The sequence below is a fragment of the Tenrec ecaudatus genome, chromosome X, assembly GCF_050624435.1.
Source record: "Tenrec ecaudatus isolate mTenEca1 chromosome X, mTenEca1.hap1, whole genome shotgun sequence".
In the NCBI taxonomy this organism is placed as follows: Eukaryota; Metazoa; Chordata; class Mammalia; order Afrosoricida; family Tenrecidae; genus Tenrec; species Tenrec ecaudatus.
Window position 1 is genome coordinate 57519926 of NC_134548.1, and position 121896 is coordinate 57641821.

General features: G+C 41.5%; 3 protein-coding genes and 3 pseudogenes across 9 annotated transcripts; 4 read left to right on the forward strand and 2 right to left on the reverse strand.

Annotated features, from left to right (window-relative positions):
- LOC142434837 (tRNA (cytidine(32)/guanosine(34)-2'-O)-methyltransferase pseudogene) overlaps nucleotides 1–241 on the forward strand; it is a 948-nt pseudogene extending 707 nt beyond the window's left edge.
- A 19895-nt stretch (nucleotides 242–20136) lies between these two features.
- GPR173 (G protein-coupled receptor 173) lies at nucleotides 20137–66911 on the forward strand. Of its 6 annotated transcripts, none has more exons than XM_075538856.1 (4): nucleotides 20137–20547; nucleotides 58630–58724; nucleotides 60786–60870; nucleotides 63935–66911. In XM_075538856.1, the coding sequence occupies exon 4, from the start codon at nucleotides 64199–64201 to the stop codon at nucleotides 65318–65320; it is 1122 nt and encodes a 373-aa protein (XP_075394971.1). In that variant the 5' UTR covers nucleotides 20137–20547; nucleotides 58630–58724; nucleotides 60786–60870; nucleotides 63935–64198; the 3' UTR covers nucleotides 65321–66911. The 6 variants fall into 6 exon arrangements, with proteins under 6 accessions (XP_075394971.1, XP_075394973.1, XP_075394974.1 ...); XM_075538858.1 differs by having other exon boundaries at nucleotides 64102–66911; XM_075538859.1 differs by having other exon boundaries at nucleotides 60786–60812; nucleotides 64102–66911.
- Nucleotides 66912–69138: 2227 nt separating this feature from the next.
- TSPYL2 (TSPY like 2) lies at nucleotides 69139–75574 on the forward strand. Of its 2 annotated transcripts, XM_075538277.1 has the most exons (8): nucleotides 69139–70095; nucleotides 71495–71572; nucleotides 71696–71807; nucleotides 71878–72017; nucleotides 72142–72236; nucleotides 72566–73311; nucleotides 74574–74656; nucleotides 75433–75557. In XM_075538277.1, the coding sequence occupies exons 1-7, from the start codon at nucleotides 69313–69315 to the stop codon at nucleotides 74621–74623; spliced, it is 2004 nt and encodes a 667-aa protein (XP_075394392.1). In that variant the 5' UTR covers nucleotides 69139–69312; the 3' UTR covers nucleotides 74624–74656; nucleotides 75433–75557. The 2 variants fall into 2 exon arrangements, with proteins under 2 accessions (XP_075394392.1, XP_075394390.1); XM_075538275.1 differs by lacking the exon at nucleotides 74574–74656 and having other exon boundaries at nucleotides 69140–70095; nucleotides 75433–75574.
- A 5416-nt stretch (nucleotides 75575–80990) lies between these two features.
- LOC142433140 (CDGSH iron-sulfur domain-containing protein 1 pseudogene) lies at nucleotides 80991–81550 on the reverse strand (annotated as a pseudogene).
- A 4506-nt stretch (nucleotides 81551–86056) lies between these two features.
- Nucleotides 86057–121548, forward strand: KANTR (KANTR integral membrane protein). The gene is made up of 3 exons (XM_075538692.1): nucleotides 86057–86221; nucleotides 86334–86400; nucleotides 116686–121548. Exon 3 carries the CDS (start codon nucleotides 117464–117466, stop codon nucleotides 117692–117694), a length of 231 nt encoding a protein of 76 aa, XP_075394807.1. The 5' UTR covers nucleotides 86057–86221; nucleotides 86334–86400; nucleotides 116686–117463; the 3' UTR covers nucleotides 117695–121548.
- Nucleotides 107035–107459, reverse strand: LOC142433930 (large ribosomal subunit protein eL31-like; annotated as a pseudogene).
- Nucleotides 121549–121896: the final 348 nt, after the last annotated feature.

Sequence of the window (121896 nt, forward strand, 5' to 3'; positions counted from 1 at the left end):
ACCCACTGGATCTCAAGGACGGCTCAGCGTAGAGGATCCTCCACCCACACAGCCTCCCATCTCTCCACCATACCAAGAGGCCTACACACTGAAGAAGAATGGGCAGCTAATCAAGGAGTGTCACTTCCAGGAGACCCCAATCAGCATAGTGGACATGTTGACCCAAACCCTGGTTGTCCCACCACGCTAAGCCCTGCTGGCCTCTGAGATGAAAGACAGTGATATGATTTGTCCGCCGTAACACAATGAGCTGATTAAAGTCAGAATCTGTTCACTATCAGGAGAGCCATAATTGGTTTTGATGAATTTGTTTCACAATACCATAATCTCATCAACAAGAATTGAATGTGCCCTGAAACCCTGAGTGGGAATCTACAACAGCCGTGTAAACAACAAAGAAACATTGCAGAAGTGTCTGTCGGCATGAAAATGGGAATTCTAGGGTGAGGTCTTGCCTCTTCTCTAGATAAACCTTTCCAGGTCTGTCCTAATCATATCCAGAATTTACCCCTAAAGTAGGGGTTCTGAATCAGCATAGAAATCAGGTATTCATTAACTCAATGAAGAAAAATATTATATCTTGATTTTCATTAATAACTGAATCCCGGCATTCCGTGAGGTTCACCTTCACATTTGCTGAAGACAAAGCAGGTACATAAGCAAATGTGATGAAGAAAGTTGATGGTTCCCAGCTATCAAAAGATATAATGTCTGGGGCAGCAGTTCTCAACCTGTGGGTCACGACCCCTTTGGGGGTCGAACAACCCTTTCACAGGGGTCGCCTAAGACCAGCAGAAACCACATATTTCCGATGGTCTTCGGAACCGAGACACCGCTCCTCTGTTCATCTCCAGGTGGGTCCACCACATGCAGATAGGCCCACATACGGGTACCCAGTGAAGTAGTTTATTGTGCCAACCTAGCCAATAAACACATGTGGGGTTAATTGAAGGGCAGAGGTATAAATGGCTCAGTAAGCCTAGCCTTTCAATTTCTCAGGTCTCTTGCTTTGTGAAGGTCGGACCAGGGTGCAGCTGCCTTCGCCAGTTCCCTGCTTCAGCTGGCAAGACTCACTTCCTGCAAGACATCCCTGAGGAGAAGCCTCATAGACCTATCCTGATGCAGCCCTGGGTGCTGGAGCAGCTGTGTGGAGATCCCTGCCAGCACTGAGATGCTTACACAGTCACTGACTTGGCTTTCCTCCTGCAGTCGGCATCATTGCGTCTGTTTTGTGAGATGGAGGAGGACTTTGTGGATCGGTCTCGGATATATGGGTTAATGGACTTGTGGGTTTGGGCAGCACTGGATTGGGATGTTTTCTTGATGTGCACTTATATAAAACTCTCTTATACACGAGTTTCTGTGGATTTGTTTCTCTAAAGTACCCAGACTAATACACCCGGCGTGATGACATCATCATGCCAAGCCCATCACATACAGCCCGTACAAATACAGGCATATGTGATAGGGCTGGCACATAATGTACTTATGTGGACCAGTCACACATGTGTAAAAGCAGCAGTATTGGAGGTAAAAAGACACTTCACGAATTATAATTACTGGTTAAATGTAAAATGGTACTGTAAAATCATCAACTACTGCAAAAGAAATATCAGTACCATGGGAACTTAATCTGGATGCTGACTAGTATTTTTATATTCAGCTGTGGTTGATGGGAATACTGCCCCCATGTGATAGTAACAGGTATGTTAAAAAAAAAAACAAAAACCAACACAGAGAATGGTAAATCATAGGAAACTTTAATGAACTGTTTTGACAGAACTATGCCATGTATCATCTTTTGTATCATTACACCTATTGTTATATATCATTTTCGTTAGCAAACCATCCCATAACAATGGATTGTGTAGAGAAGAACATTAGGAAAAGAAAATATTAGGAAGATTTTAAAAAATCATTCTTTAAGCGCTCATACAACCCTTATCACAATCCATACAAAAATCAATTGTGTAAAGCACATTTGTACATTCATTGCCCTCATCATTCTCAAAACATTTTCTCTCCACCTAAACCCCTGGAATCAACTCGTCATCTTGTTCTCTCCCTCCCCACTCCCTCCTACATCATGAACCCTTGATAATTTACAAATTATTATTTTGTCACATCTTGCATTGTCCGACATTTCCCTTCACCCAATTCTCTGTTGTCCATCCCCCAGGGAAGAGGCAATATGGAGATCCCTGTAATAAGTTCCTTGTTTCAAACCCACCCTCCCTCCACCTACCCGGTATTGCCACTCGCACCACTGGTCCTGAAGGGATCATCCATCCTGGAGTCCCTGTTTCCAGTTCCTATCTGTACCAGTGTACATCCTCTGGTTTAGCCAGATTTGTAAGGTATAACTGGGATCATGATAGTGGGAGGGGGGGGAGGCAGTATTTAGGAACTAGAGGAAAGTTGTATGTTTCATCTTTTCTACATTGCATCCTGACTGGCTTGTCTCCTCCCCATGACTCTTCTGTAAGGGGGTGTCCAATTGCCTACAGATGGGCTTTGGGTCTCCACTCCACACTCCTTCATTCACAATGATATGATTTTTTGTTCTGATGATGCCTGATACCTAATTCCTTCAACACCTTGTGATCACACAGGCTGGTGTGCTTCTTCCATGTGGGCTTTGTTGCTTCTGAGCTAGACGGCTGCTTGTTTAACTTCAAGCCTTTAAGACACCAGATGCTATATCTTTTGATAGTGGGGCACCATCAACTTTCTTCACCACATTTGCTTATTCACTTTGTCCTCAGCAATTGTGTCGGGAAGGAAAGCATCATAGAATGTCACTTTAATAGAACAAAGTATTCTCGCATTGAGGGAGTACTTGACTGGAGACCCAATGTCCATCTGCTACCTTAATACTAAACCTATAAATATATGCACATAGATCTATTTCCCCCTCCTCATATATAAATATATTTACATATGTACATGCCTTTATTTAGACCTCTATAAATGCCCTTTGCCTCCTAGCTCTCTCCTCTCTTTCCTTTGAGTTTCCTCTTGTCCCACTAGCATACTCATCCTTCATTTGGGTATCAGTAATTCCTCTCGGTTACATTACCCTTGATCATGCCCTACCAGGCCTCCTACACCCTCCTCACCACTGATTTTGATTACTTGTGTTCCCCTGTCCCTGGGTTCATTAACCCACTACTTTTCCCCCCACCTCCCCCTCTCCCATGTCCCCCGGGATGTCGGTCCTGTTGTTTTCTCCTCCAGATTGTTCACCCAGCCTATCTTATTTAGACAGACCTGTGGAGATAATAACATGCACACAAACAAAACAGAGCAAAACCAAGCAACAAAACAACACCAACAACAAGCCAATGATAATAAATGAAACACAACAATACAACAAGAAAGAAAAGCTTGTAGTTAGTTCAAGAACTGTTTGTTGGCCTTTAGGAGTGTTTTCCAGTCAAATCTGTTGAGGCACCAAGCCCTGTCCCCAAAGCCTGTTTTTGGTATTCTCTGGGGACTTCATTGCTCTGTTCCCCTTGCTGTTCTGCTGCATGCCCTTAGTGTTTTGCCTCAATGTGGTGGCATCAGATTGGGCAGAATTCCCACATTGTGTCTCCAGTGTTGTCCCTTGTAAGGCTATGGGTCAGTGAGGGATGTTGTGTCTCATAGTGGGGCCAGTCATATTGTCTTTGCTGTGGATTGACTACTCTGAGTGGTAATATCATCCTAAAGGCTTGGTGGGCCAGGATGTGCTCCACTCTCTTTACCTCCCACTTCATTTGCTCCTGTGTGTGCTGATCAGACATGTCCCTGTCCCTGAGCCACAGCTTCAGTTCTGTCCTCTGAAATAAATTCTTCTGGGGGGAGGGGCAGGTGTCCACGTAGTTGGGATTGGAGCCAGCCCCTCAGACCTCTCCACTGGTTCCTTACTCCACGGCGGCATGTTGCACTCACATCTTGGAGCATTGGGCTGAAGTCTGGTCCCTGTTTGTGTGTGGAGATATAAACAATACCCTCCCCTTGAGTGGGTTAGTGCCCTCTGGCCCCGCTACCCATTTCTTTTCCTTTCCCCACTTTCTTTATAGTTGGCTACCATATGTATCCCTGGATTTTGTCTGGCCCCTGCCATACTACCTGGTCCTCACCCCACGAAAGTTTGTATACAGTAGCTTCTCCCCTAAGCCCCTTTTGCATTTTTTTTTAAAGTTTACCTCAGCGGACTCATGTTGTTCTTGTCCTTTTGTGCTTGGCTTACTTCGCTTACCATGATTTCCTCCAGTTCTTCTCATGCAGCGATGTGCTTCATGTGTTCATCACTGCTTTTTAGTGATGCATAGTACTCCATTGTATGTATGTACCACAGTTTTTCAATCCACTCGTCAGTTGATGGAAATTTGGGTTGTTCCAACTCCTTGCAATTATGAACTGTGCCGCGATGAACATTGGGGCACAGATGTCTGGCTTTAGTTTGTTTCTTGCCTCCATTGTGTATATGCCCAGTAGTGGGATTGCTGGATCATATGGTAACTCAGCTTAGCCCACGCTCCGCTCCCTGCCTGGGACACTGTGCTGCAGCACACTCTCAGCTGCTGGTGCTGGGGCCCATCTTGCTTCTACCCAAGGCCCTACATTGCCACCAGAACCACTCTAGACTGGCCCGCGCCACTGCAGGATCCTGCACCATTCACAGTGCCAGTGGCCGGTAGAGCTAAGCCTGCCTGCTCCAACGCGTTCCTACCAGTGCGGAGGGCTGGCACCATTGCCCTCTGTTTCCTGCCAGAAATGCCACGGTCCATTCCTGGTTCAGCCTGCGGCACTGCAGAGCCCTGCACCGTTCACAGGGCTGGCAGACCAAACAAAAAGCATTCCTGCCTACTAAGGAGTCTAAGGAAATAGCTTTGCGATTCCCACTGGACCCATCTCTGTCTGCTCCCACTGGCTCACGCCACTGTGATGCCTTGTGGGGTACCCAGAACCAGCTTCTAAGCCTGCCTACCCCAGCCCTTTCCTTCCGGCAAAGGAGGTGGGCCCTGCGGCCAGAGTCTCCCACAGCACCCCTTGCTGCCCAGCCTTTTCCAGTTGGTGCAGGAGGCTCGCTGCTGAGGTGCGTCTCCCGCCAGTGTAGCCTCTGCCTACTGGCTTAACAGTACAGGCCTGCAGGGACCTGAGGAGTGCATGCTCAATCTGAAGAGCATTTTCTCACACACATAGCCTGCCTCCAGATCTCTAGATCAACAGCACTTCCCGTGGGACCGAGGTCTCAGCCACCTCCGCCTTCTATTAGGCATCTCTAGAAATTTGAGGGAAAAGGAGGAGGAAAAAAATTTAGTTGTTTTTTTTCACTCTCTTTTTATTCAGTTTCCTTTTCATAATTATTATTATTTCTTTCTCCTCTTTTATGCGTTTCCTTTTATCTCTCCCTTTTTGTTCTTCTTCCTCCAAAATTAAAAAAAATTATTAAACAAGAAAAATGGCTGCTAAGTGGGCCCTGACAGACTAGGTCAAAGCAGCCTAGGTGCATTCACTAAGGCTCCAACCCCAACTCCAGTCACTGAAACGTCTCACCACTGTTGGCCACTAAGCCATCGAAGAACTCTACCTAAACGGCAGTCTGACCCATCTCTTTAGTAGGTCATAGGCATCCCTCTGAAAGCATCCTTAATAGTAACACAGAGAAGAGCCCCCTGGTTTCCCAGAAACATTGGGCCAACAAAAGGATTGAGGAAATATCAACAGACCATCTCACTCCCAACAAAAAAACCCAGAGAGACAAAACACAGTAGCAGAGCTAACAACTATCATAGAAGAATTAGACATGGATCTGTCACAGATGGAAATTTCCAGATGTTTTCTGGCAGTAATACAGAAGCTGAGAGAAGCAATGTAGAATAAGGATGCAATGATAGAGGAGATGAAGTCCACATAGAGGGTATGAAGTCCACACACCAAATGGAAATACAGGAGCTAACAGAGGAGGTAGCAGAAGCCACACACAAGGTTACATAATTTAAGATTAAGCTTGAGGAGGCAGAGAACTGTATCAGTAACCTCAAAGGCACTCAAACAGACATAAGCAAGTGGGAAAGACAGTCAGTTAGGAAAATTAAAGAAGCAGAAGATAACCTGAGATCAATGAAAGATGCTATGAAGAGGAACAATATTCGAATAATTGGTCTACCGAAGCAAATCACACCACACAAGTTGATACCCAAGATAGCGAAGGAATTTCTGGAAGAAAACTTTCCCATCATAATGAGTGTGAACCAGGTGCTCATACAGGAAGCAGAAAGGAAACCAGCTATACTATACCCCAAGAAGAACACACCAAGACATATAATACTTAAAATAGCCAACTTTAAGGAGAAAGAGAAAGTTTTAAGAGCAGCAAGAGATAGCAAGACAGTCACATACAAAGGAGCTCAGGTAAGAATATACTCAGCCCTATCAGCAGATACTATGAAGAGAAGGAGAGAGTGGAGTAACAACTTCCAAAAGCTGAAAAAAAGAGAAAAAAACCGCCTCCAACAGAATCCATTACCCTGCCAAGTTATCCATTAAGATAGATGGGGAGATAAGGGTCTTCCAGGACAAGGAAAGACTCAGAGAATATTCTGCAAGACATTCAACCCTGTGGAAGATACTGGCTAACTTATTATGGCCAGAGGATTAACTTCCACCAAAAAAAACCAAACAAACAAACAAACAAAAAAAACGAACAGGAGATCACCATATAGCCAATCTCCATTTAGAAGCCAATGTCCAGAAATAATTATGAGGACAACGGGGTCTCAGAGGGAAAAGAAGACAAGATAGAAACTTTCCACTCAAATACAGCACCTAAAAGACCCAAAACAAAAGACAGGGTATAACAACAATGAATCACAGATTGTGATAATAACTCTGAATTCCAATGGAATCAATTTGTACATTAAAAGAAAAAGTCTAGAGGACTGGCTCAGAAAACACAATCCATCAATCTCATGTCTGCAAGAGAGACCTCTTAAGAGCACAGACAAAAATAAGCTAAGAATAAAAAGATGGCGGAACGTATACCAAGCAACTTAAAAAAAAGCAGGTGTGGCAATCTTAATCTCCGACAAAATGGACCTCAAGGTTCAAACCATAAAAAGAGACAAAGAATGACACTACATAATGCTCAAAGGCTCAGTAAGCCAATAACCAGCTAGCATACTGAATATTTACACACCCAACAATGGTGGGGTGAATTTCGTCAAACAAACCATTAAAAAGACGAAAAAAGAAATCACGGATTCAACCATCATAGTAGGTGACTTTAGCACTCTGCTATCAAAGAAAGACAGATCATTGGGAAAGAAGCTCAATACAGAGGTTATAGAGCTAAACAATGAAATTAGGCAACTGGGCCTGCTAGACCTTTATAAAGCTTTCCATCCAAACGTAATTTCACATTCTTCTCAAGCCCACATGGATCATTTTTAAGAGTAGACCACAGGCTGGAACACAAGGCAAGCCTAAATAAATTCAAACACATAGGTATTATTCAGACATCTTTCTCAGATCACCATGCCATAAAGATGGAGATTAATAAGAGAACGTCCAGAAAAACAAGGGCTACCCAGGTGAAAAAGTAAATGTGGTGAAGAAAGCTGATGGTACCCGGCTATCAAAAGATATCATGTCTGGGGTCTTAAAGGCTTGAAGGTGAACAAGCGGCCATCTAGCTCAGAAGCAACAAAGCCCACATGGAAGAAGCACACCAGCCTGTGCGATCACGAGGTGCCAAAGGGACCAGATATAAGGCGTGTGTGTGTGTGTGTGTGTGTGTGTGTACCATAGTGAATGAAGGGGGAAGTGCAGAGTGGAGACCCAAGGCCCATTTGTCGGCCACTGGAGATCCCCTCATAGAGGGGTTTAGGAGAGGAGATGGGTCAGTCAGGGTGCGATGTAGTACTGATGAAGAACACAAATTTCCCCCCAGATCCTGGATGCTTCCTCCCCCCAATTACCATGATCCGAATTCTACCTTGCAGGACCGGATAGGGCAGAGGTTGTACACTGGTGCATATGGGAGCTGGAGGCACAGGGAATCCAGGGTGGATGATACCTTCAGGACCAGGGGTGTGAGGGGCGAGGCTGGGAGAGTGGAGGGTGAGTGGCTTGGAAAGGGGGAACAGATTATAAGGATCCACATGTGACCTACTCCCTGGAAGATGGACGGCAGAGAAGGGGGCAAAGGGAGACTCCGGATAGGGCAATATATGACAAAATAACAACCTATAAATTATCAAGGGCTCATGAGGAGCAGCGTGGGAGGGGAAAAAAGAGGACCTGATGCAAAGGGCTTAAGTGGAGAGCAAATGCTTTGAAAATTATTAGGGAAAAAATGTACGGATGTGCTTTATACAATTGATGTATGTATAGTGATAAGAGTTGTATGAGTCCCTAATAATATGTTTTTTTAAAAAAGAAAATGATTAGGGAAAAGAATGTACAGATGTGCTTTATACAATTGATGTATGTATATGTGTGGATTGTGATAAGAGTTGTATGAACCCCCTAATAAAATGTTTTTTAAAAAGAATTGTATGAGCCCCCAATAAAATGATTTTTAAAAATAAAATAAATAAATAAACAAGGGCAACCAATTGAAGTATGAACAACGATCTCCTGTCACATGAATGGGTACAGGCCCAGATTAGAGAGGATATTAGGAGTTTTCTAGAAACTAATGAGAAAGAGAATACAATGTGAAAAAACTTATGGGATACTGTGAAGGCAGTTATCAGAGGTAGCTTGATATCAATAAATGCATATATGAAAAAAGAAGAGAGGCTTATGACAGTTACATTATCACAAAACCTCCAACAACTAGAACAGAGTCAGCACAACAACCCCTCCAATAGCAAGAGGAAAGAAATCATAAAAATCAAAGCAGAGTTAAATCAGTGGGAAGACAAGAGAATGATTCAAAAGATAAAAGCAGCTAAAAATGGGTTCTATGAAAGGGTCAACAAAAGAGATAGACTGTTGACAAATCTGACCAAGGATAAGAAGGGGCAAACGTCAATAGCCAGGATGAGGGATGAAACAGGGTCAATCACAACAGACCCAATGAGATTGAAAGGATAATCAAAGTACTATGAAGGTCTGTATTCTAATGAATTCAGAAATGTGGAAGACATGGATAAATACTTGGAAAAACAGACCCTCCCTAGACTACGTCAGACAGAGGTCAAGAACCTCAACAAACCCATAGTAAAAGAAGAAATAGAGAAGGCCATCAAGAAGCTACCAACAACAACCAAAAACAAAAAGCCACCAGACCAGATGGCTTCACAGCAGAATTCTACCAAGCATTCAGGGAAGAGTTGACCCTGAACTTCCACAAAGTATTCCATAGCATAGAAAAGGATGGCAAACTCCCAAACTCAATCTACAAAGTCAGCATTACTTTGATACCCAAACAGGGCAAAGACACCAGAGGCATAGAGAATTACAGACCGATATCTCTAATGAACATAGATGCAAAAATCCTTAACAAAATACTGGCCAGTAGACTACAAAAGTATATAAAATAAATCATCCACCAAGACCCTAGGATTCATCCCAGGGATGCAGGGATGGTTCACCATCTGAAAATCTTCAATATTATACACCGCATTGAGAAGAAAAAGGATTAAAAACTATATGATAATATCCATAGATGCAGAAAAAGCATTTGACAACATCCAGCACCCATTCCTAATTAAGACACTCACGAAGATAGGAATGGAAGGTAAATTCCTCAAGGTAATACAAGTTATCTATGAAAAACCAATAGCCAACATCATTGTCAATGGAGAAAAGATGAAAACAATCCCACTGTAAAAGGGTACAAGACGAAGATGTCCCCTGTCCCCACTTCTATTCAATATTGTTCTGGAGGTTCTCACTAACAACATAAGACAGCAGAAGGACATCAAAGGGATCCAAATGGGAGAGGAGAAGGTGAAACTATCGCTATTTGCAGATGATATGATCCTGTACATTGAACCCCAAAAGCTCCATAACAGGCGTACTTACAGTGATAGAGGCATATAGAAGAGTAGCAGTAGTAGAGGAATATAGAAGAGTAGCAGGATATAGTAGAGGAATATAGAAGAGTAGCAGTGATAGAGGAATATAGAAGAGTAGCAACAAACAGAAGTCGGTAAGTTTTCTATACACATCGGACGGGACCATGGAAGAGGGGATCAAAAAGAAGTACCCTTCACAGTAGTTTAGAACAAACTGAAATACCTAGGAATATATTTAACAACAAAAAAAAACCTTAAAGAAAAAAAAAACCTTAAAGACCTATACAAGGAAAACTACAAGACCCTACTACAGGAAACCAAAAGGAGCCTCCACAAATGAAAGAACATCCCCTGCTCCTGAATTGGAAGGCTTACCATAGTAAAGATGACAATCTTAACCAAAGCACTTTACAAGTTTAATGCTATTCTGATTCAAGTACCAACAACCTTCTTAAAAGAATTGGAACAACTGATCACCAATTTCATATGGAGAGGGAAGAAGCCCATACTTAGCAGAGAACTCCTCAAGAAGAAAGACAAAGTTAGAGGATTCACCTTACCCGATTTTAATGCCTATTACACAGCTACAGTGGTGAAAACAGTGTGATACTGGCACAATGACAGATACTCAGACCAGTGGGAAAAAATAGACATCCTAGGAATAAAACCATCAGCATATAGACAACTGATCTTCGACAAGGGTTCCTAAACCATCAAATGGGAAGCAGATGCCCACCCCCACCCCCCGCCTATTTTTGCAGATGCCCTTTTTAACAAGTAGTGCTGGAAACAATGAATATCCACATGTAGAAAAATGAAACAAGGCATTTACATCACCCCATGCACAAGAATAAACTCAAGGTGGATCACAGACCTAGAAGTTAAACCCTAAACTATCAAACCATCAAGGAGGAAATCAAGACAAATCTAAGGGCATTGGCCCAGGGAATTCATAGGCTTACTGAAATAGGGAAGAGTACACATACAGATGAACTGGAAATCGACAAATGGGATTTAATAAGAATACAACAGCTGTGCACATTGAAAGACTTCATGAAGAGGGTGACAAGACAACCACAGACTGGGAGAGGATTTTTAGTAATGACACATTGGACAAAGGGCTCATTGTTAAATCTGTAACATCCTCATGGCCTGCAAAAAGAGGAAAACAATTAACCCCCTAAGGATGTGGACAAAAGAACTGAAAAGGAGACCCAAATGGCCAATGAGCATATGAGAAAGTGTTCCCGGTTAATAGCCATATGAGAAATGCAGATTAAAACAACCATATTAGGTGATAATCTAACACCCCCAAGGCTAGCTCAAATCAGTAAATCAGAGAGCAACAAATGTTGAAGGGGTTGTGGTTAGATAGGAACCCTCCTCCACTGCTAGTGGTCGTGTAGATTTGTTCAGCCACTGTGGAAAGCAATCTGGAGGTACTTAAATAAAATGGAAATTAATCTACCTTATGACCCAGTCATCCCTCTACTGGGCATATACTCAGAGGAGGTAACAAATAAAACACAACCAGTCATCTGCGCTCCAATGTTTATTGTGGTGCAATTCACAATAGCAAAGACTTGGAAACAGTCTAAGTTCCCATCCATAGACAATTGGATTAGTAAACTCTGGCACATACACACAATGGAGTGCTGTGCAGCACTGAAAAGCACAGATGATCACATGAAAAAGTCATTTCATGTGAAGAACTGGAAGGAATCATGTTAAGCGAAGTAAGCCAATCTCAAAAGGACAGGTATAACATGAGTCCCCTGAGGTAAGTACATCCAGCACCACAGGAATAGAACAGACACTTATCTCGCAATAAACAGGTGGAATCATAGGTAGTCAGGGCGAGGGGGGCAGACCACATCCAGGTAGGTACATGTGAGTCCAACATAAAGAAGGGGAAATAGAGAAGGAGGAGGTATAATCAGGGTAGGGAGAAACTGAGATGATGACATTGGAGGAAGAGGCCACCAATCCACCCAGGGGGAGAGTTTTGGTTGTGTGCCCACAGATTTGGAATGTGCATATAAACCCCACCATGACGTGCCAAACCCGGAGGGCAACGTAACATGCAGAGGAATCCATAAAAAGACTGGACTATATACCCGGCCCCAACCAGAATCAGCCTGACCCCCACCATGGAGGGGTGTGCCACAGAAAATGACAATAGACTCTATGGTGAGGGAAAGGAACCAACCTACCATACCCAGATGGAAGTGGAAGCAAATGAAGGGGGAGGAAGGGAGTGGAGCACACCAAGGCCCACCAAACCCTGAGGACAACAACCCTGCTCAGAGCAGCCAATGCACAGAGAGGACCATATGGCCAGTCCTACTACGAGATATGACATCCTGTACTGACCCATTGCCCCACATGCAACAACACTGGAGACACAGTGTGGCCTGTGTGTCTGAGCTGACCTCACCACACTGAGGCAAAACACTAAAGGCATGCAATAGAATAGCAAGAGGAGCAGAACTAGGAAGTTCCGAGGGAATATCAAAAATAAACTTTGGGGCCAGGACATGGCACCTCATCAGACTCTACTGGAAAACACTCCTAAAGGTCAACAAACAGACCTTGAACTATTTATAGGCTTTACTTTCTTCTTTTCCTTTTTTTTCTTTTTTAGATTTTGTATGTCATTGGCTTTATGTGTGTGTGAGTGTGTGTGTGTGTGTGTGTGTCGCTTTGTTTTTATGTATCACTTTGGCGCTGTTGAGATTTTATGTGCATATTATTATCTCTGCAGGTCTATCTAGATAAGATAGACTGGATAAACAATCTGGAGGAGAAAACAAGGGGACCGATGGTTGCAGCGGGACATGGGAGAGTGGGAGGTAGGAGAAGTGAAGAAGTGTTAAACAACCCAGGGACAAGGGAAAGAGTGATTCAAAACCAGTGGCAAGGAGGGGATGGGAGGACTGGTAGGGAGTGAGTAGGGGCAATGTAACTGAGAGGAATTATTTAAACCCAAACGAAGGCTCAGCATGATAGTGGGACAAGAGGAAAGCAAAAGGAAATAGAGGAAAGAAGTAGGAGGCAAAGGGCATACATACAGGCCTAAATACAGGCATGTACATATGTAGATACGTTTATATATGATGATAGGGAAATAGATCTATGTGCATATATTTATAGATTTTGTAGTAAGGTAGCAGATGTTCATTGGGCGTCCATTCACGTACTCCCTCAATACAAGAACACTTTGCTCAACTAAATGGACATTCCATTATACCCACCTTCCCGACACGAAATGTGTGCATACGCAAATGTGGTGAAGAAAGCTGATGGTGCCTGGCTATCAAAAGATATAGCATCTGGGGTCATAAGGGCTTGAAGTTTAAAAAGCAGCCATCTAGTTGAGAAGCAACAAAGCCCACATGGAAGAAGCCCACCAGCCTGTGTGATCAAGAGGGGTTGAAGGGACCAGGTATTAAGCACCAAAGAGCCAAAAATCACATCATTGTGACTTTTGGCCTCTTTTATTAACATTTCAATTTGCTAAAAAATAGTTTCAGAGGTATTGTGTGAGGTAGAGATCAAGATATATATTGTGCAAATATTAAATTAACCCAAAATTGTACACTGAAACGACTGCCCTCTGCTGCTCTGCAGTGCCAACTTTGTTATAAATCACTTAAACCTCTTTATGGATGACTTATTGAATTCTATTTACATCGGTCTATTTATGTACCCTTGCACCAACACTGCCCCATATAATATAGTGTAGTTTTATCAATCTTAATGTCTGACAAGGAGCCCGGGTAGTTTAGTGGTTATGAGTTGGACTGTGAGCTGCATGGTTGGCAGTTTGAGACCACAAGCATCTCCATGGGACAAAGACTACTCCTGTAAATAGTTATAGTCTCCGAAACCTTCATGGGGGGGGGGCGCTATGAGTCAGTGAATTCTTTTTGTTTGATTTTAATATCTGGCACAGAAAATTCTCTCATCTAATTCCTTTTTTAAAGAATGCCTTGGAGTACTACGCATCCTTAAAAAGTAGTGATGAATGCACAAAGCACATCGCCGGATAGGAAGAATTGGAGGAAATTATGCTATGTGAATAAACCAAGCACAAAAGGACAAGTACAACATGAGTCCGCTCAGGTAAGCTTGAAAACAAAAAGGAGGCATAGGGGAAAAGCTACTATATACATAGCTTCCTGGGGTGAGGTCCTGGTACTATGGCAGGGATCAGACCCAATCCAGAGATACATGTGGCAGCCAACTAAAAAGGAGGGGGAAAGAAATGGGGTGGGGGGAAAGACATGGGAAGTGGGAGGGAGGATTAGGGCACTAACCCCCACCAAGGGGAGTGTACTTGTTATATCTCCACAGGAGAGGGAGAAAGGGACCAGACTTCCAACAGGTGCACCAAGACGTGAATGCAACATACCAGCAGGATGCAGTGAACCAATACAGAGGTCTGCAGGGCCAGCCCCAATCCCAACTACTTGGACACAAATCCACCCCCACCACCACACAACGACCACAGAAGAATGCACTGCAGAGGATGGCACTGAAGTTACAGCTCAGGGAGAGGGACATGTCTGATCAGAGCACACAGGAGCAAATGAAGAGGGAAGGAGAGAGAGTGGAACACATCCTTGCCCACCAAGCCCCAAGGACGATATTCCTGCTCAGAGCAGCCAATGCACAGAGAGGACCAAAGGGCTGGCCCCACCACAAGACACTGTGTCCCTCATTGACCCATAGCACTATGGGGGACAAACTGAAGACACAATCTAGGAATTGTGCCCAATCTGAACCCACCACACTGGGACGAAACCATAAGGGGTGCAACAGAGCAACAAGGGGAGCAAAGCAATGAAGTCCCCAGGGAATTCCAAAAATAGACTTTGGGGTCAGGACATGGACCCCATCAGACTTGACCTGAAAACACTCCTAAAGGTCCACAGACCTGGAACTATTTATAGGCTTTTTTGTGTGTGTGTCATTGGTTTTTGTTGCTGTTGCTGTTTTTATTTTTGTTTTCTGTTGTTGTTTTGCTTTGTCTCGTTTTTGTGCTTGTTATTGTCTCTGCATGTCTATCTAGATAAGATAAGTGGGATAAACCATCCGGAGTAGAAAACAACAGGATCGACGGTTCTGGGGGGATATGGGAGAGGGGGAGGTGAGGGAAAGGAAGGAGGGTGCCAACAAACCCAGGGACAAGGGAACAACAAGAGATCCAAAATTGATGGGGAGGAGGGCATAGAATGCCTGGTGGGGCTTGATCAAGGGCAACGTAGCCAAGAGGAATTACTGAAACCCGAATGAAGGTCGAACATGATAGTGGGACAAGAGGAAAGTAAAAGGAAATAGCAGAAAGATATAGAAGGCAAAGGACATTTACAGATGTCTAAATACAGGCAAGTACATATGTAAATATATTTATATATAATGATAGAGAAATAGATCTATGTACATATATTTATATGTTAAGTGTGAAGGTAGCAGACGGTCATTGGGCCTCTACTCAGGTACTCGCTCAATGCAAGAACACTTTGCTCTAATTACCTGGCATTCTGTGATGCTCACCTTCATGACACAATTGTTGAAGAAAAAATGGGTGCATAAGCAAATGTGGTGAAGAGAGTGGATGGTCCCCGGCTATCAAAAGATATAGTGTCTGGGTCTTAAAAGGCTTGAAGATAAACAAGCAGCCATCTAGTTGAGAAGCAACCAAGCCCACGTGGAAGAAGCACACCAGCCTGTGTGATAATGAAGTGTAGATGAGATCGGGTATCAGGCATCAAAGACCCAGAACAAAAAATCATATCAATGTGAATGAGGGGGAAGACAGAGTGGAGATCCAAAGTCTATCTGCAGACAATTGGACATCCCCTTACAGAAGGGTCACAAGGAAAAGGAGCCAGTCAGGGTGCAGTACCGCATCGATGAAACCTACAAGTTTCCTCTAGTTCTTTAAAGCTTCCTCTCTCCCCCCTCCCACTATCATGACCTCAATTCTACCTTACAAATCCAGCTAGATCATAGCATGTACAGTGGTACATATAAGAGCAAGAAACACAGAGAATCAGGACAGATAAACCCCTCAGGACCAATAATGAGAGTAGCAATACCAGGAGGATAAGGGGAAGGTTGGGAGAGAAAGGGGGAATCGATCACAATGATCTACTTTATTACCCCTCCCAGTGGGACAGGCAATAGATAAGTGGGTGAAGGAAGACAACAGTTGGTGTAAAACATGAAAAAAAATATACATTATTAAGGGTTCATGTGGGAAGGACGAAATGAGCTGATACCAACGGCTCAAGTTGAGAGAAAATATTTTGCCAATGATAATGGCAGCATATGTACAAATGTGCTTGACATAATGAATGTTTTTATGGATTGTGATAAGAGCTGTAAGAGCCCCCAATGAATTTTTTTTAAACTGCCTTTGCTAATCTAAGGTGCAAATATTGATGATCTCTCCTCACCCAGAAGAAAGAAGAGTGATGAAAAAAGAAAGACACATGGAAATGATTAGTCTAATAAACTAATGTACCATGCAAACATGAGTCTCTACAATCTTGAGACTAGAAGAACTAGAAGGTGCCTGGCTACCACTACCAACTGCAAAGTGTCGCATTAGAAGATCCTGGATAAAGTGGGAGAAAAATGTGTATCAGAGCTCAAACTCACGAAAGAAACCAGGCCTACTGATAGGATATAGGCTGATGGGTCCTCAAGACTATATAGTCCTTAGTTATCCTTCAGGTCTGAAACTGAACACACCCAGTGTGTGAATAATCAACCAATTAAGATTAAAAAGGGCAGCATTTACCCAAGAACAAAGAATTAGTAATGAAGGAGGAATGGAACCAGGAAACATAGGAAGTGGGGTAATAGAAGGCATTAAAATGGATGCTTTGAAACAAAATTTTCATACATTGTTGAATGGAAAACTGATGATATATTCTCTAAACCTTCAACTAAATCACAATAAAAAGTCGGGGGAAAGTGTCTTGACTATTCTTGGCCTTTTACAGTTCTAAAGAAATATTAAAATCAGTTTGTTGAATCAGAGACACACACACATGAAAACACAGATATGTTGGGATTCTAGTTAGTAGTTTATTGCTTATCAATTTGAGAAGATTGCCATATTATTATAATTCATTAACAGGATATATTGCTCCATTTATTTAGGTCTTATGTAATTTCTTTCTATCATGTTTTATATTTTCTATGTAGAGATCTTCTATGTTTTCATTAAATTTATCAAAAGTACTATATATATTAATATTATGATAAATGATACATTCTAATTTTCCACTTTTATTCAATGGCAGTGAGTTTTGGAGTGCTTTCTTGCTGGTATATAGAAAAATAACTGATATTTCATATTGTCTTACAATGCTGCTAAACTTAGTTATTAATTCTAATAAGTTTTCTGTAAATTATTTCCGATTTCTATCTATGAAAATCATTGTTGGCAAATGATTCTGCATTTGTGTCTTCCATTCTGGCCCTTAAATCTTTTATTTATTTTCCTTGCTTTTGATGCACTGGCCAGGAATTTCAGTACAATTTAAATAAAAGTAATTAGAGTGGCTGTCCTTATCTCCTTCCCATCCTGAGAGGAAAAGCATTGAACATACCGCCATTAGATACGATCTTTGCTGTAAGTTTTTCAGATAGCATATATTACACTATGAAATTTAAATTGCTACATTTTTTGTTAGGATGAATTTTTTTTGCATCCAGTGAAATGATCATATGATTTTTCTCTAAGCGCCCAGGAGAATTTTTATAAAACTAGAAAAATTGGGTATTTTTTCCTTTAAGTGCTTGGTAAAAGTACCATTGAAAGTTTGGGCCAAGAAGTATTTTGTGAAAAGCTTTTCAAATTATATATTTAATTTATTAATATTTTAGGATTCCTCATATTTTGCATTTATTCTTATGTAAGTTTAGTAAATTATGCTTTTCCCCCAGGAATTTTACTATTTTATCTAAATTTTCAAATTACTTAGTATAAAGTTCTTCATGTATCTTTAGCATGTCTCTGACCTGAATTGTACTCCTTTAATTCCCAGTACTAGTTATGTGCCTTCTTTATAGTTTTCCTAAATTAGTCTCACAGCGGGTGATCATATTCCTAGTTTTTTCAAAGAAGCAACTTTTGACTGTGTTGATCCTCTCAGTTGTAATTCTGTCTTCTGTTTCATTGATTTCTGCTCTTATCTCTATTACCTCCTTACTGCTACTTTATCTAAGTTTAATTTGCTATATTTTCTAGCTTCTCGAAACGAATACCTAGCTCGTTAATTATCAGCCTTATTTTTATAATATATTATTTAAGGCTATAAATTCATCTCTAAGAATAGCCTTAGGACCATCCCACAAGATGGCTTGTGTAATACATTCATTATCAGTTAGTTCAAAATATCTATATTTCATTGTGATTTCATCTTTGATTCGTGTATTTTTTTCTTCCCCTCCAAAGTATAATACCCAAACTTCAGGAGGCATAAAATAGCCACTGGAGGACCTTCTCAAAATGCAGGCTCTGGGCCTGGAGAGGCGCATTTTACATGTTCCCCAAGGAATTCAGATGCAGGAGGGTTCCAGGACCGCAGTTTGGAAGTAGAGTATGGATGTCCTAAGGGCAGGGAACAGGTCTCATTTACTCATCTCTTCCATGCCCAGCATTGGGTATAACATAAAGCTACTCATATGTTTAATAATTGAAGGAAGGAAGAAAATAAATGTAATGAAGTATCTTATATGAAGAAAATTTAAATTTTGAATGCTACAATTAAGGGAACTTCAGTGGCTTCATTGGGTCCCAATTTAGTCTCACTGAAGAGCGGGTGGGGGAATTCCTCCTTGTCTTCAAATTGCTGCCTACCAAGCTTCCTGTCTATTTGTCTGGTCCTGCTGGTCAAGGACCTGACTTGGATGCATGTGTGTCAACTAGCCTAGAGACGAAAGTGGTGGCAGAGACTGAGGGGCTGTTTTAGAGCTGGGCAGACACTTCCCTTCCCTACATCTCTCACCCTACCTGCCATGCCTCGCTTGGAAATATGCCTAGCCCCATTGTAGATAAGGTGATCTGTCCTACCTCTCAAAGCATTAGCTGAGCCTCTCTCCCATGGCAAATTTTTTGAGAAACTTACATCAGAGCTTTCTGTCCCTTTGCCCAAGCTCAGACAACCACCCCTCATCCTCTGCCTCCGCTTCTGCACTTGTAGTCCGTGTGAATTGCTCTCTCGGCAGCCTCCTGGTGATCTTCCCACAAGTCCAACCATGCCTCTCATGAATTTCAGAAAGGCCAGAGTCTATCTTCCCAAATGGGCTATTGTCCTGGCAGCACAGCAGCCAAGTTAGTATCTCCAGCCAGCCTGCCAGCCAGCAGACTGCTCCCTGGTGCAACCAGCCCCCCTTTCCCTGCCCCGCCCCAGGGAGGACCAGGCTGGCGGCTGGGAGTCACCCTACCGGCAGAGTCTCCCTCCTCCCCTCTCTTTTTCTCCCTGCCTCCCTCTCTCCTCCTCCCGCCCCTGAGGCAGGGACCGTGCAAATCAAGGAGAGGGGGGGACAGACTAGCCAGATGGGGTCTAAACCAGGGCCACAGACTCCCCGCGGATGTCCATCCAGGCTGAATATCCTCAGAATCGTGGAGCCTGGATTTGTGTGAGCTGGGGTCGTTCTCAGGTCAGAAGAGTTCTTCCTGCAGGCCCACGGTGCCTCCGTTTTGCATCAGGACCCCCCTCGAATGCTCTGAGCCACCCTCTTCAACCCGGATCTAAAACCCGGACACAGCTATCAGGCCAGCCTCTCTCTTTACCCCACCCCCTCTTTCTGGCGTCCATCCCCTCCCCAACACCACCTCTGCTGCTGCCTCTGGCTGTGGACCTGTACCTCATCCCCAGTCCCACCAGGACTGGTGTACTGGATGAGCCTGGATGAAAGCCCCTGAAACCTGGGGTTCTCCCAGGCCACAGTCGGAGTGCTTCCATGGAGGATCTCCAGACCCTGAGCATCTGCTAGAGGCTTGGCAGAGGCTCCGTGGGGGCTGTGTCTTCTGAGGACAAAAGGCATCGGCCAGCAGGCAGACAGGGGTGGGGGTGGGGGCAGAGGGGGATGTGGAGATGGCGGGGGACCGACAGCCTAGCTGGCAGACCCGGAGCAGGGACAGCGCTGGGCCCCCTCCCAGCTTGGAGGTGTCATGAAGATGGGGGTGGTAGTGTGTAGTGGGGGAAGCACCTGCCAGTCCCCCCCACCTGCCAGCTGACTGGGCACCCCAAGGTTGTGTGATGCCTACCTGGTGTTCCCCAACACCCCAGTCCTGCCTGGTGCACCTCTCCCGGTGCTTGCTTCCCCTGATGCCAGCGATTTAGACCAGCCCTGCTGTATCCACGGCAACAGAAGCAGGAGTGTTACTGGTCGCCAGATTACTGAGGGTCCCACACACGATGTGACCTGGGTTGTGATTTACCTTGAATGAAACAGCTTGAATCCCCTTTCTGGATACCAAGGCAACCCTGCTGAGAGAGACAAGGTAAGCAGTCAGCACCCCTCCACCAAGGATGGGGGCTGGGACTTATCTTCTGTCTCCCCACACATGTATCAGTTTCCACCACTGCCATGCTTTCAGTGTCTTACTGCCTGTCAGTCTCTGTCTTTCTGCTAGCTCCAGAACCTGGGCTTTCCTCGAGTCATCTCCATCTTCCTTAGTCTCAAATGTCCCATGAGAAAGGAAACCACCACCTGTTTCCCCACACAGGACCGGTTTTTATCATTATGGTCATGCTTGGGCATGAGGCTGTGTTAATCTTTCCTTGTGTGCTAGTAGAGGGATTCCTTGGGGCTGCCCTCACAATGTGTGCACCCTGGGCAGGCTGAGCTTCTTGCAGCTGCCTCCTCTCCCTCCTTTCCCTCCTCCTCTCCTCTCCTCTCCTCCAAGTTCCTTGGTCTGCATGCAGTGTGTGTGTGTGTGTGTGTGTGTGTGTGTGTGTGTGTGTGTGTGTGTGTGTGTGTAAGAGAGAGAGAGAAAGCACCTAGTTGGCAGGCTGGTAGGTAGACATGACAGAGAAGCTGCTCCCAGCCCAAACCAAACCTCCTACACTTTTTCCTTTTGTTTGTTGGTCCTTATTTCTTCCCTTCTTCCCTTCTTCGCTTCCTTCCTTCCCCTGTCTTTCCCCACAGGTAGCACAGACTTGTGCCAACTCACCACTGAAGATATTGCTGTGATTCTCACCTAAGGGGAGAAAGCTGCTAGAGGGCTGAAGAAAAATGATGTGAGGGTAGGGAGCACTTCCAAGCTCTGAGTTGCCTGATGACTTCATGGTGGTTCTGTGGGGGCAAAGATCAAGAAACATGACAACCTGCGGGGGCCGCCACAAGATGGCCATCCCCAAAGTTTGAGCCTCAGCCTCCATTACATGGTTCTCTCTATCTCTTTCTGATGTTTATGCTATGTCTGAGACTCTCAGAATTTGTGACTTTGTGCACAGTAGCCAGATGTCCGTCCCTATGCAAAACTCTCCACTCCTAATCTGGAGATGCGGAAACACCTCATATGTGGAACACAGATTCTACCAGGGGCACTTCCCCCAACTACTATATCTGCAACTTAGTGAAAGCATGTTTACATAACATCAGCTTTCCCATCTATCAAAGGGTCTGGGAACGCTTCATGACTATGTATAGGGAATAAATACACATATACATATACAAAGGATGTGGTGTAGAAATGGCACTGAACCAATGTCAGCAAAGCTCATGGACAACATTGTGATTGTAATAAATAGTTATTATTTGGGGGAGGTTTCGGTAGAAGTCTGGTGGAGAATAGCAGGTAGACCATTGTGGAGAAAGGGAGGGGAGGCAGAGCAGTTCTATATTGTTTCTTCTCATTTGTAAGGAGTGATTCGTTACCTCTTGTGGACAAAGCCTGGCATCCCCACCTTACCCAAGGCTTCTTTCCCTACACTTGCTTCTGTGTTCCCACAACACACACATAGAGGCTCAAGCCCCCATGAGCCAACAGCTGCCTGGGCATCTCCCTGTTGAGGGGAAACTTGACAAGAGTTTGGCCTGTGATCTGTGATTGGCAGGGCCTGAAGACAAAGCTGGGTTTCAAAGATCACAGGGCTTAGATAAAGCTGTACTGTGGCCTATTCAAAAGCCAGACCTGTGAGAATTGCCATTTTGGAGCCAAGGGTTGGTTTGTGATGGATTGGGAGTGAGAAATTGGTAGCAGGAAGAGGGAGCTCAAGGTGAGGAGCAAGCAGAGTGAGAAAAGCAATCAAAGAATGAAGCCCAGAAGGTTCCTCTGTTGGAGTAGGTAGAGGAAGGGTTTGTGGACTTCTCTGAAGAAGCATTGAATGTGGAAAGGGAGAGGTTGTGTGGTCTAGAGGTTTGTGTAGATGTATATATTTAACTGAAAACATGTGATTTTGTGTGCAATCTGCCTTGTGTGCATGTCTGTGTATGGATATGATGAATGTACATGAGTCTCTCTGTGTGTGAGCCATTATGCGTGTGTGTGTGTGTGTGTGTGAGTGTCTAGGTAGGCTTGTGTGGGTAGGTATGACTGTGCATGTCTATCTCGGTGAGCAAGTGGGCATGTTTGATTATAAGCTTGAGGGAGGTTTTCTTGAGCCAATCAGCTTATTAAATGCTTGATTGTATATTTTTGTGGTATCAATGTATCTTTGAGTGGACATCTCTGTGTATCTGTCTTATTCTGTGTGTGACTGTGTGGGTTTTGGAATGCATGTCTGGTTAGGTGAAGTGTCTAGTTTTCTTAAAGTATATATTTGTGCATATGTGTATTATAAGTGTATCCATATTCATATGTGCATACAAGTGTAAGTATATCTAAATGACATGTTTGTGAGTGTTAGGCATATGTGTGAATATCCATGCAAATATAGGAGAGTATGTGCGTGTAAACAGAATGTGTCTATCATATACATGTAAGAATAAGCTTGGGTGTGAATGCCTATGTGGACTCACAGCATTTTTAACTATGTGCTTGATTGTGTGTGCATGCTTGATTGCATATAGTCTGTGGAGAAAACTATGGGTCTGCATTTGCTCAGTATAACTAATTGTGTAGTGTTAACTAATTGGTATGTAACTAATTGTGTAGGTAAAGGACAGTGTGTGAATATATGCTGTTTCTGAAAATATGTTTGTGTACACATCTCTGTATACACATCTGATTATATATGAGTGTGACTGTAACTGTAGGGACATACATCTCTATAGATTGCACATCAGGTTCTGTGCATGAGTGAAGAGATACATTTGTGTATGTATCTAATTGTGTTTGTGGATACACTGTTGTGTGTGTGTGTACATATTTGTGGTACATCTGAGTAACTATATTTTATAATTCTTGGGTGCGCATGCGTCACTATTTGTTTTGTTTGCATTTATGAGTGTGAATGTGTATATGTGTATTTATGCTAATATGTGTAAACATCTAGCCATGTATATATTTAAGTAAAAATTTCTGTACATATGCACATATAATTGTGCATTTGTGTGAGTGCATGCCTATGTGTATGCTTGTCTTAATATACAAGTGTGTCAGTATAAGTTTGTACAGTTTTAATTATCTGAATATGTCATTATTTATGTAGGAAATATATTGTAGAACAGTGGGAGTGAATGTACTTGTGTGCATGCCACACAAGTCTTGATTGACAACTGTACTTAAGTGTGTGTGTACATGTGCATATATATGTTTATATTTGTATATGAAAGCTTCAAAAAGTGCATGGAAAAAAATGAATGAAAGAATAATGGAATCTCCCCACAATTTTTTAAAATCATTTTATTGGGGGCTCATACAATACTTATCACAATCCATATATCCATTCATTGTGTCAAGTACATTTGCTGCCATCATCATTCTCAAAAAATTTGCTTTCTACTTGAGCCCTTGATATCAGCTCCTCATTTTTCCCCCTCCGTCCCTGTTCGTGGTGCCCGGCTATCAAAAGATTTAGTGTCTGGGGTCTCAAAGGCTTGAAGAAAAACAAGCAGCCCCACAAAATTTTTGAAGCCCCCTCGTGTGTATTTGTGTGTATGTATATATGTTCATATATGTCATTGTGTGTACAAGTCTGTGTGAGAGTATCTAAGTGTACTTTCATGCATGCGTCTGTATAAATATGCCTTTGTATCAAGTCTGTAAAATTGAATATAAGTGTAAGTTAATATTTTGCATAGCTTCTCATATAGTTGTATAAATAGGTGTGGATGAATAAGATGTACAAATCTAATTGTAATTGCATGAGTATATTTTGAGACTACACTTGTGTTTCCATTTCTGAGTACAAGAAGAGAGGAATTAATGGCAGCTATCTACATGTGAATATGTGCACAGGGTATACACCCACTTGTATGTACAAGTTTACTTGTGTTCGAATATATGTATACATTATCTCATATAAAGGCATGTTCATATATTGGTGTACAAGTACATCCATGTGTGAGTGTATGTGAATATACTTGTATGTCACTAGATGTGTGTGTATTTGTGAGCTCACTTCTATATATCCATGTATGTTTGCTATCTGATTGAAAGTGAGACAGTCTACCTGTCCATGGACATGTGTAAGTATGCCTGTGCTTACACTTGTTTATGAATGTATGTATGTCAGAAATAGGTATTATGTCACATAAATGTGTCATACAGGTATGCCTATGATTGGGAGTAAATGAATGTGTAGATGCATGACCAGGTACCACGTGAGTGTGCATTGCTATAAGTATGCTTCTGTGTTGGGATTCTTGTGGATATGTGTGCACATGCATGTCTGACGGTGAGAGCGACTCAGCTTTGGACCTGTGCAGGTGTGCAGATAGATCTTATAGATGAAGGAGGTTATAAAGGGGGAATATTTATTATTTATGAGTTTATGTGACTCTACATGCACCATCAATTTATCATGAGGATTTATTGTGAGGATTTTGGTCTCCTTTACATGGAGTTGTAATCCATACTGAATAGACAAATGTCATGATAAATGGAGGAAAGGTTGAAGTTGCCAAGGATTTTGTCTTGCTTGGATTCACCATCAATGCTCATGGAAGCAGCTGTCAGGAGATCAACAGATGAGTTGCATTAGGTAAATCTGCTGCGCAGATCTCTTTAGAGTATTGAAAAGAATGAATGTTACTTTGAAGACTAAGGTGCACCTGATCCAAGCCATGATACTTTAATTTGCCTCATATGCATGTGAAAGTTGGACATTGAATAAAGACCAACGAAGAATTGGTGGAGAAGAATATTGACATTACCATGTATTGCTAAAAAGGCAAACCAATCTGTTTTGGAAGAAGTATGGCCAAAGCGTTCTTTAGAGGCATGGATGATGCGACTTTGTCTTACATATATTGGAAAGATTTTCAGGAAAGATCAGTTCCTGGAAAAAGATATCATTCTTGGTAAAGTAGAGGGACAGTGAAGGAGAGGAAAGTCCTCAAGATGGATGGACACCGTAGCAGCAACAATGGGCTCAGGCACAGGAACAATTGTGAGGATGGCGCAGGACTATACAGTGTTTCATTCTGTTCTGCATATGGTCGCTATGGGTTGGGATTGACTCAATGGCACCTAACAACAACAATATATGCACTCCATGAAGCCCTGGGGGGCGGGGTTGCAGGATAAGGATTGAACTAGTAACTGAAAGATTCAAATCCAGCAGCCACTCCTCCGAAAAAAGATGAGACTATCTGTTCCCTTAAAGATCTGACATGGGGTGGCTATGAGTGGGAATCCACTCGATGGCAGTGGGTCTTTATGGGGTTTTCTTTTGGTCTCTGTGTGAACCCTAAATGTATTTATGAGCATGCCTAAAAGTCATTGATATCTTGCTAGACCATATTTGTCTATAACTGTGTTTGCCTTAGAGAAGGGCAAACTTGGGAACTGGAACTGGTTGGTTGTTGGCCTCCTTCTGAAGCCTCTGTGACCTTTACCATATACTGAGCTTTTATGGAGTTCGAAGGATAATTCTTGTCATCATCTATATTCAGCAAGTGGGAAAAAATCATGACAGTTGTCCTTCTGGAAAAGGGCACCCGTGACCTCTAAAAAATTATTCCTTGAGAATGATCTAGGACGCAAAGCTATGGATAGAGGTATAAGCATAAGTGTGCATATATGTATATGCATTAATTCATAAAAATATAGGTATTTGGCCTAGGTACATATATTTATATGGCAATACACTGAGATAGTGGATGGACTTTGGGCCTCAGCTCATGCCCTCCCTCCATACAAGAACACTTTGTTCTAACAACCTGTAATTCTGTGATGCTCACCCTCCTGGCATGATCGCTGAAGACAAAATGGTTGCACACAAAAAATGTGAAGAAAGCTGATGGTGCCTGGCTATCAAAAGATATAGCATTTGGGGTCTAAAAGGCTTGAACTTAAACAAGTGGCCATATAGCTGAAGCAACCAAGCCTACATGAAAGAAGCACACCAGCCTGTGAAATCATGAGGTGTTGAGTGGATCAGGTAACAGGCATCAGAAGACCCAAAACAAACAACAAAAACAACACCAATAAAAACATATTGTTGAGAACAAGGGGTATCAGAAGAGAGACCCAAAACCCATCTGTAGACAAAGGGCAATTCCCTCACAGAGGGGTCACAAGTAAGGGATGAGTCAACCAGGGCGCAGTTTAGCACCAATGAAAAACAAAATATTCCTCTGGTTCTTGAGGCTTCCTCACCCCTCACTATCATGACTCCAGTCTTGCCTTACACTGAGGAGTAGACCAGAGCATGTACACAAGTACAGATAAGAGAGATAAGAACTCACAACACACGGAATCCAGGAAAAGGAGTGGGAGTAACCATACCAGAAGGGTAGGGGGATAGCAACGAGAGGAGGAGAGCAAGGGGGAACCAATCGCAATGATCTACACATAACCACAAACAACCCCTCCAGGGAGATGAACAACAGAAAACATGGGGGGAGGTAGATATCGGTCGGTGTAAGATATGATAATAATAATAATTTATAATTAATCAAGGGGTTTATAAGGGTGGGTGGAGAGGGAGACCCCTTGAGTTATAGTCTTGGAAATTCACAGGGGCAGTTGTAGCCTGTCCTTTGGATAACTATGAGCCGGCATTGACTCAGTGGCAGTGAGTTTGGTTTGATTTCACGTAACACCCTTCACAAAACACTCATGGTCTTTCTTTACAGACACAGAGTCCAGATCATCTGTGTTTCTCCCTCACTAGATATACCACATGATATACATACACACGTCCCCACACGGATATATCTTTACACATACATATATCTTTGCTCATACATTCATGTCTAGATTTTTGCTTAGATGGTATAATTTGGGGGCTCTCTGTGAAAAACATTTACCCATCCTAGAATCATTATTCTCTGGGTCTCTGAGGGAGGGTAAAAGGGAAAGGGGACTTTGTGTTTCAAGGGATAACTTTTTTTAACATTTTATTGGGGGCTCTCACAGCTCTTATAACAATCCATACACCAAGTGTATCAAGCATATTTGTACAGATATTGCCATCATTATTTTCTAACCATTTACATTTTATTGACCCCTTGGTATCAGCTCATCTTTTTACCTTCCCTCCCCCCTCTCACCCTCATGACCCTTCGATAAATTATAAATTATTATTATTTTCTTATCTTACACCTACCACTGTCTCCCTTCCCCCGTGGTTTCTTGCCTTCCTCTCCCCACCTTCCTCCTACCCTCATGGTATTGCTACTCCCATTTCTGTTCCTGAGGATTTTATCTGACCTGGATTTCATGTGTCCTGAGCTTTTATCTATACCTGTGTACATGCTTCTCCAGTCTACCCACAGTGAAAGGCAGGACTGGGGTCATGATATTGGGGGTGGGGGAGCAAGCCTCAAGGAACCACAGGAACATTATGTGTTTCATTGGTTCTATACTGCGCCCTGGTTGACTCATCCCTTCCTTGTGACCCTTCTGTGAGGGAATGTCTCATTGTCTACAGATGGGTTCTGGATCTCTGCTCCGATCCCCCTCGTTCTCAACAATATGTTTGTTTAGGGTCTTCTGATACCTGTTACCTGATCCTGTCGACACCTCATGATCACACAGGTTAGTGCACATCTTCCATGTTGGTGTTCTGCTAGATGGCTGTTTGTTTATCTTCAAGCCTATAGGGCCCCAGAGTCTATATCTTTTGATAGCCGGGCACCATTACCACATTTATTTATGCACCTACCTTGTCTTCAGTGATCATGTTGATAGGGTGAGCATCACAGAATGCCAGGTTGTTAGAACAAAGTGTTCTTCCATTGAGAGAGGGCTTAAGCAGAGGCCCAAAGCCCATCCACTTCCTCAATGTATTGCCATACCTCTATTTTTATCAATTAATATATTTACATAAGTGCACACCTGGTTATACCTCTATCCATAGCTTTGCTTCCTTGATATTTTCTCTGTTGCCTTTTACCTTCCTCCTTTCCCACCATCACACTGTCCCTTCTTCTTCTTCTTAGTACTTCCTCTCAGCTAGATTGCTTTTGCTTCGAAACCCCAAGAATCTATACGTCCTCCTCACTGTTAATTTTAATTTCCCTGTCTGTGGCGTTGCTTGCTCACCAATCCTTTCCTCCGCCTCTTCCTCCCCCTAAGACCCTCAGAAACCTTCAGTTCCATTGCTTTCTCCTTGGGCTTGATTTCCATACCTATCTTATATAGGTAAGCAAACCAACAATAACGCTTTTACAGGAGTAGAAAGCCCTGTCTTTCTCCCACAGAGCGGCTGGTGGTTTCCAATTGCTGACCTTGTAGTTAGCAGACCAATGTGCAACCACTATGCCACCAGGGCTCCTGCTATTATGTGAAACATTTGGCTGTATTTGGGAAGCCTGTATTTGTAAGTGTAACCAAATGGTGTTTATGAGGTAGTATGAAAACATGGGAGTCCCTAGGTTAAAATGCTCAGCTGCTAACCAAAAAGTTGGAGGTTCACATTTCCCCAGAGGTACCTCAGAAGAAAGCCCTGGTGGCTTTCCTCAAACTCAGACATTGAAAATCCTATGGAGCACTGTTCTGTTCTGACATGAGGTGGTTCATGATGAGTCAGAGTTGACTCCATAGCAACTGGGCATGGATGATATGAGGAAAGGTTTGGGTATAGTTGTGAGAATACATGTGAAATGTATGTATAAGAGGAATATGAGTGTGGATATATCTGGATGGTGTCTGTGAGTATGAGTGTATCTGGATATTATGTGTGTGGTGTATCAGTGTTTGTGTAAGAGCAACTGTGGTGCTCTAGGTGAGGGAAAATAGATGTGTGGTAGGGTACGTAAATGTCAATATATCTGGCAGTGTGTATGTTGGTGAGAGCATAAGTGTACCTATTGATGTAAGTCTGTGATTGGTTGTATCTGGTTAATTATGTGTGTGAGAGAGAATTTAGACACATCTGATTTGAGGTAGGTGGTTTATGTTAGTGTGTATGTAACTAGGGGTTGTCTATGGATGGTGTGGGAGCCCTAGTGACATACTGCATTACACGTTGGGCCACTAACCACATAGTCAACAGTTCAAAATCACCAGTGGCTCCACAGGAAAAAGACGAGGCTTTCTACTCTTATAAAGAGTTACAGTCTTAAAAAAAAATAGTTACAGTCTTAGAAACTCAAAGAGGAAGTTCCGTCCTGTTGGGTCGCTATAAATTAGTATCAGCTCGATGACAGGGAGTTTTTGGGTTTGGGGGGGGGTTTGTTGTTGTTATTTTGAAATGGATGGTGTGAGGTGCCCTAGTGGCTTAGTGATTATGCATTGGGCTGACAATCACAAAGTCAGTTTTTTTAAACTACTAGTCACTCCTTGGTAGAAAGACAAGGCTTTCCACCCCTGTAAAGATTCACAGCCTCAGAAACCAACAGGGGCAGTTCTACTCTATCCTGTAGGTCACCATAAATCAGAAATGACTCGATGGTAATGAGATAGTTTTTTTTAAATGGATGATGTGTGAGAGTTTATCTAGGTGAGACATGTGTGGGTGTAATTTGATTTTATGCGTGTGCCTGCATGTGTGTATGAGAGAGAAAGAGAAAATAGGTGTGTCTTCATTGAGTGTGATAAGTTGTAGTATATCTGTGCAGGTGTGAAAGTATATGAGAGATTATGTGAGTGTTCTTTCATGAGCTTGTGTGTGTAAGCATGCCTCTGTACCCAAGTCTATTAGTTTGACTATAAGTGTAAATTAATTTTTGCATAGCTTGTCACATAGGTGTATGAATATGTGTGGTAAGAGAGATTCGAGTGTATACTTGGGTTATGTAGGAGAGGGTGTTCGTGTTTCAGAGTATGAACGGTGTGAAAGCATGCATGTATCTAGATAGAAGAGATAACACTGCCTTGTGTATATAGAGCTTGTGAGAGAGTTTGGATGTAACTTGATCAGGGCGTGGGTGTGCATGTATAAGGTAGTATAAATGTATGTGGATGAACTATGTATGTGAAGTATGGGTGTAGCTGAATGTAGTACATGGAAAAGTATGTGGGTACATGTGGGTTATGTATGAGATGTACTTCATTGCATGTGGGTATAACTGGATAGTGTGTGAAAGAGTTTTGATTTTGTACCTGGGTAAGGTATTACCCGGTTGTATTTGTGTGAATGTGTGCGTATAACTAAATAATGTCGTGAAAGAGAACATTTGGGGGTTCTAACCTGATGTGTGTGTGTGTGTGTGTGTGTGTAGGGCATCTTTGTGGTGTGGAGAGAATGAGAGCATAGGTATAGCTGGATAAGTGAGTGTGTGGGGAGGTAGACCTGGATGGTGTGTGAATTGGATAGCTAAGTGGGAGGTAAAATGGAGATAGTAATGAGGATGAATGTAGATAGTAATGAGATGAAACTGGTGGTATGCATGATAGAGAGGATGTATCTGTAAGGGCTGTGTGAGTGTGGAGATCTATGGATTATAGGTAAAGTTCTGAATGATGTTTGTGTCTGTGTGCATGTATGGCTATATTTGAGTTAGAAACTTGTGAGTGTGAGTACTGAGAAGTGTGTGTGTGTGTGTGTGTGTGCAATGTATCTGAATGATGTGTCTGTCATTGTGATGTATCTTAATACTGTGTGTGAAACTTAGGTGTACATGGGTTGGGTTGAGTTTGAAGGATTTAAGATGTGTAAGCTTGTGTGTACCTAAATATTGTGTGGGGGCATTTAAAGGTTTGTTTTGTATAAGTGTGGCAGCTTCTGGGTGGAGTACATATGAGTATAGGTGTTTGGGGGTGAATGTATATAAATGTGGGTATTTTTGGATGATGTGTGTAAGGGGGTATTGGGTGGGTTTATTTGTGAAAATGGGTATATCTAAATGGACATGTAGGAAAGAAATTATGGGTGCATCTGGACTGAGGTGAGTAAGAGTGTGTTTATATCTGGATAGAACGTGTGTGAATCTATCTTTATGGTATATGGAAGAGAAAGATGGGATATCTGGATGATGTGTATCAAAGAGAGCATGTATGGCTGAATCTGTGTGGAATGTGTAAATATATTGAGTGTAAGTATATTTGTGTTGTGTGAGTGTATGTGTTGGTATGAATGGGTATGTGCATCTGAGGTTTGTCTCTCATTTTATAAGCATCAGTGGGTGTGAGCATACATGCATGCGTCTGCATCATTCTGTGTGCCTACTTTCCTCTCAGATGTGGGTGTAGGTGTGAGTCCAAGTGATATGCCTGTATGAATTAGCTTTTGTATTTATGCATGTGTGCCAGGGCAGGTTGTTGAGTGTGGGTTTGTATAAATAGGATTTTATCTTTTGGTGGAGAGCCGGCAGTTTGGGGTGGGAGAGACTGAATGTGTAGGGTGTGAGCAAGACTTGACCTGTTTTAAATGCCAATTCTTGCATGGCAGTGTCTAGAAGTATATAGATCTATACTATTTGATGTATGTGTGTATCTGTATGTGCTCATATGAACTGCGATGTGCTGTGCCTAGGTTTGTATTTCTGTAAAAAGTGGATTATACCTGTTTGTTTGTTTGTGTGTGTGTGTGTGTGTGTGTGTATGGTGCATATTTCTATGATGTCTTGTGGTTGGTGTCTAAGCTATGTAGTACTAGTACTTTGGACATGTCATGAGAGACAATTCCCTAGAGAAGGACATCATGTTTGGTAAAGTGCAAGGCCAGCAAAAATGAGGCAGGCCCTCACAGAGATGGCCGGACACCGGGGCTGCGACAATGAGCTCCAGCGTGGGAACCATTGTGAGGACGGCGCAGGACCGGGCAGAGTTTCCTTCTGCTGTGCACACAAAGGTCGCTATGGGTTGGAACTGACTCGATGGCACTTAACAACAACAACGTAATTGTTCATAAGACCACAAAGGGGTGGCATTAACAAAAAGAAATGTATTTATTTCAGGGTGCCGGTTCGAGAGAAAGGCTTTCTCTTTCTGTCATTCAAGGAAGGTACTTGTTGCTGTTCCTTGATTCTTTGGTGATCTTCATGTAGGCCGCCATCCAAGACGCATGAGCAACAGCTGAAGACGCACCAATACATGCTTGTTAGAGCTCAAAAGAGATTGATTTAAGACACATCCTACACTAATACTGCCTTCTTAAGAAAGCCCATTCCCAAATGAGATTTTAACCTCAGGTGTATGGTTGCTGTTGGGTGTTTTCAAGTTGGGTCTGACCCAGAGTGACCCTGTGAACGGCAGACTGAAGCACTGCCTGTACCATCTTCACCATTGTTCTTGTGTTGGAACCCATCGTTGGAGTCGCTCTGTCAATCCGGCTTAAGAGTCTGCCCTTCTACCTTACCAAGCACGATGTCCTTTTCCATGGGCTGATCCCTTCTGATAACACTGCTTCTTTTAATATTTTTATTGACATATAATTCACCTATCATACATTTCAATAGTTCAATCATATTCAAAAGATAAGTGCAATCATCACCACAATCAATTTTAGTACATGTCTTCTTCCTTTTACTCATTGTTACTCATTAGCTCTCCATTTCCCGCCCCCCTCCCGCAACCTCCCCTGCCATGGCCTTAGGTAATCATTATTCCAGTTACCATCTCTATAGATTTACCTATGCTGGATTTCATATAGAGTACAAACAGGAAGCAAAAATTAAAAAAAAACAATGACAAAACAAAACAGAGAAAAATCTCAATAGAAAGGAAAGAAGAAAATATTAAAAACTGAAACAACTTTAAAAGGTGTCAAATTTTAGCCTAACTCCATCTGCCATCATCAACTTTCCAATGCTCTCTCTCTGATAGCAAGGCTGCTCACATCTCTGCACTATGGTCACAGGGGACCGCTGGAACCAATCTATGTGGGGACCCTGCAAATGGATTTGGGGCTTTCACTATCATACAGAACAAACCAAAACCAAACTTCTGGCCATCGAGTCAATTCTGACTCATAACTACCTTATAGGACAGGATAGAATTGCCTTTGTGGGTTTCTGAAACTACAAGTCTTATGGGAGTAGAAAGCCTCATCTTTCTCCCAAAGAGCAGCTGGTGGTTTCTGCCCAACAGGTAACCTATTATGCCACCAGGGCTCCACTGCCTTCATCGCCATCTGCAAGCCAGGTGTTCACAATTTAAGCTCTGATATAGTTCCCTCCTTCAGATTTGGATTTAATTATTTGTGGTCCTTGGATCACACAGGCTGGTGTGTTTCTTCCATGTGGACTAAGCCTCACTTAGATGGATATTTGTTTGAAGACAAAGCTTTAAGACCCCAGACACTTTTTTCTGATAGTCAGGGGCCATATGGTTTCTTCACCACATTTTGCTATATCATAACTCTCCAGTGATCTATCTCTTCAAGAGGGTGAGCATCGAATAGGACCAAATAACAGTGCTGCTAAGGAGCTTTCTGACTATACTTCTTCCAAGAGAGAATTGCTATTCTTTTGGCAGTCCACTTTCAATATTCTCTGTCAGTACTACAATTCAAATGCACTAATACTTCTTTGGTATTCCTTATCCAATGTCCAACTCTCAATGCATATACAACAAGTTTAGAGGTTAAGATTTATAACATATATTTGAGAAAATACAATTCAGTCCATAGCAGATGGATATCCATACACATGCCTAATTATTTCTGTATAGATGAAGAGAGTTGTGTGCATATGTTTGTATTTGAATACCTAAATCTAGGTATGAGTGCAAATTTAAATCTATGTGTAGTCACCATTGATAAAATATTTACCTAAGTAAAACAAAAACAAACCTACTACAGTGAACTTGATTCCTACTCATATTGACCCTACATAGGGTTTCCAAGACTATATGTCTTTACAGGGGCAGACCGCCACATCTTTCTCCCGAGGAGCAGCTAGTGGTTTTGAACTGCTGACCTTGAGGTTAGCAGCCCAATACCCAACTCACAGCTTCACAGCCAACGATCAAAGAGTATTTTTTCTTGATTAAAACTCCATTCCTGTCAATTTTGGCATTCTTTCTTAATATCAGATGTGATTTTGAGATTTCTTTTAACAGATGTTATAAAACTTGAATCCAGCAGGATTTTCTTTAAAAAAAAACAAAGCATTTTGGTGGGAGCTAATACAGATATCACATCGTTCCATAGTTCTTTCACATTAAGTAGTATTGTTCAGTTGCTACCACAATTAGTTTCAAAACATTTTCTTCTTTCTTGGACTCCTTCATATCTGTGTGTGTGGTGGAGATGGGGGTGGGAGTGGGAGTTGGGGTGCAGGGGAGCTGATATCCAAGGAGCTCTTATTCTACTTGTTTCTATAGGATCATCAATCCTGGGTTTCGTATATTGAAAAGCAGTAAAAAAAAATAACAAAATTCAAGAGGGCTACCCCAATGACAAAATACATCTGAGATAAACCTCAATATGGAAAAAAAATAAAATAAACAAAAAGCACAAAAAATGCTGACAACCAGATCAGGCACAATGTGCATTAGAGGGGGGGGGGGAATCAACTGACAAGGTTTTAACTGTTCAAGTCAGGTTTATCATTTTGATTTCCTAGTCATCTCTCTGATAGTCTCTGTTTGGTAACCAGTTTCTTCCCATCCCTCCATTAGGGACAGAGGGAGATCACCAGAGGCTTATTTCCTATGTAGATCTCACAAAGTTTCTTGAGCTCCCACTGTCATCCATAGCCTGCTGCAAACCAGATTCTCACAGTTTAGGCTCTGATACTGTTCCCTCCTTTAGTTTTGGATTATCTGATTTACAGTCCTTGGGTGGTTGTGTGTGTTTCTTCAGATGTTGGTATAGTTCTTCCATGTGAACGTAGTTAATGTCTCACTTAGATTGTTGTTTGGAAATAAGTCTTTAAAACCCTAGACATTATTTTATTTGATAGGCGGGTACCACCTAATTTCTTCACTACACTTTGCTATATCACCCATATCTTCTTTTTTTGAAAACATTTTATTAGGGGCTCATACAACTCTTATCACAATCCACACATATACATACATCAATTGTATAAAGCATATCCTTACATTCTTTGCCCTAATCACTCTCAAAGCACTTGCTCTCCACTTAAGCCCTCTGCATCAGGTCCTCTTTTTTTCCCCTCCCTCCCCACTCCCCCCTCCCTCATGAGCCCTTGATAATCCACAGATTGCTATTTTGTCATATCTTGCCCTATCCGGAGTCTCCCTTCCCCCCCTTCTCTGCCATCCATCTCCCTGGGAGGAGGTCACATGTGGATCCTTGTAATCAGTTCCCCCTTTCGAACCCACTCACCCTCCACTCTCCCAGCATCGCCCCTCACACCCCTGGTCTTGAAGGTATCATCCACCCTGGGTTCCCTGTGCCTCCAGCTCCCATATGCACCAGTGTACAACCTCTGCCCTATCCGGTCCTGCAAGGTAGAATTCGGATCATGGTAGTTGGGGGGAGGAAGCATCCAGGATCTGGGGGAAAGCTGTGTTCTTCATCGGTACTACATCGCACCCTGACTGACCCATCTCCTCTCCTAAACCCCTCTATGAGGGGATCTCCAGTGGTCGACATTTGGGCCTCGGGTCTCCATACTGCATTTCCCCCTTCATTCACTATGGTATATACATATAAATATATATATATATATATATATATTCTTTTTATTTTTTTGCGTGATGCCTTATACCTGGCCCCTTTGGCACCTCGTGATTGCACAGGCTGGTGTGCTTCTTCCATGTGGGCTTTATTGTTTCTGAGTTAGATGGCCGCTTGTTCACCTTCAAGCCTTTAAGACCCCAGACACTATCTCTTTCGATAGCCAGGCACCATCAGCTTTCTTCGCCACATTTGCTTATGCACCCGTTTGTCTTCGGCGATCATATCATGGAGGTGTGCAGCCAATGATATGATTTTTTGTTCTTTGATGCCTGATAACTGATCCCTTTGGGACCACGCGATCACACAGGCTGGTGTGTTCTTCCGTGTGGGCTTTGTTGCTTCTGAGCTAGATGGCCGCTTGTTTATCTTCAAGCCTTTAAGACCCCAGACACTATCTCTTTTGATAGCCGGGCACCATCAGTTTTCTTCACCACATTTACTTGTTTGCCCACTTTGCCTTCAGCAGTTGTGTAGGGAGAGTGAGCATCATAGAGTGCCAATTGGGGGAGTGCTTGAGTAGAGGCCCAAGGTCCTTCTGCCACCTTAATATTACACCTATAAATATAGACACATCGATCTATTTCCCCATCCTCATATATATATTTGCATGTACATGTCTTTGTCTAGACCTCCATAAATGCCCCTTGACTCCCAGCTCCTTCCTCCATCTCCCTTGACTATCTTCTGTGTTCCCTTCCTGAGGGCAAGTATCGAGAAGGAGCATGATGTGAGAAGTAATTGTTATTAAATTGGAGCTAGGATTTAGTGCAAGCCAAAACCCATTCCTGTATTTAAGGGTTTTTTTTCTTTTATTATTATTAAAAGATCATTTTATTAAGGGTTCTTATAGCTCTTATAGCAATCCATCCGTCAGTTGTATCAAGCATAGTTGTACATATGTTGCCACCATTATTTTCTAGATATTTACTTTCTATTGAGCCCGTGGGGATAGATGTTTACAAGAGGAGAAAGTTTCATCTTTCTCCTACAAAGTGGTTTCTTTTTAAAAAAATCATTTTTGGGGGGCTTGTACAATTCTTATCACAGTGCACACATACATCCATTGTGTCAAGCACATCTGCACATTTGCTGCCATCATCATTCTCAAAACATTTGCTTTCTACTTGAGTCCTTGATATCAGCTCCTCATTTTTCTTCCTCCCTCACAAACCCTTGATAATTTATAAGTTATTAGTATTTTGTCATATCTTACACTGTCTGGTGTCTCCCTTCACTCACTTTTCTCTTGTCCATCTGTGGTAGTCACCTAATCTGGTGTCAATTTAAGGATTAAGAGTGTAGGGGTGGAGTCTAGGCTGTCGATGCGGAGATAGTCAATGAGACTTCTGTGGGCATGGTCTTCTCCTGAGAATTCTGGGAAATCTCGTCCTTCCTTCTTGGAGGCAGAAGACACCTCTCTCTCTGCTATTCCCTGGGAGACATTGCAGAAGACAAGCCACATGGGTGCAACCAGACCTCGGAAGCCAAAGAAGCCACAGAGAGACCCCTGCCAGTGCTGAAATATTTCCAATGACACTGGATCCAAAGACTGTCTACCCACTGGCTTGTGATCATCCTGCATTTGGCTTCATTGCATTTGTTTCGTGAATCTGAAGAGGACCTTATAGATTGGTGTCAGACATATGGCTAATATCGGACTTATGGACTTGATCTGTACTGGGCTGGGATGTTTTCTCAAAGTTGAACTACTCTTCTATATAAACCTCTCCCTTATATACCTATGTGTGTTTATGAATTTGTTTCTGTATTCTACACAGACTAACAAATCTCCCCCAGGGAGGAGGTTATATGTAGATCCTTGTAATTGGTTCCCCCTTTCTATCCCACGTTCCCTCCACCCTCCAGGTATCGCCACTCTCACCACTGGTCCTGAAGTTATTATCTGTCCTCGATTCCCTATGTTTCCAGTTCCTATCTGTACCAATGTACATCCTCTGGTCTAGCCAGATTTGTAAGGTAGAACTGGGATCAAGATAGTGGGGGTAGGAAGCATTTAATAACAAGAGGAAAGTTGTATGTTTCATCGTTGCTATCCTGCACCCTGACTGGCTCATCTCCTCCCCAGAACCCTTCTGTAAGGGGGTGTCCAGTTGCCTACAAATGGGCTTTGGGTCTCCACTCTACACTCACCTTCATTTACAATGATATGATTTTTTTGTTTTTTGATGCCTGATACCTGATCCCTTCGACACCTCATGTTCACATAGGCTGGTGTGCTTCCTCCATGTGGGCTTTGTTGCTTCTGAGCTGGATGGCCGCTTGTTCACCTTCAAGCCTTTAAGACGCCAGACACTATATCTTTTGATAGCCGGGCACCATCAGCCTTCTTCACCACATTTGCTTATTAATACATTTGTCTTCAGTGATCATATCAGGAAGGTGGGCACCCACTGATATGATTTTTTTCTTTGATGTCTGATACCTGGTCCCTTCTACACTTTGTGGTCACACAGACTGGTGTGCTTCTTCCATGTGGGCTTTGATGCTTCTGAGCTTGATGGCTGCTTGTTTACCTGTAAGGCTTTGAGATCCCAGATACTATATCTTTTGATAGCCGGGCACCATCAGCTTTCTTCACCACATCTGCTTAAGCGCACATTTATGTTCAGCAATCGTGTCGGGAAGGTGTGCATCATGGAATGTCAATTTAATAGACCAAAGTGTTCTTGCATTGAGTAAGTACTTGAGTGGAGGCCCAATGTCCATCTGCTGTCTTAATACTAAACCTATAAATATATGTACGTAGATCTATTTCCCCACCATCCTATGTAAATATATTTACATATGTACCTGCCTTTATTTAGACCCCTATAAATATCCTTTGCCTCCTAGTTTTTCCTCTATTTCCTTTTACTTTCCTCTTGTCTCACTATCATGCTCAGCCTTCCTTTGGGTTTCAGTAATTTCTCTCAGTTACATTGCCCTTGCGAAATCCCTACCAGACCTCTCACAACCTCCTTGCCACTAATTTTGGATCACTTGTTGCTTCCTTGTACCTGGGTTTGTCAACACCACCTCCTTTCCCCAACTTTCCCCTCTCCCATGTTCCCCCTGACCCACCGGTCCCACTGTTTTCTCCTCCAGACTGTTCGTCCGCCTATGTTATCTAGATAGATCTGCAGAGATAATATGCACCAAAAACAAGCCACAACAAGAAAAAGCGACAAAAGAGAACACAACGATGACAACAAAAAAGAAAACCAATGACCCAGATAATAATAAATTAATTTAAAGAGAAAGAAAACATTTTCAAAATTTAAAAGAATGAAAAACCTGTAAATAGATCAAGGTCTGATTTTTGACCTCTAGACGTGTCCTCCAGTCAAGTCCGATGGGGTGCCATGCTCTGGACCCAGAGTCTATCCTTTGCATTCCCTTGAAGACCTCCCTGTTCTGCTCCCCTTGCTGCTCTGCCACACACCTTTAGTGTTTTGCCTCTGTGTCCCGAGTCAGACCGGGCCAATCCCGACACTGAGTTTCCAGTGTTGTCCCCCGTAGGGCCATGGGTCAGCAAGGGACGTCGTGTCTCATAGTGGGATCAGCCATATGGTCCACTCTGTGCATTGGCTGTTCAGAGCGGGGATATCGTCTCCAGGCCTGGTGGGCCAAGATGTGCTCCACTATCTCTTCCTCCCCATTCATTTGCTCCCTTACACTCTGATCAGATATGGCCCTCTCTCTGAGCTGCAGCTTCACTGCCATCCTCTAAAGTAAATTCTTCCGGGGTGAGGGGCAATTGTCCACGTAGCTGGGATGGGGACCGAGGCCTCAGACCCCTCCACTGGCTCCCTCTCCATGCTGGCATGCTGCATTCGCATCCCGTAACACTGGATTCTTCACTTGGCTCCCATTAGAGATTTCCTTGTTGATTTATGGTAGAGAGTCTTATCGATCATCTCCCTAAAGCATAAGGATCTTCCGTTAATAATGTCATTGATTAGCTCCTGGTACTAATTTTTTTAAAAACATTTTATTAGGGGCTCATACAACTCTTATCACAATCCACTCATATACCTATATCAATTGTATAAAGCACATCCGTACATTCTTTGCCCTAATCATTTTCAAAGCATTTGCTCTCCACTTAAGCCCTCTGCATCAGGTCCTCTTTTTTCCCCACTTCCTCCCCGCTCCCCCCTCCCTCATGAACCCTTGATAATCCACAGATTGTTATTTTGTCATATCTTGCCCTATCCGGAGTCTCCCTTTCCCCCCTTCTCTGCCGTCCATCTCCCAGGGAGGAGGTCACATGTGGATCCTTGTAATCAGTTCCCCCTTTCCAACCCACTCACCCTCCACTCTCCCAGCCTCGCCCCTCACACCCCTGGTCCTGAAGGTATCGTCCACCCTGGGTTCCCTGTGCCTCCAGCTCCCATATGCACCTGGTACTAATTTTTAAGACACTGTTGAGAGAGGGGTATTGGACCAGTGTAGGCTAACTCCATATCACAATTCCTGAATTATTCACTTGCACAGAATAAATCCTTACATGACTGGACGCTGTTTACACAAACAATGGGAGTTGGTTGTAAGGTGAAATTTACAGTAACGTTCACTGACAATGCCAATCACAGGTCTGCTGGAATTATATATATCTTAATATAGCAAGTAGGGCATTGACGTGCTAAGTCAATGTTTCTCTGCCTTCTGACAGTTCAATGTTCTTGGTATAGCTGCCTTCTGTTCTTCAGACACCGTGAATGTTCAGTATTAAGCCCTCAAGTTGCAGGTGTGCTTGAGGTAGAGTTCAGTTTCCATAGTGGATTTTCCACATTGGCTCCCTCGGCTGTAGCCTTTGGAGCATGTTGTGCGCCTTAGAGATTCAGGATTCTATACCCCAGTGGTCTGTAGCATTTGACCTGGGTCCTCATGGTGTGTCCAGAAACTCATGACACTGTGGCAATTAGGTGCATACCAGGGTCCTTAAAAATACTGTTCGTCACTTTAACCCCACTGGGAGGTTAGTCCTCCAACAGAAATTTTCATTAAAAATATTTCAGAATAAGGATGTATTTCCCCAAATAGACATAGATATTACCCTATTTGTCTCACTAAGTATTCTTTAGTATTCAAATTACAACACCAACTAAATATCACCCAGGGAACTCTACTTAATCTCACGTCTAAGTTTTAGAGGCTTTGAATACTTTGAATAGACTTTAATTATTTTTGTCTTTAAATTTTTATGTGATTTTATTCATGTGTTCAAAAACTCAATTTTCTAAAGCCAGTAAGCATTGAATCTGCAAAACTAGAATAATTTCCCCCAATTGCTGAAATTCTCCTTTAGCTTATAAAATTCTTACAAACTCCTCACACCCTTAAGTTCTCAACATCAAAGAAGGATGCACTGATCTCAGGTCTGCACACAAAATGGAAAAGCAGGTGGGTAATTCCTTGGATTCAAGTAAATCCACCTAATTTATTATTGAAATTAGACCTACAGACAATCTTTCTACAGTATTTCAAAATATTTATATATAACTTTGAATACTTCAACTTTAGTAGTGTTTAATCAGCATTCATAGATGCATGGAAACTCTCTGATTCAACAGTCTTCGGGTTTAGGACTGTCTGGTTTAGTCCTATAGCCTGTCATCAGTAGCAATCATTAAAAGTGGCCTCTTTTCTATTCCATTTTCCTCATAGATTCCAGCCCTGAAGGTTGTTATCATGGAAGCTTCTATTGAGAATGGCATTTTAGCTTTATTTGTTAATCATGTAAAAATTGTTAAGCATGCACCTGTTACTGATTAAACTTCATCTTGGAGGGCTAACCCATCAAATAAAAGATCCTTGCTTCTTAATTTACACTTCCAGTATTTTAGAAACTCTAAATCTTTCTTTTTGTGAAGGAGTGTTTCATAGAAACATGTTTCTTTTAATAACTTCCGTATAAATAAAATATTTAGACTGAAGAAAAGAGAGAGGGTTTATCAGGCACCCAAATCCCACTTTGAGGTAATCCTCATTAAATTGCTTAAATTATAGACATCCTGGGGTTTTAGCTTACTATGATGTTTGTTTTGTGAACATTCTGATTCTCTAGCTTTAATTTTTAAAAAATCCATTTTGATGGAAAAAAATTTTTTAAATTAAATCTCCTTAAATTATAAACTATTAAAGTGGTCTTCAGACATTTTTTACTTCTGAGCACTGAGTGTTTCAAAAATAAATCTTGGGTTTTCTGATTTCTTTTCATCTTATTGTGAAATGGGTGAAGGTTTACAGAGCAATAATGCATACACAATTCATGTTACTGATTGCAATCACTACAATGTAACATCACTTATCCATTTCTTCCCTGTGTTTTCTGTTTCTATTCCTCATTTTTCCCCAATCCTTCTGATATGCGTCCTTGGAAAATGTGCCCTTTTGATTTTAGATGGCTAATTATTCTAAGATGTGAATATCTTCCTAGTGTTACTGTTCTCCTTATAGACCAGTCTATTGTTTGGCTTAAGTTGAGTCATAAGAGTGAGATCATTTCCAGACCTGAAGGATGAAAAAGGGCCGTAGTCTCAGGATTCTACCAGTCTTTATCACATAAGCCTGGTCCTTTTTATGATTTTTTTTCTCACTTGACCTAGCCTCTTCTAACATGATCCCTTTCAAAGAAGTTAGTAATGATAACTGGGCACCATCTAGTTCTTCTGGTCTCAGAGTTACGGAGACTGATGCTTGTGTGAACCATTAATCCATTGGACTAATTGTTTCCATGAATCTTTGATTTTCCTCACTCTTTTTTCATTCTGACAGGGAGAGATCAATAGCTGCACCTTAAATCGCTTTCACAAGCTTTTAAGACATCAGTTGATACAAAAGTTGGGTGTAGAACATTGTTTTTATGGACTATGCTATGCCAGTTGACCTTGGTGTCCCCCCAGGTAGTTTTTACATTCCTAAGAAAATAATACTCTGAAATAAACCCCTGAAAAATACAAGAAATATAACTTTTCATGCAAGTCAACATTCACATTTCTGAAAATATTTCTAAACTATTTCTAAAATATTCCTACACTCATGTATAATCAAAACCACACATAAAAATTTAACTCTTATGCTGCAAAAGTCTGTATTTTCCTTCAATAAAGCAATTCCATTCCATTATAGTCAGGTCTCATTTATTTACTGACAGAATCAAACACTGACTGATTTTTAATATCAAGAGGCAGTAACAATGAATCAATAAAGAAATAATAATAATCCCACTGTAATGTTTTTTTAACAGAATCTTTGCCTTTTAGAAAAACACACTGAATTAGGACTAAGGAATAGGAAAACAAAAACTATGAGTTAGTAATCACTGACTCTGAATAATGAGAGTTTATTACTTTATGCTACTTTTCATCTTTCAAAGAAATTTTTATAAAGAAATAACAATCATGAATATTAACAGACAGAACATCTACAAAGATAAACAAGGAAACAGGATCTGAATGCATAAGCCAACTTAGCTTAGCAGACATATATAGAACACACAACCAACAACAACATAATATACATTCTACTCCAGTGCACATGTTGCTATGGAGTTGGAATCTATTCAATGGTAATTGGTTTAGGTTTTGTTTATATGACCACAACTGTATAACTTAGATGAAATGGAAAAATTCTTAGAAGCACACAACCTATTTTAACTGATTCAAGAGAAAATAAAATTTTACCAAATGAACAAAGCATTCCACATTCTCTATAAAGTAACTTTTTTCTACGTCAAAAAGTTAGAAAAACATTTTGTTTTTCTCTTTCAATTTCATAATAAAATGGTTTTGTTAATAGTTGATAACATCAGTCATGTCAAAATGTAGTTTTAAAGTAAAAGTGAAGATTAATAACATAATGTAATGGTTTAATGATATACCCTTAACTATGAATTTTAATAGAATGTCTTGTTATAATAAAAGCTCTATCTTTTTTTAAAAAAAAGAAGAAATAAAAATCTAAACAGACCCATAACAAGAGACAAGATTGAATCAGTGATTAAAAAACTCCAAACAAAAACATGTCCCAGACCAAATCACTTCACTAGGAAATTCTGCAAAACCTTTAGAGAAGAGTTTACACTGGTTAAACTGGGGTGGAAAGGGTGACTGATTACAAGGATTTACGTATAACCTCCTCCCTGGGGGTCGGACAACAGAAAAGTGGGTGAAGGGAGACATCGAACAGTGTAAGATATGAAAAAATAATAATTTATAAATTATCAAGGGTTCATGAGGGAGGTGGAAGTGGGGAGGTAGGGGGAAAATGAGGAGCTGATGCCGGGGACCTACATGGAGAGCAAATGTTGTGAGAATGATGAAGGCAATGAAAGTACAAATGTGCTTTACACAATTGATGTATGTATGGATTGTGATAAGAGTTGTATGAGCCCCTAATAAAATTATTTAAAAAAAGAAACAACAAAAGATATTAAATACAAGAGCAGAAGTAGAGATGGGGGAAGAGGGATCCTAAGGTATATGAAAGTCACCCACAAACAGACGCTTCAAGAGATGATGACCTTCCCTTGAGCGGGCAGAGAATGTTCCCCTCTGGAGCTGACACCCCAAATGCAGATGTCTAGCCTCTGAAACTGTGAACATAATAAATATGTGTTTGTTATAGCCATAAGGAAATATAGAGAAGGAAGGAATGTTGCCTCATTAATTCTATGAAGCATATACATAACTCTGGTAACAAAACCAGACAAAAATGTCACACACAAGAAAACTTCAGGCCAAAATCCCTTATGAACATAGATGCAAAACTCGTTAGCAGAATATTAGTAAGCAGAATTCTCTCATAGCATATTCAAAGAACTATACACCATCCCCAATGGGGCTTTGTTCCAGGAATCAATGGACAATTCCATGTAATACACCACATCAATAGAACAAAGGGGGGGGGGAACTACATGATTATTTATATGGGTGCAGAAAAAAGCACTTGATGAAAACCAACATTCCTCAAGAAGACTGGAATAACTGGAAGTTCCTCAATAAGTGATGGCCCAAGTGTGTTTGGTTCATGTTTGCCATGTCAGCAAACTCCATGGCGCCCAGTCCTGGGAACGAACCTAAACTGAAGGGACACGAGTTGCTCCACATTACATTATGACCTTACAAATTAGAATTCATCGACATAAAAGCTACATTGCAATTAAGGGAAGAGATGTAAAAGAATTGCAGGAAATGAATGAAACAACTAGAAACCTTTACATTTTGTTGTCATTTTCCTTGTCTAAACTATTTAAATATACCATTTATGTCTACAGGTACAAATGTCCACTTAATTAACCCATGGATTTTTAAGAGAAAACTATAGTGTTTTCATATCTTCAAATGACTGCCCTGCCATAATTCTACAACAGGGACTGTGTTTTTTCATTTAGTATTCCAACCACCAACTGCTCCATGAGAGAGAGACATGACTTTTTACCCTCAGAGAAAGTCTGAGAAACTCACCTGAGCAGCAGTTCCACCTTGTCCTGCAGGGTAGATCAGGGTTGGCATTGACTCAATGGAAGTTTGTTCGTTTGTTTTAGTGTCTATAAGTCACTAATTAAAAAATTCATTATGCTGCTACGAAACTTGAGCTATTATTGTTTTAATTACTATATACTGATCAACTCCATTATAACAATAAATTTTAAGAATGATTATTCAATTCAAAAAAAAAGATTTAGGGCATACATGAAAAGCCAACAGCCAGCACCAAACTTAATGGTGAAAGGCTGAAAGCTTTTCCATTGAAACTGGGAACAGGACAAAGTCTCCTGCTCTCACCACTTCTATCATATATTGTAGTAAAAGTCCTAGCCAGAGGACTAAAACAAGGAAAAGAAAGAAAATGTATTGAGAAAGAAGTAGAATTACCTCTTTTTGGATGGTATGATCTTGTATATGCAAAATGTCAGAGATTTCACAAGAAAGCTTCTAGAGCTGATAGAAGAATTTGTAAAGTTGTGGGGTACTAGGTCAACAAACAAAAACCATTTGCGTTTCTACACACCAGCTATGCATAATCTAAAAGGAACAGGATTCTATTTACAATAGCACATAAGATAACAAAATACTTAGGAATAAATTTATTCAGAGATGTGGAAGATTTACATAATGAAAATTATTAAACACTGCTGAAGAGATTAAAGAAGACTTTAATAGACGAAGGATATTCCATGTTCATGGATTACAAGATTAAATATTATTAAGATGTCAACAGTACCCAAAGCGATGTCTAGTTTCAGTGTAATACCGTCTAAAAATTACACCAACCTTTTTACAGAAATCGTATAGCCAATCCTCAACTTTATATGGCATGATAAGATGCCCCAAATAAACAACAACAACAAATTTAAGCGGAGGAAAAAAAGTAGGAGAGGAACATTTGCTGGTTTTAAAACTTACGTTCTGCTACACTAATCAAAATATCCGGGAACTGGTACAACAAGAGACCAGTGAAATATAATTGACAGTCAACTGATTTTTTACAAGGGTGCTATGTCCACTTGATGGAGAAAGAAGAGTCTCTTCTGTAAATGGCATTGGGAAAACGGGATAGCACACAGAAAAACGAAACAAGATTCATGTCTTGCACCAGACACAACCACAAATTAAAGACCCAAATATATGATTCTCAAAACAAACAAACTCACTGCCATCGATTCAAGGCAGACTCGTAGTAACCCGAGGCACAGGGTGGAACCACCCCTGTGAGTTTCTGAAACTGTCACTGTTTACAGGAGTAGAAAGCCCCGCCTTCCTCTGGTAAAGCAGCTGTTGACTCCAAACTTCCCACCTTGTGGATTTCAGCCCAACACATAACCACTAAGCCACCAGGACTCCTCATGACATTCTTAGAAGAAAATTCAGGGGCAATGCTTCCAGGTATAAAATAATAACAAAAGCAAAAGCAGCAAAAGACAAACATGAGAATTCATAAAAATTAAAAACTTATTCATAAAAAGACTTTACCAACATCAAAACTATGGCTCTGAGCCTAATTCTTAACCCACTACACCACCAAGACTCCCAAAATCTCTTCCTAAGTCTTCCTAAAAACCAAACAATAGTTTATCTTAACTATTTAGTAAAGAATGTCTGCCTTGAACATTATGCTTTTTTAAAGATCTATCTTCATGGGGTCAATTTGACAAAAGCAACTTGGCAGATTAGTTATGAAATTTAGGGAGCATTGAGTTTATATTAATGAAGGAGGAAAAAAACTCAAAAAAAGAGGATGAGAATGGTTGCAGAACTAAAATGTAATCAATGTCACTGAATTGTACATGTGGAAACTTGGATTGCTGTGTGATCTGTCATGTATATTCTTTTAAAAAAATCATTTTATTGGGGGCTCGTTCAACTCTTATCACCATTCATACCTGTCATGTATATTCTTAGCAACAAAAATAAAATATTTTAATGCTTCACCATTTTCATAAAAAGTGAAAAATTATTCTATAGCCTGGAAATATATATTTGGAGATGATATATTCATTAAGAATCTAATAACAAAAATATATTAAACTTAGACAATTTAACAAGAAAATGATAAAACACAACCAGAAAACAACTTTTGTGGAAATAGTATAGCACTTCCTCAAGAAAAACTAGAGCTAGAACTAGAATTACCATATGGCATAGCAATTCCACTACTGCTTATATACCTGAAAGCCTTGAAGGAAGAGACTCAGACTTGTGCACCAGTGTTCATTGCAGCACCACCAAAAATATGATATTCACAATTGTCAAATGATGGAAACATGAAAGAAGGACAAATGGAAATGGGGCACCCAGGGGCATAATGGGATGAGTATTGCTACGCTAAGCGGATTGCAATTGCAACGATTGTCATGAAATTGCTGTTATTGTTAGATGCTATCAAATCAGTTCTGACTCATAGATATCCTATATACAACAGAAAGAAACACTACCAAGTCCTGGGTCAACCTCCCAATTGTTCTTACGTTTGAGCCCATCAATGCAGGCACTGGGTCAATTCACCTTGCCAAAGGTCTTCCTGCATTGGTCCTTTACCAAGCACGGTGTCCTCCTCTAGGGACTGGTCTCTCCTGATAACATGTCCAAAGTTTGTGAGATGAAGTCTCTCCATCCCTGTCTCTAAGGAGCATTCTGGCTGTACATCATCCAAGAGAGATTTGTTTGTGCCTTTGACAGTCTGTGGTACTTCAAATGCATTCATTCTTCTTCAGTCTCCCTTATGTAGTATCCAACTTTCACATGCATCTGAGGCAATTGAAAATACTATGGCTTGGGCCAGGCATACCTTTAGTCTTCAAGGTAACATCCTTGCTTTCCAACAGTTTAAAGAGGTCTTGTGCACCAGATTTACCCAATGCAATGCACAGCTTGATCTCTTGACTGCTGATTCCAAGAGCATTTATTTGTGGATCCAAGCAATCTTTGCTCCAATTATCATGATGTTACCTATTGATCCAGTTGTGAGGGTTTGGGTTTTCTTTGCATTGAGGTCATCCATACCGAAGACTGCAATCAAGTTCTTATCACTTTCATCAAGAAAGTTGTGTTATCTGCGTCGCAAAAGTGACTAAGCTTTCCTGCCATCCTGCTGCCCAGTTCTTCACATAGTCCAGCTTTTCTGATTTTTGCTCAGCATCCAGATTGAATAAGTATGGTGATGGGTTAAAAACATGCTGCACACCTTTCCTGACTTTAAACCATATAGCATTCCCTTGTTCTGTTTGCACATCTGCTTCTTAATCCATGCACAGGTTCCACATGAGCACAGTGCAGTGTTCTGGGATACCCCTTCTTCTCAAAGCTATTCATAGTTTTTTATGATCCACATGGTCTAATGTTTGGGTATAGTCAATAAAATACAAGTAAACATCGTTCAGTTGTACGAGCCCCCAATAAGAACAAGAGGGAAAAAAAGAACAGAAATTCTATCTTTCCATGTACACTAAAACCCACAGCTGCCAGGCAGTCAATTTTGACCCATAATGACCCTTTATATAAATCCTTTCTAGAATTTAACATAGAATGCTCTCATCTTTCCCCCTTGGAGCGACTAGTGGGTATTTGCCTCTGACCTTTTGGTTAGCAGGTCAATGCCTACTTATTTCTTTTATTCACAGATAACCAAAATTTTAAAATTATATTAATCATCTGAACATTGAACAATGTTCTTAAAAAAAGTTATTCTTAGCCTATTTCTCAGTTCCCTAGTTGAGAAATTCTAAAGCTATATCATTTGCTTTTCTGGAGACTGCAGTTTTGAAGGAAAATGACTTATTAATATAGTTCAGTATTTCATAAAATTTTCTTCAACATTGCATTTTATGATTAATAAAAATTAAATTTAAACTCAACTAAGAAAAAGGTAAACATCTTTCTGATATTCTCTGCTTTCAGCCAAGACTCATCTGGCATCAGCAATATCTTTTGTTACACATCCCCTTCTGAATTCTAACTGAGTCTCTGGTAACAATGTACTGCTGCAACTGTTGTTGGATGATCTTGAGCAAAATTGCATGTGATATTAATTATATTGTTCTGTAGTTTGAGCATTCTATTGGTTCATCTTTCTTTAAAATGGGATCTCTTCCTTGTTAGTTGGCCAAGTTACTGTCTTCCAAATTTTATGGCATACATGAGTGAGTGCATTCAATGTTACTTCAGCTTGCTGAAACATTTCAATTGGTATTCCACCAATTCCTGGAACCTAATACTTTCAGTGCAACTTGGACCGTATCAGTACCATTGGTTCTTGCTCATATGCTCCCTCTGGAAATGATGGAATTTCAGCTAGTTCTTTTTGGTACAGTAACTCGGTATGCTTTCCATCTTCTTTTTATGCTGCCTACATGGTTTAATACTTGGCCCGTATGATTTTTCTATATTGCAATTCAAGGCTTGAAATTTTTCTTGAGCTCTTTCAATTTAAGATATACTGAGTATGTTCTTCCCTTTTGGTTTTCTAACGCTGGGTCTTTGCACATTTCGTTATCATACTTTACTTTGTCTGTTCAGATGCCCTTGGAACTTTTCTGTTCAGCTCTTTGACTTCATCGTGTCTTCTTTTTTTTATTTTGTATGTTATTTTTAAAAACATTTTATTAGGGGCCCATACAACTCTTAACACAATCCATACATATTCATACATCAATTGTATAAAGCACATCCGTACATTCTTTGCCCTAATCATTTTCAAAGCCTTTGCTCTCCACTTAAGCCCTTTGCATCAGGTCCTCTTTTTTTCCCCTCCCTCCCCGCTACGCACTCCCTCATGAGCCCTTGATAATTTATAGATTGTTATCTTGTCATATCTTGCCTTATCTGGCGTCTTCTATGTCCATTAGCTACTCTGTGATTAAGAGCAAGTTTCAGAGTCTCTTCTGACAGCCATGCAGTTTTTTCTCTCCTTCTTGTCCTTTGAGGACCCTTTGCTCTTCATGTAAGATAGCAATGTCCTTGATATCCTCCCACAGTTCATCGGCTCTTCTGGCACTACTGTTCAGTGTGTCAAATCTCTTCTTGAGATGTTCTCAAAATTCAGTTGGTATCCCATGATACCAAAAATACAACTCAAGCTTGTATTTTGGCTCTGTAAACTTGTTTTGATTTTCTTCAGCTTCAACCTGAACTTGCATGTGAGCAATTGATGATCTGTACCAGTCAGCCCCTGTCCTGGTTGTAGCTGCTGATATCGAGCTTCTCCATCATCTCTTCCCACAGATGTAGTCAATTTAACTCCTGTGTAACGCCATCTAGAGAAATCCAATAACCTTTGTGTTATTGAAAAAGGGTGTTTGCAACTAAGAAGTCGTTGGTCTTGAAAAATTCTATCTTGCCGTCTCAGATTCATTTCTATTCCCAAAGCCATGTTTCCAACTACTGCTCCTTCCGCTTTGTTTCCAACTCTTACATTACAATTGGCAATAATTATCAATGCGTATTTATTGCATGTTTCATCAATTTCAGACTGAAGACATTGGTAGAATTCTTCACCTTCTTCATCACTAGTTTTGATAATTGGCAGATAAATTTGTTGATTAATTTCCTGGAATAGAGATATAATCTTATGTGTTAGTCTGGGTAGACTAGAGAAACAAATTCATAGACACTCATATGTGTATAAGAAAGAGCTTTATATACAAGAGCAATTGAATATTGAGAAATCATCCCAGCCCAGTCCAGGTCAAGTCCATAAGTCCGATATTAGCTCATATGTCTGATACCAATCTATAAAATCCTCTTCAGACTCACGAAACACATGCAATGATGCTGAATGCAGAAAGATCACAGGCCAGTGGGTGGAAAGTCTTGTGGATTCAGTGGTGCTGTAAGCATCTCAGCGCTGGAAGGGGCTTCTCCAGCCATCAGCCTGTCTCCATGTGTCCTCTCAACATGGATGTCTAGCAGGGAATGAGCAGAGAGTGGGTCTCCTGTCTCCAAGGAGTAAATAGAGGAGTTCCCAGAATTCTCAGGAGAAGGCCATGCCCCCACAGAGGCCTCATTTCTATATCCTGATTGACAAGTTAGACTCCATCCCTACACCCTTAATCCTCAAACTGACACCAGATTAGGTAACTACCACATCTTATCACAGACAACAGTGTACTTCAAGATAGATCTTGAATTGTCTTTTTTTTTTAATCATGGGGGTTTATTTGGGAAATTGACAGGTTACCACAAGTCAGGATCAGAAAATAATAAGGATCCAGTCATTAGTTCACAGTAGCAACTCTCCTCAGCCAGCAGTCAAGTATCTTTTTCTGGTTCTGAGCTTCTTATCCACATGGTCCCTTGGCCTCTGCTTTGGTGGATCAGGAATCTCATAGTCTCCTTGCCTCACAGTCTCCTTGCCTCAGCTTCTGATCTGCTCCCCCTGTCACTTCAGGCAAGGATTTCAAACATGCTCCACCGGTGGGTCTTCTTCCTTGATGATTCTAGGAATTTTCTCAGTCTCTGATTCTGAAATGGTTCTCTTATACACAGTAGAGTGACAGCTAAAACTTACCAATCCTCCCTATTAGTTTTTTCCCTATTAGTTTGTCACACACCTATTTACATGATTCCACTTAATCATTTGGCGAGAGTTTTGAAGACATGGATTAAAACAAAACAAAAAAAACCTCTTTGCCATCAAATGAATAGAGACTCATAGTGACCTTATAGGATAGGGTATAAATGCCCCTATGTGATTCTAAGACTGTAACTCCTACCCCCCAACCCCAACAATTTAAATGGCATAGAGTTCATACGTCATTCAATGCAATGATTCAATCACATCAAGAAGAGTTGTACAATCATCACCACAATCCGTTCTAGAACATTTCCTTTAATCTTATACTTATTGTTTTTAACTCCCCATTTCCTCTCAACCTCTCCTGCTATACCCCCAAGGGGCCATTAATCCAGTTAATGTCTAATTAACTCTCCTGGATTTCATATACATAAAAATATTTTAAAACCAACAAGCAACTACAAAAATCTAACAAGAATAGCAAAGTAAACCATCTAGAAACCCCAATGGAAAAGAAAGCAGAAAATACTGAAAACTAGAAAAAATAAGGAAGCTCAAATGATAGGGTACTACTGTATTTTAACCTAACTGCCAATGCAAAAATCCTCTTTCCAAAGCATTCTGCATGTTAGCAAGGCTCTTCCTTTTTGCTGATGAATCCAACACCATTCCTCTTGATTGTTTCATTCCCAGCATAGTAAACCATGATTTTTAAAATTCAAAATGGCTGATACCAGTCCATTTCAGCTCGCTGATTCCTATAATGTCAATTTTTATGCACTCCATTTCATTTTTTACAAATTCCAGTTTTCTCAGATTCACACTTAGAATATTCTAACAATATTCTGCTTCTTTTTCTGAGGTTTTTCAGTATCTGACAATGTTTCCATTCTGTCCCAAAGGTTTTCCATGACTAATTTCTCAGATTTGGGCAACCTATTCCTTCCTTGTGTCTGGACACTCTGGCATAATCTGTTCACTTTGGGTGATCTTGCTGGCATTTGAAATACTGACTACATTAATTTTAACATCATAGCAACACACAAGCCACCACTGTACGACAAAGTGACAGACATGAAATTAAAGTATAAAAAAAATTAACGGAAAGTTAATTGGCACTGTACACTTTCACCCAAACCACACTTTTAAAAAGTTGTGAAGACCAAATGTAATATAATTGTAGTAATTATCCATAGGAAAATATGACAATAAATGTATTCACAGAAAAGGTGGAAACAATCTAATTTCCCATGAAATAAAAGAAATAAATAGATAACAAAATGTGGTTCAGTGCAACAATATTCACTCAAAGAAGAATGATACATGCTACAATAGAGATGAGGCTGGGAGGCATTATGCTGAATGAAATAAGTCAATCACAAAGGAAAATACTATATGACCTCAATTGTATAAAAAGACAATGACAGGAACATGTATAGAGACTACAGTTTATTTAGTGGTTAGTAGAGGCAGGAGGGAGAAGGAAAGGAAGTTATTTCTTATGAAGTATTGAGGTTCTCTATATCGTGTCCGAGAAAGCACATTTATTAAGGGCAATGTTACACAACATAGTCATGTAGCTGCTGTTAAAGTTATACACACGTAAAAGCTTGAACTGGTAAAAGATCTGTGATAAATATATTTATAGCAATGACCAAAAAAGAAGTATCTGCTGAGACTACTTAGATGTTTGGAAGGTTAGAGGCAAGAATTCATGGGACCTTCAGTTAATTGACCTAATAATATATTCAGTGTTTACCTCTTGGATAGAACCTGGGATCTTAAAAGCTTGCAAAGGCACTTTCGAGGTATAAGAATTATCCTCTATTCGCCCGGAGCACCAGAAAAGGAAGAACTGGGAATTGGAGGAGTAAATGGAATGTGAAACAAATAGCCTCCATGACAAACTGCCTACCTTGCCATGACACCAAAGAATTAAATGGTGGCTGGTTATGCGTATTGAATAATAAGTATTTAATATTTTGATCAAAGATTCCATAGAAGAATCCTGATCAAAAAAGAGAAAACACAAAGCAAAATTTCAAATTCTCATGAAATCCAGATTTCTGGAGCCATGAAATCTGGATGAACCCCCCTGAAACTATTTCCCTGAGAACTATTTAAAGAGCTAATCTTTAAAGCCCAAACATCCTCTGTAGTCATCTTAAAATCAAACACTAATTTTGATTAACTAGTAAAATGTCTGCCTTCAGTGTAGTGCTCTTTTAAGGACTGTAGATATAGGATCAAATGGGCAACAACTCAAAAGATTAGATAAGAACCGTAGTGGACAGTGAGTTTATGTAAATGAAAGAGGAAAAGTTCAGAAAAAGGGTGAGAGTGACTCTATAGCTCAAAGAGTAAAATTCATGTCACTAAATTGTATATGTAGAAATTGTTTAAAATGCTCCAATTCCCATGGGGATAATTCATAATGTCCTTCATTAAAATAGTAATGATATCTTTAAAATGAACCAGGAACATATATAAACCATAGATAGTGAATAGATTTTGAGCTTGTACTTAATCTTAGCCCCAAAGTATAATTCATTCTTATGACATGGCCCTGCTCAATACCTACCCCTATGAAGAGATCACTGAAGATATGGTACCCTAGCAAAGTGTGAAGAAGAAAGCAGCAAATGGTGCCTGGCTATCAGAAAGAAGCATCTGGGAGTGCGGTGTGGAGACCAAAAGCCCATATGTAGACAATTGGACATCCCTTCCAGAAGGGTCATGGGGAGGACATGAGCCAGTCAGGGTGCAGTACAGCACGGATGAAACATGCAACTTTCCTCTAGTTCTTTAATGCTTCCTCTCCCGTGACCCCCAATTCTACCTTACAAATCCAGTTAGACCAGAACATGTACATGGGTGCAGTAAGAGCTGGAAACACTGGGAATCCAGGACAGATAAACGCCTCGGGACCAATATTGAGAGTAACGATACCAGGAGGGGAAGGGAAGAAGGTGGGTTGAAAGGGGGACTGATCACAATGATCTACATATAACCACCTCCCAGGGGGATGGACAACAGAAAAGTGGGTGAAGGGAGACATTGGTCAGTGTAAGACATGAAAAAATAGTAATAATTTATAAATTGTCAAAGGTTCATTAGGGAGGGAGAATGGGGGAGGGAGGGGGAAAATGAGTTGCTGATACCAAGGGCTCAAGTAGAAAGAAAATGTTTTGAGAATGATGATGGCAACAAATTACAAATGTGCTTAACACAATGTATGGATGTATGGATTGTGATAAGAGTTGTATGAACCCCCAATACAATGATTTAAAAGAAAAAGAAAAGGCTTGTCTTCAAACAAGTTACCATGTAAATGAGGCATCGGCTAAGCCCACACGGAAGAAGCAGACCACACCATGTGTGATACAAGAATTGCAAACAATAAAATCCAAACCCGGAGGAGGAAATGGTATTAGAGCTTAAATTCGGAACACCTGTCGTACAGAAGGCTGTGAACCACAGTGAAAACCCCAAACCCATTTGTAGGGTCCCCCAGGTGGATCAAGCCACTGGTGAATCCCCTCTGACTCTGGAACAGAGATGGGAAAGGCCTTGTTACCTACCAGACAGAGTCCATTGCCGGTGGATGACTGCAATTGCCGTTAGGTTAAAATGAGACACCTGCTCAGTGATACCCCTCTTGACCTAAGGTAGAATTGCTCCAGTTTTTAATATTTTCTGCTTTGCTATCGATTTAGATTTGTCTTTGTTTGATCGTGTTATTGTTGAGCCACTTGTTTGTATTTTTTCTTGATTTTGTATGATTTTCTGGATATGAAACCTAGATAAGGTAAACCTATAGAGACAAAAATTGGCTTAGTAAACCCAAAGGAATATGACAGGGGAGGCTGACAGAAAATGGGGACTCGCAATGAGTACGAAGAAGAAGAAATGGTACTGGAATTTATTGCAGTGATGGTTGCACATCTCATACGAATGTGATTGAACTATTGAAATGTAGATGTGAATTGTATGTCGATGAGATGATTAAAAATAAACTAATCATTAAATTTTAACAAGGCACCAAGTACCTCAGTGAATGACCTGTGGATTGTCATGCCCGTCCATTTGCATATTTATTGTGGTTAGATGCCGTCAAGTTAACTCTGACTCATAGCTACCCTATATAAGATGGAACAAAACATTGCCTAACCCTGCACCATCCACAGAAGCCTTGCCACTTGAGTCCATTGTTACAGTCACTGTGTCAATCCACCGCAAGAAGGGCCTCCGTCTATTGTGATGACCCTCTATGTTACAAAGTGTGATGATCTTCTCCAGGGAGTCTAAAACATGTGAGACTATGTCTTGCAATCCTGGCTTCGATGGAACATTCTGGCTGTACATCTTCCAAGATATATTTGTTCATTCTTCTGGCAGTCCATCGCATATTGAATATTCTTTATTAGCACCATAATTTAAAGCCATCAATTCTTCAAACTTCCTTCTTCATTGTCCAGTGTTTGCATACACACTGAAAACATCCTGGTTATGCCTCCGGAGAAACCCCTCTGATCATAGATTAGGGATGTGAACAGCCTTGCTATCATGCAAGACCAATGACCTCTTCATTGCAAAGCCCCCTTTTTCAACAACATAAGCGATTCTACACATGGACCTCATCAGATGGAGTACACAGGAATTCAATCAGCTACATCTGTAGAAAGAGAAGCTGGAGAGACTCGATATCATCAGTCAGAACATGACCAGGGCCAACTACCAAACAAACCATCAATAACAAAACAACAGCAACAACAACAAAACAATGACAAAAAAAGAAAAGCCTGCAAACAGTTCAAGGTCTGTTTGTTGACCTTTAGGAGTGTTTTCCGGTGGAGTCTGATGGGGTGCCACGCCCTGGCCCCAAAGTCTATATTTGGTTATCCCTCGGGACTTCCTTGCTCTGCTTTCCGTGCTGTTCTGTTGCACACCCTTAGTGTTTTGCCTCGGTGTGGTGGGGTCAGATTAGGCGCAATTCCCACCCTGTGTCTGCAGTGATGTCCCTTGTCGAGCTATGGGCCAGTGAGGGATGTCATGTCACATAGTGGTGCCAGCCATATGGTCCTCTCTGTGCATAGGCTGCTCTGAGCGGGGATATTTTCCTCAAGGCTTGCTGGTCCAGGATGTGCTGCACTTGCTTTTCCTCCCCCTTCATTTGCTCCCATGTGCTCTGATCAGACATGTCCCTCTCCCTGAGCTGTAGCTTCAGTGCTGTTCTCTGAAGTAAATTCTCTTGGGGGAAGGGGCGACTGTCCACATAGTTGGGATTGGGGCCCGCCCCTCAGATCTCTCTACTGATAAACCTCTTACTTATTTACATAAGTTTCTATGGATTTGTTTCTCTAATCTACCCGGACTAACACAAATACTAAAAGATTTTATGGGCAAAATACTGAATGATGCAGGAAACACCAAAAGAAGATAGAAGGAATAATCAATCACTGTACCCAAAAAGAGGAGTCTTGCTGGCATGGTAGTTACACATTGGGCTGCTAACAGCAAGGTCAGAAGTTCAAAACCACCAGCTGCTCTTCAGGAGAAAGATGGTGCTTTCTGCTCCTATAAAGAGTTACAGTCTCAGAAATTCAATGGGGACAATTCTACCCTATCTTATAGGGTAGCTATGAGTCAGCATGGACTTGAGGTCAGTAAGTTTGTTTGGTTTGGGGCTTGGTACCAAAATGAGGAGCTCTGGTGATATGATGGATTATGCACTGGTCTGCTAACTGCAAGGCAAGCAGTTTGTACCATGGCGGAAGAATGATGAGGCTGTCTGTCTTAGAACCCTAAAGGGGCAATTCTACTCTCTCTTATAGGTACTCTGAGTCAGCATTAACTCCATGACAATGAGTTTGGTTTGAGGTTTTTGGAGTACCGAAAAGAATTGGTAAACCGTTTCGGGAGGTAGCATGTGATATATTGAAGGAAGAAGTTCAAACTGCACTGAAAACATTTGTTAAAGGCAAACTTCCATAAATTGACAGAGTACCAATTGAAATATTTCAGCAAATGAATGCAGCTTCAACTTGTACTTATTTGTAAGCAAAATTCTGCCATATGCTTTCCAGTGTTGTTGCTGTCACCGAGGCTATATCTCTCCAACTGGTGGTCATTCTTTATTTCCAACTTTCACATTCCAACCACCAATAAGCATTTTGATTGTGTATTTGATCAATTGCAAACTTCAAACTGGGTAATAATCTTTAATTTCCTCTTCTTTGGCATTAGTGGTTGGTGGGAAAATTTGAATAATAGTCTTATTAACTAGTCTACTTTGTAGCTTTGTACTTCAGGATGGATCTTGAAATCTGAATGTGATGCTATTCCTCTTCATTGTCATTCCCGCCACAGTACACTATATGATTGTCTTATTCAAAATGACCGGCACGGTTCTGCTTGTATTCATAGGGTTTCAATGGTTAAATTTTTCTGACATGAACCCCTCTTCCTTCTTATAGTCTGAGCCTGAATGGTCCATTGAAACCTGCCCACATGGGTGATGCAGCTAGTATTGGAAGTACTGGTATTGGAACTTCTACCATCACAGCAACATGTAAGCCACCATCGTATGATAAATTGGCCATGGTAAATTTGCATATTCGAATGTAAATTATATTAATATAGTATTTTATTGACATATCTTACTCATTACAATATGAATTATTTTTCTTATAGATAACTTGCATTTTATTTCCTACTTCTCTGAGGTTAAGGCACCATGTGGACATTCTTTCAAAGTTGCCTGTGAAAATAGGTTCTGTTTTCCTGGAAAGAACAATGGGGGCTAATGTCTCCAGAAAGAATACACCCACACATATGCCAGTGTGTGACCTGCTTGCCGTCACTCACCATACAAGTAGGATGTGTGTCTTTGGGCATCTGTATATATTTCTGTAGTAGTTAACCCTATAACGCCGAGTGCGATGTTTTAATAACATTTCATTATAACATTTATTATAAATCCATGGACGAATGTGACGATTTGGTTACATTTTAAAAACATTGAAAATTTAATATATTTTGGTTGTTATATATATATTGCTATGAAAGTAAAGAATAAAAACAAAAAATTTTTTTCCTGAAATTAAAAATTCAGGCATTGTAGGGTTAAGCATTCAACTGCTAACCCTTCCAGCTCTGCCTTGTACCTGTGTGGAAATTCTTTCTCATTCCCCACCTTGTCCATGCATCCCAAGGTCAAAGGAGCATATACAAAAGAAGTAGGTGAGGGCACCCCATGAAAGGAAGTGAATTTCAGGTTGTGAAAAGAACACAAATGCTCATTCAGAGGTTGAGATTCAGACTGAAGAGAGCACAGAGAAGAGACAGAAGCGGAGAGAGGCACAGAAACTGTTGGAAGTGAAGTGGAAATGTTGAGCCTTCAAGTGACAACCCAGACTAACACAATTTGGTTGGCACCCACCAGCCTTTCTGTGGGGGAAAGACGTGGCAGTTTGCTTTCATAAAGATTACAACCTTGCAATCCCTATTTCGTAGTTCTACTGTGTCCTACAAGGTCGCTATGCGTTAGAATCAACTACATATTAACAGGGGTTTTTGTTTGTTTTACATTTTAAAAATTAGTTTAGTTTAAACAATTTCACAGATATATAAATCACATATCATACATTTTAATAGTTCAATTTCATTCATAAGATATGTGCAGCCATCACCACAATCAATTCCAGGACATGTGTTCTTCCTTGTAGTCATTGTTGTTTACTTCCCATTTCCTGGCAGCCTTCCCTGTCAGGTCCCTTTGAATCTATTGATCCGGTTGTTGTCTCTATAGGTTTACCAAATCTAGGCTTCATCTACAGACAATCATACAAACTGAAGACAAAATACAAACAAATGGTCCCAAAGCAATGACACAATGAAACAAAGAAAAACCTCAATCAAAACTGGAGCAATTATACTTTGAGTCAAGAGAGAGCTCACTGACAAGGTGTCACATTTGGACCTAACTGCAATTGCAGTCATCCACCCTGCAATGTTCTCTGTCTGGTAGCAAGACCTTTCCCACCTCTGGTCCATAGTCATAGGAAATTCATCAGAAGCTTAATACATTTGGGGGACACTGCAAATGGTTTCTGTGCTTTCACTGTCATCCACCACAGCCTTCTGTAAACCAGGTGTTCCGAATTTAAGCTCCAATACCATTCCATCCTCTGGGTTTGGATTTTACTGTTTACAATTCTTGTATCACACATGCTGGTGGTGTCCTTCTTCCATGTGGACTTGGCTGATACCTCATGGACATGGCTGCTTGTTGAAGAGAAGCCTTTAAGACTTCAGATGCTATCCTCTCGAATAGCCAGGCATTTATCTTCTTTCTTCACCCTGATTTACTACAGCACCCCTATCTTCAGTGATCACTTCACAGGGATAGGTGTTGATAAATACTAATTGTTTTAGATTGGGGCCACAATTAAGTATGAGCCCCAAATCTACCACTATAGCTATGGTTTTTATATGTTCCTGATTCACTTGAAAGATACTGTTATTTTGTTGAAGGACATTATAAACTATCTCCCGGCAGGGGGTAGGGGGAGTTCAATATTGATATTACCATTAATTAGATCCTGATTTAGAATTTTAAACGTTTTCATAGCTTCCAGGCTTGACTGATAACAACAAGGTCAGTGGTTCAAAATCATCAGCCGCTCCTCAGAAGAAAGATGAAGCTTTCTGCTCCGGTAAGGAGATACAATTTCCAAAATCCACAGGAGCAGTTCTACCCTGTTCCGTGGTGTTGTTTTACAAGTCATAATTGACTTGATGGCAGGGAAAGAGTTAAGAAAAAGAAAATATAAATCTATAGGACAGTTTGTTATACCAAAATACATGGAATGTTGATTTGTGCAGATGAACAATTTAGGTGACTGGACACTATTTACACTTAGAATGAGGGCTGGAGATAGGGCAAAACTTTCATTAATGTAAATGTATTAATTGACAAAGGCAAAAAGGTATGAAAATAGCATCTGTACAGTAGTCTTGAATTGGTGGCAACAGTTTTTTTGTTTTAGGTATCTGTGCATAACATACAAGGCCAAGCTCCCTTCGCCTCAGATGGGCCCAAGCTGTGGCTGCCAGTCTGCTCAGCAGAGCCCTCTCCTCGTGTACTTATCAAACCTTTGCAGGGTACATGTGCCATGCTCACTGCCAAAGGCACACTCCAGGCCTCTTTTTAAGTCAGAGCCTACAGAGCCTTCAGAAAGCTCTCTCTGGGCCCCCCAGCTCTTTTGGTCTCACAATAAATGAACATGGCACTTTGACTGAGACCCCACTATATGCTGTGTGAGTGGCTGAGTCTATAAATCCTTTCATTCTAATCAAGGGAGGCAGGCAGCAGACCAAATTTTTAAAAAGTAAACTATATTGTGAGTTAGAAGCATAAATTCTCTGACACACAAAAAAACTAAAGCAGGGAAAGAGATGCAAGGTGCTATTATCTCTGCATTGCATCACTACTGGAGTCTCCTCTGTAATCTCTCTGATCCTATCATCCCACATGATATGTTCTCACAGCAACATGCGGGATTCCGTTAAATTCTGAGTCAGATCCTGTTGCTCCTCTACTCAAAATCCTACGACTCCCATCTCAGTCAGAGTAAAAATCAGTCTTCCCTATGGCGTCCATGAGCTGGCTTCACCACTGCTCTGGCCCTAGCCCCCACCACTCTTTCTCCCCTCACTCATGCTGTTCCATCCACACTGACCTCCTGGCTCTTTCTCCGATGCACCATGTCCCTCTAGTCCCACCTCAAGGCTTTTGCTCCTCCCTCTGCCTGGACTTTTCTTCCTTAGACAAGACACACAACTTCCTCACTATATTCTTGAGACCTTTGCGAAGATGACGCTTCCTCTGTGAAATCTTCTCTATCCACTCCTATCTAAAATCGCAACACCTCTTCCCCCCCCCCCAATCATTTCCTAGCTCCCTTCCAGGTTTTGCATTTATTCTTAGAAACTTATCATTCTCTTACCCACTTTATCTGTGCCTCCTCTTTATTACCTAGAATATAAGCTCTACAAGGCAGATATTTTTGTATGTCTGGTTCATAGTTGTATCCTCCGTATCTAGAACAATGCTTGGCAAACAGTAGATGCTCAATGTGTTAGTCTGGGTAGACTAGAGAAGCAAATTCATAAGCACTCACATGTGCACAGGAAAGAGCTTTATATAAAGGGTAATTGTACATTAAGAAAACATCCCAGCCCAGTCCAGATCAAGTTCATGAGTCCAATATTAGCCCATATGTCCTACACCAATCTATAAATTCCTCATCAGACTCACACAACACATGCAATGACGCTGAAGGCAGGAAGATCCCAGGCCAGTGGATGTCAAGCCTAGAGGTTTCAATGGTGGTGGAAGTATCTCAGTGATGGCAGGGGTCTCCACATGGCTCCTCCAGCTCCAGGACACTAGCATAACTCCATGTGTCTTGTCAGCAGGACTGTCTCACAGGGAGTGAGCCTATCTTGGCTCTAGTGAGCTCTTTATCTTCATTGAGCCTTCAAATGATGTCATCAACCTGTGACTTGATTAACAGGCTAAACTTCACCCCTTAACAAGTTGAAAAAAAGAGCATGTAACTGCCACGCTCAACAAATATTTTTAATGAAAAAACTAATACACGAGCATACTTACATATTTATATTTGCATACACTCGCGACCACACTAAAAGTAAAAGCCAATGTCCTCATCATGGCCCACATGATCCAAACTCCGGACACCTCTCTGATCTCATCTCCTACCACTGTCTCCCTTATTTACTCCATTCCGGCCACACTGACTTTCCAGCTCTTCCTTGAGCATTCTAAACACATTCCTGATCATAAGTAAAGAAATAAATTTAGCAAATGACTGTGAGCACTTAAAAAATGAAATATAAACTGTCGTTGTTGTTAAGTGCTGTCAGGTTGGTCCCATCTCATAGTGACCCGATGCACAACACAGCAAAGGACTGTCCAGTACTGCCATCCTCGGAGTTGTTAGGTTTGAGCCCATTGTTGCAGCCACTGTGTCAATTTATGTCCTTGAGGGTCTTTTTCTTTTCCACTGCCCCTCTACTATACCAAGCGTTATCTTTTTCCAGAGTCTGCTCTCTCTTGATAATCTACCTAAAGTACATGAGTTGAAGTGCTGCTATCCTCGCGAACAAGGAGCATTATGGTTGCACTTTGTCCAAGACAAAATTGTTTGTTCTTTTGGCAGTCTGCAGTATTTTCAACATTCTTCACCAACGCCATAATTAAAATAGATCTATTAGTCCTTGGCCTTTCTTATTCATCGTCCCATTTTCACACACATATAAGGTCATTGGGAACATCTGACTTGGGTCAGGTGCACCTTAGTCCCAAAGTGTCGTCTTTGCTCTTTGGCATTTTTAAGAGGCATTGTGCAGCAGGTTTGACCAGTACAATATGCCGCTTCATTTCTTGACTGCTGCGACCATGAGAGTTGAGAAACTAAAAGGGTACATTACAAATAGAATCAGCACAATCTGGTGAAACCTCTGATTCAGAGGCACGCACGTGTGTGTGGTGGATCGTGAGGTAAGATACATGGATGACAGGACTTGACAGGACTGACACTAGCTAAGGTATAAGTGGAGAAGCCATGCTAACATTGTCCTTTCTGTTTCTCCTTTCTTTCTTTTCCACCTGTTTCTCTTTGTCTCTTTCTTTTGTCTCTCCACTCTTGCTCTCTTGGCCTGTTTCTCTCATTACCCCTCCTTGCTCATTCCCAGACCCTCCATTTCTGTCTCACTTTCTAACCATGTATATCTTTGTTACCATTTTTCTATCGTTTGCCTTTCTCTTCCATTGTCTTGGTGTCTTTCTGCGTGTTTTTCTCTCTTTTCCTTGCCCTCATCTCTCTGTTTCTCTGTGTCTCCTCCAATATCCCCAATTGCAGGTGTAATCCAGCACGTCAGCTGATGGAGTCCCACGGGGTCCATGGAGTATCAGATTGGCTGACCCCATAGGGTTGAGAGCAGCCCTTGCCCCTCAGTATGGCCAACACCACTGGAGAGCCCGAGGAGGTGAGCGGAGCACTATCCCCGCCATCTGCATCAGCTTATGTGAAGCTGGTGCTTCTGGGATTGATCATGTGTGTGAGCCTGGCAGGCAATGCCATCTTGTCTCTGCTGGTGCTCAAGGAGCGTGCTCTGCACAAGGCTCCTTACTACTTCCTGCTAGACCTGTGCCTGGCTGACGGCATACGCTCTGCTGTCTGTTTCCCTTTTGTGCTGGCTTCTGTGCGCCACGGCTCCTCATGGACCTTCAGCGCACTCAGCTGCAAGATTGTGGCTTTCATGGCCGTGCTCTTTTGCTTCCATGCGGCCTTCATGCTCTTCTGCATCAGTGTCACCCGCTACATGGCCATCGCCCACCACCGCTTCTATGCCAAGCGCATGACACTCTGGACATGTGCAGCTGTCATCTGCATGGCCTGGACCCTGTCTGTGGCCATGGCCTTCCCACCTGTTTTTGACGTGGGCACCTACAAGTTCATCCGTGAGGAGGACCAGTGCATCTTTGAGCATCGATATTTCAAAGCCAATGACACACTGGGCTTCATGCTTATGTTGGCTGTGCTCATGGCAGCCACACATGCTGTCTATGGCAAGCTTCTTCTCTTCGAGTATCGTCACCGCAAGATGAAGCCAGTGCAGATGGTGCCAGCTATCAGCCAGAACTGGACATTCCATGGCCCCGGGGCCACCGGCCAGGCTGCTGCCAACTGGATCGCTGGCTTTGGCCGTGGGCCCATGCCACCAACCCTGCTGGGTATCCGGCAGAATGGGCACGCAGCCAGCCGAAGGCTGCTGGGTATGGACGAGGTCAAAGGTGAAAAGCAGCTGGGACGCATGTTCTACGCGATCACACTGCTCTTCCTACTCCTCTGGTCACCCTACATCGTGGCCTGCTACTGGCGAGTGTTTGTGAAAGCCTGCGCTGTGCCTCACCGCTATCTGGCCACTGCTGTTTGGATGAGCTTCGCCCAGGCTGCTGTCAACCCGATCGTCTGCTTCCTGCTCAACAAGGACCTCAAGAAGTGCCTGAGGACTCATGCCCCCTGCTGGGGCACAGGAGCTGCCCCAGCTCCAAGAGAACCCTACTGTGTCATGTGAAGCAGGCTGATAGGCATGCAGGCAGAGAGAAGGTCATGGTCACCATAATGGGGCCAACCGCAAAAAAGGATGGGGCCCCATAAAGGAGCCTCCTTTCTGAGCTTTAGCCCCAGCCCTCTGGACCACTCAAAATCTAGGCACCTTTGCCAATACCTCCCTAGGGGTAGGGACTGGGTGGGAGGTGCTCATAGTTTTGTGTGGCCTGTATCTGCCACCTCCTTCTTCACTTCTCTCTCTCTCTCTCTCAAGTGACAATTCAGAAAAAGAAAACAAAACTGAAAATGGAGGTTTTCTACTAGCAGCTGAGAAGACAGGCTTTCTTGCTTTAATGTCTCTCCTTTTGACATTGTCCAGAGGGGGGGAAATTGTCGTGTAAAATAGACTTCCAGCGTTCTTGTTGCCCTCTCTGCTCCCCTGCACCCACCTTCCAAGTTCTTTAGCAAGGTCTGGATGCTTTAAGGAGAAATTGATCCAAAAGGGACCAAAAAAGGGTGCTGGGTCCTAGAAAGCAGTGGTTGCTATGTTGTGTGCAATTTTGTTTTAGGCTAACCCTGGTCCCAAGGCCAATCTTTTCTCCCTCCCCACCATGTCCAGTCCTCTCAAGTGTTTCTGGAACGTTTGTTTGAGAAGAATAAAGAAAGAAATCCAGGATGAGTAAAAAGCTAGTCTTTGAGCTGACTGCAATCTCTCAAGCTGCCTCCTGGATCCCCAACACCCCACCCACCCCCCAACTCTTCTTCCTTAGGTTTGAAATCCACTCTAACCTCGTTTGTACTAATGTGGGTGCCATAGAGGCAGGCACACGCAGCCCCCAAGGGAAGTGGAAGGAGAGAGCTCGACTCCCTGGAGTAATTGGATCCCAAAGTCTGGGGTCAAAGAGAAATCCAACTCTAGAATTGTTTCCTGATTCCGTGCAGCTCTTCAGAAGATGAACATTTGTTTTAAGCCTTGGTAACTCTTAGAGACACAATCCCCCAAGGCACTGTGGACGTGTGTCCACTCCTATCTGACCTCATTTTGTCTTCCCTCAAGCCTCAGGGGCTTCAAGCCCCTCCTTGGTACGCCTTGATCTTCTGGGTCCTCAGTCCTAAAATTCCCTCTGCTCAACAGCCCTTCCCTCCTTTCCTCCCTTATCCCTTTACCTGCTCTCAAAGAGGAGCAGACTGCAGCCAGCTTAACTAAGTGGAAGATCCTAAGCCTCTCTCCCATGCCAGGGGCAAAGTCTGCGCCCACTTGAAGGCCAGTTTTTGTAGTTCTTGAGAGTCAGGCTGCCATCCCTTTGCCTGGGCTTGTCCAGCATCTCCATTCCCCTCGAATGTCCTCAGGGAGGGATCTGTATTTACCTATCCCTCCACTTCCCTTCCCTTCCCTTCCCTACAGAAGCTCCTCTTCTAAGCTCCCTCTCTACTGTAAGACAGCCCCAGAACTAGAGAAGCTGTGATCTAAAAAGAGTGTGGAAGGCACTCTGAACGAGAGACATTAAATGAGCCTGGCTGTGGAGTCACTCTGGGAAGGCAGCCCAGAGTAGTTGGGAGTGGGATGTGCCTGTTCTCTCAGTGATAGTGATGGGGGTGCTTTTTCCAGGGGGTGGGGTGGGACACCAAGAGGGTGAGGGGTGGATAGGGTATATTTAGGAGGATTTTCCTCCATTTCTCTTTTCTAACTGCCTGGATTCATCATTGGATTTTGTAAATGGAAAAAACTGAAATGAATAATGCGATATTGGATGTTTTCTCTTTCTGGCTGTATGGATGTGTGTTCTGTCTGTGTGACCACCTGCGGAGAGGTATGCTTGAGTAAGAGTGTGTGTCGATGTGATCATGGGGAGGCACCCCTGAGGAAAACTTGCCTGGTGCACATACGTGAACAAATGCCTGTATGCAGAGATATATACATGCATGCACACACACATAGATATGTACCTAAGTGAGAGGAGACAAAGTACAGTATGTGCCTGTGGTAGCAAGTAGAGTGATTAGAGAAATGAAACTGGAAAGCTGTAAGTGTGTGAGAGAGTGTGTGTGGCAAGCGAGTAGACTCTCAACTAATAAGATTTTCCTCCCTTGGCCAAGACTCTGAGCATGAAGGTCAAGATACTTGAAAATCCTCTCTGTTCCCAAAGCCTGGAGCCCTCAGGCCTTACCCTCAACTTCTGTCTCAGTCGCCTACCCAAAATTTAAACAAGATATTCCTGAAACTGAACCACAATGGAGAATAAGGACTGGGAATTTGAAATGAAACTTGGAGGGAATTGAGAGGCTAGGAAATAGCCCTTCTCCCATAAAATAATGGTTTCTGAAGGGATGGAAAAGTCTGAGCTGATAGCCCTCTTGAAAGGTCGACCGCATACAGTTTTTGGTAAGCTTCCAGTAAAATAAAAGGGAGGGATGTCACAGGGGACAAAATTCCGAATCTGGAAGTCTACCCAGCCAGCCCGCTCAATTAATTTACTATCTACTTACTTACTCCTCAGTTTTTGGCACACTATATCATCATTGGTCCACGCAAGTCCCTTATTGTTTCTTTCTTTCTTTCTGTTTTTGCCTTCATTACCTATCCCTGATCCAATCCCCCTCCCACACATAGGCACCCACTCTCGTGTATTTAACATATGTCCTTCCAACCCACCGTTTATGTGTTTATTTACATATCTGTGTATCTGTGAAAAAATATGGTATTGTTGTGTGTTTTAGTTTACATAAACAGTATTGTACTATAAATCTTGTTCTGTTTCTTTTTTCACTCAACATTCTGTTTTTTAGAGATCCAGCCTTGTTACCGTATGTAGATATGATTCATCCTAGTGGTCCATCTTATACATATATCACATTTTTCTTATCCATTACCTTGATGATGGATCCCTGAGTTGCCTCCAATTATTTGCTACCACCAGGCTTCAATGAGCAGTCTTCTACACTTCTTTTTAGGGTCACCTAGCTTATAAAAGACACTGCAGCTCAGATATTGGCAGTGTTTTAGTTGGTGTTATAAAATGAGAATGTGAATCCCACACCAAAGCCAGGGCTCACAACCATGCCTCACAAGGCAGTATCCACTTGTGACAGGGGAGAGAAAAGACCGAAATAAAATTTAAAGCAGTAAATTGGGGAAAAGGAAATCAGAAGATGAAAAAGAGGTGTATTTAGTAGATGAAGAGCTCAAAAGTCCAAGAATAATCTAGCAGTTGAGCTGAATCACATGTTAATGATGCACCGGAAGTTGGTGGGGGTGTTTTTTTTGGTGTGATTATTTCTTCTGGAGCCATTTTTGCAAAGGTAGAAACGTCATCGCAAAACTTAGCCCGAAACCAAAGGCTCTGGGTTTCTAAATTCCAGGCTGGTCTCCAGAAACGTCAGCCCGGGTCGCAACAGAGTTCTCCCAGGCAAAGGTTTACCAAAGCCATAGTCAGTCTCTGAAATCAGGGGGAGAAACGACAGTGAGGCCGCTCTCCATTTTATTTGCGCACATCCTCAATGCCTGGTTTTGTTTGGCGTTTTGACGTATTTCGTTCTGTTTCATTTTGTCGTTTGGGTTGGTCTTCAGGACCACTGGTACTTTCCCCATTGGGTCGATCTTGGGTAGGGCGGGGCAAAGGCTTTCACTCCAGCCAATCGCCTTACGCTTCCTCTTGTTGCTGGCGGAGGCCAGAGGCTGATTGGTGGTCCGATGGCAGGCCGTCGCAACTCCATCGCCTGCGGGGTTGGCAAGCAGATTGCTTCAGAGGGCGCCGGAGTCCGGGGAGGGCCGCCGTGGGCGGCCGGCAGCCAATAGCAAGGCGGAACGGAGCCCACGTGCCGGGGAGGAGCCCAGACGCTGGCGCTAGGCGCGGTGGGAGTCTGGTGGCATCCGTGGGAAGAACGCCAGAGCTAGGAGGTGGCGGCGACCTGATCGCGTAAGGTGCTGCAGCTCCGCTGCGGCTGGGGCCTAGGCTGCGGTGCCCGGGTGCAAAGCGAAAGGGCGAGTGCGATTCCCTGACCTGTGCGATCGCCGTCATGACGGACCGCCCAGACGAGGAGCCTCCGGTCAAGACGCGCCGCAGGAGCAGCCCTGACCTCCCTCAGTGTGACCTGCCGCCGCCGCCGCCGCTCCTGCAGATGCCGCCGCTTCCGCCTCTGCAGCGCCCGCGGCTCCGGGAAGAAACCGAGGCGGCACAGGTGCTGGCTGACATGAGGGGGGGGAGGCTGGGCCCCACTCTGCCCCCGCCACCACCCTATGTTATTTTGGAGGAGGGAGGAATCCGCGCGTACTTCACCCTGGGTGCTGGGAGCCCCGGCTGGGAGCCTGCCATTGACTCAGGGTATGGGGGGGCCACACCTCCTCCCACAGAAAGCCTGGGAGCACTCTCGACTTCCGAGGCTTCTGGGGAAAATCTAGAAATCGGCTTTCAGGTTACTGGGCCTAGTAGCTTTGCTGAGGAGAAGGCCCTAGAAACCTGTAGCGTGTGGGGGTGGCGGCCCCAGAGATTGGCTAGCCCAAAGTGGAAGGAGGAGGCTGTCATCATAGTGGAAGAATATGAGGAAGAAATGCACGGTGAGAAGAGGCGGAAGAGAAGGAAGCGGAGAAAGATGAAGAAGGAAAGTAACGAGAGGAATGCCCAGCGGATGGAGTACATTTTGGAGGCCCTGGAGGATATTCAACTAGACCTAGAGGCAGTGAACATGAAGGCAGGCAAGGCCTTTCTCCGTCTCAAGCGCAAATTCATTCAGATTCGAAGACCCTTCCTGGAGCACAGAAACCTCATCATCCAGCGAATCCCAGGCTTCTGGATTAAAGCAGTATCCTTGTCATCAATACTCGTGGGCTGGGAGCCATGACGGGGAAGGGGGTGGGGGAGGGACAGGATGAAAGCGTATGGGGAGGGCTCACCCTCAGAAAAAATGACGTGGTCTGGAGGAAGGCAGATGGAAGGAAGGGGGTCAAACAAAGAAGCGAGAGTATAGATGGGGGAGAGGGCCACCCAGCCTAGCATTTGAAGCACCGATTGCAAAGGGGGAAGAAGAAAAGGTACTGCAGCAATGAAAGGACAAGGACAGGAGAGGGATATGTGGCACGCACCAAAAAAATGGGATCAGAGATGGCAAAAGAAGAATGGGAGGGGTACATAGAAGATAAATTACCTCAGAGACGGTGAGGTAGAGGGAAAGGAAATTCATATAGCAAAACCAAAACAATCCCAAAGATTGTGTCATGTATGATCTATAAGTCTAGGTCTGCGTAGACACTGGAGATCCCAATCCTAGCCAGAATATAACACATTGGAGGGAAGTGGGATATAAGGACAACCGAGTCAGAAGAGGGAAAGACTGGGCATGGAGAGATCACAGTTAAATGAAGAAAAGGGAAGGATGGGAGCAATCCCAGTCACCATTAGTATTTACTAAGCTCATCTCTGGGGACAAACATGTATAATGCAACATGTTAACACATGGGATTACTATCCTGAGAGAGGGCTAAGTGGATACAGACCCTTGACATTTTATAGGAAATAGCACACAATCACAGATTCTTAGCACCCAAACACATAGAATATGGATACAGGTTCCCAGCATACAGATATACAAGATCACATGATCATAGGTCTCTAGCACACAAACACAGGTTCACATGGTCACGGCTCTTAATAACCAGAGATACTACGTCACCTAGACATATGTTCTCATCACAAAGACCTGTAGTAGCATGTGAACAAATGCCTTCAGTACCTACACGTGGCATTTTGTGGAATAGGACCTCAGTGTCCATCTATCGTAGTATGTGACCACGAGCCCTCAGCTCATAGACACAGCATTTTGTGTCTATAAGACCTCAGTACCCAAACCAGGAATGTTTGAGCACAGACCTTGTGAATCCGACATTGTGGGAGCATGGCAAGCATATGTGTAGCATTACTGAACATGCTGTCCCAGCACATTGGTCTAGCCTTCTTAGGACCCAGACACACAGCGATTATATGAACTATGGCCAAGCCACCTAACAAACATTTGATAGTCCACAGATACAGGCTCTCCCCACACAGATAGTGTCATGGGAATAAACAGACAGGTCATGCATGTCCCAAGGCCCACGTGCTCCAAATATATGAACTCAGGCAGAATCCTATTTCCCCAGTCTGTCTTCAGCTTTACCCGCTTCGTTGAATAGTCAATCCTTGACCTAAACTGCTCTCCTCATCAGTTTCTCAACCACCCCAAAATTTCAATCTTGATCAACCAACGTGATGAAGACATTTTCTGCTACTTGACCAACCTGCAGGTAGGCCAAAGGAATATATATGGGAGTAGGACCAGGCAAGGAATCTGGTCCGTGGAGTTGAGGGGGTTCGGTGGGAGGTGTCGTGATGTGGCAGATTCTACTATTACCCCCCACCCTAATCAGGTACAGGATCTGAGACATGTCTCCATGGGATACAGAATGAAGCTGTACTTCCAGACAAATCCCTACTTTACAAACATGGTTATTGTCAAAGAGTTCCAACATAACCATTCAGGTAAGAGGTGGTCCCAGGACAGGTCCATCTTCTTGTTCAGTCCCCTCTTCATAGTTTCCATTCCCCCTAGGTCGACTGGTGTCTCACTCGACTCCAATCCGCTGGCACCGAGGCCAGGAACCCCAAGTCCAAAATAACAGGAACCAGACCAACAGCTTCTTCAACTGGTTCGCAAACCATAGCCTCCCAGACGCGGACAGGATTGCTGAGGTAGGGTCCAGCCTGGCACTGGCAGAAAAGGCCTTGCTAAGCTTACACCTGGGGAATTGGGAGTGCGGGGGGTGGGGGGCTTATACTGTGCCTTCATTCTCCCCATGTCCCTTTCTTTCAACAGATTATCAAGAATGACCTGTGGGTCGATCCTCTACGCTACTACATGTTGGGAGAAGAGAGATACAGGTCAAACAGAAGGAAGCAAGACCAGGAAAGGTAATGGAGGTAGCTTAGCAGCGGTTCGTTAGGAATCAGGAAAATACTAGGTTAGTGTGGCAGAGGTTTATAGAGCCCAACGGGACCTTTGCAATCACCCAGCCCAATGTGTTTTCTAAGTTGAGGAATAATGCCCAGAAATGGGTGTGATTGGCCTAAGGTTTTCCATAGTATAGAAATGGCATTCTCCCACCCCAATCTCATCCCTGCAGCCCACAGGCACCTCAGTTACTACTTGGGGTGGTGCCTTCCCTGGGTGTACCTTTCCTACCCCTTCCCACCTCCAAAGACACATACGCTCCTCTACTCAGCCCCAGTCTCCCCCACAGTAATACCAAGGACGAATGTGAAGTGATGATCCTGGAAGATTCTGATGATTATCAAGCAGTGAGAGACATCAGCGAGACCTCAGACAGTGATGTGACCACTGATAATGAAAATATTTCTGACATCAAAATCTCTGACTTCATGGAGACCACCGACTATTTCGACACCACCGACAGCGAGATAAGTGACATCAGTGAGAGTCTCTGCTACAACGAGAACCCTAACCATAATGAGAGTCCTGACAATGTGACCACTGATGACGACTTTGAGACCACTGACGACAATGAGAGTGCCAATGATGAGAGCCCTGATGACAACAGTGAGAACCCTGAAGACAATAACAAGAACGCATGTCACAATGAGAATCCTCAGAACAATTATGGGAGCTCTGATGATGAAGAGAATGTTGATGACAGCAACAAGCACCCCAATAGCAATGACGAGAGTCCTGAATGTGACAGCCAGATCAATAGCAGTAACCAGGGCAGCTGCGATAGTGACAATGAAGGAGACGTTGAGGGCAGTGATGATGAAGATGATGGCAATGAAGGTGACAGTGAGGGCAGTGACGACGATGGCAATGAAGGTGACAATGAGAGCAGTGATGACGATGATGATGAAGATAGCGAAGGCTATGAGAAGGGTCTGGAAGACCCTGACCAGGATCAAGATCATAGCAACAATCTGAATGAAGATGAGCTCGAGGTGGAGGACTTCTCAGAAGAAGAGGAGGAATGCAGCGAGGAAGGTGAGCTAGACCCTTTCCTGTCTCCCCTCCGCTCTCAGAAAGATTGTCAGAGGTATCAAGGCATGGACATAATCTGTTCTTGTAGAGCCAAGCAACAGCATTCTACGCAGCTTTTAAAAGAAAGGTCAGGGACCAGTCAACTTACACATGTAATAAAACCAAGGAAACATTTCAGTTCAGGTGGCGAGTAAAGAGGTTGTGACACCGCAAAGACAAATGAGGAATAGATGGAGAGTTAAGAGACAGTGCGTGGAAAACTAAAAGGGCAGTTTGCACACAAGCATGCCTACCCACGCATACACCCACGTAGAGGGAAATGGTGGCAATCACATCGCAAATGAGCACACTCTATACCAGCTTTGGCTTTTGGGGACGTCTCAAGTTTGGTTGGAAGCAGATATGTGGAGGTGAAGTGAACAGTGCACTCTTTGAGGCCTGACAAGGGAGCAGCAAATTCACCTGAAGCGGGGAAAGGGGGAAACTAGAAAAAAAATAAATAGCATTTCAATTTGAAGCTGCATCCGTACTGAGAAATATTATAGAGTATTCTTTAGAAGAAAGGATCACATGAACAAGGACCTAGAAGGTTGAAAATACATAATACAAGAACCCTTCACTAGTTCTGAAAGCTATTTCTCACAAAAGTGGCCATATATGCTGGGGGAAATAATGCACACAATAATTTCCTTTGTGGAGTTCATGTACATTAACACAAAGGTACTGAGAATATTTTACTTTGGAACCCAGCATTTCTTTGATCACAGAAGCTATTATTCACTGTTCACCAGAAAACACGCTTTGCGGAGTGCTGAGGTAAGTTTGCATGTGGGCATTGGTGGGGAAAGTGGATTTCAGGGAACTCGCAGGTTTGTTTCAGACCTGGATGACTGATGAAAGGAAATGGCATTTCCTGGGCTGGGGAGTGGTGTGGTGGGATTAGAAGGGTAGATGGAGTAATGTGAAAGCTTAAAGGGTTTGGGGACATCTAGGTTTAGGCAGCTCAGAAGCAGGTGGTTGATATCTATGTCCCGGAATGAAGTAGAGACTTAGATATTGTAAAGAAAGGAGATAACCAGCCAGTGTAGAATCCTGTCCTTAAAGCCACTAACATTGAAGGGATAGTGAGAATTATGGATCCAATTAACAATAATGACATGCTTCCTAGGTGCCAGTCACTCTTTTAAGTGCTTTTCATGTTTTAACTCATTTACTCCTCACAACAACTCTTAAATGAGGTCGGTACTGTTATCCCCATTTTACAGACGAGGAAACAGGCTGTGATTGGGCAGAGATCGGAGAACCAGGTCATTGAAACATTTCATTCAATGCCAATTGCTGCTGAAAGGTCAAGTAAAATAAAAACAAGGGTATCCATTGGTGTGGGGGCTAAATAAATAATTTCTGACCTTGGTGAGAATCATTTCAGGGCATCAGCGAAGCCAACTCACAGGAGAAAGGGGAAACAGCAGAGAATAAGACAATGGGGACAAAATTGTAGGGGAGGGAAGCTAATAGCAGAGGTTAGGCAAGGATGCTAGAACTTGCCTTTATACAAGGAAGAGGTAGGCCCTTGGAGGTGGAAGAGCTGGGAAGACCTATCCATTCTGGGATTTGGCACTGGTTTTCTTTAGGGGCAGGGGTGGGGCATATAGGAAAAGGCACTGTGAATAACGCATAGAGGGGAGAGAGCTGCTTCAAAGATGAGCCCGTCTCTTGACAGGAGTAAGGAACCCCACCCTCTCTCCCACTCTCTTGGCTCTATAGACACTCTTGGCTGCTTGTGGCATGCAAAGGCACTTAGCAAGTAGTCCCACACAGCCAAAAGCCCTGGCTATGGGCTCTGTTCTCTACTAGAGTAAGGTGACCAGATTTTAACGTTGGTAAAGCGGGACACCATTGATAAAACTCATATCCTGGCGAAATAGTCACATGGCAGCCGAAAACCGTATACCCTAGCTTGTGCATTCTTCCCAAAAATTGGGGCTTTTTTTTAAATGCCGCGGGACGCGGGACAAATTGTTAAAAATCGGGACGTCTGGTCACCTTATACTAGAGTGATAAATACCTGCTCATTTTAACTGTTCTCCTCCATTTCCCTTTGTCCCCCTTCCCACTCTGTAGGCAGTGAGCAAGAAGAGGACAGCTTTGACTCTGATGAGGCTGGAAGTGAAGAAGACTACGATATGGGGGAAGTGTTTCAGACCCCAAACTCGTGGGTTATCCCTGGAAAGTAGGAGAAACGGGTGTGTGTGTGGGGGGGGGCGGGGGGCGGGGGGCGGGGAGCCTTACCCTTGATGGGAGGAATCTGCATTCTCCCCACCTTTCCTTACTTTCCCTGCCCTCAGCTAGGGCCGCATGGCCCCACATTGCACTTATGGAGTGACTGATGTCGTACACGGGTTTAAAGTGAATTATTCTGGTTTAGTTATTGTAGTTCTTTTGAGGGCAGAGGGAAAGGGCACTTCTTCCTTCCTTTACCCCCTCCATTAGGCTTCTGTGCACAGCTAAACGTATTTATTGTGTTGCCTTTGCCAGGACCCCTCTATCTCCTAAACCTAGTTATTGCTGACCCAGCCACCGCCCGCCCCGAGCTATATAGATTTTCCTGATCCTGAAATGGTGAGGGCCAATGTGGCCATAGTCAAAGCTGCACTGGGGCTTTAGGGACTTAGTGGGTGGCTCTGCTCTTCTGCCATTCTGCAACTTCAAGCCTGTCTCCCTGCTTCATCCCACACTTACGATTAGTCGGCCTCCTTGTTGTGTGTGCGTGGGAGGCCACTTCACCAAAGCCATGTTTACCAGCCCTCCTTCTAGAAGCCCCACCTTGTTCTCTGTTAACCCTAATGATCCTAATAAAGTTCCAAGCAAATTCAGAGTGCCGCTTCTGTCTTTTGTCCCGCCCGCCCTGTATGCCGCCCTCTACGGCCATTTCCTGTTCTCACAGCCCCATGTGTAGCCGCCCCAGTTGCAAAGACTGGAAGATTCCGTTTGCTGGGGGTTTGGCTGCCCTGGGAAAACTCCGCCCCGCTGTGGGGCTGGTGAGTCCCACCAATGCGGATTGCCTTAGCCAATCACAAGGCGAAGCTGAGGGAACCGCCTCCTGCTGCCGCCAAGGGATTTGATGCAGAGGAAAACCCTAACCTCTGGCGCATGCGTACAAGTGGCTGCCTACGCAGTAGCGCTTTCATGTTTTTAATGATTCACCTTACCATTTATTGTGCGTCACATTTTTCCTCGGGCTTAAATGCAAGCTGGGCGTGGTCGAAGCCAGAGAAATCCGTTTTTTTCTCATCCACATGTAAGAGATAAAGATAATTGATCTAGCTAGCCTTCACAACAGCCCTAAAGAAGAGACCCAGGGAAACCTGGGATGGCAGAAAAAGACAACTCTGGCCCTGATCGCTTGTGTGCGCACAGACTAGAGTTACAGGGAAAGTGAGGAAGCCGGTCATCTGAAAGGCAGGCTTTATCTTGTAGTCCTTGAAAGGGTTGTTTCACATTTATATCATAACTTTATTTCAATGGACAACAGAAATATCTCCCAGATTCTTTCTGAAAGCTATTTGGGGGCCCGAGGGGGGAGCATTTTCCTTCACCCCTTCCTAGCCTCCCATAGATTTCTACAATACACGTAAAATTTCCTTCCAACACCCATATTTTTCTGGAAGACTTCAGATAACGGTCATATTTGCATTTTATAGAATACTTTCCATAAAACTAAGGTTCGTCTGTAAAATGGAGGGACAGAGAGTAGTAAGGAAGTTGATGCCGTGCTTCAGTTGAGACTGACATGGTGAGAAGGAATATGAGCGTGGCGTTGTTGGTTGCTTCATTTTTGTTTTTAGTGCATTATTGTAGAGCCCTGGTGGTGTGGTGGGTTATGCATTGGGCTGATAAACTCAAGTTCAGCAGTTTGAAACCACCAGCTGCTCTGTGGAAGAAAAATGAGGTTTTCTACTCTAAAGAGTTATGGTCTAGGAAACCCACGGGCTCAGTTCTACCCTATCCTATTGTGTCACGACTGAGCATCAACTAAATGGCAGTGCATTTGTTTGTTTTTGTGAGGTATTTCGTCAACCAACAAAAAACTCACTGCCATTTAGTCGATGCCCACTCATAGTGACCCTAGAGGACAAAGTGGAACTGCTCCTTGCGAGTCATAATGGCTGGTGCTTTGAACTGCTGGCTTTGCAATTAGTAGCCCAATATGTAAACCCACTATGCCACCAGCGCTCCTGTGTAGTATTTTGTAGTTGTCCCTCAATTGGGATTTATTTGAGGTTTTTTCTCATAACTGGGGTTATAGATTTTTTTAGAGGAAGATCAGAGATAAAACATCATTCTCAACAACATCATGATTATTCGCTGCTTATTAACCCTGTTCACCTGGCTGAGGTAGTGTTTGTCAGGTTTCTCCACTGTAAAATAATTCCTCCTCCCCCAAGCTATGCTATACTATACTATACTATACTATACAACACTACACTATACTACACTATACTATACTATTTGGAAGGAAGCCATAAAGCACAGTGCATGCTCCACCTTCTTGGTGGAGAGCATTAAAATAAATTAATTGGAATTCTGTATGAGATATTTGTCTATGAGCAATTTTGTGGTAAACTGAAATTACTTGGTAGGGCTTTTCTATCCATGTCTTTGTAATTCCTACCAGATGATTTGTTGCGGGTATACAAATGGGGTGTGTGAAATACTACTAGAGGGCATCGGTCAGTTTTGCCATTCTACTGGATATATAAGTGAGCTATCTCAGAAGCAGGAAGAGAGGAACCCATGACAAGAAAGAAGAGTCACCAGAGGATCCTATGCAAGATCCCTGCCTAAAGTGGCTGAGGCAGCAGAGGCACCAGAGGTTGAAGCATTGAGACCATGAGGCAGATCTGAGAAGCAGTGACCCATGGAGGCAGAGACTAAGGTACCACGTGGGTAAGAAGCCAAGGACCTGCCAGCATGACTGAGAAGAGGCGCTGCTGACAAAAGAGCCTTATCCTTACCATTTTATAACCTGTTAGCTACCCTAATAAACCTCCATCATCCTGAGTATTATTGTGATTTCTGCATGGCCATTGAAATGGATCGAACCCAGGAGAAAAGCAAATAGAATAACGAAGGATGAAGGGTGGAGGCATGTCTGATCTCTACCTTGTGACAATTGGCCTTGGGCTAGTGTGCAATTGGATACTTCTCCCTTCTGTAGCCAGAGGCGGTCAGATATGTCTCCCATGCCATTTCTTCACCTTTTAGCAGGTGGGAATATTGGATTCAACTATGGGAAGAGAAGGCTAGAAAGGAGTTTGGTAAGGTCTCTCCTCTCTCATGATTTCCTCTGTGAAACTGTCATGCTAATGTAATACTACTTTTCATGACTCTGATAAACGTTAAGGAAAGAGCATTCATGTTTCTAGTTCTAGCCTTGAATCACATTCTCAGAGGTAAATAGAGGAGACAGTGTTCTCGAAAGGGGATATCTTGACCAAGGTAGCACAGTACCTCACGGCCAGACATCACAAGGCCAAACCCTAAAGCATCTTGCTCAGAGAGAAGAGAGAGAAACATATGGAGTCATTTCAAAGTAGCATGAGCTGAAGTGGAGGGGAAGAGGGAGTAGCACGGAAAGACCCTAGAATAGGCCAGGAAGAGAGAAATCTGGCAAAAGGATCTAGCAGGCCTCTGTTTCACCTTCTATAAATTTGGACCGATGCTTGGGGATGAGCCTAAGAGAAGCCACTTGATCCTGAGATGGAGTCTAGTCTTGAAGTAGGGCTCTGAAGCCTGACTTTCATTTGTTCTTCTAGGATTCCTATTTGTCCCCAAATAATCAAATGTTCAACCCCTCATCCTGACATTTGAGGGCCCTCTTCATGTATCCTGTCATAGGCTTCCAATCCTCAGGGAATGCCAGTTAGGAGCCTCTAATCTAGTTGGTTAGGGTGCTCGTTTACTGGACTGAGGTGTAAGAGAAGAGGATATTCTTTGGTACTTGTTCCCTCTACTGTCACTCCTCAGTGTATGTTTTCAGGAGCTACCTAGCCTGGGCCTCCAAAAAGAAGGGTAGTACTAGGAAGTCTAAGGTAAAATTCAGCTCCAAAATACAGTTTTTTTTCTGAAGACCAAAGGGAAGGGACCCCATTTTCTGAGACTTTAAAGAAAAAACTAAAAGGATGTGTAGTCAGGACTATGTCCATGCTATTTACCCTATTACCCAAAGCTATTGTTAGTATAAATAGTCTCCAGTCCCTTAAGACTTTAATCTGTACAAATCAACAATTCATGTATTGTGATTCATATCTGCCCTGCACTCATATAATTTTCTTTTTCTCAACAGTGTTTTAAATTCTATACCATTAGCTAAACTAATGACTATCAGTGCATACTGGTTACTCATTGGGCTCCTAACTGAAAGGTCAGCTGTTTGAAACCACCAGCCAGCTCTGCTGGGGAAGGATGAAACTTTCTATTCCTTTGAAGGTTTGAAGGCTCAAAAACTCAGGGGCAGTTCTACTCTGAACTATAGGGTCACTATGAGTCAGCATTGACTTGATGACATAAGTGATGCCCCTCCCTCACCTGGGATGCTCAATATTGTTCTCTAACATATCATCACAATGATGTCTCTAAAGTGAACCAGAAACATATAAACCATAGATGCATGAATGAATTTGGGGCTTGCAATGAATTCTAGCCCCAACCTAACAATTTGTTCTTATGACATGGCCCTGTCAAATGCTCAACCTCATGAAGAGATCACTGAAGATATGGGTGCTATAGCAAAGTGTGGTGAAGAAACTAGATGGTGCCCAACTATCAGGAAAAATTGTGTCTGAGGTCTTAAAGGTTCAGTTAAGTCCACATATAAGAAGCACACCAGCTTGTGTGATCTAAGAACTGTAAATAATATAATCCAAATCCAAAAGAGGGAATGATAAGAGAGCTTAAATTATGAATACCAGGTTTGCAGAGGCTGTGGATGACAGTGGAATCCCCCACTCTGGCTGCAATGTCCACATATAGATTTAGCCTCTAGTGAATCACCTCTGATTACAGTCAAGGAATGTGACTAGTCCTGCTTTCAAAGAGAAAGTACTGTAGAGACAAATATACTAGATAGAACTAGATTAAAATGCAACAGCTTATCTGACACCACCCCTACTCCCTTTTTGACCCATTTAAAAGTTGCATCCGTGAAGGGGAAATACACATGGATTTAGCCTCTAGTGAATCTCTTCTGAATACAGACTAGAAAGTTGAATAGCCTGTGTGTTAGGTCGGGTTGACTCGAGAAACAAATCCTGGGGCATTTACATGTGTGTAAGAGAGAGCTTTATATCAAAGAGCAATTGTATATTACGAAAACATCCCAGCCCAGTCCAGATCAAATCCATAAGTCTAATATTAACCCGTATGTCTGATACTAGTCCATAAATTCCTCTTCAGACTCACACAGCACATGCAATGACACCGCATACAGGAAGATCACCAGCTGGTGGGTGGAAAGTCCTGTGGAACCAATGGCAGTGGACGCATCTCCAGGGTTCTGGTTGCCATCAGCCTGGCTCCATGTGGCTTTTTAACAGGGAAGTGAAGCAGGGAGAGAGTGAGGCTCACCTCTTCTTTTGTGTGTGTGTGTGTGTGTTTTCCTTTTTCTGACTCAACAAATGTGCACCACGATGTTTCACCAAGTAAGGCAGATGCCGTGAATGTAAAAGCTGTAGTTTACGATGTGTTGTACCACATTAGAAACCAGGGGCTGTGAATTAAACAGAAGTGGTATTCATTCTAATGAAATAACCGGGGAACATTGACAGGTTGGGTGGCAGCATCAGAAGTGGCCATTAAGTTTCTTTTTTCTTAATGATCAGAGGTCCCACGTTGTCTCCAGTCTCCTCGTTGTGTTTCGTGTGAGCTCCGTCACAGAATGGGAACTTTTTGGATCTCCAGCAACGGCAGTACACGGCTTTATTGCCCAAGTCCTCCATGTCGAAAGCGTGTACCACCTTGGGGTTGTCTTTCTGGATGTGAAGATTTACCATGGCTTTTTGGCGATGATCTTTAACATAAAATCTCTTGTAAGCTAGATAACCAATTGCAGCTGTCCCCGCAGCGATGGTCACTGCTGCGATCCATTCAACTCGTACGCCGGAATTGGATGTCAGACTCATGGCTCTGTCGTTTGCAAAGCGTGTGCACAGGATACTGAGCACTAACAAGGCTCGTGCGAATAGCCGAGGCTCACCTCTTCTGATGGCAGAATTAAGAGAGTAGTTCCCAGAATCCTGAGAAGGCCACGCCCACAAGGAGGGATCAATCAGACTGTGACCATTGACAGACTAGAGTCCACCCCTTCATTCTTTTATCAAATTGACATGAAATTGCGTGACTACCACACCTCACTATCATGCGGAGTGCATTGCAAAGTGGATTATGGCAGATGTAGTTAGGTTAAAATTCAACACCTTATCATTTGATCCCTTTGGGCCCATTTTAAAGCTCTAGTGTTTAATATTTTCTGCTCTCTTTTCAACTGAGGATTTTCTCTGTTTTATTTTGTTGTTATTGTTAGATGTTTTTGTTTCTTTGATTTTGTATGTTTTCAGTATATGAAATCCACGCTGGGTAAATCTATAAAAACAATAACTGGATTAATGGTTTTGCAGGGGTGGTTCGGGGGAAATAGGGCACTAAAACAGCAGTACCAGAAAGAAGAAAATATTCTAAAATTGATTGTGGTAATGATTGTACAACTCTCAATGGTGTACTTGAGTTATTGAATTGGCTGATATGTGGATTATGTCCCAATAAAATTGTTTTTTTAGAAGGTGATACAAACTCATGATCCTCACATTCTGGATTACTTCTTCTATAACAGGTTTGAGCTTTCTTCTGGCAGTCAATAGCATAGTAAATATTCTTCATCAATACCATAATTAAAGTACATCAATTCTTTTATAAAATCTCTATGACTTCTATTGGTGACAAGTTCCAAATACAACTACTATTATGGCAGTTTTGAATATTGCATTCAATATTTTTAAATGCTAAATTTCAATGATCAGAAAATGAACTTTAAAATGTAAAAAAATTCCCACCCAAATGTATGGGACATCTCCAAATTCTGTACTGGACTCAGATGAAGGTCTGTAGAACCCTATGTATGGACACATAATTATTAGTTTGAGCCATTTTCTTAAAGAATTTCATTTGTTACAAGCTCATGCTTATTCCAGCATTATTTCTAATGGTAAAAGCATGGAAACAACCTAAATGCCCATCAACAGATGAATGGATAATCAAAATGTATTACCAGTATGTACGTAAAATGGAGTACTATGGAACCATAAAAAATAACGAGTTTGGGAAACATCATAACATGGATGGGCCTGGAGGATGCAATGTTGTGTGAAATAAGTCAATCCCATAAGCACAGCTATTGTATGAAACGAATTTTATACAAAGACAAGAACAGATACGTATAGAGATCACTATTCATCAGGTAGAAGCCCTGGTAGCGTAGTGGGTTCTGCATTTGGGCTGCTAACCTCGGGAACAACAGTTCTTGGGAGAAAGCTGAAACAGGATCTCTGTGAGTCAGAATATACTCGATAGCAGTGAGTTTGAGTTTGAGGATGGGGAATGGATTGGAAATCGGTCCCTGTATTGTAGGTACTCCTTATTTGAGGCTGTGGGGAAAGTATCAGTGAATATGGGTGTAGTGAGCACAATTTCACCAAAGTAAACAGTACCCTTAAGAAGGATATACAAGGTTAAGTCAAGAATATTGCTACAAAATCGTGTAACTTTTTATTGAACAAAAATTAAAATATGAAGCTATTGCTTTTCGGCGTAGCTTTCATCTAAATCTAAACTCTACTGAAAACAGTATGTCCATTTCTCTAACTCTCCCTCAAAGAATTCTGCACTCTGATTTATACCAAGGCAAAACAGCAATGTTGACATCCTCAGGGAACTTAAAAGGTGTTCCTTTACATTTTTCTTTGAGCTTGGGGAACAAAAAGAAGTCTGAAGCAGCAAGATCAGGGCTGTAGGGTGGATGTTGACAGAAATTGTGGTAGGACAACCCTTGCTGTCCTTGATATTGTCATAATGGGGAAAAATTCCTCAGTGCAACTTACCTGGTCTTTCCTCACCAATGTAGTTTTCAATTTTCTTAAGACTCCTTCCTAATAAACATCCCAAGATCATCCTGTGTCCTTTGAGAAAATCTATCAAGGTTGGAATTACAAAATACAAGGCCAGAACCTTCTGAGTTGGCCTTTCTACCTTGAATTAAACTTTCCAGCAGATATCCACAGACGTTACTGCGCTGTTTGGGTTTTGCTCTATCATATTGATAAATCTAATAGTCATCTCAATTACAATTCGTTCCATAAAATAGTTTCATTATCATTGATCTTGCTTAAAATATCAAAGGACAGATCAGCTATTTGAGCTAGCTGAACTTCATGCAATGCTTTTGGCACCCATTAAGCAGAAAGCTTGCCGAGGCCAATACGTGAACTTAAAATTGAAAAGGCCAAACCATGTGAGATGCCAACATCAGGAGCTATCATGCAAGGGCAATTCTACAATCTTCTTCCACTAGCTTAAGCTTAAGGACTTCAGCCCTAGCTTCTGTGTTCATTGAGGTTTACGGTTTCCCCTTCCCTGGCTCATTTTTGAGGTCTTCCTGGTTGATCCATCTATAAATTACTGTGGGGCAACATTCCCATAATCTTGTTGTAAATCTTCAGTGGTTTGGAATATACACCAGAGTTTTGTTAAAAATTCAATATTAATCCTGACTTAAAAAACAGGGTTTCTCATGGCACAAAAGTATACTTAAAAAATCACTTTATGAGTGGAGGGTGAATGGGTTGGAAAGGGGGAACTGATTACAAGGATCCACATGTGACCTCCTCCCTGGTAGATGGATGGCAGAGAAGGGGGGGAAGGGAGACTCCGGATAGGGCAAGATATGACAAAATAACAATGTATAAAATACCAAGGGCACATGAGGGAGGGGGGAGCGGGGAGGGAGGGGGGAAAAAAGAGGACCTGATGCAAAGGGCTTAAGTGGAGAGCAAATGCTTTGAGAATGATGGGGGCAGGGAATGTGCGGATGTGCTTTATACAATTGGTGAATGTATGTGAATGGATTGTGATAAGAGTTGTATGAGCCCCTAATAAAATGTAAAAAAAAGAAAAGGGAAAAAAAGAAAAAAAAGAAAATGATTAGGGCAAAGAATGTACAGATGTGTTTTATACAATTGATGTATGTATATGTATGGATTATGATAAGAGTTGTATGAGCCCCTAATAAAATGTTTTAAAAAATCACTTTATGAGTACTCTTATAACATTCCACACATCAAATTATACCAAGCATATTTGTACATATGTTGCCATCATCACTTTATAAATGTTTACTATTTGAGCCCCTGGTATCAGCCCCCCCCATCCTCATGACCCCTAGATAAATGATAAATTATTATTATTGTTTTCATATCTTACACTGATCACTCTCTCCCTTCACCCACGTTTCTGTTGTTCATACCCCTGGGGATAGGGGTGGGGGTTATGCATCGATCATTGCAATCAGCTCCCCTTTCCTCCCTTCCTCCCCCCACCTTCCCCCTACCCTCCTGGAATCATTACTCCTATTTCTGTTCCTGAGGGCTTTATCTGACCTGGATTTCGTATGTGTGTGGGCTCTTATCTGTACTAATGTGCATGCTCCGGTCTAGCCAGAACTGACAGGCAGGACTTGGCTCATGATGGTGGGGGGTGAAGAAGAACCAGAGGAATATTGAGTGTTTCATCGGTGCTATAGTATGCCTTGGCCTAGTCTCTTTTTTTTTTAAGGCAACATATTGCACTAGACAAATCTGCTGCACAAGACCCTTTTTAAAGTTTTGAAGAGCAAGGATGGCATTTTGAGGATTGTGTTCCTGACCCAAGCCATGGTATTTTCAATTGCTTCATTTGCATGTGAAAGTTGGACAGTGAATAAGGAAGGCCAAAGAAGAATTTATGTATTTGGATTATGGTGTTAGCAAAGAATATTAACTGTATTGTGGCTGGACAAATCCCTATGAACCACTTGATTCTCCATCCTAGATGTTATGGAGCTAGGAACTCTGCTAACTTTAGGCAAATGACTCGATTCAAATTCCAGCTGTTGTGTTTTGAGGTATGGGAAAATGAGGGCACGATATGGGAAATTAAGGACAGGGTCCTGCCTTTTCACGGAACAAACTGACCCAAAAGCCCCCAAATCATTGCCATCCAATCTGTTTTGATTCATAGCAACCTTATAGGACTGAGTAAAACTGCTCCTGGGTTTCTAAAGCTGTAAATCTTTACAGGAGCAGGAAGTTTCATCTTTCTTACCGGGGCAGCTGGTTGATTCCCACGGGTGACTTTGCAGTTAGGAGCCCAACTTGTCGTTTTGGGGTTTATCTATGGAGAGTAACCCTCTAGCAGTCCGTGATATCTGGTTTGCTTGCACCAGGTCTAGGTTTGGGCTTCACACCCAACTAACCTCTCCAAGCCCAGTCCAATAAGCGGGCGAGGGCAATGAATATTTTTCTAGCCAATCTTGTGGAAGGACTTTGCTTGTGAACCAATCAAAGACTCTCAAGGGGCGGAGTTTTCTTCAGCTTGGATTCCGGCTGGCTTTCCTACTAGGTGAACATAGTGCTTCCAATTGCAGCCAATCCAGGGAAGACAGAAGGTCACTCCTCCAATGGGAAGCATAGAGCCCTCCGGAGCTAGTGGTGAGGTCTGTAACCCAGTCCGCCTTGGGGCCCGCTGAAGTGCGCACCCAGCGTGTTCACGGGATCCGGTCGGCGGCCTCGGGCTGCGGCGCCGGCGCTGGCGACCTGAGGTGTTGGTGAGAAGCTGTAAAGACCAATAGGAGGATGGGGGAGGGGTGGGATCTAGGGCGGAGCACAGGCGGGTCCGGGCCTAGGCGAGCCTTCACCTGGGCATCCTCTCAACCCTAGATCAGCTGGTTGCGGAGAGAGAATCGTGCTGACGGTGGAGATAGAATGAATGCGCCCTTGGCCCCAGGTAAGTACCCTGCAGTTCCCTCCACACGGAGCCACTGCCCCGTCCCTGCCCCATTCTCTTGGCAAAGTGCTCTCTGCAAGTGTGCTGCGCTGTCTGTATGCCTATAGCTCTTCATTTGCCCCGTTCGCTCCTTGTGTCACCCCATCTCTCTGTCTCCATCTTTCTGCCCGTCTCCGTTTCTGAGATTGACTGTAGGAGACTGAATCCTGATCTGACCAGTTAAAACCCACCAAGAGACCTTCAGCAATCCACCTCACCCCTCTAGGCCTCAGTTTCCTCATGTGTCAAATAAAAATTTTTTTGTCAAATAAAATTTTTAAAACTCAATACCAAGTCAATTGTGACTCGTAGTGACCTTATTGTACCAAGTAGACTATGCCTTTGGGGTTCCCACTGTGAATCTCTATGACAGCAGCAAACTTCATTTTCTGTGGAGCAACTGGTGGTTTCAAACTGCTGACCTGTGGGAGTAACCCACGTCACCACAAGACCGCCTATCTGTCAAATAAGAGTCTTTAACATCTCAGAACATGTACATCACTTTACCGAGCTCTTGTTCACTAGAAAAATCTCAGTAAGTAGTAATAGTCCTGATAAAAAATATCATCTCTCTTCATCTCCGTGTTTGCTTTCTCTCTGTCTACCTATCTCTTAACCACCCTCACTGCCATCGAGTCTATTCCAACTCATAGCATCCCTATAGGACAGGGTACAACTGCCCCTGTGAGTTTCTGAGACTATAATTATTCATGGGTGTAGAAAGACCCATCTTTCTCCCAGAGCTGGTGGTTTCCAACTGTGGATTTTGTGGATCAAAGCCAAACACTGACCATTCTACCACCAGGGGTCCTCCTGTAGAGGTTCACAGCTCACTGTCCTAGAGGTGATGCTTACTCATAGCTCCCCCATTTGTGGGGTATTATTTCTAAAAATGAGCTTGACCTGAGGACATTTGGGACTATGGAGTCTAGCCTTGAGTTGCTTCTGATCTCAAAGAGCTCTTTGTTTCCCATCTAACTTTGTTGAAAGGTAGACAGCACAAGAAACCCGGGGTTGTGTCTTCATATGCCCCGGGCATCCTCTTGTTTGTACCTTTCAACCAGGCCTTCTGATCATCAGCAAATTCCCTTCTGTTTTAACTCTGGCTTGTGACCTAGTCCTTTCGTTTTGTTATTGTTGTTCATTTGTGCCATGTCTATTAGACCCATCCATTTTATATTGTATATTTTGAAACCCCATAATACTATTCGGAAACGAAGAGCATAGATAATAGAATATACACATCGAATTCCCTGCAAATCAATATAGTGCTCTAGTCATAATGTAAAGGAGAACTAAATAAAATGCCTTATAATAATGCAGTAAATGTATTAATATGTGAAGACTCAGACATGACTCCATTAGAAATAACAATGGAATAGTCTTGAACACAATGAAATGTTCTTGATGATAATGATACTTGTACCTGTGTATCTAGACATAGGAGGGTGCTTCTAAAACTTGGTGGGGAAATGGAATTGAAAGATAATGGAATTTTTCCATGAACTTTCTTTCCCTAACAGTTTTATTGGTATATAGTTCACATATCATACAATTTGATAGTTCAGTCACATCAAGAAGAGCTGTTCAATCAGCACCATAGTTTTAGAACATTTTCTTCATTCTTGCACTCATTGTTCTTAAGTGCTCCTCATTTCCCCGGTAACTTCCCCTGTCATCCTCCCAAGGAACAATTAATCCAGTTACTGTCTCTATGGATTTGCCTATCCTGGATTTCATATACTTAAAAACAAACAAACAAAGACAAGAATAGCAAAGTAAAACAAAGAAGACCTCAGTTGAAAAGAAAACAAATATTAAAAACTAGAACAAATTTAGATGGATTATAAGGGAGAACCAATGATATAGAGTGCTAAAGTTCAACCTGACTGCATCTGCAACAATCCACTTTTCTTTTCCCCTTAACAATCCACTTTTCAATGCATTCTGCATGTTAGCAAGGCTATTCAAATCCCTAATCCATGGTCAGAAGGGATTCACCATATATTTCCCCTTCACTTAAAAAAAAACAACAAAACTTGGAGGGGAGGAAGGGAAAAAAGGAGGAGCTGATATCAAGGACTCAAATAGCAAGTAAATGTTTAGAAAAAGATGATGGCAACAGATGTACAAATATTCTTGAAACAATTGCTATATAGAATGTTATAAGAGCTCTAAGAGCCCCAAATAAAATCATGTTTAAAAATGTAAACAGCTTTAAAATGGGTCAAAAAAAGAAGAGCAAATGATAAGATAGTACATTTTGGCCTACCTGCATCTGCCACAGTTGACTTTGCAGTGCTCTCTGTCTGATGACAGGTCTACACAAATCCCTCACTTAGCATCAGAAGGGATTCACCAGAGGCTTAATCCATGTGTGGACTTGCAAATGGATTTTGGGCTTCCCCTGTCATCCACAGTCTTCTGCAGATCATGTGTTCACAATTTCAGCTCTGATAGCATTCCCTTCTTGAGATTTGGATTACATTATTTAATGTCCTTGGATCACATTGGCTAGTGTGCTTCTACCATGTGGACTTAGTTGATGCCTCACTTAGATGGCTGTTTGTTTGATCCGTGAATTTTTTGTTGATTGGTGCCTTAAAAGCCAAGAATGTGATTTTTCTAAATGATGAACAATTCCTCGTATAGTTCTAAAGAAACAAGTGTACCCTTCTTTCATTTATATGCTATTTAATTTGTAGAAAAGTCAGCATATATTTAACAATCCAAGATCTAGTTCTCTCTGACCTTATCTTCCACCACTTTCCTTCTTGCTTATTCTACCCACACTATCTTCTTTAATGTTATTTTAACAGAGTAGTCACATTTCTATCTCAGGGCCTTTTTCACTAGACTATTCCCCCTACCTAAAATATTCTTAGGAGTCCTGGTGGTCCATGGATTAAAGTGCTTGGCCTTAGAAACGCAATGGGGCAGTTCTCCTGTGTCCTATGACAGAAGCAACTGCACATATGTATAAGGCTCATGCCCCAAATATCTGTAAGGCTCACCACGCCTTGACTGTTTCAGGCCTGTCACTTTTTCAGTGAAGCCTACCACAACCACCTTATTTAAAATTGCAATCCTCCTCTAGCATTTACCCGGCTCTGATGCTTTCCAAGAGAGCCTTGGTGGTGCTGTGGGATGAGCATTGGATTGCTATCCGTGTCAATCTCACCAGCTGATCTGTAGGAGAAAATGAAACTGTCTGACCTCTGACGATTTACAGCCTTTATGATATAGGTTCCCAAACTTATTGGGCCTACTGTCCCCTTTTCAGAAAAACTTTACTCAACACCTCCCCTGGCAATTAAAAACGTTCATGCTATAGTCCATAATCTAGAACAGAGGGTAGATATTTGCTTCTGTAGTTGCCCTGGATGGTTCCAGTGCTGTCCAGGAAATGCTGCTCTGTGGGATCAGAAGGGACTTAATGACAGTGGGGTTGGGGCTTCTTTTGGTTTTAATTTTTCCACAGTACTATTCACCTTATTAAAGAATATATCATTTATCTCTTCATTACATTTGCTATTTAGAGTTATCTCCATGATGTATCCTTATTACCTTGGCACATAGTTGCCTCTCTCAATACTTATTTGTCAAGTGAATAAATCTTTTATAAATGAATAAATCTGTCTACATGATTGTTTGGTAGGGCATACTAAAGTTGAGTGTGTGATAGTTTTCTGCTGTGCCAGGCTGTCTTGTGCATTGCAGTATGCTGAGCATTCCTCAACCAGGCCCACCAACTGTCATTAAAAACCCACTCTTCTATTACTGTGATGGTCAACAATGCTCCCTGATTGCCCTGGACTTCTCCCAGTCCTCAATGAGAAACCTCTGAGTCATCGGTTTTCAACCTGTGGGTCTTGACCCCTTTGGAGGTTGAATGGCCCTATCACAGGGGTTGCCGAATTCATAGCAGTAGCAAAATGACAGGAAGTAGCAATGAAAATAATGTGATGGTTGGGGCGGGGGGTCAGCGCGTGAGGAACTGTATGAAAGGGTGGCGGCATGAGGGACATTGAGAACCACTGTGCTCTGAGTCCTCTTTGTGTCAGCTGCCCAACATGCCTCTCTTACCAGGAGGCTGGCAGGGTAGAGGGTAGGTATTCCTAATTGTCTTTTCTAGCTATTTTCGTGTTCTTCTTAAATAAACATATATTTTAGAAGTTTAAACATTTTATTTAAAATAATATCAGAAAAAATAAAATAATTGCAGACTTACAAAAAAGTTGTGAAAATAATGCAAAGAATTCTCACATATCCAGCACTTAGATTCCCCAAATGTAAACAAATTATGTAACAATAGTTCAGTGATCAAACTCAGGAAATTAACGTTAGAAATAAGTATTTAGCTAAGATTGTTGACAAATGTGCATAATTTATGCAGGTTTCACCAGTGTTTCCATGTATAAATTTTTTCAGTTCTAGGATCCAATCCAGTAGCTCACGTTCCATTTACTCTGGGAGAGTTCTTCAACCTTTCTTTGTCTTTCATGACTTTGATATTTTTGCAGACTCCTGGCCAATTACTTTATAGGTTATTTTTTATTTTGTGTTTGTCTGATGTTTCCATGCAATTACATTTCTTTTGCATTTTTGGCAAAATACAACAGAAGAGTTGTATCTTCAAGTGTTTCGTATCAGAAGGCACATGGCATCAATTTGCCACAATACGGGTTTGGTTCACTTTGACAGCTTGGTTAAGATGGTAAGTGTCTGTTAGGTTCCTCCACTGTAGTTACTCTTTAGTCCTTTGTAATTAGTTAGTTAGTCATTTAAGAATGAAGACTTTGAATTTATATAAATAGTAAACACCCTATTTTAAATATCAAGACATGCTGTACCATCAACTACCTCTCTGTTATAGCACATTTGCCCCATCAGTTCTCATTCCTAGAAGACTAACTTCTACCTTATTGTCACCCTCTCTGATGATTTTTTAATTCTCATAAGTAATCATTCCAATGTTCTCTCAATTCTGTGATCTGCTTCCCTACGATAATCTTACCCTTCAACCTTACCTCATCGAACCTACTCCAATAGTCTTAGCTTTATCTAGTCTGTGTTGCCCCATTAGCCTATCCTTCTACTTCACTCCTTCTAGAACTCCAATAACCACACCAAAATTCACCATATTTTCATGTTCTTTTAATAATTTTAGATTCCATTTTCCATTATTATAATCATTCTTTTGCACACAGCTTCACTTCCCTGACCCCTTCCTCTGTCACTTCAGCATACACACGAAGTAAAATCCCAACCTTGGTCATATTTGTGCCTGGGCCCACACAGCTCAACATAGCTGGAAAAAAAGTCACAGTCTTATTTTGGGTCTTATTTGAGATCTATGAACACGGACTTCAGCTGGACCCTTAATACTGTTCACTAGTTCTACTGCAGCTTTTGGATGTTTTTGAAATTACTATTTCATGCCCTTTTCTTTCCTTAAATCTCCAACACCTCCCTTCCCATTCTTACTCTCTGGCTTCATGCTTGACTGGAAAATTAAAACCATCCAAAGAAAACTTTCACAGATTTCCACCACCACATCTACCTACCAAACAATTCAATTAGCTTATTCTGCTGCTTTCTCTATTATGGAAAAACCGTCAACATTCAGTCACTCTACTTTGGCACTAGATCTTAGCCCTCTTACTTATTCAAGGACATCATCCTAGCAATGTTATCCTCTCTCTCCTGCATCAGCAGTTGCCACCCCCGCTACAAGGTAATTCCTATCATCATTCATACATTGTTATTGCTTCCATCTTTCTGTTATAACTTTAATGAGATATATTTTATCCATTCAAATGGTGACTTCAGTGGTTTTTAGTATATTCAGAATTATGCAAACATCCCCACAATACTTTTTATTAGAATATTTATATCTATCTACAAAAGAAACCCCATACCCATGAACTCCTCATTAAATCCCCTTTGCAGCCGTCACTCGCCATCCACTGCCAATGAGCTTATTCCCACTCAGAGTGACCCTTTAGGACAGAGTAGAACTGCTCCCAGGGTTTAAGCCTGCAACTCTTTACCGGAGCAGGTGGTCCGTTTGACCCAGTGACCTTGCAGTTAGCAGATCATTGCTTAGCTCACTATACCACCAGTGCTTGTTCTTCTAGCCCTAAGCAACCAGTAACCCATTTTCGAGATTTTACATAAATGGAATTATACACTAGCTTTTTAAAAAGAAATCATTTTATTGGGAGCTCTTACAGCTCTTCTAACAATCCACACCTCAATTGTATCAAGCACATTTGTACCTATGTTACCATCATCATTTCCAAAACATTTTCTTTCTACTTGAGCCCTTGGTATCCACTCCTCTTTTTTCCCCTCCCACCCACATGAACCCTTGATTATTTATAAATTATTTTTATGTTCCTATTTTACACAGTGCGCTGTCTCTCTTCACCCATATTTCTGTTGTTCATCCCCCTGGGAGAAGGGGGAGGGTGTACATCGATCATTGCAATCGGTTCCCCTTTTCACCCCCTTCTCCTTCCACCTTCCCTTTACCTTCATGTTATCACTACTCTCATCATTGGTCCTGAGGGATTTATCTGTCCTGGATTCTGTGTGTTTAGAGCTCTTATCTGTACCAGTGTATATGCTCTGGTCTAGCCAGATTTGTAAGATGGAACTGGGGTCATGATTGTGGGAGGAGGAAGCATTGTGTGTTTCGTTGGTGCTATACTGCACCCTGGCTGGCTTGTCCCTTCCTTGTGACCCTTCTGCGAGGGGATGTCCAGTTGTCTACAGATGGACTTTGGGTCTCCATTCCAACCCCCTCATTCACATCAAAATGGTTGTTTTGGGTCTTCTGATGCCTGATAGCTGATCCTGTGGACACCTCATGATCACACGGGTTGGTGTGCTTCTGCCATGTGGGCTTTGTTGCTTCCCTGCTAGATGGCCGCTTCTGTTTGTGTGGATACTTTAGAGAAACAAATCCACAGAAACTCATGTATAAGAGAGAGTTTTATACAAAGGTTAAGTGCACATCAAGAAAACATCCCAACCCAGTGCTGCCCAAGTCCACAAGTCCAACATTAACCCATATGTCCAAAACAATCCACAAAGTCCTGCTCCATCTCACAAAACAGATGCAATGATGCCAACTGCAGGAGGAAAGCCGAGTCAGTGAATGTGTAAGCATCTCAGCACTGGCAGGGGTCTCCACATGGCTGCTCTAGCACCCAGGGCTGCATCAGGGTAGGTCCATGCGGTTTCTCCTCAGGGATGTCTTGCAGGAAGTGAGCCTTGCCAGCTAAAGCAGGACACTGTCTAAGGCAGCTGCACCCTGGTCCAACCATCAGAGAACAAGAAACCCGAGAATTCGAAAGGCGAGGCTCACTGAGCCCTTTATCCATCCGCCCTTCAATTAATCCCACGTGTGTTTATTGGCCAGTTTGGCACAATAAACTAAGTACCTCACTGCTGTTTATCTTCAAGCCTTTAAGATCCCAGATGCTATATCTTGTACTAGCCAGCCACCATCAGCTTTCTTCACCACATTAGCTTAGGCACCCATTTTGTCTTCAGTGATCGTGTCAGGAAGGTGAGCATCACAGAATGCCAGGTTATTAGAACAAAGTGTTCTTGCATTGAGGGAGGACTTGAGTAGAGGCCCAGTGTCCATCTGCTACATAAACTTATATCCCTATTGTTATACATATATTTACATTTGTACATGCCTATGTTTATACCTCTATAAATGTCTTTTATGCCCTAGTTTTTTCCTCTCTTTCCTTTTACTTTCCTCCTGTCCCACTCTCATGTTTGACCTTCATTGGGCTCTCTGTACTTCCTCTCAGCTACAGTGCCATTGATTGAACCCCCACCAGGCATTCTATGCCCTCCTCACCCTTGATTTTAGATCTCTTGTTTGTTGGATTGTCGATGGGTTTGTTGGCTCGCCCCTCCCTTTCCCCCACCTCTCCTCTCCTCTGCCCCTGAACCATCACTCCCATTGCTTTCTCCTTGGATTGTTTGCCCTGCCTATTTTCTAGAGACATGAAAAAATAGCCTATGAATAGTTTCAAGTCTGTCTGCTGACCCTTATGAACGTTTTCCGATTGGATCTGATGCAGTGCCAAACCCTGCCCCCTGAGTCCGAAGTCTATTTTCAGAACTCCTTAGGGACTTTATTGCTTTGCTCCCTTTACTATTTTGTTGCGCTCTTTTTGTGTTTGCCCTGGTGTGGGTCAGACTGGGCACAGTTCCCGAACTGTGTCTCTGGTGTTGTCCTTGTAGCATTCTGGGTCAGTAAGGGACGTTGTGTCTTGTGGTGAGGCTGGCCCTAAGGTCCTCTCTGTGCATTAGCTGCTTTGAACAGGAATGTTATCCTCAAAGCTTGGGGGACCAGGATTCTGTGTTCTCTCTGTCTCTCTCTCTGTCTGTCTCTCTGTCTGTCTCTCTCTCTGTCTGTCTCTCTCTCTGTCTCTCTCTCTCTCTGTCTCTGTCTCTTTCTCTCTCTATGTTTTATATATATATATATATATATATATATATATATACATACATACATACGTATATCTATATATGCATGCTTTTTTTTAAAAATTAGCGTCTTTCTACCTCCAAAAGATTACTGCCGGTTCTACTTTAAAATGCATGGTGTTTCAGTGAGTCAGAATCATCTTGACAGACACTCGTGTGATTTTTATGAATTCTTTCACTTAAAAGTGTTTTTGAGGTTCATCCAAGTTTTTGTGTAAACGTATGGTTTCATTTCTCTTACATTGCAAGGTTATATAGTGATTTTGTGTTTAACTTTCTAAAGAACTGCCAAATTGTTTTCCAAAACAGCTACACCATTTTACATTCTCATCAGCATTGTATGAATATTCCAACTGGTTATACTCATCCTAGTGGATGTGAAATGGTATGGCATTGTGGTTTTGATTTTCATTTCCTTAATAACTAGTGAAAGGAACCCTGGTGGTATGGTTGTTACATGTTGGGCTGCTAACTGCCAGGGTCAGCAGTTCAAAACTACCAACCACTCCTTGGAAGAAAGATGAGGCTTTCTATCCCCATGAAGCGTTACAGTCTCTAATTCTAGCCCCAATCTAGGAATAGTTAGTTCTTATCATAGCGCCCTGCTTGATACATCCTCATGAAGAGATCACTGAAAATATGGGAGAGCAAAGTGTCGTGAAGAAACTAAAGTGAGGTATGAAAATTCACATGGAAGACGCACATCAGCCTGCATGATCCAAGCATTGTAAATACTATATTCCCAATCCCAAAGAGGGAATGGTATCAGAGTTTAGATTGCGAACACCAGCTTTGCAGAAGGCGATGAGTCACAGTGGAAAGCACAAACCCATTCGCAGAGCCCACATGGAGAATAAGCTTCTGGTGAACCCCTCTGAGCGTAGTTGAGGGCTTTGAAAAGCCCTGATATCATGCAGCGTGCATTGGAAAGTGGATGACGGCAGAGTCAGTTAAGTTAAAATTTAACACCTTATCATTTCATCTCCCTTTTGACCCGTTTCAAAGTTCTAGTTTTTAATATTTTCTGCTTTCTTTTAGATTGAGGCTTTTTCTCTATTTTATTTTGTTATTGTTATTGGCATTTTTGTTTCTTTATATTTTGGTTTCTGTATGTTTTTTTGGTATAGGTAATCCAGAATGGGTGAATCTATAGAGATAGTAACTGGATTAATGATTCCTTGGGAGTGTGGCAGGGGAGCTTGGGAGGAAATGAGCTAATAACAAAGCGTGTAAGAAAGAAGCCAATGTTCTAAAATTGATTGTGGTAATGATTATACTGTTCTTCATTTGATTGAACTATTGAATTGGATGATATATGGATTATGTCCCAGTAAAACTGGTTTTTTTAAAGAGTTAGTCTGACAAACTCACAGGAGCTGTTCCACCCTGTTCTATAGAGTCACTTCGAGTGGGCATAGACTCAGTGACAGCGAGTGAGAATGATGCTGAACCTGCTTTTTAAAAAACTTTTTATTGTGAATTTCATAAGGCATTTCAGTTTTATCATTACTCTTTAGCCATGCATAGTATTCCATTGTGTGTATGTACTAAAATTTATTTATACATTCTTCCACTGTTGGGCATAGGTTGTTTCCATTTTTTGTGCTTAACAGATTTATTGGCATATAATTCACATGTCATACAATTCAATAGTTCAGTCATATTAAAAAGTTGTATAATCATTACAATAATTTTAGAACATTTCTTTCTTTCCTGTACTCATTTTTATTAGCTCCTTATTTCTCCCAAACTTCCCCTGCCATACCTCCAAAAAACTATTTATCGAGTTACTATCTCTGTAGATTTACCTATCCTGGATTTCATATACAGAAAAACATACCCCCCCCAAAAAAAACAACCCAACAGCAATAACGAAGTAAAGCAGAAAAACCTCAATTAAAAATATTAAAAACTAGAAAATTTTTAAATAGATCGAAAGGGAGATCACATGACAAGGTATAGACTGTACAATGTTCTCTGATACCAAGGCTTTCATATCCCTCAAGTATAGTCATAGGGGATTCACCAGAGGCTTACTCCCTGTGTGGAACCTGCCAATAGGTTTGGGACTTCCACCATCACCCATGTTTCCATCGTCTTGCTATTGTGAATATTGCTGTGATGAGCATATGCATATATCTGTTCATACTGTAGCTCTTATTTCTTTTTTTAAAAAGTCATTTTATTGGGGGCTCATACAACTCTTATCACAATCCATACATACATCCATTGTGTCAAGAACATATGTACATTTGTTGCCATCATCATTCTCAAAACATTTGCCTTCTACTTGAGCTGTTAGTATCTGCTGCTCATTTCCCCCCAGTTCTTATTTCTTTAGGGCATATACTAGTAAAGGGCTTTCTGAAGCATGGATTTTATATTTCCAGTGGTTTGAGGAAGTACCATATCATTTTTCATGATGGTTGTACAGTGTTGCAATCCCACCAATCGTGTATAACAGTTCCAATCTAAAAAAAAAAACAAAAAAGGGGTTCCAGTCTTCTCTCCACACTCTTTCCAACACTTATTATTTTCTGTTTTTTTTTTTTACTTTGCTCTCAATCCCAGCATGGGCTGTTATCTTATTATTGTTATGATTTGCATCGTATTGAGCATCTTTTATGTGTTTCTTTAACATTTGTAGAGATCTCTCTGCAAATTCTTAGTCCTTTTTTTGAGAAAACTTTATTTATTTATTTTACCACAGGTACAAGTTTTATTAAGTAACAGAATGTAATTTGGTATCACAATCAATAGGCTATGCATTGGCATTCATATTAAAGAACCATGTAGGCAAATTTGCTCTTCTTCAGGACAGGCCTGTTCTCTCCGTCCCTCTGACATTTTGCCCCTGAAGGTAGGCCCATTTCATAGTTCCATCTCTATAGGCTCCTCTCAGCTCCTTGGGGATATCCTGCCTGTGACACTCTCTTGACTGAAAATTCCTTTCTGGACCTGTCTCCTTTGGCCTGTCACTGTGTCCTTTCTGCCCTGGTCATTATCTCTACTGGTGCAGCTCTTGGTCCATGAATATTACAGTCCATTTTGCCAGACCAGCAGTATACCAGTGCCTATTAGGTAGAGGTTCAAGATGTTCCATGATTTGCTCTGCAGCATCTCGCCAAACTAAATAGCCAACAAGTAAACAAGTCTTCAGGATGTGGAAACTGGTGAGTCCCAGATCCATAGATCAGGTAGGTATCCATCTGGAGGGTTGGCCTCAGTAATGTGTTTGCAAAAGCTGATGAACCGAAGTGAAGTTGTTGAATCTGGTCAGCTACTAGGTTGCAGGGGCTGAGGAATCCAAATGGGAAGGTCAGACAGCAAGCTGTTGGCTCACGAAGCGGAGGAAGCTCTCATATCAGGTCACACAGGCACCTCACAGTTGCAAGGATGTTAAGGAAATGGCTCATGCATTTCTTGAAGCTGGCAAATCCCAAATCCATGGCTTCATTCTGCACTGTGTGGCTGTAGAGGCTTGTGGGAACCCATGCTCTGAATTGCTGTGCTAGTGTGGGGAAAGAGCCTTCCAGACTTCCACAGGGCGCATGAGCACCTCATTGTTCTTCCAGCTTTTAAACTCTCTGGAGGTGAATACAGACTTTGGGTTGGCATCTCCCCCGCGGCTGCCAGACCAGGTCATTGAGAACATCTGGGACCGTGGAACCTCCCCGGAGGTTAAGGCGCCACCAAAATGTTGCATGTTGTGAGAAATTAATAACCACTATAATGCCCTTTATGCGCAAATTGGAAGTATTTATTCTAGCTGGCAATTCCCCCCAAGCTTTTTAATTATTTATTTTGCTTTTTATTTATGTTTTAAAAACGTTTTATTCTGAGTTAGGTGAAGATTTATAGAACAGATGATAATTTTACATTCAGCAATTCATACATATTCTGATTTAACTCATTCATTACAATCCCCTCAATGAGCCATTGCTTATACCACTTCATCCCTGTGTTTCCTGTTAGCCTTTTCCTTCTTCACTAACCATTCTAAACTTTGTCCTTGGGTAAATGCTACCCTTTTTATCTTAAATGGTCGATTATGCTAATGGGGAGGTGAGTTCTGCCCCAGATTTGAAAAGTAAGGAATCCCACCCATCTCTATCCCGCTAATAAGCCTGGTGTTTGTTATGAGTTTGCATTCTGTTGCATTTCCCCCGCCGCTACCACTACCACCACCACCCAGGTTCTTCTAGTGTGCTCCTTCTCAGAGTACTTGGTAGTGGTAGCCAGGCACCATAATGACTGCATCGCATTATATTCGATCTTATCATTACTGCATCTTAACTGCCATTTCACTGAGAACCCTGACCACTCCAAATTGATACAAAAACCTTAACTGTACTATTCCCACGTTGAAAAGTAGAGTCTGGGTCCTTTCCTCTGGAATCTGAGTTCTGTGTCTTAGTCTCTTTTTTAAATAAGTTATCTTCTAATTTTTAAATTGTAGGAATTCTTAAGGAAATTCTGGTGGTGTAGTAGTTACACATTAAGCTGCTAACCTCAAGGTTGGCAGTTCAAAACCATCAGCCACTCCAAGGGAGAAAGATGAGGCTTTCTACATCCCAAAAGAGCTACAGTTTTGGAAAACTGTAGGGACAGTTCTACCCTATCGTATAAGGTCAATATAAGTCACAATTGACCCAATGATAGTGAATACGTAAATAGACAGATAGAAGCTATACTTTCTTGTTACTTTGAATATCTCCTAATTCTTTCTTTAAAATTGGGTCTTTAAAATAAACTATTCTAATACTAGCATTCCTGCACCACCAAGATTTGTTTTTGTTGCTGCTTCTTGTTACTGTTGAATTATTTTCCTGGATTAATTCTATAGATTCTATGTTCTCTGCAGTGTGTGGTCCCCAAGTTCTCTGATATTAGTTTGTTTTTTTTGTTTTTAAATTCCTGTTTTTCTTTTTAAGCCTGGTTTTCTGGGTGATTAGAATTTGATTGTTGACCAATGATTACTCAGAATAATTCCTTAAATTCCTTGTCTATGTGTCTTCTACTCTTTGTCAAGGGAAGCTCACCTTTAAACCTCATTAGTGTACAAGATAGCCTTAGCCCTCACTTCCTGTTTGCATAGGCCCTCATGGTGAGCCAGAAATGAGGGACGGGGTCCTCTTTTTTACAGGTGTTCCCTGGGTACATGCACAGCCCTTTAGATCCTCGGCAATATGTCAGAGCTTTCCAAAGTTCCCTATCGTTATCTAACTCTCCAGGGTTTCCTTTTAAATTTCCAGTGAAAGTAATCTCTCAATCAAATACCTTTATTGTCTATAATACTGTTGGTTTTGAGTACGGAACCACTGAGGTGAAGAAGAATTGAGGATGGAAATGGCTACAAGATAAAATGATACAGACCTTGCTGTCTTACTGAGAAACGGAAGTTTTTCTTGGATAGATAACTTTTTACTTCATTCTTTGACATTGGTTAATTGCCAGAGTTCTGAAATGGCTGATTTTAATTGTTTGTCCATTTTTTTTCGTTGTTTTAGAGAACACAAATTCACCAAGGTTCTCGTTCCACTGTCCCAGTCTTCTCCTGTTGTCCCTATCTTCACACACACACATACACACTTAAAAGTCCTTCTTAACCCACAATCCCTTGCAATGCTCTCTTTCTCTATTCTCTTAACATGAAAACTCACGGAAAGAGTTGTCTTTCCTCATTTCCTCCTTCTTCTATTCTCTCTTGTTCATTTAAAATATACTAGATATTTAAACAAGCAGCCACCTAGCAGGGAAGCAAATAAGCCCACAGGGAAGAAGCACACCAGCCTGTGTGATCATGAGGTCTCGACAGGACCAGGTATCAGGTATAAAAAAAAAAACCCAAAACAAACTATTATAAAATGTGAATGGGGGTGGGGGTGGGGGTTGGAGTGGAGACCCAAAGCACATCTGTAGACAATTGGACATCCCTCACAGAAGGGTCACAAGGAAGGGACAATTCAACCAGGGTGCAGTATAGCACCGATGAAACACACATCATTCCTCTAGGTCCTGAGTGCTTCCTCCCCCATTCCCCACCAACTACCATGACCCATTTCTACTTTACAAATCCAGTTACCTGTTTTTGATCAGGATTCTTGTATAGAATCTTTTATCAAAATATTTCATAATGATAGCCAGGAACCATCCAGTTCTGGCCTCGTGGAGGCAATCAGCCACACATTCCGTATCTTCCTCCTATTCTGGACTCATCTTTCTCTATTGCTTTGGGAGAGTAGAGACTAATTGTTGTGACTTGATGGCCATTGCCAAGTTTTTAAGACCCAGACACTACACAGTTAACTAGGAAGTAGAAAAGAAACACATTATTAGGTCAATAAACTAGACTATCCCATGAAGCCTCAACCCTAACCCTCCAACTAATTCACCAAATTCCATAAGGTTTTTGGTTATACATAAGTAGCCTTAGAAGCTATTCTTATGTGTTGTTGCCTTTTCTTTTCTTTATGATATATTTGTTTTAGAAATTCTTAATTTTAATTAGTTAAATGAATCAACATTTTCTCAATATCAAGCATTCTTTATACCTTGTCTCCCCTAATCTACTGTCTTAAAGATACTTAAAATTTTCTTCTAATAAAATTTTACCTTTTTAAGAATAAGGGACAATTTTGGTAGATATTATAACATATACAACTTTGTAATAATAACCACCAAAAATGTGTGATTACATAAGTAGATATATATGCATATATGTGTATAAGAAGGCACATGTGAGTAGATGGGTATGCATATATAGGTACATCTATAGACATGGTTTGTGTGCTGCATATATATAATAAAGTATATAGGGGGCACAATGGTGGATACTCTCTAAACATACAAACTCCTTTCAGATTTGGTCTACTACATTTTGAAGGCTTAGGAGAGTAGTCAGAGGGGGACAATTTGATCAATTAGCATGACATAGGTCACAAAGATACTGTTCTAAATCCTAGTTTGGGTTTCATGAGTTAAGATTTGTGAACTTCCCATATTGGCCTGAGGTGATCTGCCAAAATGGTTCGGCATTCACTTGACCTAGAAAGTGCCACAGAATAACACCTGTGAAATTGTCCATGTCATCAAGGGGATGCATTTGCAAAAAAACACCAATTATTTGAAGGATGTCACTTTGCATATGCACTGTGCGCCTTTCCAGCTTAACAATGGTGGAGTTGGTAGGTAGGTATGCCCAGGTCAAACAGTGGAGTTGGGATCCATGTTGGTGGCCCAAAAATAGTGCTGATATTTTTCGGCACACACTTAAAAATGCAGAAAATAATGCTGCATTTAGATGTGCATTCTCTGGGCATTGAGCACATCTGGGTGAAAAAAAATTCCAAGATATGCTCCTGGACTTAACAGAGCTCATGATTGGATCGACTCATACATAAGTTCCTCCTGCCATGCTGAAATGATCCTTACAGAAGAAGGAACAAATTGTTTATAAACCAGAAGAGGATGTTGCATAGAAGAAAAAGATCTCCAGAAGAAACCGAAGAAGCAAAAGTTTATGACTTGAGGGTAAAATAAGCTTCAAATAAAAGCTAATAACTTTTTAAAATCTTTGATGTTACCATGTAAGATACAAGTATTGGTCTGTATTCACCCAAAACAAAAGAGAAATAAGGGAACCAATGACTCAAAGAAGAAATTAGTATATAGTACTAATAGCTCCCACAAACCATGGCCTTATATATCCTGAGACCAGAAGAACTACATGACGTGCAGCTACCATTAACAACCGTTTGGACTAATGGATACAATAGATGGGCCTGGATAGAATGGGAGAAAAATGTAGAACACCAAATTGCTAAAACAAAGACCAGACTTATGGGACTGGTGCTTGAGATACAGTTTAAACTTGGAACTGAATCCACTCCTGGAGTTCATCTTTTACTCAAATAATATATTGGCATATAAAATGATCAATATCACCCGTTAGTGTTATGCTCCTTTAAATAATTATGAGAACAAATGGTCAATTAAAAACTTCTTGCCGAGAGGGGTAGGTAGGGGAGAGGAAGGCGGGAGCCAAGGGACAAGGGAACAACAAGTAATCTAATGTTGGAGGCAGGAGGGTGTAGAATCCAACCCTACCAGGATTGGATCAAGTGCTATGTAGCCAAGAGGAATTACTGAAAGATGACTGAAGGTCACACACAATAGTGGGACAAGAGGAAAGTAAAAGGAAATATAGGCAAGAACTAGAAGGCAAAGGACATATATAGAGATAAATACAGGCACATACATATATAAATATACTTATATAAAATACATTTATATGTTAAATATTAATGTAGCGGATGGACATCAGGCCTCTATTCAAGTCCTCCCTCAAAGCAAGAACACTTTGTTCTAATAACCTGGCATTCTGTGATGCTCACCTTCCTGGCACAATTGCTGAAGACAAAATGGGTGCATAAGCAAATGTGGTGAAGAAAGCTGGTGGTGCCCGGCTATTAAAAGATATAGCATCTGGGCTCTTAAAGGCTTGAAGATATACAAGTGGTCATCTAGTTGGGAAGCAACAAAGCCCACATGGAAAAAGCACACTACAGGAACAAGTATCAGGCATCAAAAGATCCAAAACAAACAATCATCAATGTGAATGAGGGGGGGCAGAGTGGAGACCCAAAGCCCATCTGTCGACAATTGGACGTCCCTTCACAGAAGGGTCACAAGGAAGGGGCAAGCCAGCAGGGTGCAGTGTATCACCAATGAAACATAACATTCCTTTTGCTCTTTAATGCTTCCTCCCCATAACCCCAGTTCTACCTTACAAATCTGGCTAGACCAGAGCATGGACACTGGTACAGAAAAGAGCTCTTGACAAACCAAATCCAGGGCAGATAACTCCCCCAGGAACAGTAATGGGAGTAGTGATACCATGAGGGTAGGGGGACGGAAGGGGAAACCAATCTCAATGATCTACATATAACACACAAACACACCCAGGTAACGAACAACAAACATGGGTGAAGGGAGTCAGTGGACAGTGTAAGATAGGAAAGTAATAATAATCTATAAATTATCAAGGGTTCATAAGGGAGGAAGAGGGAGGGAAAATGAGGATACCAAGGGCTCAAGTAGAAAGAAAATGTTTTAAAGATATGGCAACATATGTACAAATGTGCTTGGCACATGGATGTATGGATTATTATGAGAGCTGTAAGAACCCCCAATAAAATGATTTTTAAAAAACACAATCGAGCCAATTCTGACTCCCGATAAGACAGGGTAGAACTGCCCCTGCGACTTTCGAAGACTGTTACACTTTAAGAGAGTAGAAGACGTCCTCTTTCCCCCGAGGAGTGCTGGTGGTTTCAAACTGCTGACCTTTGGGTTAGAAGCCCAACATGGATTCACTAATGCGACCAGGACTCCTAAATGGCCAATATTTATCTTAAGGTTAGGGGAGCAGATAAGCTAGTTTGAAGGAAACGTAAAAAGCAGAATGGAGATAATGAGGATGCTAATACATTATGAAAAATATAACCAATGTCACTGAACAATATGTGTAGAAATTGTTCATGGGAATCTCATTTGTTGTAAGCTTTCACCAAAAATACACACACATGTGCACACACACAGGTTTGCCTTTCATATTTGAGTCCTGAATTTAATTTTATGTGGTATAAGGTAGGGAGGGGGCTCAGGAGATGCTGAGGGATCGATGTTGGGCTGCTAACCATAAGGTTGGGAGTTCAAAACCACCAGCTGCTCTACAAGAGAAAGATGAGGCTGTCTGCTCGTGTAAGATTTACAGTCTAGGAAACCATATAGAGGCTCATTCTGAGTCAGAATCTACTTGACAGCACTGCAGTTTTTTGGATTTTTTTAAATTAGGGAACCAATTTCATAGGTGTAATTGTTATTTTCCATAGATATAATTGTTTTGTTTGCTTTTACAAAGTGTATAGTGTTTTCTTATTTACATAAAATGATTAAAAGCAATAATCTCAAACTTTGATGTGTATAAGGTAGCCATTTTAAAAAGAATAATAAATCAATGCATAATACAAAGTTAATGAGAGGAAAATGGGATAATAAAATTATATTTGAAAGAAGGCAAGGGAGGAGGGAAAAAAGTGAAATACGATGGGATACCCCCCCCCCCCAAAAAAAAACAACTTAAAAAGCGCCGCTGGGCAGAGCTCTTGTAGTATGCATTTTTCCCACCAGGCGTGCCTCCGGCAACTTGCTCTGAGTCAGTGAACCTAGTGGAGTCACCTGGGAAGGTTCTCTCTGATCCCAGTGAATTTTTTCCGTGAAAGCAGTTTCTTTCGAACCTTGATTTTTGTTCAGTAAAAATGTAGCAGGAACTGTTACAATGCTAAACACAGCTTACAAGGACAGCGCTATGGGAAAAACTCAAGTGTATGAGTTGTTTTCACATTTCAGAAAAGGTGAAATGTTGATTGATGATAAACCTCATTCTGGATGTCTGTCAACTTCTGGAACAGACAAAAAAGTCAACAAAATTGTTGTTCGAAGACCAATGACGGACCATAGAAAAGATGGGGAAGTTATTTGGACTATTGTAATGGAAGATTTGGAAATGAGAAGGGTTGGTGTGAAATTTATGCCTTGGGTTCTAGCTGACCAGGAAAAAGAGCATCAAGTGGGAACATGCTGCTCTTTGAAAGAACAGCTCTGAAGTGACCGAGACTTTTTTCCAAGGTCATTCTTGGTGATGAGATTTGGTGCTATTCTTATGACCCTGAAAGCAAACATCAACCAAGCCAGTGGAAGATGCCATCACCACCTTGTCCCCTCAAAACTCATCAATTGAAGTCAAAGATCAAACCATGCACATTTGGTTTTTTGATGTGAAGGGAATAGTACATTTTGGAGTTTGTTCTACCAGGTCAGACTGTTAATCAAGCTTTCTCTTTAGAGGTTCTGTAAAGAAAGCACAACAATGTGTGACAAAAAAGAAAGCCTGATTTGTGGCAGACGAGGGACTGCTTTTGCCACCATGACAATGCACCTGCTCATGCAGCCATCTCAGTGTGCCAGTTTTTGGCAAAAAAACCCAAAAAACGGCATGCCTCTCTTGCCCCACATAACATACTCACCTGACCACTCTCCATGTGACTTCTTTTTGTTTCAATGAATGAAGAGGGGCGTGAAAGGACACCAATTTGATGACATAGAAGAGGCGAAGAAAAAAATGAAGAAGGTGTCAGCCATCAAGCAGATGAATTTGAAAAATGTTTCCAAGAATGGGATTGCAGATTTGACAAATGTATTAAGCGTAGTGGAGAGTACTTTAAAGGTGATACGGTTGTTTTGTTTTAAAAAATTAAATACATAGCTTTGAAAAATACTGGTTTTTTAGGGGAGTATATTAAATGAAAACTAAATATTAAATGCCTGGTATAAAGTAAACTTTAAAAATTTTAACAGTTTTGTTGACATAATTCACATATCATACTGTTCAGTAAACATATTAAAGAGTTGTACAATCATCACAACAACCAATTTCTGAACATTTTATTCTTGTGTTCATTAACTCTCCATCCCCCCACCTAAAGTAAGCTCTCTAAATGTGTATGTCAAGAGAAATGCAGAACATCTCTCAAATGTATCCACTTTCTCCAACATCTCATGCCATTCCTCTGGTCTAAGTAGCCAGTCCCTGTATTACAGAAACTTCCACTCTTTCCCGGATCTAGTCTCTTAACTCCCACCTTGACTCATCTCTACTTGCAAAAGTTAGAGTTATCTTCTTTTAAATTTCACTTTGTTCTTGTTCAAACTATACATTTTGTTCTTGTTGAGACAACAAAATGCACAAATTCAACCTGTTCTACATGTAAAATTCAGTGACATTCTTGGTGGTGGTGGTGGTGGGGGGTATCCAGTAGCATAAACCCACTGCCATTTAAGTTTCCTATATAATCTTTTGAGTTGCTCTTGTTACTTTGATCCCATGGGAATAGTTCTTAAAATTGCATAATGCTCTAGACAGGGATTTTTCTGTTTGTTACCAGTTAAGGTAAACTATTACTTGGGTTTTTTTTTTTCTTCCAGCTTAAAAACCTTTATTAGAATCAGCCACTAGTTTTCATCCCCGTTGACTGTAGGTTTTGAAAGTGGTGACGGGCACGTAGGTGACCAGTGTGTAGAGCTTGTTTGGGGAATCTTCATCCTCGTTTCGTTTCCTGGACAACCGCACACGGATGCGGTACGGGACGTTCCTGATTCCTTTGGCCCACACAGCTTTGTTGAGCCTGGTGTCGATTCGTACATCTGGTGTCCCCATCTCCTTCATGGCAAACTTCCGAATCTCCTTGAGCGCCCGAGGGGCACGCTTCTTGAAGCCCACGCCATGGATACGCTAGTGAATGTTGATGGTGTATTCCCTGGTCACGACCTCGTTGATGGCCGAACGGCCCTTCTTCTTCTCACCGCCCTTCTTCGCGGGAGCCATAGCGCCGGGACCAGGCTGGAAAGGAAGAGCGCAAGGAATTGTGGGAGAAGGAAAGCCCCTATTACTTGGTTTTAAGAAGACTTTAGGGGATATTTTTGGTTTAAAGTTTAAACATCTCAGTTTTTTCAGGCGTCCATTTAGCCTCTATGGCTCCAGAAAGTATGGATTTCATGAGAATTTGAAATTATTTTTGGCAATTTCCACTTTTTTTCTTTTAGTAAAACTTTATCATTTTCTATATATAGTCTTGCATTGTTAGTTTTCTCCTTAGTGTTTTTGCTATTATAAATTGGATCTCTTTTTTATTGTGGTGAAAATATACACAACAAAATCTTCCCAATTCAACAGTTGCCACATGTGGTAGTTAAATAATCCCCTGTCAACTTGAGAATATTACGAGTGAAGGGGTAGTGGGCAGGAGGGAGGTAAAAGGAAACAGAGGCAAGATCTAGGAAGCAAAGCTGTAGATAGAGGTATAAACATAGGTGTACACTTATGTAAATACATTAATTCATAAAAATAGAGGTATTGGCTTATGTACCTATATTTATATGGCAATACACTGAGATAATGGATGGACTTTGGGTTTCAGCTCATGCCCTGCCTCAATTCAAGAACATTTTTGTGTTAGTCTGGGTAAACTAGAGAAACAAATTTATAGATATGCGTGTATAAAAATAGGTTTATACCAACAAACAGTCCTCGAACTAACTACAAGCTTTTCTTTCTTGTTGTGTTTTGTTATTTTTTTGTCATTGGAATTACTGTAACCCAAATGAAGGCTGAGCATGATAGTGGGAACAAGAGAAATAAAGGAAAGAGCTAGGGGCAAAGGGCAATTATAGAGGTCTAAATAAAGGCATGTACATATGCAAATATATTTATATATGAGGATGTGGAAATAGATCTATGTGCATATATTTATAGATTTAGTATTAAGGTAGCAGAAGGACATTGGGACTCCACTCAAGTACTCCCTCAATGCAAGAATACTTTGTTCTATTAAACTGACATTCTATCATGCTCACCTTCCTGACACAACTGTTGAAGACAAAGCAGGTGAATAAGCAAATGTGGTGAAGAAAGCTGATGGTGCCCTACTATCAAAAGATATAGCATCTGGTGTCTTAAAGACTTGAAGTTAAACAAGCAGCCATCTAGCTCAGAAGCAACAAAACCCACATGGAAGAAGCACACCAGCCTGTGCGGTCACGAGGTGTTGAAGAGATCAGGCATCATCATTACCATAGTGAATGAGGGGGAGAGTGTGGAGTGGAGACCCAAAGCCCATTTATAGGCCACTGGACATCCCCTTACAGAAGGATCTCGTGGAAGAGACGAACTAGTCAGGGTGCAATGTAGCAACGATGAAACACAACTTTCCTCTAATTCCTAAATGCTCCCTCCTCCCTCACTATCATGATCCCAATTCTACCTTACAAATCTGGCTAGACCAGAGGATATACACTGGTACAGATAGAACTGGAAACAGGGAATCCAGGGAGGATGATCCCTTCAGGACCAGTGGTGTGAGTGGCGATACTGGGAGGGTAGAGGGAGGGTGGGTTGGAAAGGGGGAACCGATTACAAGGATCTACATATTACCTCCTCCCTGGGATATGGACAACAGAAAAGTGGGTGAAGTGAGACGTCAGATAGGGCAAGATATGACAAAATAATAATTTATAAATTACCAAGGGTTCCTGAGGGAGGGAGGATCAGGGAGGGAGGGGAAAAATGAGGAGCTGATGCCAGGGCCTTAGGTGAAGAGCAAATGTTTTGAGAATGATGAGGGCAATGAGTGTACAAATGTGTTTGACACAATTGATGTATGTATGATTGTGATAAGAGTTGTATGAGCCCCGAATAAAATGATTGTAAGCATCTCAGCACTGGCAGGGATCTGTTCATGGCTTCTCAAGCTTCAAAGGTCTGGTTGCATCAGGGTAGGTCCATGTGGTTTCTTCAGCTCAGGGCACTAGCGTAGTTCCATGTGTCTTGTCAGCTGCAATGTCTTCCAGGAAGTCAGAAGGGAGAGAGGGAGGGAGGGAGGGAGGAGAGAGAGAGAGAGAGAGAGAGAGAGAGAGAGAGAGAGAGAGAGAGAGAGAGAGAGAGAGAGAGAGAGAGAGAGAGAGAGAGAAAGTGTCTCCTGCCTCCAAGAAGGAAATACCGGAATTCCCAGTATCTTTAGGGGAAGAGCATGCCCACACAGAAGCCTCATTGGCTATGACCCGATTGACAGAGTAGATACCACCCCTTCACTCTTAAACCTCTTAAGTCCCAAATTGACACCAGATTATGTAACTACCACACCTGTGTTGCAGTCGCCTCGAATTCTGTGATGCTCACCCTCCTGGCACAATCGCTCAAGACAAAATAGGTGCATAAGAAAATGTGTTGAGGAAAGCTGGTGGTTCCCGGCTGTCAGGAGGTATAGCATCTGGGGTCTTAAAGACTTGAAGTTAAACAAGCAGCCATCTAGCAGAGAAGCAACAAGCCCACATGGAAGAAGCACACCAGCCTGTGAGGTCATGAGTTATCTACGGGATCAGGTATCAGAAGACCGCAAACAAACAAACAAAAACATATTGCTGAGAACAACGCAGGTTGGAGCAGCAGAGTAGAGACCCAAAACCCATCTGTTGACAATAGGACATCCCCTCACAGAAGGGTCATAAGGATGGGATGTATAGCACCAGGGCACGGTAGAGCACCAATGAAACAACATTCCTCTGGGTCCTTGAGGCTTCCTCACCCCCACTATCATGACCCCAAGCCTGCCTTTCACTGCAGACTATGCTGGAGCATGTGCACAGGTACAGAGAAGAGCTCACAAAACAGGAAATCCAGGAACAGAAATGGGAGTCGCAATACCAGGAGGGTAGGGGGAAGGTGGAGAGAGGAGGGGAGGAAAGGGGAACCGATTGCAATGCAATGACACACACACACACACACACACACATACCTGGAAGATGAACAACAGAAACCATGGGGTAACGGAGACAGTGATCGGTGTAAAATATGGAAATGATAATTTATCACTTATCAAGGGGTTACGAGAGCGGGTGGGGAGGGTAAAAAGAGCTGATACCAAGGGCTCAGTAGAAAGAAAATGTTTAGAAAATAATAATGACAACATATGTACACATATGCTTGATACAAAAGAGGTATAAGAGCCACCAATAAAATGATCTTTTAATAAAAATTAATAATAAATAAAAGTGGATTCATTTTTTTTTAAGTGACGGATTGGAGTCCAGCCTGTCAATCAGGTCACAGCCTGATGTCTCCATGTGAGTGTGGCCTTCTCATGAGGATTCTGGGAACTTCCTCTCTTTCTACCTGGAGGCGGGCCACATACCCTCTCTCTGCCTTTGCCTTCCTGTGGCTAAGACGTGGAGCTATGCTGAGATCTGACCAAGCCATGAAGTGGAGACCTGCGGAGTCAGCCGTGTGATGGATCCACAAAAGTTTGTACCCACGTGCATGCAGTCTTCCTGCATTCCACATCATTGCAAGTGGCAATGTGAGTCTGAAGAGGAATTTATGGACTAGTATCGGACATATGTGGTAATATTGGACTTATGGACTTGATCTGGAGTTTGCTGGGATGTTTTCTCAATATACAATTGCTCTTTGATATAAAGCTGTCTCTTCCACATATACAAATGTCTACGAATTTGTTTCTCTAGTCAACCCAGACTAACACACCATGTGTACAATTCTGTGACATTGATTAGATTCGTCATGCTGTCCAACCTTTATCATTATCCTTCCTTTGCCAAATTTTTCTACCACCATTAACATAAGATCAATGCCCCTTATAAACAAAAGCTCATCTTTCCCATCATTCTCCCACTCCTAGTAACCATTAATAATGTGTTTCTATATATTTTATGATTTCATATAAGTAAACTGATTTGTCCTTTTGTGACTCACTTATTTTTGCTCATTATAATGTTTTCTAGATTCATCCATGTTGAGTCGTGCATCAGGACTTCATTTCTCTTTATGGAGGGCTCATACACATATGTCATGTTTTGTTTATCCATTGATCTATTAATGGACATTTTAGTTGTTTCCATATTTTGTCTATTGTGAAAAATGCTACAGTGAACATTGGGGTGTTTATCTCTTTTGCAGGTGTAAGTGAAATTAATTTTTATACTGGCATTAAAGCCTCATCTTATTAAAATTTTTATTATTTAAGTAAATTTTAGAATAATTTCAGACTTATAGAATAATACAGAGTTCCTGTATATTCTTCACCGTGGTACATTTTTCAAAACTAAGATGCCAATTTTTGTGTGTTACTATTAATCAATACTCAGATTTTATATGGCCTTAATATGTTTTCCATGTATGTCCTGTTTCCAAGATCCAATTCATGATATCACATTGAGTTCCATTATCATGTCACCTTAGTGCCCCCTGACTTTACTTGTTTTTAATAATGGTCAGTTTTGACAAATACTAGTCAAATATTTTGAAGAATTACCCTCAATTTGAATTTCTCTAAGGTTTTCCTCATGATTAGGGTGTGGGATTTTAGAAAGCACACTGCAGAGGTGAAGTACCCTCAATATATTATATCAGGACTGCATGATGTCACTGCATAATTTTGTCAAAGTAGTATTTGACAGGTTTCTCCATTCTAAAGTTGTTATTTTTCATACTGTATTAGAAAGCTGTTATGTTCATCCTGGTAGACTAGAGAAATAGACCTAGGGATACTCATATGTATATGAGAAAGAGCTTTCTATACAAGAGCAATTGAATACTGAGAAAACATCCCAGCTCAGTCCAGATCAAGTCCATAAGTCCAGTATTAGCCTATATGTCCAATACCAATCTATAAAGCCCTCTTCCAATTCATGAAACACATGCAATGACGCCGAATGCAGGAAGATCACAGACCAGTGGGTGGGAAGTCTTGTGGATCCAGTGGCAGTAGAGACATCTCAGCACTGGCAGGAGTCTCCACATGGTTCCTTCAGCCCCGAAGGTTTGGTTCCAGCAGCCTCTCTCCATGTGTCTTCTCCACAGGGATGTCTCGCAGGAAATGAGCAGAGAGAGTGTGTCTCCCGCCTCCAAGGAGGAAAACGGGTTCCTAGAATCCCCAGGAGAAGGGCATGCCCCCACAGAGGCCTCATTGACAATGATCTGGTTGACAGAATAACCTCCACTCTTAACCTTCAAATTGACACCAGATTATGTAATCACCACAGTTGTCTTGTCATACTTCATTCCTTAAAAGAATCTAGTTTCGCCCTCAAAGGGCAGAGGAGAAATTGAATGCCTACTGGAGGGAGTTGTGGCTACACCATTATTTAGAATTCTGTAAGGGATTCTTGATTTGTTTATCAGTATGAGCTCACATATATTTATTTAATAATCTGAGTTACAAACATACTCTGTGTTTTTTGTTTTTGTTGATGTTCAAATACAACTTTGACAGCTAGGTCTCTTTCAGGTTGGCTCCTTTGTCCTTTTGACATGCCTCCATCCCTTAGTTGTTGAGTATTTCCTTGCTTTGGGGTACTACAAAATGCTCCAGGTTTATCTTGTATTTTCCTGGCCCAACCCTAGAATGAACCTTCTCTCCAAAAAAACCATATTCCTTTTGTTGGAAAATATTATCTCTTATTATTTCTTACAAGTTGTCTGTAGGTACTTTCATGTTTTCCAAATTGATAACCATATCAGCTATAACTGATAGCAATTTTGTTATGTTTTCTTTTTCTTTTCATTTTTTATGCCTTTAGTTTTCTCATCTCAGACGGCCAGCATCTCCGCTGGTGTTGAATAGAAAAGGTGATAGTGGGCATCTTTGTCTTGTTGCATATTTTCCAGGAAGTTGCACTCCCTGTTCCTTGTTAAGGAGAAAGACGAGGCTTTCTACCCCTGTAAAGAGTGTTTCCTATAAAGAGTTACAGTCTCAGAAACCCACTAAGCAGTTCTATCCTACCTTACAGAATCGCTGTTGTTCAGAATTAACTCAGTCGCAGTGAGTTTAGTTGGTTCCATTAAGAATATTTGCTGCATGGTAAATAATAAACATCTTAAGAAAAAAATAATTAAAGTGTAGTAAAAGAAAGTAATTTTGGAAATACTCTTGTTTCAAGAGCCAATATTCATGAGATGGAATTATTTTCCATTATGAAAGAATAAATTGCTAAATTGACATCAAATGCCTATACTGCTAATATCAACTTTGTATTAGCTCTTATGATGTAGAAAGATTGGGGATGAAGGAAAGCATTCTTTAATTTGGGGAAGTAAACCATTAATTCTGTCTTCACTTATTTAAAATTCTTATGGCAATATTTGTTGCACCAGCTACTCAGGTCTGTGTTGAGAGAGTTGTTTGAAAATTAAAAGTTCATCTTATAAGACAATAGCTATAGCTTAACTGAAAAACAATACTAGAGGATATTGTTTTAGTTAGGTTTAATTATGTTTGATGTTTCCTGAAATAACTGAATAACGGTGTATGCACTATATCTCTATTTGTAATAAAATATTTTACATGTTACAGGAAAAAAGCATATTTGCTGTAGCTTTCTACAGATTTTACCAGATTAAGCAAATTTTATACTTTTCATCGATGCTAAGATTTTTATGTTTGTTTGTTCATATTACTTTGTTTTTAAGCATAAAAGAATGTTGAAGTTTTTAATCAAATGCTGTTTTAGCTTCATAGCATGCTTATATGTTTTCTTTCACTAACTTGGTAATGTGATAAATGACATTTATAGGCGTTTTTTTTTCATGTTGAACCACCTTTGCATTTCCAGTATAAATACAGTTTGGCTATGATCTTTTCATTTTTACACAGTTCTGGATTTGATTCAAGGAACACGCTGGTTAAGATTCAGCTGATAATGGAAAGGCTGGGGATTTGAACCCATTAAGCACTCTAACAGAAAAACGTGGCCGCCTGCTTTCATAAAGTTTATAGCCTTGGGAACCCTGTGGGGAAATTCTCTTCTATCCTACAGGGTTGCTATATGTTGGAATCAACTTAATGGCAATGGGTTTTTGTTTTTGTTTTGTTTTGCCAATATTTTGATAGAATTTTTATGTCTATGTCCATGAGTGACATTGGCCTTTAATTTTCCTTTTTTGTGATGTTCTTATTTGCTTTTGACTTCAAAGTTCTACTGGTAGAAAAGGAGTCAAGAAGTTTCCCTCTTTGTCCAGTCTCTGGAAGATAATGAATGACTCCGGAATGATCTATTCCTTAAAAGTTTGATAGAACTCTTCTGTAAAACTGTGTTTATGTCCTTTTCAATATTGAACCTAGTGTTAAATTTCTAAATAAAATATTTTCTAGTGTCTAAATAAGATACTTGGAGTTTAACATATTGTTTTATATCAGGTTTCATGCATGAAATAGCCTCACACAAATCATCATCAAGATTTCTTGATGAATTTTTCTAGTTCTTGAGTCACACTCACTATCAACAAAAATCTGTGTTTGGATAAGTAGGTGATAATTAAAACCACTTAAATCATTAAAAATGTATAACAATCAGAATCATATATAATAGCTGTTTGTTTCACTGACAAATATGTTGTTGAGACTTCAGTTTTTTAATTATTTTAAAAATTTAATCGTCATTTTATTGGGGGCTCTTACACCTCTTGTAACCATCAATTGTATCAAGCACATTTTTACATTTGTTGCCATCATCATTTCCAAAGCATTTTCTTTCTACTTGAGCCCTTGATATCTGCTCCTCTTTTTCCCCCTCTCTCCCCAACCCTCCCACCCTCCTGAACCTTTGATAAATTGTAAATTGTTTTTATTTTCATATTTACAATATCCTTTGTCTCCCTTCACCAACGTTTCGGTTGTACGTCCCCCTGCAGGGGAGGTGTACCCCCCTTCTTCCCTTTCTCCCACCTTCCCCTACCCTCATAATATTGCTACTCTCATTTTTGGTCCTGAGAGGTTTATCTGTTCTCCATTCTGTGTGTTTAGAACTCTTATCTGTACCAGTGTCCAAGCTCTAGTCTAGCCAGATTTGTAAGATAGAATTGGGGTCATAATAGTGCAGGGGGGAGGCGGAGGCATTAAAGAGCCAGAGGAATATTGTGTATTTTGTCAGTACTATATTGCACCCTGGCTGTCTTGTCCCTTTCTTGTGACCTGTTTGTGAGGGAAGGTCCAATTGTCTACAGATGGGCTTTGGGTCTCCATTCCGATCCCCCTCAAGGCCATGGCAATGGTTGTTTGTTTGGGGTCTTCTGATGCCTAATACTTGGTCCCATACCTGATGATCACACAGGTAGGTGTGCTTCTTCCATGTCGGCTTTGTTGCTTCCTTGCTCGATGGTCACTTATTTATCTTCAAGTCTTTAAGACCCCAGACACGATATCATGTCATAGTCAGGCACCATCAGCTTTCTTCACCAAAATAGCTTATGTACACATTTTGTCTTTAGCACTCATGTTGGGAAGGTAAGCATCACAGAATGCCAGGTTATTAGAACAAAGTATTCTTGCATTGAGGGTGGACTTAAGTAGAGGCCCAATGCCCATCTGCTACCTTAATACTTAACCTATAAATTTATGTGCAGACTTATATTCCTATTGTTATATATGAATATATTTACATATGTACATGCCTATGTTTATACCTCTATAAATGTCTTTTGCCTCCTAGTTCTTTCCTCTATTTCCTTTTAATTTCCTCCTGTCCCACTCTCATGTTCGACCTTCATTGAGTTCCCTGTACTTCCTCTGGACTACATTGCACTTGATTGAACCCCACTAGGTGCCCTCCTGGCCATTGATTTTAGATCTTTTGTTGTTCCCGTGTCCTGGGGTTTGATGGCTACCCACTGTCCCCGGGGAACTCTTGGTCCATTTTTTTCTCCTCAGGATTGTTTATCCTATCTTCTATAAATAGACATAAAGAAGAAAAATAGCCTATGAATAATTCCAGGTTTGTCTGCTGACCCTTATGAATGTTTTCTGATGGGAGTCTCATGCAGTGCCAAGCCCTGGCCCGACCGAGCCCAAAGTGTCTATTTGGAATTTGTTGCTTTGCTCCCCTTGCTGCTCTACTGTGCTCCCTTTATGTTACGCCCTGGTGTGTGTGTGTGCGCGGGGGGTGGAGGGGAGGTGTCGGCGGATGTCAGACCGGGCACAGTTCCCACATTGTGTCTCTAGTGCTGAGATATCTTGTGATAATATGAGTATATTTCCAGTCCATTTGACCCTTTTCATATTGACTATTCCACAATAATGACGAAGCTCTTATTTGCAGAATATACACCATTGTTAGAATCATCACTCTGCAGCTAGCTTGGACACCACTAAAAAGGCACATCACCTGCAAACGGATAGAATTTGTGAAGACGTAGTTTCAGGGCTGTCACCTGGAGCTACATCCTCCAGAAGCCCCTGCTTGACCTCCCTGCACCCAACCAGCCACACCTTGGGCTGTGCATGGTGTTCCTTGGAAACTGCAGCACAGACTCCTCCAGCAGCTCCACAGACTCTTTGTCTTCAATAAGCAGAAGATCATGCAGCTGGTTACTGAAGATGTCCAAGTGATAAATCATTGCTTTGGCCTTATTTAATATGTTTACCATAAAACAATAACTGAATGCTGGATGTTATTCATTCATGCCTATCACCATCACAGATTTTGGAGGGATTTGTCAGACCCCACTTTACTAAGAGCCATCTAAGGGTCTCAAAAGGAGACTGCCCATAGAGAGAGGTGGCTTGCTTAAGGGCTCAATTTTCACAAGTCTCACTTGGCCACCTCAAGAGAGAAGGAGCTTAATATCTACCTATCTGTAACCCACATACCAACTAGAAAACTCTGTTATTTTTGTTTGTTTTTGTAGGAACTATCTAAGTGTGTGAACTTCTCAGAATTTCTATTTTTTCTTGAGTCAATTTTGGTAAGCTAGCTTTTCTAGGAATTAGTACATTTTATTTGTTTTCATCATATTTATTGGCATAAGATTTCCTTATAATTTTATTATTTATCATTTCCTTATAACTTTATTGTCTGCTATATCTAATCTATAGTTATGTCTCCTTTTTCATTATTGATATTGGTTATTTGTGCTTTCTCCCTTTTTTTCTTGATCAATTTCACCAGAAGTTTGTCTATTTTATTAGTCTTTTCTAAGAATCAACTTTTGGCCTTGTTGCTCCTCTCTATTGTGTCTTTGTTTTCTATTTCATTAATTTCTGCTCTTATCTTTTTTGATCTTCTTCCTTCCACATTCTTTGGGTTTATTCTTTTGTTCTTTTTCTGACTTCTTACATTAAACATTAAACTCATTAATTTTCAGCCTGTCTTGTTTTCGAATTTGTGCATTTAATTATATACATTTCCCTCTATAAATATTGCTTTCCTACAAGTTTAGATATACAGTGATACCACGGTTGTCAAACTCAATTCATTCCAAATTTGTGTGCGAACACCAACAAGTTCAAGAACTGAACATATTTTCCCCTAAGAAATAATGGAAACCAAATAATTGGTTCTGAGACCCAAAAATTACACTTATAAATTCATTTTTCCAGGACTTAAAATCACTATGGATTGCTTTACATATATCACTGTCTCCGATACACTATCAACATCAAGTTGTTTCTGATTAACTGTAACTTGTCAACCTTTTCAGTGGTATGGGTTCTTAATTTCCAAGTTAACGATTCCACACCTACATTAGCCGCTTTAACCACATTCCCCCTGCCACCAAAAAAAGAATGTTGTTAATGTCTACTTAGCCATGTTGTATTCAGCTGCCAAATCAGACAACCTGATTCAAATTTCACAATTTCTTTCTTTAGCTCGATCGTGATTCTCACCGTTATCCTCTGAGCTTTACTGCTGGTATCACTAACTTTCTTTAGACAATGGTTACACAATTTGGCACAAATGAAACACAAAGAAAAGCAGTGTCGGATGTTTTAATGCACGAACACAAGCAGTATACATGGCCTGAGTTAGAAGGGAACTTAGACTGAAGCGTCTAAGTTCTCAGTGAGGGTTGACTCACTGTCAGCTGGTACAGATTTTTTCAAGTCAGGTTTTCGGGTCTACTGTTGAGTAAAGTTTTGAACACGGAGCAGATTTTCTTTGAACTTTGCTGTTCGAGTAGTGGAAAGTTCCAGCTTGAAGCCATTCAACAACTGGGATTTCACTGTATAGTATTTTCATTATTATTCATTTTCAAGTCTTTATATTTGTATAACCTGTGATTTATTGTAGAAGTGTGTTTTTAAGTGTTCATCTGCTTGGAGACTTTAAAATCTATCTCTTTGTTATTGAAATCTATCTTAATTGGACTATAATCAGAGGGTGTGGTCTGTGTACTAATTCTTTAAAATTTATTGAGACTTGTTTTAGCTTTAGTAAGTGATAAATTTAAAAATGTTTCCTATGTGCCTTATAAAAATGTGTATTTTTTAATTGTTAAGTACAGAAATCTACATATGTTTATCAAATTTGTTCATTGTATTCAACTTTTCTCTGTCTATACTAATTTGTTTGTTGTGATATACTAACAATTGAAAGAGGTATGTTAACATTCAGCTGTAACTGGATTTATCGATTTTTCCTTGTAGGTATATCCCTTTTGCTTTATATACTTTGAAATTAATTTAATAACCCTCTCTAACCTGATAATATATTTCTCCATGAAGTGTTTTATATTAATATAATGCTACAAGCTTCTTTTTGTTATTATTTGTGCGGTATAAAATTTTCCATCCTTTTACTTTTCAATATTCTCATACCTTCATACTTTGTGTTTGTATGGATAAACTTTTAAAATATATAGCCTGATATTTGTCTTTTAATGGGCAATTTTGGTCTACATTTCTGTTTACTTTGAAATAGCCTCATACTTTTGTAATTTCTATTCTCCCCTGTAAGCTTTATTTTTTGCCTTTTTTATTTTGAAATTTGTTTTTTTTTAACTGCAAAATTTGTTTTATTTTTTTAAGTTTTTCCCCTTGCATTTTGGAATTTACATATTGTCTTTCTTTTTGTTGTTATTCTTTCAATTTTATCACACATGCTTAGCTCATACAGTGTAAAATTAAATGGTGGTTTACTCCTCTCGTAGCACACAAGAACCTTAGAAACCTGCAAGTCTAGTTATTTTTTTCCTTGTCGACATGCTAATGGTTTAAACCGTTATTTTTCTTGCCTCACATATTATGTATTATTATTATTTTTATTGACAGTGTTAGTTTGGACTTACATATATAAATTCTTGCATGTCAGCCATCCTACTGGAATCATTCTTCTTCATTGTGAATACAGTGTTCATTATTGTGTACCACTGAGTTGATTTCAACTCAGAGCAACCCCATGTGACAGAGTATAACTTCCCCATAGGGTTTTGTTGGCTGTAATGTTTTAGAAGCTGATAGCCAGAACCTTGCTCCTTCAGAGTTGCTGGGTGAGGCCAAACAGCCAACCAATTTGTAGTTAACAGTTTGCGCCACCAGGGCTCTTTGAATACATGTGTAGCTATTCTTTTAATGCAGGTCTCTTAGTATTAAATTCTTTCAGTCTTTGCCATATGTAAATGTATTCATTTTACCTTCACTCTCAAAAGATTGTTTGCTACAAGTATTTTTGCTTAACACTTAAAGAGTATACAACCCCATTTTCTTTTACCTTGACAAGTCTACCTTTTAGCTGTTGTGACATCCAATTGCTGCTTTTTGGAGATGGTTTGTTCTTACACTGTTTCGAAGGTCTTTTCTCTCTTTTATTTTTGAAGGGATATATGCAGGGGTTTCTGCTGTTTCATTCTCACCTATTTAAGCACGGGATTCTTTAGTCTACTCCAGAAACATTTTTTTCTATGTCTCAGTGGATTCATAGTTTCTATTTTTCTGGATCTCTCAGCCATCATCCATTCAAATATTGCCTTTCTTCCATTATTTCTATTTTCTTTTTTTCTCAAGCTATAATTAATTATATTTTGGGACCTCTTAACATATGTTTTCTTTTGTCTTCTTCTGCTTTACTGTAGGAGCCCTGGTGGTGTAGTGGTTATGATTGACAGTTTGAAACCACCAGCAGCTCAGTGGGAGAAAGACTGGGCTTTCTACTCCCATACACAGTTACTGTCTCAGAAAAACAAAGGAGGTCACTACAAGTCAGCAATTACTTTTTTTTTTTTGCTTCACTTTGGGTAATTTCTACACCTATATCTTTCCTTGACTGATTGTCTCTTCAGCGCGCTGTTATCTGACATTTAACGTCCCTATTGAGTTGTTTATTTCAACAATTATATATTTTTTGTTTATATAAGCTTCATGTATTTAATTTCCTAATTTCTGCCTAGTTATTTCTAATAGTTGCTTGTTGTTTGCTCATCTTTGATTACATTTTTTATTTCTTTAGACATTTCATACAAATTTTATACAACCAATATTCATCTTATTCATGAGTATGACATAATGAATGTTATTTACATCTAAAACACATGATACATTCTAATTACATATCTATTGTGCATCTTTTTGTTTTCCTAATGAACTAGCAATTGTATAAGGAGGGTGTTATTTATTTGTTCGTTTTTTGCCTATTGTTCTAGTACTGATGACAAATTCTTCCTTGAAACACTTTTTGAATTCCAATCAGTTCACATCCCTCCTCTGCTCAAAATCCTCCCAGTAATCCAAATTCCCTCAGAATAAAAGCCAAAGCCCATGCCATAGCCCCAAAGTCTTTATGCAATCTGGTCCCTGTTTCTTCTCTGATTTCTCCCCATTATTTAATCAATTCCAGTCACACTGGCTTTCTTGCTTATACCAAACATACCAAGTAACCTTCCTCCTGAGACTTTTTGTATTTACTGTTCTCACTGTCTAGAACACTTCCTCACAGGTAAGCTAGTACCTTTTTTGCCTACTCTCAATGCACTCAAATGGCACCTGCTTAGATAGGCATTTCCTTACCAACAGAAATAGAATAGTTCAAGTAACTACTTATTTCTATCTCCTGATACTACTTTATGGCTTCTGTTTTTCTATAAAGCACCAATAACTATCTTATATAGTTAATATTTATTTGTGTGTATTATGTATTTGTCTCTCCCCAGTAAACTATAAGCTCCATGAAAGCTGAATCCCCAATGCCAAAAATATGCATAGAGTATTTAGAAGATACTTAATAAATATTTGTGGAATAAACTGAATAAATGAATTAATTAATGTAGAGACTAGAGAAGCAAATGCCGTAAGAACTAGCCGAGGCATGAAGGCCTTGAATGCCATGCTGAGCAGCTTTATTCAACAACACAAAACATGACTATACAGGTGGATTTCACCATATGGAATACACAGAAATCAAATTGACTGTATCTGTGGTAAGAGTTCAATATCAGCAGTTAAAACCAAGCCAGGGGCCCACTATGCAACAGAACATCAATAGCTCATATGTAAGTCCAGATTGAAGTGGAAGAAAATGAAAACAAATCTAACAGAG

Bases quoted from the DNA above. Each gene is read 5' to 3' on its own strand.
- GPR173 (XM_075538856.1), top strand. From the start codon at position 64,199: ATGGCCAACACCACTGGAGAGCCCGAGGAGGTGAGCGGAGCACTATCC.
- KANTR (XM_075538692.1), top strand. From the start codon at position 117,464: ATGTCTCCTTTTTCATTATTGATATTGGTTATTTGTGCTTTCTCCCTT.
- TSPYL2 (XM_075538275.1), top strand. From the start codon at position 69,313: ATGACGGACCGCCCAGACGAGGAGCCTCCGGTCAAGACGCGCCGCAGG. The intron at 72,018-72,141 runs GTAGGGTCCAGC...TTCTTTCAACAG, and splicing joins ACGCGGACAGGATTGCTGAG to ATTATCAAGAATGACCTGTG. The intron at 72,237-72,565 runs GTAATGGAGGTA...TCTCCCCCACAG, and splicing joins AGGAAGCAAGACCAGGAAAG to TAATACCAAGGACGAATGTG.